The sequence below is a fragment of the Pteropus medius genome, unplaced genomic scaffold, assembly GCF_902729225.1.
Source record: "Pteropus medius unplaced genomic scaffold, Ma_sr-lr_union100, whole genome shotgun sequence".
NCBI classification, from domain to species: Eukaryota; Metazoa; Chordata; class Mammalia; order Chiroptera; family Pteropodidae; genus Pteropus; species Pteropus medius.
Genome location: NW_024355008.1, coordinates 7,480,477 through 7,614,604, shown reverse-complemented (window position 1 = coordinate 7,614,604; position 134,128 = coordinate 7,480,477). Strand labels below are relative to the sequence as shown.

General features: G+C 38.8%; 1 protein-coding gene, 1 long non-coding RNA gene, 1 other non-coding gene and 1 pseudogene across 7 annotated transcripts; 2 read left to right on the top strand and 2 right to left on the bottom strand.

Annotated features, from left to right (window-relative positions):
* The first annotated feature begins 14,894 nt into the window (after positions 1-14,894).
* On the top strand, positions 14,895-23,538 carry LOC120598150 (40S ribosomal protein S8-like; annotated as a pseudogene).
* Positions 23,539-34,789: 11,251 nt separating this feature from the next.
* On the top strand, positions 34,790-81,576 carry CD47 (CD47 molecule). Of its 5 annotated transcripts, none has more exons than XR_005651516.1 (11): positions 34,790-34,978; positions 45,441-45,788; positions 54,126-54,215; positions 64,775-64,879; positions 66,008-66,100; positions 67,107-67,205; positions 68,621-68,713; positions 73,355-73,401; positions 76,338-76,369; positions 77,712-77,736; positions 80,323-81,576. XR_005651516.1 is itself a non-coding variant. In XM_039856937.1 (11 exons), the coding sequence occupies exons 1-11, from the start codon at positions 34,936-34,938 to the stop codon at positions 80,325-80,327; spliced, it is 966 nt and encodes a 321-aa protein (XP_039712871.1). In that variant the 5' UTR covers positions 34,790-34,935; the 3' UTR covers positions 80,328-81,576. The 5 variants fall into 5 exon arrangements, 3 of the variants coding, with proteins under 3 accessions (XP_039712871.1, XP_039712872.1, XP_039712873.1); XM_039856937.1 differs by lacking the exon at positions 73,355-73,401 and adding an exon at positions 78,369-78,401; XR_005651515.1 differs by lacking the exon at positions 77,712-77,736.
* Positions 81,577-121,168: 39,592 nt separating this feature from the next.
* LOC120598110 (uncharacterized) lies at positions 121,169-122,633 on the bottom strand. The gene is made up of 3 exons (XR_005651507.1): positions 122,582-122,633; positions 121,891-121,934; positions 121,169-121,180 (listed from the first exon to the last, which is right to left on the bottom strand). It is a non-coding gene; the product is annotated as an uncharacterized LOC120598110 (long non-coding RNA).
* A 6,043-nt stretch (positions 122,634-128,676) lies between these two features.
* Positions 128,677-128,749, bottom strand: TRNAV-UAC (transfer RNA valine (anticodon UAC)). The gene has a single exon. It is a non-coding gene; the product is annotated as a tRNA-Val (tRNA).
* Positions 128,750-134,128: the final 5,379 nt, after the last annotated feature.

Genomic DNA, 134,128 nt, shown 5'->3' with positions numbered 1-134,128 from the left:
GCGCGCGCGCGCGCGCACACACACACACACACACACATACTTATATGTTTGGGATGAGGAGGGATTAAGCTTAGAGTTCCTGCCTTTGCTTTGGGACAAAAATCTCTCCCTCCCAATGTGGAAGTGTAGAAGTGAAGCGTGCTTCATGGAAATGATAACAAGATCTGAACAATATCTTACAGTTTCCCTTTCACTTTATTTTAACAACTGTGAAGAAGGTAGGTTAGCCACAGTCACTCTTCTGCTTACTGGCTTTCAATCTATAGATGTTCACAGATAAAAGCAAAGCTTTCCTGTGAGAACACACTGCATGGTACCAGCAAAGATGTTGGAATGTGAGCTGCTGCCTTTTGTACTCAGACTGCACTGTTTGCTTGTGGTGCATTTTGCAGCATTTGTGTTTGTTTTGAGATATTTTGCCAAGCATTGTTAACCACATCAAGTCCAATAAGTCCAAGAACGCTTAGAATGTTCAAAGTCCTTCTCAAGATATACAATTACAGTGGAAACAGAAGAGATTTTCTAAATTTTAAAGTGGTAAGAAAAGGAGAAATGTTTTATGTGAATATAGAGTGAATTATTCAAGAGTAAAAATGATTCTGAAAGACAAAGAGCGAATCATGTGACGTACAAAAATGCTGTACCTGCACCAGTGGACAATATCAACAAGAGAATGGAATAGGACACAATAGAACATCTTTTGAGTGTGCAGGTTGGCACAGGGTGAGTAGAACCCTCATGTTAATTCTAGACATTGAAGAAGTTTAAGGATTAGCAAATGGGACCCTGCTTCTGAAACTCTTATCTCCAGCCAAAGAGAAAGCCTCTTCCTGGCTTATATCATACAAGGGGTGAGGTGGTCAGAATGATTATCTAATAAAAAACAGCCCAGGAAACAGGGATCCCCAAATAGGGCAATTATCTGTCTCCACAGACTTCCAGTAGACACAAGGAAGGATGATTTGGGGAAAAGATGTCATTCACTCATTCAAAAATATATATTCAATATCTCATATTTGCCAAACATTATTCTCTTGGCTAGGCATACAAGGCATGAGATATGTATGAACAAGAACACTAACCTTAGTAAAAAGTTTGAGAAACTGATTCATGCTCCTATTCTTAGAAAGTCATTTGGGACTGCAAGCTTAATCATTTCGGACTTTCCAACAAATGGATTCACTCACAACTTGATTATAAGTAGAGTTTCAATATTAGCATTCCCAGTCCACTGATGAGGAAAGTGGGCTCTAGAGAGGTTAAGAGACTTGCCCCAAGTAGACAGAAGTGGAATGAAAATTCAAATCCAGCTGCTAATTTCAAAACAGTAGTTTTCTTCTACTACATCATGATCCTTTAAAATGTGGTCTAACATATTATCCAAAAATGGACTAAAAACTGATTCCCCAAATTTTCATTTTTCAGTTCTTGGAAGCAAATAACATGCAATGCCTTAAATTTTCTTTTTCACAGATGATGAGAGTTACTTACTGGTAACCTACAAGGCATGTTACTAAGGATTATTAAAATATGGTGTAATCATTTAAAATTAACACATTATTACAGTTTACAAAGGATTTAATTCTATATTCAACTAAGAACTTTGAATAGCACCAAAGGATTGTCAATTTTGACATGTGACCTACTTAAAGACACGAAGATAGTTTGAAACTTCTGTAATTTTTAGTAAATATGCTGTATATTTTGAGCATTGTTATCATAAATAGGCTGGAGATTTCAACTTTTGCCATTCTTACTTTTAATTATAATTCATTGTTAATTTAATTTTAAAATTCTCATTTTAGTTTGTGCTAAGGTGTTGAGTTAATCCTATAGCAAATAGTATTGTATCAGCAGTATTTTAGCTCAAAATTATCCAATGACTAGATTTTAAGACATAGGTCCTTTGTGGTTTAAAATAAGCATCTATTTTGCTGGAGCACATATCTGTAGAATCCATCCTCACTCAATAAATGTACTTGTACAGAGACACTTCATTTTTTTATCAAGTAGTGTTTTTTTTTTTTTTTTTTATTGGAAAATGGGAACGAGTAGAAGAGTGAAGACAGAGTATTTTCCACCTGTGCTCAAAAATATCTGAGAGTCACTTTAACCTCTAGTATACGATTCCTCCTGTCCTTTAGGTTTAAGTGCCATTCACTACTGGTTAGCTGTTTAAGAGCTGCTCCCAATCCTTCCTTCCTTGCTGCCTCCCACCAGAGAGGCTGGAAAACAAAATATGTGTTTTCCCCATTTTCTTGAAGCTAGAGACAGTCATGTGATCCTGTCTGGCTTACGAGATATAAATAGAAGTCTTCTGAGGGAGGTTACTTAGAGAGCTTGTTCTTTCCTGAGGACTAGGGACACCCCCATTTCCAAATTTTGTCTGGCATTGAAGGCAATGACTGGAAAAACAGCCGTTCCATAACTATGAGGAAAGTAGCAACAGAATCACAGGGGTGCATTGTCAAAACTCTGAACCTATGCTGGCAGTTGCCTGTCTACAAATCTCTTATTATGGGAGAAAAAAATAAACCACTATTTGATAAAGTCAGTGAGAATTGAGTTTTTTCTTTAGGATCCAAAAGCATTTTCACTAATACTAATAAAATATATGAAAAGGTAGGAATGCTGACTTTTATTTATAAAAGGGGGGGAGGAGGGATTCTGAGTTCAGATATAAATTTAAAAAAAATGAAACAACTTCTTAACTGATAAACGAGTTCAAGTGTTCATTTTTATTAGATCTCTCTCAACTCTCTGTTCTCGCTAGCACTCACACACACATTCTTGCACACGCACCTGCTCAGAGACCTATATTTGCCCCTATTACCTAGTGCTGGGATGATAAATTGGTTTCATCTCAAGGGCCAACATTGATAGATTGGTAGTGGCTGTCTGGATCACTATGCTGAGAATAATTTTGAGGCAGACAACACAACTCATGAGGGAGAGTGTTATGATCAATCGGCCAAGTCTGCCATGAATGTGAAAAATAGGAGTGGCAGCACCTGTGTTTTTGTAACAGTTGACCTGTTCCAGTGTATCAAATTTTAACTGCTCAACCTAGTGTAATCCCTTCTCTTCTCTTAACCCTGTAGGTAGGGATTTTGTATTTTCAGATAAGGACATTTAGTTCTCATGTCGGCCAGAACTTACTAACTAGAAAGTCAGGTATCCTAAATAAAACAATATTCAGCTAAGGTACTTAGATTGGAATTATAGAGAACATGACACGTCTTAAGAAAAATTGAATATATGCTGTGCTGGCCACGGGGAGCACCGCTTGCCTCTCCCTTCAAAGAAAAAAGTGTTCTGCTGCAAGAACACTTAAGTGAGAGCATCCAGCTGTAGTACCTGCGGAACCCCTCCTCATCTCTCAAGCCAAGACCACGTGCTTACTAGGCAGACTCAGACATTGACTGAGCGTCAGTGCAGGGCTCCATTACAGGCAGTCTTTACTATGAGACTCCCATTGTTGTATTGGTTAAGACAGCATCAGATCTGCGTCACAGTCTGAGGCACTCCCAGCTTGATTCTGCTTCCTTCCACCTGTCCTTTCCCAAGTGCCCAAATAGCACCCCTCCCCCTCCCTCCTTCTTTATCTTTCACAGGCTGTAACTCCATCAGACGGTCTGCCTCCTGGGGGACCCAAACTAACACACATACATATTATGAATGTGGCTACTTAAATTTGTGAAGCATTTGCATTAAATGTACAGCATTCCAACAGAGGTAAAGTCCTCTATTGGTTTTGGCATCCAAGAACATGAATTAAAATCCCACTTATTATCGAGTGGCATTAAACTAGTGTCCTCATCTTTAGAATGAGGATGCTATTGGTGATACTTCGTGGGACTGTGTGAACATTAAATGAGATGATAGCCATGAAATCGATTTGTAAAATATTAAGCACTACATAAATTTAAAATACCACTATCATTATTATTCCAAATAACCTTAAATATCAAGTACCAGCTGATCGATTAACATTCCTTTACAGATCTTTATTGTGCCCTTACCACTACACTGGTACTGATCTAGGAAATGAGATGGGCAAAGTTCTAGCTCTAGCGAAGCTTACATTTTCTAAATTAACCAAGTAAATATGAGTTTCATTTTTAAAATACTAATAAGTTAGCAGCAGTTCCCTAACAGGGGAGGCCATGTCTCTGGCTTGCTTCAACTCTAATAGCAGTTTGGTCTTGCCCCAGGATTTGTCTTTGTTGATCTTTCCTGCTGAACTGCCTTCTTTTCTTTTAGTTTCACCATCCTTGATGCTGTGAATCCTGCAGGGGGCTAACAGACTAGAGCCATAGCTTCTTACTCCAACCTCAGCTCAGCTGGCCCAGAAGCTTGCCTCATATACTTGCTATTTTTCTCTTTGCCTTTTTCTACTTTCTGACCTTACCCCTTTTTCCTGAATGTGTCTTATATCTTGGTCTCTCTGCTCTCTATTTGTCTTCTCTTCACTTTTGCTTTTTTTTTTTTAATTTTTTTTTACTAGCATTTTCAGTAGGAGAGGATCTCTCTGTTTCTTCAAATGGCTTTGTTGTTTTGGCGGAAAGGAACAAACTTTCTGAAATAACAGGAAGACACACCTCTCAGGAAACAAGGCCACTGCTTCTAACACTTCCTGGGGCCTTATAGCCATAGGAATCAGTATGTGTCTCTGAGAGGTTTCTCCACTTCAATTAAGTCAGGCCTCAACAAAGCGGAAAGGGATGTAGCCGTCCGTGACGGCTATGGCCAAGGCCAGCTGGTCACCATCCATCAAGAGGCTGGCTAGAATGTAGCTATGCAAAGTACACAATGTCAAAGTTCTGCATAAAAACAGAATCCTCCCATCCGGTCCAAAAGATGAATATTTCACCATATTCTACACCCATAATTTTTTTAATGGAAGTTTTTAGTTTTACTCTAATGTCTAGAAGTCTATAGAAAGATCAGTGTTTATCGAATTTTTTGACCATGCTCTATTGTTAGAAATAAATACACATATGTATAAATATATACACACACATGTACTTGTACACACATATTTGTACATCTGAAACAAAAGTTTCACAAAACAATACTTAACCCTTATTACATGTGAAGCTCATTTTTTTTTATATTTCTTTTTAATCGACTCCATCATAGTAACATTTTTTAATGCTGATCTTAACCTATGAATTTTTAACTTTTTTTATTTTCAGTGCCATTTCTATTCAGTGTGGTGAAGCTTATGGATCCCTTCTTGGAGAGATATTTTTAAATGGATAAAACAAAATTCATAGGATTATATTAAAATACAGTTCCATCCTTGGGCCTCTGGGGGGACAGGGTGCCATGTCCATGAAGCCTAGGTTAAGAACCCCTGCTAATTTCACAACCAACTGCTGAGCCACAACCTGTAGTTGGGAAAATATGGCTATAGACAAAGCTTCAGCACATTTTGTAGTAATTAAATATTTCAGTTGCTTAATATCCTGTCATGGTTATAATGCTCTTTCCCCTCTCTTTCCCCATGCTTCCCTTTCCCGTCACGCCCACCTGCCACCCCTCCACCCCCCTTTCCCATGCAGATCTTAGGTTATATATCTGAAATGAGAGGAGGCACTAGGTGACTGGGCCCAGGCACTCCCATCTTCCCAATCCCCTGACCACCCCTGCATCCCAGCCCCTCTGCCTCAGAATGCTTTCAGTGGCTTATTATCTCTTCCCGTCAGTGTTTACAGTTGTGGCTTCTTTGGTTTGCTTCCGGCATTGTTATCCAACAGGTGTATCCTGCCCTAGAATAACAGTGAAGGTTGGTGGTAGAATAGCCCAGAGTCCTCAACTTTTATTTTCAGTCTTCAGTGAATCTTCTGCAGTAAGTATTTCTTTTTGATAGATAAAGGCTCTGCTTCCCAGCATAAGGCAGTCACTCTGCATGTCACTCCCAGACTGCAGCCGAAGCCCTAATTTGGCTCACGGTGGCCATGCTGAACACACTGTATGCCCAACACAGAGCAGCGCAGCAAGGATACTCTTAGAGGAAATGTGGTCACTGCCACATTGACTTATGCAAGTGCTTTCTCAAATGGCTTGCCTCTGTGGTTTTGCCCCAAAATATGCACACGCCCATGAACAAAAAGGAAACAAAGGAGGAAGAAGAGCCTGAATTCACTTCTTTAGCATGAGAACAAGTCAGACTGCTCTAGAATCACTCTAATGAAGATTTTTGCTAAACTCAACACTGATAATTTCAAAAATAATTATTTTCTGGGTTTTACCCTAATGTCTAGTGGCCAATAGACCACTGACTATAAAATGTTTGTTTGTTTGTTTGTTTGACCATCTTCTATATTAAGAAATACAAATATATAGAATAGGGTTTCACAGGCATTCAAGCCAACTGACTTCATGCAGATAAGAGGACCCTAAGGCCCTGAAAGGAGATGGGACTTGCCCAAGGTCACATAGCAGGAAGGAACAAACTGGGGCCCCAAATTTTGTCTTCTCCTCCAGAGGCTTCCATGGTACCTCTTCCATGGAAGTTTCTACCATAAAATCCATACCATGAAAATTAAAATTTTTTATTCATGCCTTACCATCCTTCTTTCAAACAAGCATTTCGAATTTGAAAGTTTACAAAGGCCTCATAAAATTACCCAGAAGAATTAAGAGGCAATTAATGACAATATTTCAAAATTTCTGTTTTTCATGAAGACAGCTTTTATTCCCCCTCAGATAAAATTAATTTCTGCCCCCACCCCCTGATATTCTTCTAATTGTGTCTGGGCCTTCCTTTTTTAAATCATTTGAAATAGTTCTTTCTTTCTGTACCTTAATCATTTTATAATGCTTCTTTTTCTAGCAAATAAAATTCCAAAACTTTTTTTAATCTTCATTTTTTAACCCTTAGTTCTTCTCCCATATCATAATTCACTTTTCCTATCCTGTTCAATGAATTACAAATTATTTTCTCCGTTTTCAAATGGTTTAATTATATGTATGCCCTAGTTTTCTTCTGGATGAAAACACCCTTATTTCACACAATAGTGCCACTGCTTTTATTATTCTTCCTGTCACTGAGAGGGGAAAAGATCAAGACACAAACAATAAGACTTTTATTTACAGCCATTGGAGAGCTGTCCTGAAGGTCACTACAAGCCTTTGCCACTGTGTGCCTCCATCTTGGACGTGCCATCTGAGGTGCATAGAATGACAGTGATCCTCAAGACCATGACATCTAATCCCCTCCTTTCACAGAAGAAGAAACTGAGGCAGTCAAGATCACATGGCTGGCTAGTGGCAGATCCAGAACCCAACTTCAAGCCTCTCACTCCCAATGCACTCCTTGTCTTTTTCCACTGCCTGATAAGTCCCAGGAATTCTTCCTGAATGAGTTTATCCCAAGCTAAGATTACTATCCATTTGTGTTTATCTCAGCACTAGGAAGAAAAGGGAATGACATGACTCCTGGTTCAACAACATTAATTTACATAATAATTTGCATAATCAGGTTGATTAGTTTCAAGATGCTCCAACTCCAACTTTCAATCTATCTTCGGAAGTCCTTTTATGTATCAGAATTCAGAAGTGGTCTGCGAGATTCCTCACATGACCTCGTGGTGGCCAGAGGATGGGCTCCGGCATCAAACCCAGGCAAGGTATTAACCTCCCTCTACCTCAGTTTTCCCATGTATAAAATAAGGATATTGACAGCACCTACCCATGCTGCTGTTGTTGAGGATTAAGCGAGGTAGGTAATGCATGGAAAGAGCTTGATATTCATAACAATTCAATAAATATTAATGATTATTATTCTATCTACCAAGAAGAACATACTACTTGACAGTGTTTTAATAAAATTTTACAAGGAAATGTAACAGAGTAATTAGCGCAACTGCAACAATTGCATTGTAGTGCAGTATAAATCATCTTGGGTTACAAATTGGGAAATCCAAGCAACAGATCCAGCTCTACCACTAATAAGCTCTGTGGCCAGGGAGAAGCAGGCTTACATCTCTGGGTTCTAGTTTTTTTAATCAGCAAATCTAATTCTAATCTCTAAATGGGAGAGAGTGACTTCCTGAGATGTACAACTGAAGGGACTCAAAACCATCAAAGCAATCCCATCTCAAGCCAGAAGAAGCTAAACCTCTGCCAAGAGTTACTATCCTCTCTGGGGTGAGAAAGCTGGTTCTTTGGTCCACCTCCATGAGAAAAATAATGGCTGAGACATCATTCTGAAATACTCCGTCCCCGCAGCAACCCAGGAATAATTCCATCCTTGCCTTTGCGTGAGCCACCTGCCTGAGCTCAAGCCAGAGAAGAGAGCAGATGAACAATGAATGTCACAGCAATTAGTTTTGGCAATTAGGCAGGCAATTAGTTCTGCAGCATGTAGAATGGGAGGAGAAAGTAAATCAGTGCTGAGAGGTGACAGGGAAATATGATTAGGACATCAGGTTCCAGTGACACCCAGGTGGAAAGGCATGCATCAAGGTCCCAGCCTCCCCTTCCCCATCATTGCCATGACAAAGGAGGCCTTTGAAAACAGCTACTTGAAGGAAAGGGGCTTTCAGCCCACTGTTTTAGTTTCTTTCTTGGGGTCACCTCACACCTCCTGTGTTCACTCCAGGGTAAAGCTCTTGCTAGGTTCTCACCAGGAATTCGGCTCACAGTGTGAAATAAATAGACCAGTAGTTTCCTAGGGATGTTATTTTCTTAGCTGAGAGAATATTTGTTTTTTTGTTTATTTGGGGGGTTTTCGTTTGTTTCAATAACTTTGGTAGTTCTTCTCTAGGGACAAAGTAATTCCACATTTTGCTTTGGTCAAAGAAAAACATGATATGAATGTATCATATATCGAAGGAAAAAACCGAGCTTTAGGTCACAGACCTGGCCTTGAATTCCAGCTGTTACCTGCTAGATTCTGAGTTTTGGTTTCCTCTGCTCCAAAATAGGCATAATAATAAGGTTGATCTTCTCCAATTACAAATTAATTTCACAAATTTGGGGGGGGGCATTTATATTAAAAATTACTTGTTTTTATCTGAAATTCCAGTGTAACCGGGCATTCCCTAGGTTATTTGTTAAATCCGGTGACTCTAGATAATGATAATGATGATAATAATAAATAATAATAATAATAATAATAAATACCTACCTCAGAGAGTTACTGTGAAGATTAAATTAAATACTTGATTAAAACCCCTCACACCACACCTAATATAGAAGTAGAGAAACAGCCCGAGTGACTTCCTTTTTACTTGCCTCTGCCACTATCAACTAAAGGTTAGGCTTGTTCTGCTGAGCTCCTTTGCATAGAGCAATGCCAACAGAGATAGGTTTTGATTCAAGACAAGGAAAACTCTTCCTGATGGGTTGCCTCAGGGAAGGCCTTGGAGCCCAGGACCAGAAGCCTTGAAGAGGAGAACCAAACACCACCCTCAGGTAAAGTTTCTACTCCTGAGATTCTGAATTGGTATTTTGAGACAGAAGTGAAATCAGGAGTGTGGTGATATGTGAAGCACGGAGCACAACAGCAGTTTGTCCGATTCTTATGCAGTGGTTCTTAGGAAAAGTCAGGGATGGGATTCAGTGGTAGATTTCACCCTTCATATTACTCCATTGGTGTTCTGATGACCCACCTCATCAAAGGGACCTTCATGTTTTGTGAGGTGTGAAGACTATACAATAATGGGAGCCGTTTTTAAGAAAAAGAATGCAAATTTACAAATACAAAATTAGGCATGAAAGTGAATATATACTTAGAATGAGGAAATAGATCATGACAAATTACAGGAGCACTAGTGAATTAGGTCTCTTTCTTCTGAGATCTCTTCAAATGATTTACCAGAAATTCTGGCATAGAAATGTTTCTGATTGTGACTCAGCTCCTCTCTCTACCTGGAACACTCTACAACTCTTAGCAACTCAGAGTGCTCAGAGCCCATACAAGTGTGGGGACTTAAAACTTACACTTTATCAGTTGCTTGGTCTATCTTTTGCCCCTAACCAAATACATTTACAACTGTGGTTATTACACAAACAATATTGTAAGAGTGTTAATGAAAAACTTAAAAAAAAAGGAGGGGGGACTCATAATTCCACCATTTTAACCAACCATCTGTTTCCTTTCCCCATATTCCTTTTGCAGTCTGTGTTCATATATGCATAATGCATGTACTTAAAATCACGGTATGGATACAACTTCACGTTTTTTTCACTTAACATGCTATCATTTCCTTATGGTGTTCCATTATCTTCATCAATGTGTTATTTCAAGACTGCACAGTCATCCACCTTCCTGCCATGATTAGAAATTTATATTATACAAATGAGAATTTTGAAGATAGGAACAGAATTTTAGCTTGACTATGGACAATTCTAACCTCGAAAAATTTTTTAAGAAAGAAAGAGAGCTGCCAGCAGCATTGTAATTTACAGAAATGTAAATAATCTGTCAATTTAAAGAAAAAAAATGAGTCAAACCAATTATTAGGTGTGGGCAGATAAAAAAAACTATCAGCAGGTTGGATTTTCACTTTTCAACTAATTTCTTTAGTAAAGCAATTGAAAATTCAGTGTGAATGACCAGTCTCATGGGGTCATTGAATAGAATAAATAGAGATCGCCATGTGACTGGATACTACAGTGGACATTTTTTCCTCAGGAATATTTGCTAATGAAGAGTATTCCTTCTGGAGTCACATCATGCCAAATTCTAGGGAAGTAATTTAATTATGCCAATTAGAATTCAAATTATTCCACAAAACACTATAAAGTCCCTCTCAAACTTCTGAACAAAACGTGTCAATAGTGCTCAGTAGTTTTGCCTTCCTGGATAGAAATTAGGAGTTGATTATAATATGATTCATAACTTCATGGAACAGTTGCTGTGGGTGGACTCGTGTCACTCACATCCTCCTTTACATCCATGGGCACATCTCCTTACCTTTCACTTTCTCAACTTCTCTGTGGGATGAAGCAATCAACCCACCTATAGGGGGCTGACTTTTTTAAACTCTAGTATAAAAAACTTGGATGGTAAATACATGGCAAAAGAATCCAAAACTCCTATTCTAAATTCTTTGAGTGTCATATCAGGTGGCAAGTTCAGGTTTAAAATGTCTTTTGTATGATTTAGAACTATCTCTACAGCCCATTAGATTCATAAGCTAAGGTGATTACAGCTCTTCACAACTCACAGCATTATACCAAGATGGGTATAAGCTATCAAAATACAGTTATTTTTAGAATGAACCTTCACATTAATCGGCATGACTCACCTTATTTTGGGGTTCCTAATATATCAGTCGTGATAAAAGTCCCCTATGAGTTCATACATCTGCAGCTTCCTGTTCTCATGTTAACTACAGTAAGGATCTGAGAGCATCCAAGTGAGGCTGGGTCTTTGTTTTAGCTGAAAGTGTCTTGGTTCCTACGTTGTAGCAATGCCAAAGCTTAGACCCTTCCTAAGTGTCAACTTGTAATATCCCCTCAGACTTTATGGCCTCAGTGCCTTGTAATAGGAGATAAGATTTGGGGGGTAACTCCAAAGAACTGATTTCAGAGTCTCCTAAGGTATCAATCTCCCTTTTGCATCAGTGGCTCATCTAATGTCACAGAAATGGTGATGATCAAAGGGTTTTTGCCTAGCAAAGGCAAAAATGTGTACATTTATTTATTTATTTTTAAAATTTTATAAAAGCCAATGTCTATGTGAACCAAAAACAGGGAATGACATTCTGACCAGCCAATTTGCTCACTGAAGCTTTTGTGAAATGAAATTTTCTTTGCTTCCTATTTTTATGCTGTCTTATAGTGTTGTTGGCACTGGTAACAATCACACTTGGCACTTCTGTCAAGCTTTTCATCCAAAGATTTCAAAGTGCTCCACAACAGGATTTCAATCTCACTGCAGGGTAGGGAGGAAGGTCAGCTCTATTATGCCTAGTGAGCAGATGGGATGCCTGGGAGGTGACGTGACTTATGTGCATGCCCCGCAAGGCTGCAAGAGAGCCCAATCTTCCTAATTTCTAATTCAGTCTGCTGTTCACTTGTCCAGGCTGGTGCGGCCTCTTCTTCGAAGGACTGAATGTTAGGCTCAGCAAGACATGTTACAAACAGCTTGTTAAGTGTTTTATTGGAAAGCCACCATGCCAAAGTGACTGACCTCAAGAAGAAATTAGAAGCCCAAATCAAAAAAGGTCTGATCTGTTTTTGAGAACTACTTTTCAGTCTTTCAGAACTTGGACAAATAAGCCTCAAAAGTTAGTGCAAATCTTCTAAGTGAAAAATGGCTACCAGATTTCAATACTTGAAAATATCAAAGTATTGGCAAGGAAGTCAAGCAACAAGAATCTTATACTCTGCAGTTGGGAATATAATTAGTACAACCACTCAGGAAAACAATTTAGCAATAGCTTGTAAAATTGAACCTACATATATACTTAAATCTAGCAATTCCATTCCCACATATATACACATATGTATATGTATACATTTTAAATATATTTATATGTTCATTAAATGAAATATTATCCGGGGGTGAAAAATGAATCAATTATATGTTCACATAAAATATGGATATATCTGATATATAGTACTTAATGAAAAAAAGCAAGAGTGGGAAGATGAAATTAAAAAAGAATACATTTTTATAAAGCTCAAAATATGAAAACTAAACATATATTTAGAGGCACAAACATATACAAGATAACGCCATTTTTTTTTTAAAGCAAAGGAATGATAATGGCAAAAGCAGGATGGTGGCTGCATCTTGGGAAAGGCAAGTATCTGAGGTTGGGGGGTGAATTAGTCAGGGTTCTGCATAGAAACAGAACCAACAGTATATGTATAGGAGAGATTTATTATTAGGAATTGACTCATGTGATTATGAAGGTTAGGAAGTCCCGTGATCTGCCATCTACAACCTGGGGACCCAGAAATGCCAGTGGTATAATTCCAAGCATGTGACAACCAGGAAAGCCACTGGTCTAAATCCCAGTCCAAGGGCAGGAGAAGACCAATGTCCCAGCTCAAGTAGGCAGGCAGGAAGCAAAAAAAGTGAATTTTTTCTTCCTCTGCTTTTTCTTCAGTCTACTTTTCTAAGTCAGTTCACCGATTTAAATGCTAAGCTCATCCAGAAACATTTTTGCAGACACATCCAGAAATAACATTTAACCTGGGCACCCCATGGTGCAGTCCAGGTGATACATAAAATTAGCCATCTCAGGAAGGAACACAGAGTAGTTGGAATGTTTTAGTTCTTGGGTTGGGTGGTAGATTCCTGTGATTTTGTTTTACCATTTTCTTTGAAATTACATAGATGTTACATATATTCTTTTCAAATATTACAAAAATTTTAAGTCTGATGATTTAAAAGTGAAAAAAAAAGACTTTAAAAATAAAACATAGGCCTCTCCTAATTGTTTTGTGTGTGTGCAGAGTTTATTATACTGCTTAAAGATCATAAAACATCTAAGATTTTTAAGGATCAGTATTTTTAAAATATCAATTCAACAATAGATCAAGAAAAATATTTGAAGATAAAAAAAGAAAATTATATGAAACAGAGTGATGCAGGACAGGGCAAATTTCCCTGAGTGGGGTGAGACCAAGCCCTGCACTGAGAGAAGAAGGGCCATTGGTGGAGAATGTAGAAAGAATACAACACACGTGCCAAAGTTAGAGTCAAAGGGAAAGTTTATTAGAAAAGGGGTAACACCCCACAGACTGAATGTGGTCTCCTCTCTGAAGCAGAGAGTGAGAGGAACCCTGAGTGTTCAAGGAATTCAGTTTATATGTCATTTCTTTAGTTCCCATTTCTTTTGATATGGACATACAGTGAGGAAGGGGAAGAGTGTGTAGCCCGAAAGGCCTGCTGGCAGTTCCCAGCCTTTAATCCATATGTTGCTCATGGTTTCAGCCACAGAAAATGAATGATTTTATTTGTGTAGGGCACCACTTAAAAACCCTTTTGTTTCCATTTCCCCTACACAGGTGTGGGAAATGGGTTGTTAGCAATCCCAGCAGAAATCTTCCTTTGTTGTGCAGGCATCCTGCTGGCCTGGCTGCAGGGCTGATGGCATATTGCAGTCTCTGAATGTAGCTTGATTAACATTTTAATTCTCTTGACTCCTCCCTACATTAAAAATATGACCTAAAAAAGAGTTATTCTAGTGAGTTGGTAAAGAGTTCGTATAAACTAAGAAGCAAGATAAACTGAATATAAAATCTGGGAAAACATATGAACAAAATTTATATGAAAGTTCAAATGAGAAAGATATGAAAGAGGTTTTAACTTCATTTGTAAACAAAAAAATGCAGATCATTTAGGTTTTTGTTTAATCTAAACCTTTTTTAACTATAACATCGAGAAGATTGAAAAAAGGCTAAGTATTGGCAGGAGTTCAGAGAAGCGGGCATAAACACCGCTGACGTACAACATTTTGTAGAAGCATTTTGGAAATAGAATTCAGTAGTTTTAACTACACCCATAACTTTTCACCCAATAAGGTCCTGGAAACCTTTCCAAAAGAAATTATTAAAAATCCAAAAATGTTCACAGCAACATTATCTTTAACGGCAAAAATGAGCCTAAGTGTTAAACAATAAGAGAATGATTAAATAAAGGATCCTCAATGAATATTATGCAGCGATTAGCAATGGTGTTTTCAAAGAGTATTTACTGAAATGGGAGAATGCTCGTGCTAAGTGAAAATCAGGATTAATCGTTCGTACCGCACAATTTTAGATTTGTAAAATATATGCATACACACATGCACACATACACACACACACACACACACACACAGAAAAACTCATGGAAGATGTCAAAAGGCTTAAATGGAGGTCTCTGTATTATGAGTTTATATGTGGCTTTTAGTTTCTCTTTTATTTTCTTCCATGGTTTCTACATTTTGTAGTTTAATAATAAAATATAAATATTTTTTGAGATAATAGGAAGTATCTACAATAGAAGAGCAGCCATTTCCTGTAACATAACCTTGCTGGATCATAAAATGTCCATTATAGGGTGATTAATTCTCTCAGTTTGCCTGGGACTTTCCCAGTTATAGCAACAAAAGTGTCACATTCTGAGAACCCTTCCAGCCCCAGGGAAAACCGGGACAGTTGATCATCCTACTGTTTGGCCTGAAAAATTCACAAGAGTGGAACGATTTCTCAACTGTAAATTGCACCAGTAGTCTTGATATTTCCTTCAGTCCTCCTATAGAAGTGGCTATTTTGGCCTTGTAGATTTATGAAGATGGTTAAATAAGTCACACCTTAAAGAGCTTGTTGAAAGAACAGCAGATTTGCATAAGTGCTAAATAGGATGGTTAAACTACATTGTAAAAGCTCTGAATGTGTACTCAAATAGGTCAGAACAAGAACTACCTCTTAGGGAAGAGAAGCCCATTTATCTCTCATTGTGTATGTGTGCATTTATCTCTCATTGTGTGTGTGTGTGTGTGTGTGTGTGCGCGCGCGCGCGTCCTTTTGCAAGAGTGGGAGTGGTGGGTGTATAGTGTCACCAGAGGAAAACTGAGCTCTGGGGAATCCTCTTAGAGGGTGATGCAAACTCCCCAGTTAGGGTTAAAGCCCGAGGGAAGAACAAGGATTCGGGTTAGAACTACTTTAACCAAGCTTCCTTACACAGTCAGGACAAATCCCCTCCCATACTCAATCTTCAGGAAGTTTTTCTACATCTTTGCTTAGAAAAGCACCTTGAAGATGTGGTAGAAGTAGGAAAATGTGTGCTAAGAGCGATCTCTGTGTCACAGAGGATAGCCAAGTGTAGCAGATCATGGGCGGCGGGGACCTCAGATGCCTGTTCAAGCCAAGCCTTGCCACTTCCCAGCCACGTGAGTACCTTTGGGCAGTTACTTAGTCACTCTCTGTGCCTCAGTTTCTTCACATATAAAATGTAGATGCTAACAGCACCTACCTTATAGTGTTGTGAGAATTATAGATGTTTATAGACAATAAGAGCTTGGAGCAGTGTTTGGAGGTGGGCGCACTGGTGATTTATTAGGGAACATTCCTAAAATCAGCATCAGGTATAGCTAAAGGTAGAAGTAGTATTGAGAAGAGGGAGAGGCTGAGCTCTGATTAAGTCTTGACGCAGCCTCAGTGGGGACCCTCCAGATCTGTCCTGAGTTGGGGAGAATGCCTTTGGTCTTGATACTCCTGTAATCAATCAGATCAGGTCCGCCTGGAGAAAGCGGAGGGTGGGGGTGACTCTGGTATGGAAGCTGTGAGTCACCTCTCAGGACTCCTCCAGCAATTCTAGGGGCAGGGATCTGAAATTGCTGCATTTGTTTTGGCAGAGATATTTAGGCAGGTCTCTTCCTGAGAAGTTGGGGACTGATCTGATAGTTAATTTTGTCTGGAGAATTCCCCTAACGTCCTCACTGAAACTTCCTTAGTTTTCACAGCATTCTAAGATGATCCCACTCAGCCTTCTGTCCCTCTCTCCTCTACTCAGAATCGGATTCCTTAAAATTTGTTGTGAACACTGTGATGTTCTGCCTCAATTTCCTTATAGGAACAAATTTTAAAGTTTTATATTTTTTAGTCTTCTTTAATTTTATTTTACATTTTGAACATGTAAAATTATGTGATTCAAAAGCCCAAACTAAAAATACCAAACAAACAAAAACAAGAAATGTGCTCAGAGAATTCAGATGCCCACCCTGAAAGGCAGAAAACAGGGTAGAGAAATTGTTCTAGACTAAAAGAGAAATATGGCGACTGATTAGTTGGGGGGGGAGGGGGCGTAGCTAGATATGAAAAACAAGTATGCCAAGATGCTAATAATTGTAGATCTAGGTAAAGAACACTTCATTTTTCCTTGAGTCTTTCTGTAAATTTTGAAAGTTTTCAAAACTATAAATACAGGAAGAAAGAAACAAATCTCTCCTGGTTGAAGTATCTGGCACTTGGGTTCTTATTTATCTGTAAACATATTAAAACAGAAAAGACAACAATGTGCCCTAAAGGGGCCAAATAAGTCATACACCTAAACTACATCCTAATTTTTAATCAGTCGAGCAAGAATTGATAGAAGGAGATCTCTGGGTTTTAATATAAAACACCCTTTGATTCTGAATGAAATTCTAGACAGAGGAATTAAACACGTAATCTGGGAGCACTTAGAAAGGAAAGCAGCAATCACTGGGAGACAACATATGCTCATGAAGACTAGGTCACACAAAATACAGCTTTCCCTGTGGGGAACATCAAAGATATAATATAACTTACTTATAAACAAGGTATTCAAAAAAGTCGATTGTATTGTGATTAAAATGGAGAAATATAAGCTGGGTTATTAGCTGAGCTTTCCTTCCCATCCCTCATTCCTTTACCTTTTACTCATTTATTGAATATTAAATCGTATGTCCAGCACTGGGCTAGATGACAACCCAATTAGAATTAATGAACACATTACTATGTAGTAATGTGTAGACTTAAAGAAAATTTCAAATGATATTTCTAAAGTGTGACCTAGAACCAGAAACATCAGAATCACATGTGCTTGTTAAAAATTCACCTTCCCGGAGTCCTAGCCCATACTTACTAAATCAAAATTTCTGGAAACAAGACTTAGAAATCTGCACGTTTAACAAATAACCCAGATAATTTTTTTTTACTTTAAAGTTCGAGAATCATACCAAAGTTCTCTGTCGTCTGTCCTAAAATCTTAAGCATGCTAGTCAGCAAATTAGGTGAATTCCAATATAAATTTTACCTATCAGATTTGAAGATGACTGAAAGTTGAAGGAAAAGCTGATAAAAGCATATTCAAGAATCAAACTTGAAAAAGACCTTGACAAAGGACAAGGATAGAATGAAATTAACAATATACAACTTAATAGGGTTAAATGTTAAGTTCTGCATCTAAGTTCAAAGAATCAACTACTTAAATACAAGGTAGGAAAGCTCTGGACTGACAGCAGTTCACTTGAAAAAGGTTTAAAGTTCAATGGAAGCCAAAACTGTGGTATTATTTTTAAAAATTAATACAAACTTTAGGATGTGTTAATAGAAACTGAAATTAAGGAAGGGAGACACAAGGTTATACCCATCACATTTTTCATTGGCAGAGCACATCTATTTTTAAATATTTAAATACGTATTTTTTAAAAAAAGACATGGTCAAGTGAGAATGTGTCCAAACAAAGGTGACTAGGTAGTAAAGTGTCTTAAACTTATATTATATGAAGACTTAATTAAGGAATAGAATATGTTTTTCATAGAAAAGTAAAGATTCATATGTCATATGAATAGCTGACTTTATGGGATTGAAAGGCTATTGACTTGAGGAAGGATTTATTTTGTCTGTATGGTTCCACAGAAAAGACTTAAATACACTGAGGTAAAATACAGGAAACTTATTTTTGATATAATGTGAGAAAAAATTATCTAAGAAGTAGAGGGTTCTATATAGGTCTAGGCTGTTTCCTTTAGAGATAGTGAGTTCCAGCCGTAGGTTAAAATAACCATCAAAGATACTGTAGAGAGAATTCCAATTAATCGATAAATCAGTCAAAGGAGGCCTTGCATGAACCAATAACAGTGATGATGTAAGTTTAACTCAACCCACTATAACTGAAATACAAAACTTTTTTTTAAGAAAAAGGAAAACAAATAAGAAAGGATACCTACATTACATATATGGTCCATTGAAAGATTCCATTCTTTAAATTTCTTTATAAGTTTACCCAGAATTTTGGTTTCAATAAAAGCTTTTCAGACCCTTATCTGGTTATATCAGTTGTTTACCTATCCAAAGGAATTGGTTCCTCGCATCTGTTAGAGGAACGTTTTTGGAGAAGGCAAGAGTCAGAATGCCCATGACACGCTTTTCTTGCCAAGGAAAACTGACAAGGTGAATCCTTAAACTGACATAATTCTAATCCTCAAATGATGTTACTCCACTGACAGGACAATAGCTAACCTCACCAGAAGAGGGAATGAACTTGAGGGCAAACAAGACGTAGGCTAGCCGGTGCTCTGTGAGGCAGCTTGGCAAAAAAAAAATCCATGTCAAAATAGGAATAATGGTGATTAATTAAAGGAATTATGTTCCCCCTTTTGGAAAGATTTACATTTAATATACAAATTGGTTTGGATATTTGAAAAATGGAGCAGAAGCAAAAGATACCTTAAAAGAAAGTAGGCTGTAGAGGTTATGAAAGACCACTGGATATACTGAAATTACAGTAGGCAAGAGCTATAACGAAGTAGAAAACAAAAGATATATAAAGCAGTGGTAAGGGTGGTTGGCTGGTGGGAGAAAGTACTGTTGAAGCAGGCATGCAGACCCTTGCCAGAACTATCTTAGTGTAGCGGATAAAGCATTCAACTGCTGAGGTGATGTCAAGACAATTCATATCCCAGAGCCATCTTGGATTTATTTTAGCTAACTCTGTTCTTTGAACAACATTCTTATCTCCAGCATTAACTGTTGTGTAGCTCTGGCTATTTGCTGTCCTTATTTCTATATAAATCCTACACAATACTTCCTTGACTTTTCTACTTAAGCAAAGAAAAGAATGTGTACACTAGCAGTCTGGGACCTGGCGCAAGCAGCTGATCACAAGCTCAACATTTCTTTGCAGCCTCAAGTTACTTTTGTTTTTTAAATTTCACGAGAAATTTGCATTTTCCTCTTTAAAAGATCTGTATTAATTTTCATATAAAAATTGTTTAATCCATTGATTAAAATTAACAACTTGGGGAGATATGCCACATTTTTTTTCCAGTTGTTTCCCATAACTCATGGGAGATAACTCACACAATCTTCTGAGATATGACCACTTGCATTTGAGAAACATGGTCTTACAATAAACTTACATTACTTGAGGTTATCTGAATAACTGTTCCCTGAAGATTTTAACACAGTGGTTTTAGGGATAAGAGTGTGTGTGTGTGTGTGTGTGTGTGTGTGTGTGTCCCATTTCAGAACTTCTTCTGAATCACAAAAGCCAGAACTGACAGCATTCAAGATGTTTTAAATACTTATTAATCTGTAATAAAGTTAAACACATGCTACAGAAAAATGGAATTTAACGTTCAAACTGAAATATGCTTATTTGTTGATATTTTTATATCTTCCAGTGTTAAAAGTAAGCATATTTTATTTGCTTTTCTTAAGTTAGTGTTAATTCCCCCCACTTTGTTGTGGTCCATCTTATTTCTCTTAAACTCTACTTAAGAAATAATAGAGAGAAAAAAAAAAGGAAAGAAAGCCACAGACAAGAACAATATGAAGAGAATCAAGGAAGAATTAAAATTTGGTCAAAGTGTCGGGTTGCGTATAGAGTAATTTTTTCCAGTACATTTTATTTTAAAATTAATTATGTTAAAATTATATTTATCTACACTTAAGTGTCATTGGTAGTTATTAAAATTTATTATTAAACCCCAATAAAAATTAAATTTTTAAATTAAATATTGACTCCCAATAAACTAAATTTAAACAATTAACCCTAATAGCAATGGTGGGGATTATGGGAGAGGAGGAAATTCATTGTGAAACCCACTTTTTATTAAAAATTTTATGCATAAATGATGTTTAAAAAATTATGATTTTCCCTAAAAGCCTCCTCACTGAACTCCCTGCATCCAGCACAGCTATCCCACACAGTGGCCAAGAGATCTAACATCACACATCTCCATTTAAAATTCTTCCAGGGCACTCTGTTTTGTAAAAGGAAAGTTCAAACAAGATGGACAAGGTACGGCCTGCTCTGACTCTGCATTCCTCTCTAATCTCATCTCTTACCACACAACACTTCGCACTTTGTGTTCGATTGTACCAAGGAACCAGTTGTTTCCCAGAAAAACTCTCCCAAGCTTCCAGACCTTCGTACATGCAATTCCCTTTGTCTAGAACTTTGTTACTCAAAGAGTGGTACATGGACCAGCAACATCAGCATCGCCTGGGAGCTTGTTAGAAATTCAGGCTCTCAGGCCTCACTCCAGACTTACTGAATCAGAATCCACATTTTAACAAGATCCTCACATGATTCTCATACACATTAAAATTTTAGAGTATAGTAAGTCCTCACTTAATGTCACTGGTAATTTCTGCAACTTTAAGCAGAACAACGTGTAAAGAAGCCACTTTTACCATAGGCCAGTTGATATAAACAAGAGTTAAATTCCTATGGCATCTCATCAATGATATAATGAAACGATATTATTTGAGGACCTGCTGTACTGCCTAGAATGCTCTTTCCAACTACTTCACCCATCTCACTGGTTCTCAGCCTTAGAGATCCAATGCCCCCATTTCATGTATTAAAAAAACTAACCTGCCCTTTACTATCTTGAAATAAATGTCATGGATAACATATCTACCCTCATAATTTAAAAAATCCAATATAATACTTCAACTGTAGTAATAAAAAAGGCAAATAATATAAAATAAAATATGTATTTCTGTATGTAAATGCTTTGAGGCAGCTACTCTCAAAGACATGACAAACTGATGAAATGTATATCTAGACTCACTGGGGAATGACAGATATAAATGAAGACTGATTCAGGTGTATTGTATTGGTGACACAAATACCACGAGCAACAAGACAGTCAGTGACATGACTTTTCAAGATGGTGAACTACTCTCGGCAAAGGTCCAGAGAGAGCAAACACAATCTTCCTTTGGCTCACAAGGGAGTTGTATTCCTAGAAAATGTAGTTTTTAATAATAATAATAATAATAAAACTGTGCAAAGCATGCAAAGCTTTGTGTTTATATGTAACGGGAGTTGGGTTTGGGGCTCAGCTCATTATAATAACCAGATTTTTACCTATATGAATGTCTGGGGGGGACACTCAAATGTCATGTTGGATGCAGGATTGTTATATAGGACTAAATCGTGCATAGCAGGACAGCTAGCATCTCTGGCTTCCATCCACTAGATGCCAGAGCCATCTTCCCATCAGTGATCACCAGTAATGCCCCCTAAGATTTCCAGACTCACAGAGGGGGCAATGCCTCTCCTGCTGAGGACTGCTGGTCTACCCGATCCAGTTAATACTTCCTTCAAGCCTCAGTTTACACCGCCACCTTCTCCATTCCCAGTGCTTCCCTGGCTCTTTCCTTCCAAGGTGCTCTCTTATCTCCCCTGAACATACTTCCGGCCCAGCCTTGTAGTGCAAGAGGGCAGGTTTGCAGAGCAGGACCGTCTCTTAATCACCTTCCTATCACCCAGGGAATTGCACAGTATGAAACTGAGTAAATGTTCAGTTGAATAAATGACTTAAAAATAATAAATAAACTACTCAGAGCTTGTAGCTTAGAGATATTGCCACCCGTAACAACAGAATGTTTTCTAATATATCTGCTTTACCCTGAAGATGACATGATAAATATGAACAACATTTGGTAATCTTTTTTATTTTTTTTTTTACTTCTTTACAACTGCAAGTATTTCTGCACGGTCTTTTTTCTTTCTTTCAATGTATTTATTCAGTGCCATTTTTGTCAGGCACTGAGTTGCACAATTCCTTTGAGGAATTCATGGTGCATCATGAGAAAGAACAAAGTACATAACTTGGTATATTTAAATCTAATGTTATACCTTCCTGATGGCACCTAGGAAAGGAGTGATGAATTCTGACCAGGGGATTGGGGATCATATCTTCCACACTGTAACAGTGCAAAAGTTCACGTTTTGGGACTTTTATATAAAGGTAGTATGAAGAAATATGTGATTTGTTCATTGAGGGCACTTTTCAAAACCCCTTTTTAAAAAAAGGGAAAAAAGATAAAACAGAAGGCAGCCATTCTCTCAAAGTTTCACTGTATGGGTAAACTTTCGGCCCTCTGTTGCATGACTTGGAGCCCTGCTACACCTTAGGTCAACTGTTAAAATCGGCCTTCTCGTCTCTTTCCAGCCAGCACTGACTGAGCCATGGGCATCTCTCTGGACAACTGGCACAAGTGCGGTGAGACCCGGGACAAGAGAAAGCCCTATCACGAGAAGCAAAAATACGAGCTGGGACGCTCTGCTGCCAACACTTAGATTAGCCCCCACCGCACACGCACTGCCCTGTGTGCAAGGGGGGCAACAAGAAGTACCGTGCCTTGAGGCTGGACGTGGGGAACTTCTCCTGGGGCTCCGAGTGTTGTATGCGCAAAAGAAGGATCATTAGTGTTGTCTACAACGCATCCAACAGCGAACTGGTCCGCACCAAGACCCTAGTAGAGAAAGGGACTGTGCATATCGACAGCTCACCGCAGGAAGTGGTCCGAGCCCCTCCATGCACTGCCTCTGGGCCGCAAGAAGGGGGCCAAGCAGACTCCTGAGAAGGAAGAGATTTTAAACAAAAAATGATCAAAGAAAATTTGGAAGAAATGTGATGAAAGGAAAAAAGAATGCCCAAATTAGCAGTCTTCTAGAAGAGCAGCTCGAGCAGGGAAAGCTTCTCGCATGCATCGCTTCATGACCAGGCCAGTGTGGCAGAGCAGATGGCAGAGTGGTAGAGGGTAAGGAGCTGGAGTTCCGTGTGAGGAAAATCAAGGCTGGGAAAGGCAAATAAACCCTCTTCCCTCCTATCTTAGCTCATGTTATAAAGGAGTTTATTGTTGGGGGAAAAAAAAAATCAGCCTTCTAAAAGCATTGTCATTGTCATATTACTCTTGTCAAACAGGCAACTTGAAATTAATATTATTGTTTTTTTCCCCACTAATCTATTGAGTGTGGTACTTGTACTCTGAGGAAATGTACCACTAAAAAATATACTTCTTTAATTCAAATAGTAAATAGAATAGATCTTGACTATATTTGCACTTTTAGGGATGGGTCGTGGGGATGATGGTAAAAAAATTAAACAATATTTTTCATAGTTCTAATGTTTAAGAATTACAACATATATATTTGTCCCAGAGTATTCCACAGCTCCTGGCATGTCTGAGGCATATAACAAATATTTGTTGAATGAATTAATGCACACCTACGTAAATGAAATGGTCTCTATTTCCATTTGTTCTGAACTTCGGAATTTTAATTAAAATCACTAAGCTTTTGGAAAGTCCAAAATGTTAAGGAAAGCTACTGTGGAAGGATTTTCTTCCCACCCCAGAGTGAATGCAGTCTTTGAAGCACTGAGGACTCTCGGTCAGGGAATGCTGTGACCTCCCGAACTCAGCACAAAGGTGGTCTTTTTTTCACTGGTTTCATGAGCTGGTGCCAGCTGAGTCTAGTTGGTGTGTGCTTCACACTTGAGTGAAATACTCCCTGCCCTTGGTTCTGGGAGCTCCACTCTGCTTCCTCCATCTGCTGCTTCTGATAAATGCTCACATTTTAAATATATTACTATCAGTTCACTCTCAAAGCGGTTTGCCAGCTCTCCACACAGCAAACAACCTCACTGGCACAGAGCCACTTCTTGGGTGGAAAGAATTTGGGCAGACAGAAGACATATCTCCCAGTGAGGAGGATGAAAGAGAAGAGGGAGAAAATTGTCTGGAGAAGCTGATGACAAAGCCCTTGTCTGTATCCTGCAAGTCTCCAGGGGCCATCGAAATCGACTCGGGGCTCTGGGGTATCCACCGTGAGCAGGTTGAAGTGTGGCCGTTCTGAGAACGGAGCGGAGGTGAAGCTGAAAAAGATGCTTTCCTTTTTCTCTGAAAACGAATTGAACGTTCTTAGGATGGTTGGCTAAAAACCCTCCAATATGAATAACCTCTAGGAAAGAAAAAAGGATAGGGCTGGAATTTGCCTCCAGCCCTCAAAGGCTCCTCAGGTACTTATACCATTTAAGCAGCTCTTCCAAGTCCCCCTGCTAGTTTCAGCTGGCAGTTGCCTCCCTTTCAGTGTTTCTTCCTTCCAGCAACTGATCTCTAGCCAGCTTAATCACCAATTGCATTTGAGAAAGATGGAATAATGTGGTGTGGAAGGTCTCCCTGAAGAACACAATCACAGCAGAAGCCAGTAGGGTAGATGTTTATTTTCTCACAGTTGTGGAATCATAGAATATTAGAGCTAGAAGGAGAGTTAGGGAACATCTAATCCAATTCCTTTATGCTAAAAGCATCTTCAATTTTCCTGTCCCAAACTGACTCCCGATACCCATCTCCCCAACCCCTAAACAAAGCTCCCCTCTTGGTTTTTCACCATTTCAGTAACGGTGACTCCATTTCTCCTGTTGCTCAGGACAAAACCTTGGAGTCATTTCTAATTTCTCTCACACCCCACATCTGGTACAACAACAAATCATGCAGGCTTTACTTTTAAAATATCGCCAGGACCTGACCCCTTCTTGCCACCTCCACTGCTACTACCCTGGTCCCAGCCACCTTCATCTCTCCTCTGAATTATAAAAGCCCAGGGATCAGCATGGGCCAAATCTGGCCAACCACCTGGTTTTTTAAATAAAGCTTTATTGGAACACAGCCATACTCATTAGTTTACCTTATGCTACAACAGCAGTGTCAAGGAGTTGCAACAGAGACCTCATGGCTTGCAAAAAATATTTACCATTTCTGGCCAACCCCTTCAATAGATTATTAAATCACAAATTGAATAATATCTCTGCCTTGCTCAAAAACCCTCTCATGCAAAGTAAAAGCTAAATTCTTATAAGGTCATGTGTAAACTGGACCCCTCCATGATCTTCTGACCTCATCCCTACTATTCACCCCTGCTCAATCTCTTCTGGCCACACTGTCCTCTCCCTCACCCCTACCTCCCCTACCCTCTGCACTTCCTCAGACAAGGTAGGGATGCACCTGATACAGGACCCATGTTTACTGTCCCCTCTGCTGCAAATGATCTTCACATTGACATTTGCCTGGCTTGCTCACCCTTTACTCACTTTTTTTACTCAAATGTCACCTTCTAATGAGCCTTCTCCAACTCCCTTATTTACAATAGCACTCTTCTCCCATCTTCCCTCATCAGTTTATTTTTCTTGATGGCATCGATCACATTTCTCTCGTATATTGTATCTGTTGTCTCTCCCCTTGTCCCCACTAAAATGCAAGCTCCATGAGGGCAGGGGTTTTGTCTGTGCCTAGCCATGTACTAGGTGTTCAGTAACTTTTTGAATAAGTTTTTGGAAGCAGTGTTGCTACAGCAAATGTGAAATATATCAGTGGCTTACCAAGGGTTTCTACAAAACACTCTTGCTTAGGGAAGTATCGCCGGGAGCTCCAGGCATAAATGACCTGTAGATTTGGGTAGGCCCGTTATTCCTCACTTTCCCATTACCCTTTTTCCATCTTATTTTTTAACATGTGACTAGTGTCTTTGTGATATTCCTTGAGTCTATGGCTATAGTTTCTACAGTATTTCTGATCTCATTCTTTCTTTTTCACCTATCATTATTAAAACATATTTCTCTGGCTTCTATTACCAAAAGACTCTGGCCCATTCCCTTCTAAGCTGATAAACTCATTAAAGTCCAAATATTAATGAATAATAATGTTTCTACCTCCTAGAAAATAATTTGCATTTAAACAACTTTCAGTGCTTGAACCCAAAGAGGCCAACGATGTGGGAATTCCCAACAAGCAAAAGGCCTGGGCCAGCTGGGGTAGTTATGGAGAGGTCCTTGAAGCAAAATCAAATCACAGCTCATTGGCAGCTGTCCACTGTGCCTCAACAGGGTGAGTCCAGCCATGCATATTTCCATCAGAGTGTGCAAGTACACAGATACACAGAGTGTCAATTAGAGGCACTGAGAACATTTTAACTTGCATGGAAATGAGCCTGTCACTTATGATACATGTACACACTTACATATATTACTATTGATTTCTTTCCTTCGTGCTTTGATAGCTTTTCATCTAACTTACAGTCCCACTAGCACAAAGCTACTTCTTGGGGGAGGAAAAGGAAGCTGGATAGGAATAGAACTCAGCCCCTGAAGAGGCAAGAGAGGGAAACTGGGGAGTGACTATTGGAGCACAAATCACCAGCATGTTCCATTGGCCTTCTGGGGACATGCTTACCACACTCCACAACACAGTGAGGGTTCTGAGGAAGAAAAAATTGAGAAGTACAATGTTTTCAGCAAAAAAAGGACCCCCCCCCCAAAAAAAAAATTTCTGGTTCACAAGATTTTGTGCTGTGCCAGGGAACCAATATACATTTTCAGGTAATCCAGTACTGCCAGACAAAATTAAGAGAATCATCTGAACAACTAAGGAAAAGGAAAATATCCTTTAGCAAATCTGTCTGATTTGTCCATCAGGAGCCCTTCTTACATCTCCAGGGGAAGAAGCGCTCGTGCACACCCCACGGACAAGGATGCAGCTTGCCTTTTGAGGATAGTGCAGGTTAAGATGAAGCCTTTACCTTGATTTACCAGAATCAGCTCCAGGTGGCCTAGCTCATATGGCTGTCATAAATGAATGAATCATTTTCTTCTGAATTATCATAGAATATGACTCGTTTCTCCTCTACTTCACATACTGTGAAGTAGAAGTGCCTCTGAATTTGTCATTTGGTGAAGCGGGTATTGATCTATCATTCTTCCAGGGAATCATCCACCTTCTTTACTTCATTGTCTAGGCAAAGAGACACGATTATGTAACCGTAAGAAAGATTTGCACATTTTATCAAAATGGCACATTTGTGAGTGGAAACTCACAAGAGATTAGCACAGGTTTCAGAAACTAAGTACCTTGATGGACATACAAGAAAGCCAGTTTGTAAACTACAGTGAAATCAGTTTCTTAAACCACTTCTAAACTCACTAAATATAGAACTAAACAGATCATCAAGCCACTTGGAAGTACACATTGGTTTCTATCAGAACAGAAGTAGGAGATGTGCCCTTTCACCACAAGATTTTACAGAAATCCTGCTTCTACATGAGAGGCTTCTCTTGGAGCTGACAGGATTGTCTCCTGGGCACTGGCACAGCCAGACGAGCACTTGTGACCACAGCTAACACAAAATGCCCAGGGGGCCATGAGAGAGCTGGAGTTCTGAGGGGTTTTCCACTGTACTATAGGTGGGTCTTTCCCACCAAATCAAAGGGGATGGAGTTGCTGATGACATTTTTATCAGGATTAATCACCTCCTAGGCAGGCCACCTGACTGCTGAGGTCAGACCTTAAGTCGGTGGCTCCTAAACTTTAGTGTGCACCAGAGTCACCTGGAAGACTCCCTAAACCACAGATTGCTAGGCCCCACTCCAGAGTGTAATAGGTTTGAGCCAGGGCCCAAGAATTTGCATTTCTAACAAGCTACTAGGTACTGCAGATGCTGCTGATCTAGTTGCTACACTTTGAGAATCATCCCTCTAAGCCCAGTGTTTATCTAATTTTTTCCATTCCTCTTACTGTTGTGGTACATGGAGCCTGCATTTGGGCAAAAGAGGGTGGAAGGTGCAGCCGTGGCAGCAGCAGCTGGCATATGGGGGCCTTCAAGTCCAGGCTGCCATTCCAGACAGACAGATATGTAAGGTTACAGGAACACGGCATCAGGTAACTTTTCTCATGATTCCAAGTATACACATCTGTCTTGTCTAGCAGTTCTGTCCTAGTTTATGCACTTCACTTTTAAAGCCTGTCATCCAATGATAGTTTGAGTCCACTGGCCGACACCCATAGCACTTAGACCAGTATTGGAGAAAAGTAGATTGGCAACTATACCCAGATAACTCCTATAACATCAATAAACAAACTTAAACAGACAGAGTGTCTCAAGTAATTTTGCACAAGTGGCCATAGAAGGACAGGGAGGAACACACCAAGACAGTCTTGGTTCAAGAAGAGAACAAAGGTTTCTTGGCAGATATTCCTGGCTGCTGCAGATGGGGAACTCCTTTGAACCTGGAGATGAGGCTGTCAGCCTGAAATGTAGACAGCTACTCTGTAACTAATTTCAAAAAACACTCATGCCCTCTTGCTTTCATTTTTTTTTTTCCTAGAAAACTTGCCCCTCTAAGGGTACAAAAGGCTGTCTTTAAAATCTATTTCTTTCTATACCTTGGCCCCAAGGAGCAATTATACTGCAGTAAAATATAGCCAATGGCCAAACCATTAGCCAAATATAGTTGGGGCTAAGAGGAACGGGGAGCCTGAAAAGTGGTTTTGATTAATGCCAGTATTCAAGAGTGTTTTCATATGTAAGGAAGGAAGTGGAGAGCTGCTTTAGCTGCTGGTAATATCTCTGAAGGAGTAGACCATGGTTATTAAATACTGGTGTCCATCAGGAGTGTTAACACATTTCTATACTTGTTGCATTTCCTTTGTGGGTCACCTAGGGCTCTGCTCTGCCTCATCCTCACCTCAGGATCCAGGCTGAGGGGGCACCCACCGTCTGGAGCATTGCTGATTGCTATGGGTAGGAAAAGAGAAAGTGGCAAATTGCATGCTAAGTCTTGATGCTTTTGCCCAGAAGTAACACATTTACAGGCTATAGAAGGTTGAATAGCATCCTCCCAAAATTCACGTCCACTCTCAGAATTTTAGGATGTGACCTTATTTGGAAATAGGGTCTTTGCCGATGGATTTAGTTAAAGATCTGGAGATGATATCATACTGAATTTAGGATGGGCCCTAAATTCAATGACAGGTGTCCTTACCAAGAAAAAGAGAGGACAAAGAGACAGAGAAGTGGGCCATGTAAAGACAGAGGCAGAGATTGGAGTGTTGCAGCTCAAGTCAAGGAACTCCAAAGATTGCCAGTATCTTCCCAAAGCTGAGAAAGACAAGGAAATATTCTCCTCAAAAAAAAAATAATTCAGAGGGAGTGTGGCTCTGTTGACATCTCAATTTCAGACTCTAGCCTTCAGAACTATGAGAAAATAAATTTCTCTTGTTTTAAGCCCCCCTGTTTATGGTAATTTGTTAGGGCAATTAGGAAACTAACACACTGGGCAAAGCAAGTTACATTATCATACCCAATTTCAAGAGGATGGGGAGGGGGAATTCAGCTGTGTTGAACAGTCTCTCTCAGATCCACTACTTACCCTTCCAGACTCTGAGCCTGGAAAGCTCAACTTCAAGATCTGCATAAACAGACTCCTTTCCTTCCGGCTTCTGATTGAGATTTGCCCAAAGCGGGTGTTCATAGGGTGGGAGAGTGAAGTCACAGTATTTATTTGGCCACCTTCCTTTCTGCCAGGCTGGTAGTAGCTGTGTTACTTTACCGAAGGTCATACCTCCCCAGGAAGCCCTCCTTCAATTTCTTCTTTCTTTCAGGGTTCTCATAACCATTCTTCCCTTTGCACTTCCAGAACCAGAGACCTAGGGGTGACGGCTGTTGTTAGCTAACAACACTTCTCCATTCCTTATTGGTTTCCCCTTAACCCTGCCCACAACCTTGTAAATGGTTCCTTTATTAATTTCTTCTCAGTAACTTTATTTGAATGTGCCATCTGTTTTCTGCTGAGAGTGGATATACATATCATACAACTAGAAGGAGAAATGGAAATTTGTTGGACATGCTAGGGATGAACTCACAGTGTTGAGACGCCACCCCAGTGAAGCAATGGAAGGAACTGCAGTGAGAGCGACAGATCACACAATTGCTTTGCTTCCACTATTCCTTTGCTCTAGCAATAGAAGTGAGTTCAGAAGCAAGATTGAAACTCCAGCTGCACCATTTTATTACTTCTGATATAAACCTCTTTGAATCTCAGTTTGTTCACATGCACAATGGGTATAGCAATGCTTCCCTTATTGAGCTGCTTAGAGATTCAGGGAGATAAATGCTAATTTGGAGATGTTTACTACCTGCAACTACACACAATGACCCAAAGCAGGCCCCTAGATGCTACCCCCCATCAAGATAGCAGCCCACAAGGAAATGGAGACCTCAGTCCTATAGACAGTGAATTCTGCCAACTATCTGAATGAACCTGAAATTGGATTCTCCCTTAGAGCCTTCAGAAGGGAAAGCAGCCCAGCCAATACCTTGATTTTGGCCCCATGGGATCAGAAGCAGAGAAACCACTAGATTTCTGACCTATGGAGCTGTGAGATAACAAATGGGTGTGGTTTTAAGCCTCTAAATATGTGGTAATTTGTTCTGGCAGCAATAGAAATAAACACATTAGCATAGTAAGGTCTTAGTGCATAATATAAACCCACTACATGTATGTTATCTGTCCTCAAAGAGTAGAGTTAGGGAAGGGAAAAAGAGGCCTTCCCAGGACCCCAAACATTAAGTGCTCTCAAAGAAATAAGCCTGCTGCGATTTTACAACTAACCTAGAAGCTGGCTTTCTCTAGTGTTTTCCAGCTGATATGAGTATAGGCCCCCTACCTGAGTCGTCTCGAGCAACAGCAGCAGCAGGAGGAGGAAATGCTGTGCTTCTCTCTGACGTTGGCAAAACAAGCCTATGCACATCAGACACCCAGGCAAAACAAGCCTATGCACATCAGACACCCAGAAGAAAATTTATGCTGGATCAGACTTTCATCTCTCTGGTAGGATATCCTCTACCTGAAACCCTCAGCCCTACCATCCTCCTACCCAAAGGCAGTTTTTGTTTCTCATACTTGCCCCTAATTGAAGTACAGTTAGGAAGAAGATCATTTCCTACTGCTAGAGCCTTCCTTCTGTTTCCCTAAGCCAAATCCATCTCTCTAATCGCACGTCAATATCTTCCAGCTGCCTAACCATCTAAACCCAGTCCCCTGCCCATTGAGCACAGCCCCACATTGCTACATTGCTTATTTGGTAAACTATGCATTAATAAATGGGTCATGTTGAAATAACACCCTAGGACACTGGGCCCTGAGCCAGGTGTCACAGATGAGGGTCTGTTGGCGTTCTATCACCAACAGGTGTGCAGAGGAACACAAGGATTAAGGGCTATCCACTAGGCTCAGACTTGTGCCTCTAGCTTGAATCGAAATTGTAGACACTTTGCCAATTCACAGTGCTTCTTCAAGGCTTCAGATCAGCAATTGGCAAACTTTTAAATAATAATTTTTGCTGTCCTTCTAGGAGACTTATTTCACTATAAGATTGTAATAAAAAGAGCTAATATTGATTGTGTGCTTACGTGCACCAAGTGCTGCTCTATGTAGCTGTAAAAGTGTTAACATTAAATTCTCAAGGCAATTTAAAGAGTTAATTCTATTCTTTTTATCATCTAGCTTTACAATGAGGAAACTAAGCCTCAGAAAGGTTAAGTAACTTGTTCAAGGTGAACCAGACAGTAGTACATGGCTAAAGCTGTAACTCAAACCTAGATTAGTGTTTCTGTATACTACATACCACATTGATTTTCTTGGTTGATGCAACACACACAGAGCTTTTAGGTCTTGACCAGGAACTGTGCCAGAACCTGGAAATACAAATACACCCAGAAACAATTTCGTTTTTCACCTACCTAACATGATAGGAGACAGATATGTACAAAGAAATATATAGATACACTTTATTAGCAGCATAGGCAAAGTGTAATGGAAAGGGTAATTAGATGTTACAGAGTGAAAAGAAAAAGTAGGGAAAGAGGACAGGCAGACAGACATAAACAAGACACACAGAGAGAAGTGTCACATATAACGGTGGGCAAAGTATTCATTATCCCTTTTTCTTTTTTGTTTCCTCATTGGTAAAATGTAGATCATAACACCCGTTCCAAGGCCGTTACTGTTATAGAGATTAATTTCGGTAATAAATCAAACGTGTATTACCTTTGTTCAAAACATTCTAATACACATTAATCTCTCACCTTCCATCCAAGAAACCCCTTATGTAAAGATAAGATGAGCTCAAAATCCAAGTAAAAATGCTTGGAAATGTTAGAAGGAAAACACAAATGTAAGGTAGTTAGACACTGGAGAAGGTAGCATAAGATTATCTCAGAAGATAATCAAACCTAGGCAACTTGCTTTGGATTCTCTCTCCTGGAACAGACCTCCTCTTGCCTCACCATCAAAACACGTCCCAGTTAGATTCCAAAGAACAGAGGTAGTCACCCAGGGGGCCTCTTATTTACCGGACTTAAACCTATTCCATTTTCTGCACAAAGCTACATTAAGTATATAGCCTCAGCAGCTCCCAGTATAAAACAGAGCATCACTCCAACGCTACCTCTGAAGGCTGGGGACAGTCCTTTCCGGTCACTTTTCAGCTTTAGGGGGTTCGGTTGGTCTCAGGGACAGCTGATAGCCTTATTTAGCCAACCAGCTGCTCTGTGATACACGATGTCCCGGATGCTCAAAGTCTGTGGATGATTCTTTTGTAACCACATAAGCAGCAATTGGAGGAGGATCCACCAGTGTTTTTGGTAGCCCCATGGTGCCAAAGCTGGATTTCAAATCATTACCATAATTACTAACCATTGTTTTAGTGCGATATGCTTTTCTTTCCCTTTTTAATCATTAAAAAAACAATCAAATTTCACTGGAGCAATGCTCGCCTCAAGTTACATAAACCTATTTATTAAACCCTTTGTTTGCCCAGTTCAACGGCAAGTCTTAGAGGAGGAAATACTTAAAATACCCGCTTTGATTTTAAAGAATTGGTAATGTTGTGGGGAAAAATTATACACAAAAAAAAGTATAAGGAAAAGTTACATAGTGTATATGATGTAATACACTGACTGCTACAGAGTGTCTGACAGTGGCAATGTTATTTCCCGGATTTTGTTACCATGGGGCTGGAATCCAATGGAGGAGATATCATGGGTAGAGGATTTGGAGAAGTGGCACATTGTGTGAAATTGCTTTCTTTTCCAGCAGGTAAGAGGGAAACAACCAAAGGTGCAGACAGGTTATGCAGCCCATTAGCCACCAGAGCCTGACTTTGTGACAGGACAGTTCATCATTTAGGAGAAATGCTACAGATAGCTTTTAAAGGCGCTTTTGCTTCAGTTTGAATGATGTGACCTGTGTGAATCAGCGAGATATTGAAAGGCCTTGTTCATATTATGGCTTGAAGCCACATTTTAAACCCACTTTTCAAGAATGCTAAAGCCCAACGGCTCAGAGGGTTGCACATGGCGCTTTCACAAACCAGGCTGAACGACGTTGCTGAAGGGAAGTTCTGAATATGCTGGCTAACGTTTATGATCTCCCTGATCTCCCTCTGGGGTTTCAGCGTTAACCATATCTCAAGATGTTTACAACCTCAGATGGAACTTGAGTAACCCAGTTCAACAGATGAAAACACTATAGAACAAGGCCAGAAAGAGAAAAGAGAACCACAACGAAAGCAAAAGTAGATAGTCCTGGAGCCTCCATGGACGAGTGGAAACTCCCTGCGGACAGACATCCGGCCACCGCCCTGCCCTAGGCGTGGCGCCCCAGATCTCGCCGACCGCGTGGGGAGCACACAGAGACGCCCTCAGGCGCTGCGCCGGCGGGCGGCGGAGTTTAGGGGGGAAATGTGCAGGGGTGAGAGGCGAGGAAGCATCCGGGTCGACGCGCGCGTCAGACCTCGGACCGGAGGAGAGGAGACAGATCAGGGGCTCAGGCGGGGCCGAGGCGCAGAAGTCGGGGTGAACAGCACCTGGCGGAGTTCCTGAAGCGCGAGAGTGGGAGTGAAAGCAGGAGAGGACAATGGAGAGAGGACAGTGGGTGCGAAAAGCAGGAAGGAAACCGCGGAGAGAGGCGGATGCAGTGAGGTCCCGCGCGCGCGTGAGAACACCTGCTTGCCTCCTGTGGCGGGTAGGGGATGGGAAGTGCGGCGGAGTGTGCCCCCCAAGCCCGGCCCGCGCCACTACCCTGGAGCGGGTTCAGAGTCTCGGCAGAGCCGGCGGGGACGTGGACAGGAGCCCGCAAGTGGGAGGACCCGCGTCAGCAGCCACCGCGGCGGGGCGGGGCGAGAGCGAGTGCGCGTGCGCGGCTCGTGCGGGCGGAGGAGCGGGCGTGGAGCGGCGAGGGCGCGCGTGCGCGCGGCTCAGCAGTCTGGGCGGTGGGTCCTGCTTGTGACCGGTGGTGGTTGCTCCAGACGCGGGCGGCGGCGGCGGCGACGGCGACGACGACGACGACGACGACGACGACCCCGCGGTGGGCGCGGAGATGTGGCCCCTGGTGGTGCTGCTGCTGGCTTCGGCGTCCTGCGGTGAGTGGCCTTTCGCTCCTGGCTCTGCGGCTCGCCGCCTGCGTGGCGCCCCCAAGGATACGGTTGTGTGGGCTGCGCCCTGGCTGGCCCCACGGCGCCCTGGATAAGGTGGCTCCGGCGCGGGACGCGCGGGCCCTGCGCGCCTTAGCGCGAACGTGGGGTGGGCCCAGCGGGTAAAATGTTCCTTCATTCTTTCCTGTTCCTCTTGCCCCTGAGTGAAAGCGGGGCTCTTCTCCTTCCCCCGATCTCCGCCTCCAGATGCGATCACGGAGGAAGACTCTAAACCGTGCACCTCGCTCAGAAATTAACTGTAGAGAGAAAGGGCGCGATCGGAGACGAGCCGTTGGCAGCTGTTAGGGACCCCCTTCTTTCGTACCCCTTTTTCTCCTCAGTGCTTAAACGCAGTTGGGATGAAGGAGGGAGAGGAGAGTGGGAGGGCATGGGCCTCTTGAGATTGAAGTGCGCATTTTGGCGAAGTCTGCAAGAGGAGGGTTTCTCCTGTTTGCCCTCCCACATGAGCAAGAGACTTAAGCGGCACGATTAAGTTTTACATCCAACCCATCATTTAATCAGAAGAACCTTCTAGCCGCTTTTTTTTTTTTAACCCTAGAAATAAGCTTCCTGGAAACTCTTGCTACCTCCACCCTCTATCAACCACTTTAATACAGTTCAAATAGCACGTTCAAGTTTCCTTACTTTATTTGGGGCAGCTGTTTTAAAAGTAATCCAGATATCGCTTGGAATATGAAGATAATACCTCTACTCAAAACATATTTGCAGTTTGTGGATTTGGTGGGTTTTTTTACGCCAGAGGCGTTTGGTCCCCATGCTTTTGGAACCCATTTAGCTTTGTTAAAACGTGTGCTTCGTAAAAACCGAGGAAGGAATAGGAATTTTTGTGGCTCTATTGTCAGTGCCTGTCACATTTCACATCTATAGAGCCCTTTGTGAACTTTTTTGTGAGATACAGAATTGAGTTTGAGTAACAGTAAGTAACAAGCAATTGTTACATTTAATTCTAGAATGCTAAATTAATTAGATTTTAAGCTGATTATTAGCCTTACTCTGCCATTCATAAAGATTTGTGACTTCAGCTATTTTCAAGATGCTATTTTCAGCTTACCACTTTCCCCACTCTGAATATCCTGGGATGTTGGAGCTGTTACTAAACACTGTGTTATATAAAGGATTAGTATTTGATAAAGTAGTGTTTCCTATCATTATCATCAATGGCTAGTTGTCAATATCATTATAGCTCAAAGAATACTTTAAGAAACCTGTTGTATAGTCAGAAAGCAATGTTGAACAAGATTATACATTTGTGATAAAATATCACTAATTTAGACTGTAGGCAGCAAAGCTATTCTGAAGAATAAAAACTAAATCATGTGCTGTTTTAAAAACAGAGGTCCTATTTTCAAGTAAATTAGAAAGGATTGCTAGAATGCTACTTTGGGAGATAGGAATTCTGCTAGGTCCTCTTTAGTAATAGTTAAAGATCATGTATAATTAGTACTCGATTGCATACAATATTAATATTCTCGAGTCCCTACAGAGTCATAGAATTCAGAATTTATGGTATTTTATTGTATTTAGTTAATAATAACCTGGAAAAAAAAAGACATTCATTTGAGTTGACACTGTTAAGTGTTGAATATTAACCAGGAAGTGATAGTATTTGTCATAAAATACAATGAATTTTGTGTGTGTGTGTGTGTGTGTGTGTGTGTTTAATATGTAGTATTAAAAGGACATGATGGTGATGCTGTTTCAGAACACAAGTAGTTATAAACCAGGGTATTTGGGACGCTGAATTTAGAATGTAGAATAAGTAAGAAAGTCCATGGATTTGTACATTTATTTGTTTGTATTTGAACTTCGATTTTGCTTTAAGTTTCATTTTTAAATAACTGGTAAAGCCATTTCCTGGTAACCATTACAGTTTCAGTTGACCTTTGTAATAAGTTACCTAAAATGCCCATTCCATCTAATTACAGGCAGACTGCACTCCACAGTACCCCCTCACCCCCCGTATTGGTTTACAAGCTGCAGAATGAATTACTATGCTCCTTTCCTTCCCCCACCTCATATATTCAGTTATATTTTGTTTAAAAGCACATCAGCAGTTTCGATGGTATTCACCAATTGATAAATAAAGCCTCACTCAAATAATGACAGTATATGAACTGTCTTTTCAGTGATTGGATTATTTTTCTTTGTTGAAAGTGAATTTTTAAAATCAAGCGTACACATGATTTAAAACATTCTTATTGTCTAAGTCTAGTAGTAATTTGGCTTACTTAAATGAAAGTATTTTCTTTTAAAGAATGTATTACTTTTAAACATAAGTTATTATTTTAAAGTGGTAAATGCCTATTTAAAAGTACTTATTTATGGGGCTGCCCCAATAGTCTAGAAACAGTGTGCTAAAGCTAAATGCCTACCATTAGAACATTTGCTGATGCTGTCATCTGTATTTTGGCAGATGTTTTATCTTTGCCACTGAGTTGTTGATGGAAATTCGAAAGGCCAGGTTCTAAAGATGAAAAATAGGTGTTCCTCCTGCAATTGATAAATATTCTAAATCCAAAATAATCACTCATTATTGTTTGCATTTCTTAATGCTAATTAAACTATTTTTGCATTCCTTAATGTTCATTCAACTATTGCTACTATGGAGATTGTTTTTAATATATTAATGTTATTTTTGTAATAATTTTTATAAAACCATTTTACTCATCTTTTAGATTTTTGCTGTCATAACTTTTTATACAAGATAAAAATTTGTTTTTCTATCTTGTATCTCAGCCTAATATAATGCACTCCTAGTTTGTAAAGCTACTTTCACTTGTGATAGTGCAGATATTTCTTCTATGACAAAAAAAATAAAAAGAGAGAGAGAGAGAATAATAGTGTAGGACCAATTTTACTAAACAGGTAATTTGATTGTGACATACCAACCTATACTAAGACAATATGAACCTGGATTTTCTCTCTTTGTGGGTACATGGAGTTGAAACAGGAATTACAAGCTGCTCCCTCCTCTATTTTATTCTATACCCTTGGAGCAGTTGTATAAGACTCAGAATCTGGTCAGCCCCAGGGTTTGAGAATAAATGTACGTATTTGAATACATGTCACACTTATGGGTTAAAAGGCGAGGCAGAGAATTTGGCAAGTGCAGGGTCTCTCAAAAATGTTTTTTCTGTTTAAAGCAAGTATGAGTTCTTGGCTATGCTCTAAGCACTTTGCAAGGCCCTCTTAGACATTTAGACAAATTTCAGATTCTGTGTCTCTTAATATCTTAAAACGTAGTTTATAAAGATAGAGATTTTTTGTTTTTAACTTCAGTGGTACTTAATATTTTAAGTGTCTCATGAGGTCATCATTCTGGTTGTTGGTGACTTTAAACTGCCCTTCCCCCTGTAATTCTAGTTTGACCACTTCTCTTCTTGTAAGGCCACCTTTAAATCTAGTGGGAGATTACTTTGAGTCAGAACTAAACACTACGGAAATTGGCACTTTACCCCAGACCTTATTTGATCTCTACTCAGGAGAGATCTGACTAAATTCTCCTATTTGACCTTAATTCTAACCCGATTCAGTTTGAGGCTCCAGTTTTTCATAGCAGGGGCAAGGTCTGATGGCAGACACTGGTAGGATTCATTTCTACCAGATATCTTTACTCATGAGCTTTGCTTCATTTACCTTAGTGATTGCTGGGGCTTCTTATATCCCGTTCCTAACATCCATTCCCAGCAGATAATTAACTTCCTACTCCACTGCAAAAAATAGTGACGCGTGTAGACTCTCAGCTTCCCTCCCACCATTTCTAAACTTATCTGTAATATCTTAGGCAGCTTTCATCTCTTTTGCCTTTCTTACCCAGTTTCTGAAGTATACCTATTCACCTTTTTAAGGTAAAGACTACCTGCCTACAGCTCTTTCACGTCTACCATCTTGGAGACCTAGCTAATCAGCTTAATTCTTCAGTTTTATATCTTAGATCTTTCCCTCTCAATTGGTTCTCTCACTTCAGCTTCCAGACATGCTCGAGTTTTACCCCGTATTAAAAACAAAACAAAAACAAACAACAAACAAGAAAACCTTGCTTTTGTCTCTGCCTACATAGTCTTCCTGTTATTGCCTTCTCTCTCTGTTTTCTTACACTGCCAAATTTATTGAAAGAATCTCTTTCTTCATTCCCATTCACTTTCCAAATTGTTTTCTGACTTCTGATTCGACTAGTCCATTGACATTGCTGCAGATAAAAAAGCTAATGCTGCGATTTTCAGCCTAGAGGCTGTACCTATCCCACTAACCTCTATTTTTTCCATATTAAGACCCTTCCTTGGTGTCTGCAGTGGAATTCTTTGCTGCCTCACCTACTTCTCTCACTTTTCATTTCCTCGGTTTGTTGTTCTTTAACTACTTGCTCCATAAATATTGGTATTCTCCAACACTTTATTCTCTGGTACCTGCTCTATTTGCTTTGCAGGGACTCTGGGCATCTTGTTTATGCTCGCGATGTCAATTACCAGCTATATTCTTAGTGATTCCCAAGTCTTTGTAGCTCTGACCTTTCTCCTTAAATCTAGATCCATATATCCTGGGACCTACTGTACATCTCCATTCCATCATACCACAGGTACTTTAATACTGAGCCTATTAAGTATTAATAGAATATTCCCCTCTAATTCTCCTAAATCTCTTTTCTCTATAGTTAATCCACAATCTAACTAGTTACACGTACTATTTTGGTTAACAGCTTTAGTTCTTTCCTTTTTTTCTCACTTACCTCCCATATCTGACTTATGTCAATTTTATTTTTTGTTATTTAATGTAATTTTTGGCTTTGTCTCTAGTGTCGTTACCTGGACTATTGCAGTGATCTCTGAATGGGCCTCCCATTCTTATCTTTCTGCTCACAGTTCACCCTTCATATTGCTGTGCTATTTTTTTAAAAGCAAGTTAATCTGAGTAGTTTGCTATTGCTTATGTTATCAAGTCCACACTCCACAGAATGATATTCAAGGAAGCTTTTACAATGTTTTTAATCATTTTTTCCAGTCTCTTTTTCTAGAGCTCACCTGAGTAATCTTCTGCTTCCAGTTATTTACTTTCTTCATTCCCACGTGCATTATACTGCTCTGCCTAGAAAGCCCTTCCCTTTCCATAACATTCTTACTCATCCTTACAGACCCAGTTTACAATCACCCTCTAGGAAGATTAATCTTAGATACATTCATGTAATTTTTAAAGAACTCTGCCCTCCAACCTGTGACTGACTTGAGATTTTTCATTAAAATATATAGCTTCATGATTCTATAATCAGGTCTGTAGACGTGAGAAGCAGTGGCGGATTCTCGTGAATATAGAAGAGTGAATCCTCTCATGTTCATCATCTCATTAAATCTTAACAAAATCTCTATAAGGTATATATCATCACTCTTCACAGTTTATAGAAAAGGATACGGAGGTACAGAGGTTAAATAACTTGCCTAAGGTTGTACCTCTAGGAAGAGCTAAGTCTTGAGCCAGGGTGGAACATGTGCAGAGGCGTAAACATAACAGTACATGTGCATATCCATGGGATTTCAAGAAGGTCATTATGATTGGACCTTAATTTGGAAATGAGGAAGAACAGGAGATGGGGATGGACATGATTTTGAAAGACTTAGTTCGTATTACATGTTAATACACTTAGAATTTAGCCTGAAAAGAGGGAAGGGGGTTGTTAAAGTATATTAAGCAAAGGAGTGCACATTTGCATTTAGAACATTTATTTTTGGAACTGTGGAAAATACATTGAGGCTGGGATGGGGAAATGTTGAGGCTGGAGGCAGGGAGCTAGTTAAATGGCAACAGTTTAAAGGAGAAATGATGAATGTCTAATTCATTCATACAACAGACACTGGATTTAAGAACTATTAAATAGGTTGAGACTACCAAAAATTCTTCATGGCTTATAAAAGGGAAGAGTCCTATATGACTCTTAGGTCCAGGTCTGGTTGACTGGCAGATAATAGAAGATACTTTAGGGAAGTGAGGATTTGGTAGAGGGGTAGAGAGAAGGTAAACAGATTTTTGGACAAGTCGACTTTGAAGTAACAGTAGTACATCCAAGTGGAAATGCATAGCAGACAGTTGGTTTTCCAAGGACTTAAGGAGAAAGGTGGGGCCTGGTTAAATATAAAATGTATAAGTAGTTAAAACGATGAAATATGGGAGAATACTGGGGAGTGGGGAGACATTGCTGAATACGAAGCCTTTAGGAACACTAATTTTTATTCTGAGTCAAGGAATAGATTTCAATAAAGAAAGGAAGCTGGGATGGGTAGACAAAACCGTAGAAGAAAATTCAGAATCAAGAGATACCATAGGGTCTAATCAATGTACTATAAATTTGAAACTAATAATAAATTTTTTTAAAAAAATAAGAGCCATCATAGAGGCTAAGGGACAAGAGCAAAAGAAGAGCTGCCCACTGGCTCAAGACTGTAGAGAATTAATATAGAAAGTGAACCATGCACATTTTTCACAAGGGATTATTGGTGACTTTGGCAAGAGCCGTTGTAGTGAAGTATATAAAGGTGGAGCCATGGTGGTCAGGTGACAGATTTAAGAATTGAATAGAAAGTGAAGAAATGTTTTTAGATTATTATTTTAGGATGCTAAGGAAGAGAGAAACATATAAGAGATTTTTAAAAAGTCGGTAAGTATTCAAGCATTTTTTTAAATGTTAAAAAATCCCTGAAACTTAAGTAAATGAAATAGGGGGATGTGGGAGGCTGATAATCAAGTAGGGAAAGTCCTTGAAGAGATTGATGGGTGTGGAGGCAGTAATGGAAACTAGCTCTAAGACGAAGGGATTCATTTCTGGAGAGAGGGAATTGGGATTGGGGAAGGAAATGTGTGGATAGTTAGGGTTGCTGGTAAATTTTTAGGTGGGGGAGTATTGGAAACTTCTTCTGGCTTCTCATCTGAAGGACTCAATTTGAATTAAGAAATAAAGAGAGAAGGCTCCTTTGGAGAGTATAGGATAAGCTCTTGCAGAAGGAGAGTGATTTAAGAGCTCTTACAAAGGAGAGAAAATTTGCATGGAACTTGTTAAAAAGATTGAAGACCCAGATGGGTGGGGAGTATGACAATATTCTGTTGTTCCTCTAGTAGCAATGCACATTTTCTTACAAATTTGTAAGGCTGATTGCTCTCCTGCCCTTCCATAGTACTTTGTTCATACAGGAAGGGTAGCACTTACAATCTTGGGTTTTAAAAAGTACATAACATACCCCCAATAAGCTCCGAAAAGATAATTCATACTTTTTTTTTTTCATCATTGTATCTCCACATCCTATCACAATGTTTAGGTCAGGTAGTTCTCAATAAAAGTTTGTTGCACTTTTTAAATTTCTGAGCTGGACTTGTGTGCTATGACTATGGCATTGAACCTTCTTTGCAACTACATAGTGGCTTTTTTCAGGGATATGATATGAGATGGTTTAGGTTGGTGACCTGTGTTCACATGTTGTAAGGACCAATATTTTTGGCATGCAATATAAAATAGTTGCATGCCAAATGCAACTATTCCTGTTTCATTTGTAGTTTATTGATAACCCTGGTATCGCTGATGGTTACATTTATCTATTCCTGTCTGATTTAGACTGCTATAGGCATGTCTTGATTATTCAGGATTTCCTTATTCATGTTAATTATCTATGTTCTATTATTCTCTATATTTCGAATCTTTTCTTCACTTTGCTGTTTCATCAGAAGTCAGGCAAGAGAGAGAAAAATCAGATAATTTTACTACTTAATGGTTATTTAATAAATGTTTATAGAAGATGAAGTTATAGTTAACAGTTGGTGGACTTTTACATTTTTGGATGACCCTTATTTATTAATTATTAGTGCAAGGGTTATTCAAGTTACAGTTTATCCAAATCAAGTTTACTTTGAATTTTATTGACAGAATTTATACTATTTAAATTGCTTCAGCTGTAAGATTTTTGATTGCAACAAATAATGCAGTGCAATTAGTGCTTCCTATATTCTTTAGAAAATTCATTCTCTAAGCATAAGTTACGAAATTGTGGAATGTTTGCTGACCACTTACTTACCTAGAGCCTTCTAAAAAAGTTCACTAGGATAACTGAGCTCTTCACTTGTATCTCTTTTATTAAAGGATGATTTTTAGAAAGTAAAATCTTGACTCAAATTTAAAATAAGCACGTGTCAAAGATTTTATTTCACACATTAATAAGCAAACTAGAAAGATGGTAAGACCAGCTTGGTTTTTAAAGAAAATTGGAAGAACAGACATGTTTATAGGCAATCAAGAATGCTGAAATGAATTTGTGAATATATGCAAATTGGTCAATATCCTCAGGGCAATAAAATGTAATTTTTTGAAATCCTCTCTTTCACAAGGTGGAAATCAATTGCAGAACAAAGTTTTTTTGTATCTCTATGGACATGAATCATTTGCATTACCATCAGTTTTGTACAACTTACAAAATTATAAAATAGCTCAGTCAAACACAGCAAAAGGCACAGGCGCCTATAGAATCAAATAGTCCCAAAGGTCTGTCAGACAGTGCTCAACACTCCATTGAAAGAATACCCAGTAATCCTTTTGTCTGTTTCAAAATCGTTCACCATATTTTCTGACACAGTCCTTCCTAACTCCAACATCACAGCCAGTTCCTTCTCTCCTTGTTTTACACTGTAGTCTCCCCCTCAATGCTTCTTTCTCAGGGGAAGTAATTCAGAACCCCAAGGTTTTGAAGAATGCAATTGGATTGCTTCTCGGCCTTTCGACTAAGATCAAGTGAAGAATGCAATTGGAAGTCCAGGTTTTGCCTGGGGCTTCCTAATATTTGGATGACTGGAGATGTAGAGACCTGGAAAGAAGTGAGCTATGGATTGCCCACAAGCTTGGTTCAGACTGCAAATTCCCAGAAATATAACAATTTGAACCTGCCAGTCAGAGAAGGTCTAGATCATTACTTTAAAATGCTGTGCTGCCTAGTTTTATAGTATCACTCTGCAAATTTATAGCACAGTATTGTTTAACGGGCACCTGCCCATGTATTTTCTCCTTGATGCTTACCATAATTCTGTGAAGTAGCCCAGTGTTCATTTTTGATTCTCTTACTTACAGAGAGTAAACCAAGGCATAGAAAAGTTAAGTGAATTGCTTGAGGTTACACATACTAAAAAGTGACAGATTGGATTTGTACTCAGGCTTCCTGAACATTTTCCAGTTCGTATTCTGCTGTGAATCCTAGTATTCAATTCAGTGGGCATTTACTGAATAATATGTTCCTAGAATAGTAACATCCTATGCCCCTGAGTTTTATTCCCAGTTTATATAGAAGGAAGAAATCTTATTAAAGTTGGTATTTATATTTGTTAGTGCTTTGTTTTTTAAGGGAAAAGACAACTAGCTATTTAAAAGAGTTGATAAATGGCTGAAAAACATGGAAGATAATTACAATTTTTCCATGTTCTTACAAATTTTAGATGAAAGACTAGTGATTGCATTTACTTTCTCAATCCCTGTTTTATAAAACAACAACTGATAGTTTATCCTATTGAGAAGAGTTGATAGGATATATTCTACTTATTACCAATATCTGCTCTTGGTTTCAACTTGTTTCTAGTTTTATTTTGAGTGGTTTATAGTTTCTAAGAGGAAGGAATACCTGTATTATACATTTGGAAATTGCTGTTCTGTCCTTTCAATGAAATGTAGGGGTGAGAAAATGCCTTTCAGTTGTATATAATCCTTTTTAATACTTGCATACAAAATGTCTATTGTTGTCTGTATTTTGCAATGGGGAAGTAACCATAGAGTATGTTTTTTGCCCTTAGCATTCTAAGACTTTCCATCCTAGTGGAAAAGCTGTGATTCATCTGATTTACTTTTTATATTAAAGTACAGTAGATCTCGCCATGTTTTTTGGAAATGCAACACAAAGAGAGAAACTTCATATCAGTTTAGCAAGTTCTATTTGGAGGAAGTGTATAGGAGTTGAGACTGAATATAATATTTGGTTTGATTTTTCTGCTAAAAAATTTCCCATAGTAAGGACAATTTTTTAAATACATGTATCAGTAGGCAGTAATGATTACTTTAAAGCTTCCAAAGCCAGATACTGTACTGCATGTTCCAACACAAGTTGCTGAGTTTATTCCCAAGACACATGATAATGTGTAGTTTGTATTACTATGAATGAGTAAGGAAAAATTACAGTATTGTCTACCAGCAATGCACATTAATATTAAAATAATTTTTCTTTTTCAGCTTGCCCATCTTCTCTCTGTAGCTTCACTGTAGCTTAAGTGAACAATTGAAGCATTGCTCTTTTCTCTATAGGATTTATAACATACCTGAGATCTTATAGTATTTTATTATAATTCTATAATAAAAAGAAACTATTTTATTTTTCTTTTCCAGGTTCAGCTCAGCTAATTTTAAATAAAACCAAACCTGTAGAATACACCATTTGCAATAAAACTGTTGTCATCCCATGCTTTGTTTCTAATGTGGAGGCGACTGTCCTTGACGACTTTTATTTAAAGTGGAAATTTGGAAATGAAAACGTTTTTACCTTTGATGGAGAGCAACGTAGTTCCACCCCTGGCAAAAACTTTTCGAGTGCAACAATCGTACCAGAAGCATTACTAAACGGCACTGCATCTTTGAAGATGGATAGGAGTGATGCTGTCCCAGGAAACTACAGTTGTGAAGTAACAGAATTAAGCAGGGAAGGCGAAATCATCGTAGAACTAAAACATCGTGTTGGTAAGACTTCTGTAAAAGCTTCCTTTTATTTGTCCTGCAGCAACCTGATCCTATCAGAAATGGGGCATAATGGGGCTAGGAACTCTATTGAATCAAAAAGCAGACTGTTAATAATAAATGTTGATATAATGTTTAGCAGCTTTGAGAGCATGAATTTTGTCTTATTTGCTCTCCACTTTTCATAGTAAAATTCCTTTGCTGTTTGTTATGTGTGTGGTTCTCAGACTTTGGGTTTGAGGACTGTTCTATTGGAGTGAGCAGTCCTGGGATCATCTACCATTTCTGGTCATCAAACCATTTCTGTTTGCTGCCATCGAGAGTACTTTTTCTTTCATGTGATTAATTTTCCAGATTCTTTCCAAATATTTAGCCTTTTTTTTTTTTTTTTAAATTACCTACACTATCAAGGGTTGACAAGTCCCAACCATGCTCCCGATAGAAAGAATAGACCAGAAGGAAAATCAAGAGATCAAAAATCAGGTCATCATGGATGATTCCTTGAAGTTTCCTGTGCTTATGGTATTCTTTTCCTTGGCCAAGATGTGGAAGAGCTAGGGATCCAATGTGATTGATTTGAATTCGGCCTTAGTGATTGATTCTGCTCCATTTTCACAAACTTGGGTTGGTGAGTTGTGTAAAGCAGTAAAGTTAGCTGGAGTAAACGGTCTGCTTTCTTTTCCTTGCTGTACCAGCTGATTTCTTCAACGACATGCAGGTACATTCTGATTTTCTATTTTGAAAGCTCTCTTAGTGTCACTGGACATATTACTGATCTCGGGATTAGGTCATCCTTTGAGAACCTCTTTTTTAGATGGAATCTTCTAGCATTTGCTGTTATAAAATGTCCATTATCAGATTGGGAATGGGGTATTTAGTTTGATGGACTATTTTGACATTGTTTAGGATTAGGAATCAGGAGACCTGAGTTATATCCCTTATTCTGCAAGTTAACTGTTTGCCTATATTGAGCTTGAAAAGTTACTTCACTGAGTCCAAGTTACCTCATCTCTAAAATGGGAATGAAAATAGATTTGTGCTTTTATATATTCTGTAGTCTAATGAACATCAGATGAGATTCTTTTTGTACAAGTCCTTTGTAAACCAAAGTGATTTGCAAATGTTAGTTGTGTTCCTGTGGTGTTTTATGAGGTGAGATATCAAGTTGCTGAAGCTGGGTGTTGAGAGAGGGATGTTTGTGCAGTAAGAAGTGGGCAGGAGACGACTAAAGCAGTCAAACAATTTGGAAGGCTTCTCTGTTCAGAAACCTCTCCTACATTGTAACTTGTATTAATTTGATATTAAATTGGGCTAAGGAGCTTTTATATATATATATAATCTTTCAGCAGGGGTCTAGTCAGTCATATGAACTGTGAGTGACTAGAATTAGATAATCTAATACCTAGTTGAAATTTTTCTGAGGGATAGACTGTACCATTTCATGGGAATGAGAAAACAAGACACAGGGGAGTGGTAATTTCTGAGTGTAGTATAGGTCACTGAGAGGGAAATTAGTAAATTCAAGAGACCTGAGAAGCCAGAAGATGGAACAAAGATGGATGGGAAAGGGATACTGATATCTGAGATGAAGACAGAGTTTATAGTTTTATGTGTGAACGTTTTATCTTTCTTTGTTTTCAAAGTACCCTATAAAAAATATGAGCTATGCTTACTTTGGGGGCCATTAAAATTAGGTGTTTTGTTGGAGAGAACGTGGAAAATTCTACCAGAGGTCTCAGACATTCAACTTTGCACTCATTTTTATTTTTTGAAATAATTATAGAGTCATAAGAGGTTGCAAAGATAGAACAGAGAGGTGCTGTGTACTCTTTGCCCAGCTTCCCCAAATGGTTACATCTTATGTAACTGTAATTAAATGTCAAAACCAGCAAATTCACAGTTGTGCAATGTGTGTATATTTCTTTGTCATTTTATCACACGTATATATTTATGTAACTACCACCACAATCAGGATACAGAACTATTCCGTTAACGTATATATGTCCCTTATGCAACCCTTTTCTAGTCACTGCACCCCTACTATTCTTAACCTGGAAGCACAATTTGTTCTCTATATCTATACTTTTTTCATTTCATCAATGTTGTATAAATGGAATCATACAGTATGTAACCTTTTGAGATTGGCTTTTTTTCACTCAGCACAGTGCCCTTGAGATCTATCCATGTTGTGGCATGTATCGATAGATTTTCTTTTTTTTTTTCTGAGTATTATTCCATGGTATGTGTATATCATCATGGTTTGTTTAACCGTCTACATCTACCTACTGTTGGGCATTTTGGTTGTTGCCATTTGTTTTTGGCCGTAACAAATGAAGCAACTATGAACAATTGTGAATAGGTTTTTATGTAGATATAGTCTTCATTTCTCTTGAAATGCACAGAAATGTAATTACTGGACTGTTTGTAAGTATAGGCTTAGTTTTTAAAGAAACTGCCAAATGTTTTCCAGAGTGATTCCATTTTTCATTTCCATCAGCAACATATGAGTGATCTAGTTCCCCCACATCCTTGCCAGCATGTGGTGTTGTCACTATTTTTGCACCATTTTTGCAACAAACTCCTCTGCACAGAAAGGTTAATTGAGGCAGGACTCTTACAAATTTATTGTGGTAATGATACTTACCCATCATGTGGACTTTGGAGATTTAGGTATTAGAAACCATTTTTACTATGTTGTGCTGTTTTGCAAATACAGGCATAAATGAGAGCTAGAAATTGCTTAATAGAGAATTCCACTTAGTAGAATGTGGAGTAATGGAGACCATTCTTTGTTCCCTTTTAGGGAGTACTAGGACTGAATATGTGGAAATATTATATATGAGATATAGTTTTATATACCTCTGGTGCCTTTGTACAATACAGTACCCTGGAAGGGGCACAAGACTTGAATTTAGAGAGTTTTTTCTGTGCATCGCCACTTTTTAGTTTAGGAAAACTTAGATAAAAAATTCAACCTTTCTGGCCCTCAGTTTTATCTATAAAATGAAGATACCATCTCCATCGCAGGAGAGTTTTGAGACGTAAGTAAGCTAATACTTTAAAAAAGGTTTATTGAGTGCCTACTATGTGCCAGGCACTGTGCTAGGCATTTTGGATTCAATGGTGACTAAGACATGATCCTTGCTTTCAAGAAAGTGAACAGTACAAATAAGGACAATAAAAAAAAAAAATCTGACATTTATTTGAGCATTTGCCAGATACTATATGTATGTTGCATCCTGTGATATTCTCAGGAACTCCTGGAGATAAATATATGTCTTACCATTTACAAGAAGACAGATTTAGGTTACTTGTTCAAAGTGAGAGTCATAGCCAGGATTTTAGCCCAGATCTGTCTTCAAAATCCAGTATTATTATTTTTTTTTAACTGCCATAGGATATTGTGAAAACACCTTGTAAACAACCAAATACTATGTAAATATGGTTATAAAATGTGTTATTAGTATCTGCCTTTATATTATTAATGAAAAAAAAACTTGGAAGCTTAAGATTTTACATTTTTCAAGTAAGCTATCAGTTTTGTTTAAAAGATCAAGTTCAGATTCAGCAAGTTGCTGTTTCCATCTTTGACAACATGATATGCATTATGTTCATTATGTTGACATGAAGGCACTACAGGATCCTCGTATTAGTTTTCTGGTGCTGTATAACAAATAACCACAAATGTAGCAGCCTTAAAAAATACAGTTTTTTTAATACCTCACAGTTTTGTAGGTCACAATTGTGGTCATGGAATGACTGGGTTCTCCAAAGTCTTATGAGGCTGAAATCAAGGTGTTGGCCAGGCTGTATTCTCATATGGAGTTTGGGGTCTTGTTTCTTGTGGTTATAGGACTGAGGTCCCTGTTTCTTTGCTAGATGTCTGCTAGGGACTTTTCTCAGATCTCGGAGGTTGCCCTCATTCCTTGCCACATAGCCTCTTCATATTTAAAGTCAGCAATGAAAATCTTCCTTTTGTTGAAGTCCTCTCATATGTTGAATTTCTTTTGCCAGGAAGGGCCCAGACCCTTTTAAGGGCTTACTGAATTAGATTAGCCCCCTCTTTCCCAAAGACAATCTCTTTTTCTTAAAGTCAACTGAATGAGCACCTTAATTACACCAGCAAAATCCCTTTTGCCATATGACACAGCATAATCATGTGAATGAAATCCATCCTATTCACAATCTCATCTCTCCTTCAAGGGGAAGAAATTATAAAAGGCTGATTGCAGGGTGCAGGGATTTGGGGAGCTACCTTGGAATACTGGGTTTGATTAAATAACTGAGACTACAGCCTAACCAAGTCAGTACCTCAAAAAAGTCATCACAATCCTGAAATGTAAAAATTTAGCTTGCATTTTAGTGTTGTGAATTTTACTGTGATCTTTTTTTGTGGAAACAGGTGTTCTCTGTGTTTGCGAAGGTTTACCATGTACAAGCATACCTCAGAGATATTGTGGGTTAGGTTATAGACCATCACAATAAAGCCAGTTTTGCTGGTGGAGGGTTTTGCCTTCAATTTGTTAAAAACAAAAACAAAAAAAAACAACAACATCTGTGAAGCATAATAAGCGAGGTGCAATAAAACAAGGTATGCCTGTATATATTTGAAGGAAAGGTACATTAGAATGATCTCTTTAATTTTTGTGTTTATTCCGTTTCGTACACAGTGATAAGAAGAATGAATTACGGGCTTTTTATGATACTTAGGCTTGGGAGCAAAATTTAAATAGTCATCCATAGACCATATATTCTTCCAGGGAGCCACTCTGCCTGAGTAGGAATTGGGGGAGAATAATGGACAGAGATGTCAGCCATAGCTTGAATGAAATGAGAGTGTGGATGCCCTTGGATTATTTTTCTTAATCACAAGGTGGAAAAATATCTGATGTTGTTCTTCGTCCATTTTAAGCTTAATTTATTTTTTTAGTGCCACAGAAATTTAGAGCTGAAAGGGACCTTAGAGAAGTACCTTGTCTCCTCCCCTTGGGGCACAAAAATTGAAGTCATCTGACAGTACTACCATAACAAATCAATAGCTTAATTGGCATATAAATTGTTTTGTATGAAACATTGGGTATCTCATTTGGTACATTCATATCCAATTCAATGATCCTCAAACTCTTACCACCTTAACAAATTAGAGGTAACTCATGTCAGTGAGAGGACGTAACACAGTCATGTAAATTATAGCAGAGGTCTGCAGCAATGATTTTAAACAGAGAATCATGGACCACCCCACACATTTACCTTGGGGAACATATTAAAATCTTGGGGTGGGAGCTGACAGGGGAAAGGGTTTGAAATTTGAATAAACCCCCAGGTGATTCTAATAAGCTCCATTTAAGAATCACTTAGACAATAATATGTTTGTTCTATAACCCCACCCTTTTCTGTCATTGAACTGTCTCTTACACTTATTATTTCTGCACAGGGGCTTGGAGTCATCTAGTCTGTCTTGCCATCTAATTCAGGAATTACTTCTGTCACACCCCAGGTAAATTGGTCATTCAGAGTTTTTACCTAAATGCTTGACATGATGAGACTCTTTCTTCCTAAAGTATCTAGATTATTGTCAGAAAGTTCCAGTTCTTTTGTAAGTCAAGCTAAAACTTGCAGCACTGCAATTTCTTACTCACTAGGAGGGCTATAAAAGTTCTCTCCCAAGTTTCTTCTTACCTAAAGTAAGAATCCCCAGTTCTTTCAGCCATCCCACATGGTTTCAGGATCCCCGTTCTGGTCACCTTCTTTGGATCCATTCCATTATGTCTTCCACTGTGATGAGTAAAACTGGACTAAGAACTGCATTTGTGGGCCATGTCCTATGCCCTGCCTCTCTATGCAATTGCTGCACAAACTTTCTGATAAGTCCTGCTTCTCTAGAATTCATTCTACGCATGGCTGCCAAAGAAGATTTTAAATAAATCAGATCATTTTTCTTCTCTATTGAGGCCTTCTAATCACTTGTCATTGCTCTTAGAATAAAATACAAACTCTCTTAACAAACTGTTAAGACCTAACATAATCTCGCCCCAGCAAACTCTTCCCATCTCCTCTTGTATCACTAAATTCTAACCACAGCAACCATCATTTGGTTGCTCAAAGTTGCAGTTCCTTTGGAGTCTCTTCCCTGTCTTCACTTGGCAGGCTCCTTCCCATACAAGGCTCAGATCCAGTTCCTTTCCCCAGAAGCCTTTCATTACTACCCTCAAGAGTCTGTCCTTCATCTCCTCTCCTTCTTCAGGCTCATGGCCCCACCTGCCTTGTTCACTGCTGGACCTCAGATACCTTAGAAGAGTATCCTACCCCATGGTAGGCTTTCAGTAAATGTTTGTTTAATAAGTACAAAATGAGTGGTCAGACCAGGGTCAAACATACCTCTTATTTTTACTAATAGATTTCTGTTAATAAATCCTAAGATTGTTGAAGATTGTTTTATAGGGACAGAGGCTAATGAAAGAACATTTCATTGTCAGCTCATCTTGAACATGAGATCAGATGTTGGCTATATTTTGAAAGTAGAGCTCACAGGATTGACTGTTGGACCAGATGTAAGGTGTGAGAGAAACCAAGGAATCAAGGATGACTCCAAGGTTTTTGGCCTGAGCAACTGAAGAAATGGAGTCACCAGTACTGAAATGGCAAAAACTAAGAGGGAAGGTTTTGGTCAGGGAGGGGATCAGGAGTCAGTTTGGGACTTGAAAATTTAAGATACTTAAGATCCTTAATTTACTGTGTCATAATATCCTTAGCATTGAGGGGTTAATAATTCCTCATATCATAATTGTGAGGATTTGAGAAGTTAATATAACCAACTCAAAACAAAATAATAGAGACAGTGGGTAGAGAAAAGTAAGTCGATTAAGAATAGTCATTATATCATAAAGCTTTTACTAAATCCTGTGGGCATTGTATTTGAAAACCTAAACATAATTCACAGAGGTTTTTCCTGGTAGGATTTTAATTGAAAGGGGTTTTTTTTGGAAGATGTTCAGTAATTCAGTTGGAAATTAAGGTGGTATTGATTCAGAGTATCTGAAAACATCTCTCCTGGTGGAGATCTGCAGCAACTGGAACATCAAAAAAAAAAGTGTCTTCCATTCACTCGCCAAACTGTCTTATGATTGCACCCTTCAACAGTAAACCTATTGAGTCTACTATGTATAGGGCAACTGCTAGATACTGGAAAGCTAATGTCTCTGAGATAAAAATTTATAGTGTTATATTCTGGGGATTATTGTGAACATTTACCAGAGTTTAACATTATAAGCTTAGCACGAGAAATGCATGGCTAGCATTATGGTAGGAAAATCTGCAAGGTTCCTCACGTGCTGATAAAGAGAGGCAGAGCAGTGGAGGATTTCAAAGAGTTGATTTCAGAGGAATGCTAGTACGCTGGCTTTTGGGCAGTATTCACTGGTGTTCTCCACACAACTTCCCCTCCCTTTCCCCTGCAGGCAAGCTTTAAAATATTAAGTGTTCTTAACATTTCATTTGAAGTCTCACTATCACCATTTTCTTTATAGAATGGGTGGCTATACTTTTACTGTCTAGGTATCATGTGACCCACTTAATAGAAGCTTCCTTAATACCTAAAGCTTCTCATGTTACTTTATATGTAAACAGCCATTTTTCAGCCTATTCAGTTATTCCAAAATACATCTTCTGTTCCAGAGTAAGTTTCAGAAAAGCTAGGGCTCACATCTCCCTTTGTCTTAAGTCACAGTAAGGGGAGGATATCTAGTTGTACAACTTCCTTACTTCCATCCAGAGTCGGTCTGTACAGGAAGACTTCACTGTCGCATTAAGGTAAATTCTTGGCACTTTACACATAGAGCCATTCACCATGGGAGCACAAAATAATAATTGTACTTAATGTTTACTTAGCACTTGGTAAGTGCCAAGCTTTGTTTTAAGCCCTTTTCATATCTTAACTTTGTTAATAGTCACAACAGTCCTTCAAGGTGTAGGTGCTGTGTGCTGTACTAGAGTCACAGCTGAAGAACGGAAAGATGTTAAAACTGTCCACGGTCACAGAGGCTATAAATTAGAATTGCGGGTCAAACCCAGGCATTGTGGCTGGAGAGCTTTGTTCTCAGCTTCTGTGGCACACTATTTCTTTCCATAAATCATAGATTAGGGAAAGTGTGACGAAAAACAAATAACTAGTTTCTTGATTCATAAGGAAAATTTGTTATGTAAATAAATTATTATGGGTAATTGTTTATTTAAAGGCCGCAGTTTTAATCAATTATTTTTATTTTCCATCTTCCCAATAAAATATATTGTTGACTTATTATAGTAAATATTAATTGTGATTTTTGCTTTTTCTCTTTCCAGTCTTATGGTTTTCTCCAAATGAAAATATCCTCATTATTATTTTCCCAATGTTGGCTATACTTCTGTTCTGGGGACAGTTTGGTGTTGTGAGTAAGTATTTATTTTTATTTTTGCATATGTTTTTAGTGATGAAATGGTTATTTCTGGGAGGCAATATCAGTGCAATATTTAAGTCACATTAGGAAGTATGATAACATAAATAAGAATATACAGTCTTAATATTCTCTTTGAAGTGCATATTACCCTCATAATTTGCTGTAGTTCTTAACAAGGTTTGTTTCTTAAAAGAATCAGTAGCGGGAATCCTAATAATAACATATCTAAAACTCATACTGATTTTAACATTTACAGGGCATTTACTCACATTATTTTCTTTGGTGATGGGAAGGTCACAGCCTACATTGCAGTGTTAAGAGAGGATGTTGCACTTCTGAGCATTAAGATTCTCCTCTCTTGTTTTCCCAGTTCGAACTTCTCTGCACACATGTGTTCATCCTAGAAAAGGCCTAGTTTGAACCATGTTTGTCATTTTTACTGTGCAATTCTGCAGCCCTTAAGGAAGTAGCCACAGGAAAGTTGTGTTCTTTGACCATGTTTTGCTATAATAATCATGTGACAAAACTTTTCAGGGCAGATCTTAAAGCTTCATCAGATTTAGCATCAACAGTGTAGAATTGTCACTCCTAAATGAGAAGGAAATATGCATTCTGGTTGATAATACTACTCAACCTTCCTTAAACAACACAGCGTTAAACCGTGTGGGGCCACTTATATGTGGATTTTTTTCAATAAGTACTATAAATGTATTTTCTCTTGTGATTTTCTTAATAACATATTCTATTCTCTAGTTTACTTTATTGTAAGAATACTGTGTATAATACATATAATATACAAAATATGTGTTCATCAACTGTTAATTGGTGAAGATCCTGGTCAATAGTAGCTGTTAGTAGCTAAGTTTTCAGGGAGTCTAAAGTTGTATGCTGACATCGACTGCTTGGGTGGGAGCGTCACCTCCTCTAACCCTATGCGTTGTTCAAGGGTCAACTGTATTTCCATACCAGTTTGGTAAAGGAAATTTACTAAATTAGTGAAGTTTTGAGGTGACAGTCTAAACTTTTACATGTTTAAAATATAAGATTTATTTCTGTCTCCCAGTAGTGCACTGAAATAGTCATTGAAGGCCAGTTAACATTTATGCAAGGCAAGGGGTAAATAATGCTGGTTTCATTTATTTATTTTATTCCACAACCTTTAAAAAAAGAAGTGAAAGCTAGTAAAATACTGTAGTGGATAGGCCTATTATAGATTTCATGAATTTTACTTTTACTCAATTTAAGGCATGTATATCTAAAGTGATATGTAAAAATGGAAAGAGAGATGACTGGTCATATATTTTAAGAGCTCTTCTAAATGTATGGCACTCTGGAAATGCTTTGTAATTTAAAAGCTCTTCTCAACTTTTGTCTAAAAGGCAAAAAGGGGGAAAGAAAGGGCTAATGTGACAACTGTCAAGACATTTCACAACTCTCACTTTCAAAACCGATCTAGAATTCTTCTGTAAATTTTCTTAGAATCTCAAGAGACTTTTCACTTTAAGCAAAAGACTGGTATAGCATCAAGACTTCACCAGTCTTCACTGATGTTAGGGAAGGCCTTTAACCTTGTTGGCAGACTCAGGCCTTAAGGCCTACGCTATAGAATTTAGGAAATTTGCTTTTTTAAAAAAATTATCTCACAGAGTGATTTGTTGCATTTGGATTAATCGAAGGTTGCTGATCATGGCATTCTCATTAGTAGCATTATTTTTAGTGGACTGAACCAGGAGTGAGTCTGTTCCTGTCAGCTGTATTTTTACAAAATAAGCTTTACAATTTTTTTCTGACTTAAAAAAGTAATACATAGCACTTTAGAATACCTTACATAATATAGGAAGTTACAAAGAAAAAAACAAGAATCATCTAAAGTCCCACAACCTGGAAATAAACCATTAGTGTAGTCTAGTGAATTTCCTGCTTCCCTTTCTGTCTTATTACTATGTATTTTTCTTATCTTTCTTTAAAAAAAGCAAAACTATAAATGGACTCATGGCTTTTATACATCCTGATTCCCACCTCCACCCCACATTTCTTCTTTTAGGTATGCACTATAATTTACTTAACTCTCATTTTGATGGATATTAAAGATTTTTCCAATTTTTTTTTTTTTTAATATTATGAGAGTAACTCTACTGAAGATATGTAGCCTGGAAATGGTAGAGATATTTTAAGCCTGTTGAAACATACTGTCATATGTTTTTAGAAACATTATATCAATTAATATTGCAGATAAGAATACTTGTCTTTCACCTCACAAGCCTAACATCATTATAATTCTGAAATCTTTGCTAATTTGATAGATGAAAAACATTATTTTAATTTTTTCATGTGTGTTAGTGAGGTGAATGTTCTTTTTTATATTATTCTACTGGTCATATTTTAAGAAACATGCTTATGAACCTAAAAAATATTTTGGTGGCAATTTTTTATTTAGGCTCATCTTAGAACAAGTGTGTGTGTGTGTGTGTGTACAGAAGGTACCTATATACATGATTCACCCAGCCTCAACTCACATTTAAATGTGTTTATAAAATAGTACCTAAACATTTGTAGAACATTTGCTCTTTATGATAGGCATTGTGCAAAGTACTCTCCATCTGAAATCACATTTACTTTTCCCAGGAACTTTATGGAGGTAGGTAGTATTGTTACCATTCCTGTTTTATAGATAAGAAACAGAGGCATGGATAGGTTAGGCAGTTTGTCCACAATCACCCAGGTGTTTTTTGGTACTACTGGAATTTGAACCAGTGTTATTTACCACAACCACTATACTTCCTCCCTGTCTTGAACTTACTTTGAGTTTTTTTTCCATGAAGAGTGAACCTATACCTGCATGCACTGACTGAGTAAATCAGACTGTTATTGATAGAGGAGAATGTGGACCTGCTTTGTTTATTCAACTAATGTCTGTCAATGAGATGCCTACCGATTGCTAAGCACAGGGCTGTGTGCACAAGATGTGGAAGTAAAATGCATATTGCCCCTGGCTTTGTAGCACTCACATTTCTGTTGAGGAGACAAATAAGTGTGCCTCTTCTGTTCCTTTTGTCACATCTTTGGGATAGACCAGGATCTAAATCTCCTTTTCTTTTGGTACTCTTTGTAAGAGGCCTCCTGTTTATGTCCTGCAGATTCAACCAACAGGAGAGTCCTATTTTCCATTCACTGTTTGGTTACACACTTTTTGGAGTGTGGTATCTTATAGCTCCTAAAATATTGCTAGTAACTCAGATTTCTAGTTCTCTTCAAGTTCTCTACAAATCTAGTTCTCTTCAGATTTGTAGATTTCTAGTTCTCTTCAAGTTCTGATTACTGTTTATAGACTATACTTGACCACAGTGGGTTTCTGTCCGTGGTTTTTCTAGCTCTGCCTGTCAGTCTTTAGTAGTCTAAGATAAAAACTGGGTCTTCTGTAGGCTAAATGTTCAGTAAAGACAGCAGATTATGTCTTCCCTTTGAGGAGAAAGACTTTCTTTATACCTAAAAGGTATCTTGAATTGATCTCAGGATGCCATTGATCCTCCTGAGGAAGAAACCTGAGAAGACTTCTGAACTGAAGCCAAGCCAAGGGCTTTCAGATATGGTGAGTCTTAGACCCACCTTTTGAATTCAAAGGTCTCTTATAGGGAAATGTTCCCAAATACCTTTGCTTTTAGCTTTAACTTACAAACTTTTAAGCAAACAAACTTTTAAATCCTATGCTTAGCAAACATCTCAGATTATTAGAATCAAACACTGAGTCTTAACTGAAGTAACAAATCTCTAATAGTATTGCATTTCAGGCACTTTATTTTTGGTCTCATTCACAGTTTCCTATTCCACTTAAATTCCTGGCTGATTTTCAGAGTTCTTCTCACTCTTGGACAATATAACAGATACTTTCTTTCATTTAGACATTTGATAATGATTTCAAGTGCTGCCTACCAATACCTCTTTTTCTCATAAAATTAAGGTTCAGCTCTACATCAAGAACTGGCTAATATTTTGAAATTTTTTGAGATAGATGTATCTTAGCTTATTTTTCTCTCCTTGGAACTTTTTTCATACACAAGGAGTCTTCACTTTACACAGACCTGGATCCGCTTCCAGCATTTTATCTTTTCTTTTTCAGTGTCATGAACTATCTCTGAGAGTTCCTTTCCCGTGAAGGTTTTTGCCAGAGTTACTTCTTCTGGGACATCTTTATTCTTTGTGTCACCACCTCCTCACTGAACTAATTTATGTCAATAAGTTCAGTTTTACGAAGTTTCTCTAGCTGCATATCTAGAATCTCTTGAGTGACAGTAGTGTTGACATTTGCACAGTCAGCTCTTTTTTCTATGATGTCATTTATGTTCTATTCGAAATTCACTTCCAGCATTATCACTTTACATTTCTTTGCTCTTTCATCTTTATTGCCCAGTTCCTCTTTTGATTACCCATTAAAAAATGTCACAATGGTTTGTCACTGGGAAACAGGAGGTAACACAACATATGCTTTGCTGTCTGAGTGAATTGAATAACAGATGTGCAGTGACCAGTTCTTTGAAAGTGACATGATTGGTCACTGATCATGATGCACATCTGTTATTTATGTAGTGATTTGTGGACCGAAGAAATGGCAGTGAAGTTTGCACTTTATGCAATTGCTCAGTTAATATATTGTGGTAACTGAAGTTTGAGCTGGGCTTTTAGAGGACTTACGTTAACTAAATCACGATTACTGAAATTTATGCATATCAGAACTGTGCAAAGCCACGATTGTAGTAATTTATTTAAAACTTGTGCATTCAAGGTTATCTTTCATTTCATTTTCTAACTTTCTAGTCCCTGCACAAGATTATTCCACAAGGATTTTGGTTCCTGCTTGTGGTATTTGGTTAGATGTCCCTCTAGAAATCATTGTTGGGAAATTCAAGAACAAAAAAATTCTCTGTCACAACAACCTTGCGATCTTGCTTAGTCCTTGAGTTCAATTTTGAAGACTAGCTTAATATTAAAAGTAATTAGGCCATGAAAGCACTTTAAAAGAAGTAATGGAACAGAGAATTTCCTCGTAGATTAGAAAAATCTTTCTGAAGAAGTGAGGACATATACTAATTTGCACCAGGAAATATCTATACAGGAAGATATGATATCATCACAATAAATTTAATTAAAAAGAATCATTCTGTGATCTGGTTGATAGCTTCTGTTAATAAGACTTTGCTATTAACTTTACTCTGAATTCTTTTTTTAAAATTTTTTTGTAATTAAATTTATGGGGTGACAGTTAATAAAATTATACAGATTTCAAGTGTACATTTTAATAATACATCATCTGTATATGGCATTGTGTGTTCACCACCCAAACTCAAATTTCCTTCTTTCACCATATATTTGATCCCCTTTACCCTTATCTACCTCCTCCCCTTCCTGCTTTTCCTCTGGTAACCACTAAACTGTTGTCTATGTGTATGAGTTTTTGTTTGTCTTGTTAGTTTGTTGCTTTCCGTTTTATGTCCCACATACAGTTTTACTCTGAATTCTGTTAATCTCGAACTCTCAGTGCTTTTCCTTAGTCCTGTTCACATAATTACCACATTTTGTTATTAAATATATTTTATGTACTGGTTTTATTTTAGAAAGAACTGAAAAAAAAAACTGTAGCTCAGCAATATACTCTTTTGTAGAAATGTAGTTGCTATTCCTTTGATTCTTCCCAAATCAAACTTCCCAACTTCCTGCATACACTCTGAAGTTATGGCATCATCCACAAGGCCAGGGAATATTTTGAACCAAGAAAAGGAAGTTAGTATGTTGGATAGCCTCTTCTTTAATCTTTTATATTCAAAATACTTTCTCCACAGGCCTGGGCTCTTTTATTTCTGAATCCTGTAGACTGAGAATGTGATTTCTAATTATTATTCATTTTGACAATGTTGTTTCATCAAAGCAGGTTGGATAGTGTATGTAGTTTATTATGAAATTATTTTACTTGCCTCTGGCAAGTAACTAGTTTATCATTGGCATTAATATTCATTCTTCCCTCTCATCAGTTTCACAGAACCTTCTTTGTTGTTGTTTTATGAGTGTGTTAAGTATTTTTAAATAGTATTTAAAATTTAATTTTAATTAAATAATTTCAAAATTTGAAATTCTAATTTTATTTTAAAAGTTATTGTGCTTTATCCTGCATCAAAGACAATATTGACTTTCAGCTCAACAGATACCTAAAAATATTCTAAACTTACTTTTCTTGAGTTACCAGAAAATAGCACTTTAATAATAAAAGCAAACATATCCCCCCTTTACGATTTATTCTTAATCTGATATGAGTTATACCTCACTGGTAAGCTTTCTTGTATCATCACTAAGTCACTAATCACTTAATAAGAGACCGTCTAAATGTTATGTCTTTGAGCAAGCATTGAATTCTTGGATTTGGGGGGTTTGTTCATAGACTGTGGTCTGTGTAGGCCTATAAGGGCATATCAAATCCTGTCTTCAGAGTATCATGAAAACTAAGATGATAAATATTATTTAATCTTCAAATCGGCCTGCTAATTTCACCACATTTCATCAACTGCAACCTGCATTATATCTTATATGTGCTTTATATCAGTGACAAGGAAATGAGAACATCCTAATGGAATATTTGTTTCTAACAGCTGTTTCTTCGGGTGGCTAGAGGGACATGCCATTTCTTCATTCACATGAATTTAAAAGATTACATAAAAGGACTTTCTTAGGCTGGAGTAGACCCATACCTTTTATTTAACTGGGAAAGATGATGTCGAAATAACACTTCGCATCACTCACTCGCATTAGAATGTTATGGCCTTCAGGCAGGAGTATTTGTCTTTGTCAGCTGCCAGCACTTAGAATAGTGATTGCCACGTAGTAGATGCCCAGTCAATTCTTGAATAAAGAAATAAAGTAATACTTGTACCTTGATGTTGTTGAGATGGACTGATAAAAGGGCCAATATATTGTAGCTACACAGTAAATATTTGTAGAACAAATAAGTGGACCAACCTACCCCATTTCTGAGAAATGGCTGACTAGATTTAATTATTTTATGGAGGGTATAATTTGTTGACAAAAAAGTAATATTGTCTTCTCATATATTTAGTATTCTTGTGTCAAGAGTACTGAGGTTCTAAATTTTGTTAGAAATGTAAATACAACACCAAATGCTAGTGAGGGTATGGAGCCATGGAAACTCTCATACATTGCTGGTAGGAATGCAAAACAGCCATGTTGGAAGGCAGTGTGGCAGTTTATTACAAAACTAAACATATTTTTTCATATGATGATCCAGCAGTTGTGCTCCTTGGTATTTATCCAAATGGAGTTGAAAACTTATGTCCACACAGAAACCTGCACAGGAATGTTTATAGCAGTTTATTTATAATTGCCAAAACTTGGAAGCAACCAAGATGTTTTTTTCAGTAGGTAAGTGGATAAATGCACTGTGATACATCTAGATAATGTAATAATATTAACCGCTAAAAAGAAGTGAGCTATCAATCCATGAAAAGACATGGAGAAACCTTAAATGCATATTACTAAGTGAAAGAAGCCAATCTGAAAAGACTACATGCTATATGATTTCAACTATAAGATATTCTGGAAAAGGCAAAACTGTAGAGAAAGAGTTGTGGTTGCTAGAAGTGAGATGCAGGGAGAGATGCATAGGGATAGCACAGAGGATTTTTAGGGCACTGAAAATACTCTGTATGATACTTAAATGATGGATATATGTTGTTATACATTTGTCCAAACCCATAGAATATACAACACCAAGGTAACATCAAGTGAATCCTAAGGTAAATTATGGACTTTGGGTGATTATGATGTATCAGTGTAGGCTCATCCTTGCTAAAAATATACCATTCTAGTGAGTGATATTGATAATGGGGGAGTTATGCATGTATAGGGGCAGGTAGTATGTAAGAGTTCTTTGTACCTCCCTCTAAATTTTGTTAAAAACCTAAAACTGCAAAAAAAAAAAAAAGTATCTAAAAATGTAAATACTGTTATTTCTCATTTTATTGTATGTTGATTTCAGTACTTTTAGCTGAGGGAAATCTTTTAAAGCGTGCAGAATTTTGAAATTATAAAGATTTGTCTTGCCAAGTAGCCAGAAAATCATACCAGGAAGTTTGATAAGAGCCTGCTGTTAGAACACATTAAATTATCTTCATCTTAATGCTAGGTGTTTGGGGAGGTACTTGAATTTATTTCCTTTGTTTACACTTAAAGTTTTCATAGATTTGATAGATAAGGATAAATCTACTATTTAAAGAACAAGAAAAGACCACCAAAAAAAGATCCTTGAGATTCTTGAGTTCTATAGCATCTATGTCAGATTCCTAACCCTTTAACTATGCTGAAAATTGACAACTGGGCTGCAAGGTACCTTCTCCACACTTACTGTGGGGTATGCTAAACTATGACCATTGTGAGCAAAGAAAACAATCAAAAGAAACTCTTTATAAAGATTTATTAAAGAAAGTGTGGTGATCCTCTTTCATTGACTGTGGTTACTTAAGTAGACCCCGCTGATATATATGTTAGTAATGGCTGCTTAATTTAAGGAAGAGTTGAAGGTAACCTTGAAAAAGAAATAGTGGTTGAATTAATCAACAAGAACTAAAGCCACCTCCAGTATTTATATGCAAAGGTTTTGAAAAGGTCATTCTATGGTAGAACACTGTCAATAGTGGTATTTTTGTGGTGTTTTATTATCATTGCTTGTTTTAGCATTTTTTTCCTAATTTTGAATTTATATGAGGGTCGAATTCTTATTTTAATTAAAAATGGTATAAGTCATCCTTTTTGCATGAACTTCTACTGTACTCTAAGGTGAATTTTTGCTACTTCATCTTAGTAGCTCTTTCATGTATTGAATTAAGCCTGGAAGGTTGTCTTTTGAATGTTCAATTGTGAGGTGCATTTGAAACGGCTTCTATTTTATAAGCCTTTTGCAGAACTTTCAAGCTCTAGTTAGATAATAATATGCATTGAATTAAAATGAAAAACCTGACATATCTAGAGAAAGTTTGTTTTTCTATGTGCCTTTTGTAACCTCTACAGTGAATTTCATCCTAGCCAGTGTTCGAGACTAGAAAATAGGGAAGCTGTGAAAATCTGTGCCTTATAAGAAGGCAGGGACATGACTGAGTCATAGTCATGACTCATATAACTGAGTGGTAAGACTAAGGCTGGATGGATCAAATAAAAGCTTGGGGAACATGCCATATTGTTTTTTATTCTTTTCTGATTAATGTCAATTTCAGTTACTCAGCTTTAGGACTGATGATTGATTAGCCTTCCATCTCCCCCTAAAGAGAATAAAGTTGAGGTTACAATCTAAGGTATGAGTTGGTAGTGATTTTTAAAAATCTTTGGGTATGTGCCTATATTATACCTCAAATACCTTAACCATAGGTTAGCATATAACCCTAGGTTATAATATGTTAAAGATAGATTTTAGCCTGGTCATTTAGGGGGTTATTTGTTGTTTTTTACTGTATTTGATCTGTTTGTCATTTTCGTGAAAGCAAATTTAATACGAAATGTAAAATTTTACACATTTTCTCCCTTGGGACATTGACTAATGGCCTGGATGAAACAAAGTAGAATTTTAATCATGTACTCTGTTTCTCCCTGCTACTCAGTCAGCTTTTGGCTAATTTTAACAACTTTCTTGGTAAAATAATAATGATAATAATAATATTAACCAAAACAAAACCCAAAAGGTGAAGATGTAGTAAAAGAAATATTTTTAGGTATATCCATTATATTATTCATTCAGGGAAGGTACTAGGTATTTGACGATAGAGCTAGCATCAAAAACAATAACATATGTAATGAGTCCTGTTGAATATTTATAGTTTATTTTTATGAAATTATTTTAATTAAACAATTTAAGCATTTCGCCCCTCAGGCTTTCCAGAGGGTGTGATTTGTCCAGTGTTTATTCTGCTTTTTCAAAACAAAATATCTAGATTTCCAGATGCCTTACTAATTTTATATAAGGTTGAACAAAGTTCTCTTTCTCTCAGTATTAATTTGCCAATTATTTCCCATCAACGTTATCTATATCAGTTGTAAACCTGGGGTGGTTTTACTTCTCAAGTAACATTTGAAAGTGCCTAGAGACATTGTTAATTTATACAACTTGGGAGCTGTTAGGCATGTAGTTTGTAGGGGCCAGGGAGGCTATAAGGCTAAATGTTCTATAATGCGCAGAGCAGCCCCCTCTCCAGCAAAGGCTTATCTGGCCCGAAATATTGATAATGCCTCAGTTGATAAAGTCTCATGAATAGGACTTTATCTTTAAAGTTAGGGGAATAAAGGCATCACCAGTAAATTCAGCATCCATGTTTATTCTGCCGTGACACTGTTTAGCCATTGACTTACTATGAAAAAGATTTGAAGCGGCTTATTATGAAGGAGTTGTTCCTCAAAGGTTATTCAGTAATAGGAAGTTAATCAGTTTGTCTCTGCACTTTTTAAGTTACAGAAGTTGCTTTACTTCTCGTGTCTGAGTTCATGCAATTCTTTCTTTGTTTTTTTAAGCACTTAAATATTCCACTGTTACGAAGGAGAAGACCATTCTTTTATTTGTTGCTGGACTAGTGCTGACTATAGTTATGATTGTTGGAGCCATTCTTTTCATCCCAGGTAAGATGTACAGTTACTATGAGGGAAGGCAAGATTGATAAGGTTGAGGACATTTCAGGGTGGTGAGAGATGCTTATTAGTTTCCTAGGGCTACTCTAGAAATTACCACAAACTGGGTGTCTCACTGGGTGTCTTACAACAATAGCAATTCTCTTATAGTTCTGTAGGCCGTAAGTCTGAAATAACAATGTCATCAGGACCACACTCCCTCATGAGACTAAGGGAGAGTCCATTCCTTGCCTCTTCTAGTTTCTGGTGTTTGCTAGCAATCTTGCAACTCCTTCGTTCGTGGCAGCATAGCTCTAGAATTTCCTCTGTATTAAATCTCCCTCTGCCCCTCTCTCCTAGAGACACTTATCATTGGATTTAGGGCCCACCTGGTTAATTAAGGATAAGCTCCTTCTTTTAAGATCTTTAATCATATATTTTGACATATAGTGCTCACTCTTTGGCCATTAAATTAATAGTCATATGTTCCAAAGATTAGGAGGTAGACATATCTTTAGGGCTACCATTCAACCCACTACAGAGGCAGACCTCATTGGCCAAGACAGGGGAATGGGAATAAATGTGGGAAACAAATAGATCAGAAACAGCATTTCCATTTAGAGGATAGGAGTGTGAATGGGAAATAAGGATATGCAGCACATGGAAAGAATAACAAAGTTAGGCTAGGACTCAAAGCATGGACTGTAGAAAGCCATTGTTTTTTGAGTGGAAACAGTATGAGTGTAATGTTCAGGAACATAAATTTGGCAGCTCTGTTTGTAGCTGGAGTTAGGACATGAGGAAGAAGGACAGCTGGAAAGAATAACTCTTGACTTTGGGACAGAATAAATACAACAAATGAAGGGATTGGCAAGAGAGACTCCATAGTTTCTCACTGGAATTCTGCAAAGTAGTTAAGAAGGAGGCAGAGGCCATTTAAGTTTTCGACATGTTGATATTTAGATGTCTTAAGTTTGGCCTTAAATAATCAAAAAATAGTTGCTTATTTTGTATGACGTTTTGGGGAAAACATTTTTAAACGTTTCCCAGTTCATAACAATAGCATTGAGTACTGTAACTTCCCATAGAGTAGGAAGTATGCAGGAAAACGTTTTAAATATTGTTTTTATTTATTAACAGGTGAATACTCAACAAAGAAGGCTAGTGGACTTGGTTTAATTGTAGTTCCTACCGTGATACTAATATTACTTCAGTACTCTGTGTTTATGATAGGTGAGTATTTGTTCTGGCATGATTTTTCCCACCTTTTTAATTTAAAAAACAGCATTTTTGATTAAAATTGTCTTGTAAAGTTTTTATAATACAATAAAAGTTGGTTTATTAAAATATTTCTCAAACTATTCTTAGTGACATTTTAAGGTTATATTAGGTTTTCAAGATATTTAGTAAAAAATGATTTTCATGCACATATTTAATGCCAGTTGGAGTTTTAAAATTATGCTATATAATTTCCTAATGATTATCTTTATATTTTTATTTCAGTTTTTTGAAGTTATAAGTTGTCTTTTCTCTTCTTTTGCTGAACCTCTCTTTAAAAAAACTAGTTCTACAAAATAAGGTTATAAATCATAAATAGTGGAAATATGTATGTTATTTTTAGTTATTGGCAAATCTTAATATTGTAGTTTTAAAAGATAGTATAGCTACCCAAACTATAATTGGTAACATTTTTACTGCATTTTAGGAGTAAATCACTATCATATTTTTGTTATTAAAATATCTGTTTTTTTTTTCTATTTACACATTTAAGTCTTGGTCTTAGAGCCTATCTCTGGGTTGCTGTATATTAGAAAGATATTAATTTGTTATAAAAAATACAGATCTGGACACACAATATAGAGGTTACAGCATTTACAATGGCATGCTTGCATAATGGTTCTCTCCACCGGAGCAATTTTGTGTGCACATGGTGAAGCCATGCATAATAGCCATTCATATTGTAAAATATGCGAGTGTGGTAAAAGCAGCATTGTTCTAAGATTTTGGGTAAAAACTGCCAGTCCAGCTCAGTTCACTGCAAAAATAAAAGCTGCTGAATGTGTGAATCTGGAGCTGATTACTTGTGTAGAAAGACATGGTTTAGATCACTGGGAGAGCATCTACCATCTGACAAGGAACTCCAGAGTCAGTCTTTGGTCATAGGATATTGCTCTTTTGTACAAAATACAAGTCAGAGTGATTGCCTCTTAAACACTCTCAGCATGCTTTTTCTTCAAAGCTCCAGCTATTGGGATGTCCTCCTTCAGCATTGCCATATTGATCCTTCAGGTGCTGGGCTTTGTGCTCTCTGTGGTTGGACTAAGACTCTGTATTTCAGGTAAGAGTCACATTCTCTCTAGTCTTTTTACTAGGAATTTCTCTTAGAGCTCTATTTTCTGTCGTTGTCGTGTCCTTCTCCCCTCCCTCCCTCCCTCCCTCCCTCCCTCCCTCCCTCCTTCCTTCCTGCCTTCCTTCCTGCTTTCCTTCCTTCCTCCTTTTTCTATATAGACTTTTATTTTTTAGAGCAGTTTTAGTTTCACAGCAAAATTGAGTTCCCATATACCCTACATACTCAAAGCCTCCTCCACTATCAGCATCCCCCACCAGAGTGGCACATTCGTTGCAGTCCATTGAACCAACACTAATATTGAATTATCACCCAAAGTCCATAGTTTACATTAGGGTTCACTCTTGGTAAATTTTGATAAATGTATAATGACATGGATCATAGTCATAGAATATCATAGAGAAAAGTTTCACTGCTTTAAAAATCCTCTGCTCTCTGCTATTCATCCTCCCTACCCTGAAACCCTTGGCAACCACTGATCTTTTCGCTATCTCCATAGTTTTGCATTTTCCGGAATGTCTTTCTTATACTTGGAATCGTATAGTATCTAATTTTTTTAGATTGACTTCTTTTACTTAGTAATATGCATTTAAGGTTCTTCCTTGTCTTTTTGTGGCTTGATAGCTCATTTCTTTATAGCATTGAATAATATTCCATTGTGTGGATATACCACAGTTTGTTTATCCATTCATCTATTTAAGGACATCTTGGTTGCTTTCAGTACATTGGAAAAGTGTTAATTTGTTATAAAATCACAGATCTAGACACAGAATATAGAGGTACATGTTTTTGTGTGGACATAATTTTTCAGCTTCATTTGGGTAAATACTAAGGAGTGCAATTGCTAGCTTGTATGTTAAGAGTATATTTAGTTTAGTGACAACTTGCCAAACTGTCTTCCAAAGCAGTTGTACCGTTTTGCATTCCCACCAGCCAATGAATGAACATTTCTGTTGCTCTACATTCTTGCTAGCATTTGATATTGCGAGCTTTTCTTTTTTAATTCTCATTTTGCCCCCACTGAAAACCGTGTTTTCCACATTGCCTTGATAGTTATTGGCTGTATGTGGCTTATGGGCCAAACTGCTATGCTTATATTCATGGGAGAGCTTTTTTAAAATAACCAGGCTCTAATTGGTTGGAGACTTAGGCTTCACTTTTCCATTAGTTTTCCTGTGATAATATACATGTTATGCAAACAATGGCTTTTTTTATTTTAATAATTTGGAGTCATTTCATTAAGTTAATAATGGGTGAACATATATTAATAATTTTTGTTTCTCGATAATTAGAAAAATAATTATTCTCCTTAAAACTTGATATTATTACTGTTAATTGTTGGTTCTTTTAAAAAATTCAGGTATTTCGTGCAAATTTCTGATATAAAATTTCATTTGTTTTTACAGAGTGTATTGCATTGCACAGCCCTCTCCTGATTTCAGGTTTGGGTATTATAGCTCTAGCAGAATTACTTGGATTAGTTTATATGAAATTTATTGGTAAGTTGACCTTATTTTTGTTAGTCTGTGTCAAGAATTTCAAGTATACAATTTGGAAAAAATGCTTTTGGTTGGTTCTCTTACAGCTTATATTGGTAACTAATAAAAAAGGATAGAAATCACGAATTAATGAAAATTTTAGATTATACACTAGCTTAAAAGAAAATAGCTTTATGTTTTAGGATGTATAGACCTTTTTAAACTAAGTAAAAGGAGAGCTGGTTGAGGATTCATTTTAATAAATAGAAGAGGATCTTTAATTGGCCCATTGTTTCTATGATAGAACTATTTTACAGAGCCCTATTTGTCATTTGCTCTTCTAGCAGACTGTTTACAGACCTCGACTGCACTAAGTAGACGGGAATCGAAATTCAAAATCTGGCAGTTTTGTTAATTTAAGGGCAGTATCCTCTGATATTTGACTTTGAAATATTTTTAGTTAAAACTAATATAATAAAAACATTGAGTTTTAAAATTTAGGCTTTTATTACTTTTAAAATCAATTGTTAGTAAGTGTAGAATTAGTTTATTGTTTCTAAACTTTGTATTTGCCAATTTTCAATTAACAGGTTTCTATATAAGTTATTTTGATACACATATGGAGGTAGATGCTTTCAATAGTGCCTAAAACTAGTATGTTGTCTGACCTAAGCTAAAGACGTTCCCTACAATCTAGTTTATATGTCTTCTTTAAAAAAAAAAAAAAAAAAAAAAAAAACAAAACTCTGGAAATTGTGAGGACTTCCAGTCAAGTTGTCAGAGTAGGTAAATGTTGTGCTTGCCTCTCTCATGACCATATTAGAATTACAGCTAGACTACAGAACAACCATCATTGAGCATCTCTTGAAGTCTAGCTGAACAGAAGCCCTATAACTGAGGACATGCTGAAGTAGCTGCCTCGACACTAGTAGGAGGGGCGGAGTTGCGAAACAGCTGATCTTATACCTGCAAGTGGCAGTCAAAAAATTGGGAGGGATATCTCAGCTGCAGAAGTCTCCCTGGAAGAGTGAGGGGGTCCCAACCCCATACTAGACTCCCCAGAGTTCTAGTGCCAAGAAGAAAAATACACCAACTTCTGGCTGTGAAAACCTGTTGAGATTACGGCTTAGACTGAGAGCTGCTGAAGTTTCAGGCATTCCTCTTAAAAGACCCACCCATAGACTTACTCACTGACAGATACGCTCTTTCTGAGCTCCAGCTCTGGCGCTGCAGCTTGAAAGGTGCCAGGGAAACAAGAGGAGGAACTGAATTATCTAGCTTAAAGATGAGGGCTGGAAGGGCAGCTTTCTCCCAGAGAGAAGTACTGGCAGAATCCATTGTTCCTTTGTGGAGCCCTCCCCACTCCTGGTGTGCTGATACAGGCAGCCGCCATATCTGAGTCTCCATCAACCTGGCTTACACTGGTCTCCCCGCCCTGGTGATTCCCTGAGTCCCTGCCCAACCCAAGCTACTTCTAGTGGCTTTTCCATACAAACGGCTTGTTTTGGCTCATACTGCAGACTTTCGTAAAACATCTTAAAGATTCACAAAACCCAAATAAGCAGTATCTGACCTTGGCATGCCCCATACCTCTTGCTGAGCAGCCCCAAGCCCAGTCCTAGTGGCAGCTGGCCTCAGTTCATGGCTTGGTTTCTCAAGGCACCTCCAGACTGACACACCCAAAGGGCAGACGGGGCAAGCACTAGAACCCTGCTAAAGCGAATCCTGCTCTGTAGGGTCAGCCCTTGCACAATAGCTCTTCCAGTGTAGTCACTGGCCACTCCTCACAACAAACCAGCCCTAGAGTCAATCCCTTGCATTGACCTGCCAATAGCAACAAAGGCTCAACTACAGTAGGAGGGTACACACAGCCCATACAAGGGACAAATATGGAGCACCCAGCCTAGGGGACCATGGAGATTGTGCCACTGGGCTCCACAGGACATCTACTATATAAAGCCACTCTACTAAGACCAGGAAACATAGCAGCCTCACCTAATACATAGATACAAACATAGGGAGGTACCAAAATGGGTACTGAAATGAATACCTTGGAGGGAATCAATAGCAGATTAGATGAAGCAGAGGATCAAATCAGTGATTTAGAAGCTAAAGTAGCAGAAAACACCCAATCAGAACAACAAGAAAAAAGAATCCAAAATAATGAGGATATTTTAAGGGGCTTCCGGGACAACATCAAGTGTACCAACATTCACATCAGAGGGTTACCAGAAGGAGAAGAGAAAGCAAGGAATTGGAAACCTATTTGAAAAAATAATGATGGAAAACTTCCCTAACCTGGCAAAGAAAATAGACATACAAGCTCAGGAAATGGCAGAGTCCCAAACAAGATGAAACCAAAAAGGCCCATAACAACATACATCCTAATTAAAATGTCAAAGGTTAATGATAAAGCAAGAATCTTAAAAGCAGCAGGTGAAAAGCAATCAGTTACCTACAAGGAAGCTCCCCTAAGACTGTCAGCCGATTTCTCAACAGAAACTTTGCAGGCCAGAAGGGATTGGCATGAAATATTCAAAGTGATAAAAAGCAAGGACCTACAACCAAGCTTACCCAGGAAAGCTATCACTTAGAATTGACAGACAAGAATAAACTAAAGGAGTTCATTAACACCAAACCTGTATTATAAGAAATGTTAAAGGGACTTCTTTAAGAAGAAAAAAGAAAAGACCAAAAATATTAATAAGAAAATGGCAATAACTACGTATCTGTCAACAATTACTTTAAATGTAAATGAATTAAATGCTCAAATGAAAAGATATAAGATTGCTAAATTGATAAGAAAACAAGATCCTTATATATACTACCTACAACAGGCTCACTTCAGATCAGAAGATACACACAAAGTAAAAAGATGAAAAAAGATGTTTCATGAAAATGGAAACAAGAAAAGCTGGGGTAGCAATACTTATGCCAGACAGAATAGACTTTAAAACAGAGGCTATAACAAAAGACAAAGAAGGATCCAGTCATCCCACTTCTGGGTGTTTATCCAAACAAATCCAGAACACTACTTCGAAGGGACACGTGAATCTATATGTTCATTGCAGCATTATTTATAATAGCCCAGGTATGGAGGTAACATGGGTGTCCATCAATGGATGAATAGGTAAAGGAGAGGGTTAGTACATATATACAATGAAATATTACTGTGCCGTAAAAAAGAATGAAATCTTGCCATCTGCAACACCGTGGATGGACCTAGAGGGTATTGTGCTAAGTGGAGGAAGTCAGATAGAGAAAGACAAATGCCATATGATTTCACTTATATGTGGAATCTATAGAACAAAATAAAACAGAAACAAACTCAGATACAGAGAACATTTTGATGGTTGCCAGATTGTTGGGAAGGGAGTAAAAAAGATGAAGGGATTAAGACGTACCAATTGGTAGTTTCACAGTAGTCATGGGGACGTAAAGTATAGCATAAGGAATATAGTCAATAATATTGTAATAGCTATGTATGGTGTTAGATGAGTATTAGATTTATTGGGGTGATAACTTCGTAAGTTATATAAATGTCTAATGCTATGTTGTACACCTAAAACTAAAATGTTATATACCAACTGTAATTGAAAAAAATATTTTAAAATAATTTTTTATTTATGAAGTAAAGCAACTCTTAAACACTTATCAAAATAATCGTTACAAACTAATAGAGTAAAAAAAAAAATTAGTCTTTCTGCTTTGCTTTAGGCAAATTTTATTTTATGTGTTTCTAAAACTTCATAAAAACCTTGAATTGTTATAGTCGAATAATTTTCCATGTGACCTTGCATGGTATTTCCAAAGAAACATTATCTTTATTTCAGAACTTCAGCTTTTGCTGACTGATTATTGAGTTCAATTCTGTTATATATTCTTTACCTCCTTTTAATAATACTTATTAGATAAACAATTAAAACACAGTACTTCATTAAAATTTACCCATCTTTAGTTTATGTGTTCATAATGTCAGAGTTATTTCACCAATTAATTCATACCTCATAAGTTCATAAAATACAATTAAGACTTCTAAAGCAGAAGAGTATGTGTTTGGTAGCTGTCACGAGCATCATATTATGAATGTTGATACATATTCTATTTTTGTTGAGTCTTCTAGTCACCATTTGTCTGGTTCTTAAAATGATACTGCTGATTATGTTGCTCCCTATGAATGCCTGAAAACAGTATGTGACCTGCAGTGTCCATACAAAGTGAGGTAGAATTAGGTGTCATTGACCAATAGTCAGCTCTTTGTTCTTTTTTTCTCTCATTATCTGAATCACTCACCCTTTTATGGTCATGCTCCCCCATGCCTCCCACGTATAACAAAGAATGATGTTCAGTGCAGTTGCCAACAAGTCTGGAGATGCTGACTCAGGTGGAAATAGGCATTGTCTAGCCATCACCCCCTTAATCTTGCTCACCCCTCTTCTCCATTGCTTATATCCCTAAGAAGCCTGTGAAACTGGTATGGTTACAAACATGCTGTTCTCATATTAAAATCAAAGTGAAATTATGAAAAATTACCCCAAGTTATTTTTTATCATAGTTTAACATATAACTAATACCATATGTAAGTTAAGAATTTAGTCTTATTTTATTGACATGTTGAGAATATTCTAAATTAACTTTTCAAATCAACTTATCTGATGCCAGAGTTCAGAGGCACATCTTCCTTCACTTGAAGGGCAAGAAGAGAAAAGGTACAGGAAAGTTGTTCTTTAGATACTCTAGTAGACTGAGAAATGGATGTGTTTTTCTTATATAATCTGGATGTATAAATCTGAGTATATGTAATATTAAGGTTGCAAATTTGAGCATTTGAATCAGCAAGTAAAAATTGTAAATGTTTCCAAAATAACTTTTACTCATTGCAGATACTCTGTTTTGGAAAAGCCTAATGATTGTGTCTTGACTGGAATGCAATAAAATCCTCAGATAGATAGTAAAAAAAAATTTTGAAGCTATCTCTTTAAGTTAATAAACCTATGAGAAGTTTAATTTTTATCATTTTCATTATTTCCAAGTTTAAATTTGTAGCCTTAATTTTTACTTTAAAAAGTAGGATCTTAACTTTCATTTTTTTTCTAATCTTATTTAACTGTATTGGATTTTTTTTTCCAATGGAAGTATTTAAATTTTATAAAATGAAATTAAGGTGAGAACAATAACAATATGAGAGCACATGGAAGATTAAAAGAAACTAAGTAAACTCAGTAAAATTGGGCTCGTTATTTATATGTGGTGTTTATATCCATTCTCTGTAAGAGTCAACATTTGTTTACTTTTTTAAAGCCATTTCCAGTATAAGGGCATATAATTAATTGTGTTTTGACAGATTAACCTACTAGCAGTCAGATACCATATTTACCATAGCTCAGATATTTTAGAATGACACGGAAAATGATTGATTGATTGATTGATTTTTTAAATTCAGTGATATTTTCTTGCCCTTTGTTGAGGAGAGGTGAATCTGGTATCAACAGAGAAAGTATTAATGGAAATTCAAAACCTAGAAATATATTTATGGCATGTGTCAAGTGTTTCAGAGAGAGAAGAACAAATCAAGAAACGACATTACAAGTAAGAATGCTGAAGGATTGTGGTTTAAAAATATGTAGATATGGCTGTCGATGCCTTAGGCCCATGGTGGCAACAGATAAATCACAATCATTCTTTTTTTCACATAGGTCATATGCTTATTGGAGAGGATTAACTCAAATGAAATTAACTTCTACACTGTTTGATTTTATAATATTAGAGGGATTGCAGTTGACTAAGTGTCCCTTTGAATCGTTATTGTTCTTTATAGATCTCTTTTTCAGAATGGGCTAGGCCAAATGTGTGATATTCCTTCTGCTTGAGCATTGGAACTCAGAAACTATTTTTTAAACAGTATTAGGGTAGAAAAGGAGCTACTTGGCAGTTCTTAATACTAATTCTGATGAATACATTTCTGAGCTCAAAAATATAACTCTAAAATCTTACCTCTGACTCTTCACATTACCCTCAGAAATTTACATAGCTGTTCAGTTCTCTTCCTAAATAGAGCATACATAGAGAACATGGTTTAGTTGAAGTAAGTTGTATATGCATGTAACAATCATGACGGTGCCTTAAAAAGTTCTGTAATGAAGCCCGGTTTATTTGGAAGGCTGCTAAATGTGAACTCACTCATATTCCCAACCCATTTTCTTCTAAACAGGAGCTTTTCTTCCTGTTTGGTTGAAAGACCAAACCACTCTCTGAAGTGCCTCCTGTAAGGGAAATTTACTTTGAAGCCACAAATGACATTAACGGAGATGGCTGTCTCATGAGAGCAGCCACATAACTGCTCTGAATGAGTCATTGCATTGCCCTCTTCAGTAGCAAGAGTTAGTTAGCCCCTCTGCCAGTTATAGTTACTTAATTCCTCTCTCTGTTGTTCTTTACCTACTAGCCAACCAGCTCCTCTCCTTTATGTCCTTGTTTATGTCTTCCTACTGGCAGCTTTTCTTACCTATAGCTCTAAGCTTTGAGCTTCTCCTTGCTTGCTTTCTCTCCTTGTCACTTTCTTTTACCATCACCAGCTCTCTAGTTTTCTTTCTATTTCTTCCCCTTCAGCTATTTCAGTGGGGGAGAGAGACGTTTCAGACCAGTCGGTTGCCATTTTTCTCTGTTTGAGAGAGCCTTATAAGCTTCTGGTTAGCCTGTAGAGTGGCTGCCCTTGGTTTGGGTCTCACCCCATTTCTTGTCAACTTTGGAAGGTTGGTAGAGTGGGCATGAAGGAGTGGTAGTAAATAAATAGTGTGGAAAACTAGAGCAGTTCTGGGACCTGCATCAATCTGCTAATAAGCAAATCCAGTACCATCATCCAATTCAGAGAACAATGGTGGTGACTGCTCTTACCAGCACCATCACCCTCCTACAGAGTCATTCACAGGATGTTGCTCGTTGATGCTTTTGTATCTGTAGCACTCTGATTCTGTATTTAGGACTGGTGTTAGCTGCTGTAGGTCCTCCTCACTTGGGTTTGTAAGGAAGTTCTCTCTCCTTCACTGCACAACTAGAGCAGCTCTTTTTCCTTTGATCACTTTTTTCATACCCTATTTTTCTTCATCTTCATTAACCAATCCATTCAGTATAGTGAAGGGTAAGCTAAGAAGGAACACATAAAGAATGGCTTGATTGTAGCTAAAACTAGTGTCAGGAATAGTTCTTTAAACTCAGAGGTATCTGAAAATTTTCTTTCATTTGTTAGCTGTCTGGAGCTTTGAAAACTGGAAAGATGGAAGAAGGAAAAAAAAAAAAGACTAGGGTACAAAGAACAAGAGCAGTAACGTAAGGGTGGGCAATGTAGTAGAGACAGTGATTGGTTATTGCCACTTTCTTTTTACTTTCTGGCTGGATTGAGTAGGGAAGCGATATAGAGTATGTTTATTATTTGATGTAGGTGTAGTGTTTGCACCATTTTATTCCATCAATTCATATAATCAAGAATGTTCTGTGTTTTTTAGTAGACTATGAAAGCTGAAACTTTCAGTGGAGTTTCAGGCACCTCTAGTTTTAGCCTTGAACATTGTATTTTAAAACTAAACATCATATTGCCTTAACTTCTTTCATTTATTAAATTGATTTTCTTATTTTTCAATTTTATCAGCTTCCAATCAGAGGACTATACAACCTCCTAGGGTAAGTTAAATTTTCTTAAATGAATTGGTTCTGATCACTTGATGGTTTAGACTGAGGAACGGTAATTGAGATATTGAACCCTTTTGTTGTTTAGTATAACGTCAAATTAAGAGAATATTGAAGTCATTTCATGACCTTTGTGTAAATAAATCTAATTCTATTTTAAACCCTATGTTTGATCATTTAGTAGCATTAAGATAGAATAAGTGAATCCTTAAGATTATTCTAAGTTCTCATGCCCAGAACTGACAAATTTATGTGTAAGAATAATGGTCATTATCTCTGCTGAAGGAAAGCTGATTCCAATATTTTGCCTCACCCGTTAGGTTCATTTGATGTGAATATACAAAATGATATTTCAGGCCTAAAAGAGAGATTTATCTTAAATTGATTTCATTAAAAATAATAATCTATAAATAAATGTAAACATAGTTTTAAAATGTCTGTTCTGTTTATGATTAATTTCTCTCCTTCCCCCATTTTATAAGCATTTTTCTTCAAACTATACTGTAGCTTTTTTTATTTCTTGGATACCTTAATAAGCTGAGGAAATTCCAAGAAAAGGAGTAAAATTAGGAGATAAACTGAGAGGGGTAAATGAAGGGGATAGGGGAAAAAACCTTTATGGTGACAGGAACAAGAGTTACTTTATGGAAATAAGATCTGAAAAGGACTATATTGTACTCATCTTCCTATAAAGGATTTAATGATAGCTCTATTTGGAATGCCAAAAACAAGACTCCTATGTGGCAAGAAGTGGAGATTACATATACTCTTAAATCTGACAAGCCACAACAGACATGCCTCAAAGGCAAGGAGGGTGGGTGATGTTGTCTACCATAAGTGTTTATTCTGAAAAGATTGGTGGCATAGCTACTTTGGTCAGAAATACAGCAGTTTTAAATACGCCTTTGTGAGGGATAATCCAGCCATTAGACCCTTAAATTCTAACACATTTTCTTTCCCTGCTACTGAGCTCATATTGTATGACTTAATGATTCTGTTTTACTCTCATCTCTTGTTTAACTGTATTATTTATTATGTTGCTATTTATATTTCTACTTTAATAATTTTTTTGAGGAGTTAGGATTGTTCGAACAGAAGCTAGGTGGGGTGGGAAATTCTAAATAGAAGAATATTAAGAGAATAATATAGTTATTATTAAACTATTTGTGTGACTTGGCAAGCTTTGCTTTTTTAACCTCTATTGCCTTGTTTTTAGTCTATAGGATTCACTGTTTTCTATAGTTTAAATGTTAGCATATATAAAATATATTTTGTAGTATAAAAGTACATGAAATAAATTCTATTTTTATGTAAATATATTTTAAATATTTTCCAGAAAGCTGTAGAGGAACCCCTTAATGGTATGTGGTTATTATAAACTTGTATATTTTTCTTGACCCATTACCAGATCATAATTTGAACTAGTCCCAAAAGCAGATAGAATGTTCTTTCTGTGTCTTGGGAAGAACCTAGTGTTTTTTTCTTGTTTTGATCTCTCTTATTTTTTTTTAATTTATCATTTATCAAGAATTGCTTTTTAACAAAAGCAATTATTCTTACCTGTGAGAAAAATGCACTTGTGTGTCTCCCAAGTAGTTGCTTGCACTAGCCAGGTGATACTGGGTCAGGGGACCATTGCCTTTTGATATTGGCCAAGATGAAGTATAGCACCCTCAATAGAGAAGAATCTCAATAAATTTTAATTTCTGATTTATAAATTTGAGAAAGATACAGGCTGCTACCATGGGGTGAGACCAAAACATCTCTCTTTCTCCCTAAATCTAGATCTGTATTCTCAACTAACTTTGTTACCTTTCGGGGGGGTGTGGGTACAATCCACAGAAAGGCACTGGGAATCAAATGCTGTAAAATTAACTTGGATTTATAACTGGGGAATAATTGGCATGATGTTACTGTATATTTGTTTATTTAGAAATGATTTTTAATTGTAGAACTTTACTAACTGCTTGCTTGGCTTGTTACTAATTCTTAGAATTTAAAGAATCAAAAGGAATGATGAATGATGGTAAGTATAAAATTCACCTGCAATTATAGATTGGTTAAAATATGGGCATTGAAAACAAAGAAAATTGCTTGAAAATATGGCTTTTTTTTTTTAAATAAAAGGGACAATGTCAAATCATAAAGGTTTACATTTGATTTATAAAACAAATCTAATCTGTTAAAATTGCAAAACTAGTAGTATAAAAGCTGTAGGGTGTCATTAATCAGACTTTCCAGTCATATTGCTTATAACAAAGAAAAAATAGCACTTTGTAAAAAACATTTTTCAGATGTAGTGTCTGGTGACTAACTTTAAAATGGTTTTTCTACATACATAGATAACCCGGCACAAATCTTTATCATCTTGACAGAGGGTTTTTTTGTTCGTTTTGTTTTGTTTTGTTTTGTTTTGATGCTCATGCTCGTGATTTTATTGCATTTAACCATAGGCGACTTAATATCTTTGCTTTTCAAGCAAGAACTTTGTTCTAACTTTCTGGGAGAGGATTAAAAAGTGAGAGAGAAAAATGTTCGGTCACGCCAGGTTTTGCTTCTTTTGGGGGGGCTCTGGGCTAACAACTTAAATTTTTTATTAAGTATTTTAAACACATGTATTCTTAAAGTTAAATAAGTCAGAGACAGTGAGTGCTATCGGTATTCATTTTGATTTTACCTTAACATACAACACATCAGTTCTTTTTACGTTTTCATGTGTTTTTATCTTATCAAAAATTTCTTCATACCTTTGGTATTTACAATCATGCCTTGATCATGTGAATAGTACACTTTCTATTTTACTATTTCAAAGTCTGTGACCTACCTGCTCACCTCTATAGCAAAGTGCAGCATTTAACTTAAGAGACTATATTCCCCTGAATACAATTAGTTTTTGCATAAGATTAAAAACGCACTGATTGTGTGTTTGTGGATTAAGTTTAAAACAGTGCTTAGGCTGGGTTCAACAAGGAGTCACAGAATGATCCCACCTCTGTAGGTTTGTGTGACAGCTTTTGTTACAAAAATGCATGTTTGTTATACTAACGTTGGCCCTCCTGTAAAAAAATAGTGGTTAGTAATAAATTAAGTGGCATTAAAAAAAGAATTGGTGCTGGGAATTGTGGCGTGGTTGTCCTTGTTTTCATTCTGGTGTTCTGTTTTTTAATTTCTTTGTTCTTTCCTTTTCCTACTTCAGTGTCATTTTCTGTAGTTGTATGGCGAAACTATACTCCTTTTCTCCATTGTCAAAAAAGCAGTATAAGAACCTCGAGTGCCTCTTCTTTTGTTAATTTCCCTTAAGAGGTGACTTTTTTTGAATGTATTAGGAGGTAACAGCAGTTTTTGTTCATAGCACATAAAATATATAATGACCTTTGAAATTCCCTTAATTTTGCTAATATTTGGCTGTTCAGGATTTGTTGGTTATTTTTAAATGTATGTCTCATGGGCTTTTCCAACTGACAACTACACGATGCTTCCAGTGTGCCTGGCTTGTCTGTTAGTGAGGTTCAAAGTACCCTTTTAAGGGAACATAGTACCATTTCCTCTTTTACTTATTCCTAATCATGTTCATTTCACTTACATCAAATGAATAATATGGATCTAACGTGAATGCGGTAGACTGTTATTCTATGGTCAATATCTTTTACTCTGAAAAATCATCATCTCTTGGCTTCTCCTCAGCTAATCCAGCCAATGAAAATGATCAGACTTTGCTAATCTTTATTTTCATTTGGCACTAGCCTTTTACTTAATACAACTAAAAAAGCTAATGATTTGCCTGGTTTATATGTGTGACCTTTCAAATCTAAGATTAAATAAATTTTTTAAATTTTTTAGATATTATATATCTGAAACAATTCCAAAAAATTTAAAATACATCAACTTGTTACTGTGTAGAAGATAAACATGAGTAATGATCATATGTTCATTTTTCAATTTTCCAGAGTAAGTGAATTGAAGTGATGGACTCTGATTTGGAAAATAGTAAGATGTGAAAGGAATACACCTGTATGTAAGCACCATGGCCTTGACTCACTGTTCAAGAGAAGAAAACAAGAAAAGTAACTGGTTTTCATCTATAAGAGAAAGTAAATTATTGGTTTTTAAGTGGTTGTTACACTTAAGTTTTTATTCAAAGCATTTGTAATTTAGTTAATAAAAGAATGATTCGTATTGTGTGCCCAATTGAAATCCAGTTTTTTGTTGTTATTTTTATTCAATTAGGAGCAAAAGTAGAGTGGGCAACTTCCAAGAATGATGCGTTTCAGATCCTAGGACCTCTTGACTCTAGATCATCAGTTTAAATTGGTTCAAGGTGAGAATTACCTGGCACTAACCTGGAGGTTATCTTTGAAAATCAGTGGCTTCCATTGAACCTTAGCAAACTCAGGTTCGTCACCACTTTGGCAGTTATGGTGTCAGCTGAGTAATGTATCTGTCACTTCTGGGTCAAGGGAATAGCAGATTAAGTACAGACAGAAATTTGGTCAAGAACATTTATATGCTGCCTATGTGTGATGTGATACTAATGGAGATCGTGGTCTTCATTCTTGGGGGTTGCCATTCACACATTCTTCCTTCAACATACAGTGTAACAGATCCTTTCCAGACTTAGGGTAATTTTATGGATGGATGTGTTTTTCTTTTATTCATACAACCCTTTAAACCCTGTCTTGTCGTGTTATTTGCTTCTGCTGTACAAGATGTAGCACCTTTTCTCCTCTTTGAACATGGTCCAGTGACACAGTAGCATTATTGCAGAAAGGAGCCAGACTCGTTCTCAGAGAACTCTGTTCACACTTTTCAGCAAAAATTAGCAGTGGTTGTAACATATGTACTCCCTTCCTTGGATTTGAAGGCACAATCTACAGTGTTTCTTCATTTCTTTTCTGATCTGGGGCATGAAAAACCAAGATTGAGATTTGAACTATGAGTCTCCTGCATGGCAACATAACGTGTGTCACCGTCAGGCCAATAGGCCAGCCCTCGAAAGGGTGGTTTTATTACTGTCGTATCTATGTTGCATGATAAACACTCATCATCTTCCTCCTGTAGTCCTGCCTCGTATTCCCGATTCTACGATTAAAAACTAAAAACCCACATGTTTCCCACCCCCGTTAGAAGAAAATTAACATTCTGACAGTTGTGACCGCCTGGAGTACTTTTAGATCATTAGCACCTGTTTTTCTCCCTTGTGGGTGTGTGTGTGTGTATGTGCACATGTATAGTAGGCACATGCATCTTCTGTATGGACAACAGTGGGGTACCTACAGGAGAGCAAATGCTAATTCATGCTTTTGGCGAAAACATTTAAAAACAAGGATCTTTATTGGATGGGATTATAGTTGATGCGAATATTTGATCACGTAAAACTTTAAAAATTTCAAGGTAATTTGCCAAATTTTTTGACTGCTCACCAGTACCCTCTAAAAATATTAGTGATTCTTCCTTTTTGTCTATTATTAACACATTCATATTGTAGTTGTATTACTAATAGTTATTTCTTAGTCCACCAAATGTTTCCATGTGCCTCTTTTATGCCAAATTAATTGTATTCCATGTTGGGACCAAGTGGTTTGCCCATGGCAAACCTAAATTTATGACCTGCTGATGCCGCTCAGAAAACTGAACACACTATGAAGACAGCTCTTCTTGAAAAAAAAAAAAAGAAAAGAAGAACTAATTTCCTCCTAATTGTGTTGCTGTCCAAAATATTATCTTATGTAAAGGGAGCTGTATTCCTTTATACAAATCTCATGGCTCCTGCTGCTCTTTTTCCTTCTGAAAATATTTATATTTTAGTAAAGTTGTTTGTTACTTTAGAAATCAATTTTGATGAAAGGAGGAAAAAAGCAAATGGACTTGGAAAAGATCCAAATTCCTACTCTCTATTAAGAAAAAGTCAGGTATGAAAATCTTTATAGTACACTTTTTTATAAACTAATGTTGTACCTTTTAATATGTAGGAAACTCCTTTATTTGGGGTTCGGTCATATTTTGTCTTCTCTTTAATGCTGCCTATCTTTCGAGGCATTCACTGCCCTAGACAACGCAGAGGTAGCAGGAGAAATGCCAGGTGAAATCAACTCTTGCTCTTACCAGTTGTCAGCTTCTCTGGAAAAGGGACCATACAGCAGCAGGAGCTCTCTTATTTGGGCATCATTGGGCCAGTTAATTCTTTTTCAATCAGACTTGTGATGGCTCCCAATTTTCTGTTACACCTAATTAAAATTTCTAACAATGTTTCGGTAATTATATATGTTTCTCCCCATAATCTGCTTTTTACTCACTGATCCGATTTTTGCCACTGACTCTTCTGTTCAATTTTATATATTGTATGTCCTCAGCATGACATAATTTGTCAGTTTTGCAACAACCCTTTCAACCTTTTTGGCCAAATCAAATTTTCCCTCCCTTCAAAACATTGTCCTCCAGCCCTTCCTCCCCCACTGGCTCCCTTTTGCAGTCTACCCCCATTTGTCTAGCTTCCTCTTTCATCTTTACTTGCCTTTCCTGATAGATCATGTGTCTCTGCTTAGCTCTTATTGGTTTATTTGTCTTGCTTTTCTCACTTGATATGAAAATTCCTCCATAGCAAGAGCTTTTTTCCCCTTCTTTTTCCTTCCTGCAGTGTTTTTGCATATATTATATACTCAGTGTTTGTTTGATGATTGAGAGTTAGCTGTATGTAGATTTCCCACTGTTTTTAATAGGGTGAGCTAGAGAGTTTTCTTTTTTGACAAATTTCACATGTTCTGAAAACCTTAAAAGGTGATTTTTCACCTGGAAACTCCCAGTCTATTCTATTTAAATTTCTAAGAATGTTAGGATTAAAATGATAAGGCTGTCTCATAATTAGTATTGCTCTTTTCAGGTCGCTGTAGTCAATTTAGAAAGTGACCAAATTGTGGTTTAAGTTAATAAAGCTCAAAAGTGATAAGTTTATTCCTCCATCTCATTAATAAGAATTAAGCTCTATATTGCCTTCTAAATTTCTCTTATCTAAAGATGAGTATTCAAAAATGGATATCTGTGCTGTGTGTATGTATGGAAATCCATACCCCTTTATTTACCTGTCCCTGGAAACTGGAGAAATGATCGCTGGGCAACCTTTTATCTTTTTATTGTGTTTTATTCGATAGAGAGTATGTTTGGAAAGAGTTTTACATGTGTCATATTTTCAAAATCACTAACTGCCATCACCCACTGGGGTCCTTTGTTAAGTCATTTTTTGTGGCTAATAGGGATAATCCAGGTAACTTAAGAAATGAGCAGTGAGAAGGAAGTTTTCCTGCCTTTGGTTTTTGACAGCTTACTTGTCATTTAATAAGACCAGCTTTCCCTTAAATTTAGCCTTTAAAAAAAAAAAAATTTGTAATAAGCTTCTCTGTAAGGCAATTTCAGTGGAATATTAGAATTGTTATCAGGTTTGATGAGAGAGGGAACGTTTTTGTTTTTATTAAATGAAGCATTATTTACAAAAAGCCATTGTTAAGAATTAGATCCCACACCAGATGAATATCCATTAACCATTCTAAGTAAAGAAAACTCCGGTGTTGCTATGTGCAAGATCCTCTCTTGGGGTTTTTTTTTCCATAGCAATTAAAGGTGTGCTATTTGTGAGTAGCCATTTTTCGCAGTGATTTAAAGACCAAAGTTGTTTTACAGCTGTGTTACTTTTAAAGGTTTTGTTTTTTTTATATATATGTATTAAATCAATTTATCACTGTTTGAAGCTTTGAATATCTGCAATCTTTGCCAAGGTACTTTTTTATTTAAAGACATAACTTTGTAAATATTACCCTGTAATATTATATATACTTAATAAAACATTTTAAGCTATTTTGTTGGGCTATTTCTATTGCTGCTACAACAGACCACAGGTACATTTCTGAAAAATTTCATTTATCAGCGTATTTTCAAGTCCATATCCTAGATAACAATTCAAAGGATGACTTAAAGTGTTAATTTATAAATATTTTTGAAGTATAAGACCCAATGTGTAAACTTGTAATTGGAATGAATTTTTAAAGAAGTCCAGTGTGTTTATTTTTCCCATGGTATGGTGTGAAACATAATGTGAGAAAACAGGAGACTTGGGCCGTCGTGCTGGCTACACTAATAATAACTAGCAGAGGACTCGGGAGGTAAGGTTAGCCACCCACCTTTTTCTCTGTGTCCCTCCTCATCAGACTGAAATGTAAATTAAAATGATTCTGTTTTGATTGGTTATCAATTAGGACTATTTTGATTGTAAGTGAAAGAAAACCTAAATCTAAGAAAAATGGGATTAATTGGCTAATGTAACTGAAAATTCAGATGTACAGCTAGATTCCAGGCCCCAAACAGTGTCATAAGGATCCAGTATCTTCTCAGCTTTCAGCTTTCCTCTCCTCCTTGTTGCCTTGATGGCCGAAGGATGACTGCAGTCCCAGACCCACCTTCTTTCAACTTCAGGGAGAGAGGAGAAAAAATATATATATATATACCTCTCTTTCTCAGTAGTTCCGCCCACCGCAGATTGCACCTCCGTGCTCTGACTGGGTCATGTGCCTCCCTCAATCACAGAGCCCAGGTGTCTCTGACCCTCTGAACCTACCCAAGACCCATGTTGAGCCTAGAATGAAAATAGTGGGTCCAATCTGGAGTAGAGGTGAGAGACAGAGAGGAAGTTAACTGAAGCAAAGTTGAGGATTGTTACCAGATGATGAGCTATCATTAGATTCTGGGGCACAGGATTCCAGATCAATGCTGTATTTCTTGTAGGTATGTATATACTCTTGATTCTGCTTTATATGTGTGATTGTAGACCATTTGAACAGAAAATAATATTTGGTGGCAAAGTAGTAGCTCATCCCTTACCTCATAGGCAATTTAATTTTTACACATTTATGAGGACTTTTTCACTCAGCAGGAGTAACTAATGGAGTTCAGAAAGCATTTAATGACCTACCTCCTACACTGTGGGCTGTTCTGGGTAGCACAGAACCTTACTCAACCTGATTAGAACTCCCACAGAGGTGGAGGCTTCCAAATACAACTGGGTTTCATTTTTGTGCAGCAACTTTCCATCTCAAGGCCTCAAGTTTGAGAGCTTTAGAAAATAATAATGGATTATGGTGACATCATCCATGTAGGACATGATTTCACTAGCAGTTCAGAGATTTAAGCACGATTGACAATATTCAGTGTGAGAAGTGAGACAGTGCCAGAACTCTAAACCCAGTATTTATTTTGCATGTATAAGCTTCATGCTCAAGTATCCATCCATCAGATCAGAGGAAAAATGAAGTTTTTAACCCTGAGTTATGGATAATTGGACTGAGGATAATGTTGAAGACAGCACTACAGGCTGCATAGGAGAGTGGACCTAATGATCAGACCTCTGCTTATTTAGCAATTGCTCATTTGGCCATTTGACTAGAAGGCAGCAGTTTTTCAGCTCTGATAATAGCCATTTGGGGAAGAACAGGTATCTTTTCCCAATTTGGACAATGAGAAATGCTTGATAAAGAGCCCAATTTGGGGAGAAATGATATGTAAGTCTGTACACAGCAATATGGTATCAGTCTTGATGCCAGTGTGCAGGTGTGCAAAACGCTACTGTTCTCTTACAGATGTCACAACACCATGGCATGGTACTGGGTTCTCGATCTTCTCACAATAATTGTGTTTGATCATAGGCCCGCCCTCCAGAAAAGACACAATATTATTTTTGTTGTCTAATTTTCTGTGAAGTGCCTGTGCAGTTCCTCAGCATTAAACCGACAGCATATAAGCTGATAGACTTCTTAAACAAATGGATTGTTTGCAAAGTTAAAGTGTATTTGTTTAAAACATGGAGTACATCTTTCATGGAAGCTCTCTACCTATTTATTTTTAAAATAAGTAGCTCTTTTGATCAGCCGATACAAGCTTTCTTTGTCATTTTTATTAAAACCATTTTGTGGGGGATGCTGTGGTTAAGCTGCGCTATGGGTGAAGTGAACTTTTGTGTACAAACCAGTCAGTGGTTATGTAGCACATTCTGTGAGGAAATATATTGCTCATGCCGAGGGCAACTGGAAAGTGCAGGAAGCTTTGCTTTCCTCACTACTACACCTCTCCTAGTATTTGTAGAAATAGCTGCCCCACTGCCTTGAATGAGAGCCCCACGGTGCCACACTCCAACCCCACCCCCCAGGCAGCAATGCTTTTTGTAGCAATGCTTCTCACTCCCCAGGGAGTTTTTATCTCCAGTTCAACCAGACATTTTTAGAACATAATGTTCATGAACCTCATTTTTGCAAGTGAGAGGATACATATATTTGGTTACCAGAAGAAATCTTTATTACAATGTTGTCAAGTGTTTAAGTCTCACAGTTGAATTAGTTAGGTATATATCTTGAGTTTTTAAAAATTTGATTATTCTGGATTCAACGGAGCCTGTGTCTCATAACTTTAGCTATATGACTAGTTATCAGCAGGGATTGTTCTGGTAAAAACTTACTAAATGGAACAGAAAATGCTACTCTGGATCCTATGCAGGAATATATTTGAAAACATCAACAAATATCAATATTTCTCACTTCTGTTCAGAGAAACCTGTCAGAAAATTATGGACTCTTCTTTATGCTTTAAGCAGATTGAGAGATTGTAGGGGATTTATTAATTGCCTAAAAGAATTGTGCTTGAAATTATACCAAAAAAAAAAACAACAACAATTTTTCAAATGCATCACATTTAGTAAAATTAAATATTCTTGCATTATTTTTATGTCTCCAGAAAAATACTGAATACAATCTCCTGGAAAATACTTGGCTAAAAGGTTTGAACGGCATAGTTACCAAAGCTTGTCTTTGGGCCTTCTGGTGAGAATCGTTTTCTTTATGAATAGACTATCCAGTAGAGAGAGAGACCAACAAGCTCTGGGCCTCCCTCCTCAAAAGCAACTGGGATTCTCCAAAGGATTTATAATATAAAGTAATAGGAAGGTCTCAGATTTTTCCTGAGTGACTGGGTCCCCTGGAGGCCACTCAGTTGCCTCCAGGGGACCCAGTCACTCATTAAAAGGTGTTAATGAGGCCAGTATCTCCACCTGAGCCAGGTATTTATTTACATGATTCTTGTTAAAGAATTTCAAGTGCCCTGTTTCGGTCAGGTATTCTCACACAGAGAAAATCAGCTTTCTATGATTACAACCACTTAAGTGCTGTCACAAATCGGTCTGGGTGTCCGGGGACAGTAGAGCGATGGGTAAACAGCTCTATGAAAATCCTTGCCTCTAAATGCCTTGTTCAAAGCAACCCTGCGCAAAGGCCAAGAGATTAATTTATTCATATAAAAATTATTTTTCCTCTGAGAAGAAAACCACCACAATAATTTTCATTATATGTAGCAAACAAATTTAGAAAAAAAAAAATTTAAAGAAAATTCCTGAGTCGACACATTTCAAGTGCCTGGATGCTGTCCAAATGAACCTGGCAGTGACACAGGTGCTGATGAAAACAACATTTTATGAATCTGCCTTCTCTGGTGCTCCTGGGTATTTTTATTCTTCAAATTGGAGATAAAAATAAGGGTTGATCTCAAGGTGAGGAAAGAGAGCAGCATGTGTTCTTCAAAAGACTCCCCAAGATAATAGATTTTTTTAAAAGCTGTTGCTGAGTGTAACTTACTTATAGTTTCAAAGGGCTTCTTAAAAATAAAATCTTTGCAAGCAATAGTAAAGAAACCTAGAACCCCCTGGGGTGACGGTTTAGAGTCCTGTCAGGGATTTAAATCTAATTATTAGCTTGAAAGTAAAGAAGAGAAAGAACTGGCCAAGTGTCAGCCCGGAAAACAATAACAGCCGTGGTGATGTGCAGCAGCCCAGTCATTAGTGCCCTGAAGGATAGCTCAGCACATTTATTCTTACCCCTGAAAGAAGGCCACGGAGATGTCAATGTTTTCTGATAATAGTCTCTTTTTCTATGGAGTAGAGATGCTGCCTGTGCTTCTAGATGTCATTTCTTCCATGCATCCACGAGACCTGGCACCAGCTCACAGGGCCGGTGCTTAGAGGAGAGGCACTACGCACGGGGTCAGAGGGCCTCACGTCCTGCACTTCACCAGCAGTGTGACCCTGTGCAGGTGGCCTGACTTCTCTGTGCCTCTATCTCTGTAAAATGAAGATTAAATGAGATAATGCATTTGTAGCATTTAGCACAGTGCCTGGCCCAATGTAAGCACTCAGGAACTGTAACCTATTTCTCATTTTTCTCTTATTATTAAGCATTGGCCGAGGAGGAAAAAAGTATGATCATCTAGACATAAGCATAACATGTACTGGAATACATGTTTTTCCATGCTGGGTTATTGCCAAAGAAGCAAATAGAACATAAAATGACTGGGAGTATAAAATGATATGACAAGTACAGCATAAAGTGATATGCTGTAGACATGTTTACTCCAAGCACAATATCCTTGTCAGGACACCTTTCGGTTCTCTTAGTGAAGCCCAAGGAGAGCAGGTGACTTTGGAGAAAGGCATTAGGTAATCCTATATACAAATCCAGAGATGCAAAGAAGATGGAAGAGAAGGAGCTCGTGCTTGTAGCACATGGCCAGTCTCTGGAACCCCTCTTCCCCTGCCAGTATTACTCAGCTGATCTGCTTAGTCATTCATGTCAGTCAGTGGCTGATTATCAAACCTTCTAAAACGTATTAAGAGCAGTCCCTCCAATCACTCTAATAGAATATAATTAAGAATTTAGAGTTGTCTGTAGGCTAATAGCCAACAGAAACTATATCCCAAGTACATGAGACTGAAGATGGATGTTGAAAATATTAAGACCTGGTAAATATTATTTCACAAATGGAAGTATTTCAGTCGGGGGTTTTTGCTTAGGTTGTACTGTAATCAGTCTGCTCTCTTCTCTAAAATGATGAGTCTGCTCCATTAGTCCTCCTGGGTGGCCGCAGAAAGCAAAAAAAGGCAGCTGGAGACATGCCGTGAATTGCAAGTGACTTCTGTTTATTTCTTCTCCACCTACTCGTATGGACTCACTCAATGATGCCCAGTTCAAGGGGGAGTCAAATGGCAAGCATGGCTGTCTGGCCCAAGTCCTTTGAGCCGTTACAGCAGCTTGCTTTAGAAAGTGCTTGATTAAAGGCTTCAAATTTATTTGAAGGCGTGGTTTTCTATTAAGCCTTTAATGCTTACAATATTACATACTGTCTATAGAGAGGTAATCTAAACTGTCCTAATATGTCAGCGTTTTACTAACTTGGACAGAGATGTGCGGTGAATCAATACATCATAATCTATTAAAAGATGCCTCACTGTTTATGTTAGTTGGGTATTTAGAGATACAATAACTCTACCGGAATCTTTTCTTCATCTGTCATCTGTCTCTGAGGTAATGCGGAGAGCCAATCACAGCATCACATTTATATCAAAAAATAGGCACTTGTGTCCTTTATTAGGACGTGCTGCCAAATGAGGAGTATTTTATAGACACCTTCCTCTCATTTCTTCCTCCAAACCAATCCCTCACTTCCTTCTACCCAAAATAAAAGTACACTGTGAATCGTGGTATCGTTAATGAATTTGCAGTGGGAAGGATGTTCTGAGCAGTAAAAACTATAAATAAATTGATTCTAGACTGGAATTAACTGTGGAACCAGGAATATAAACACAGCACAACTAATTGCATCCAAGTAAGATTGATGAGAATGTTGTTCTATGGAAAGAAAAAAAATCAACGGCGTTGATGAAAATTAAGCAATCTCTCAGTGGAACTAGTAAATAAATAAATATATATCTATATGTGTAGTTAAAAGCAAGACCCAATTATGTCTCTCTTCTTACTGAGCTGCTTAAATCTAGAAAGTCTAATGTCAAATGAAAAAAATCAACTCAGGACATCTTGTTATCTGTATTTAATCAAGACTTCTGTGTCTCATGCAAACTTTTAAGACAGGTAGTGGCAAGAGTGTAAACAGGAGTCTCGTGAACTTCCCATAGCTTCCAGTTTACAGGTCTATAGATTTCCAGTTTGGGTACGGAAATCTAGAAGTATTATGACCATAAAGCCACTTCCCCTAAAACTCACTCTTTGATTTTGATGAAAAGATACTATATCAGGCTAACATAAGCAAAGCTTATATCAATAGCTATAGCTAAAATTATTAGTATATTGTTTTTTCTGATAATGAAAGCAATACTGAAGTGCTCAGCAAAGCATTTACTTGAGGTTTTGTATCCAGCTCAGTTTCCTGCAGTATTCTGGGCATTGCAGTACACATTAAAGCTCAGAATTTGAGTAGAAGACACATTTGAGGGGTTGTCTCCATCTGCTTTGTCTAAATATCTCACCATGGTCCACTTTCTAAATTGTTTTCTCTACATCCTACTAAGACCCCAAGGTGAAATTTGAGTTAATCGTACTTGCTGAGTTTAATGATAGGTGATGAGGGTGGGGTAGCAGGTGGAAGGCCCCTCCCTAGATATACCTGCAGAGAGAGTGCTCTGAAGACTCAAGTGGTGCAGGAAGGAATGGACAAGGAGCGAATACAGCATCCTGTCCTCGAGTTTGACCCTTACTAAATCATTCCATAACTCATGTCCCCTCGCTTGCCTGGAATACTGCCAGAATTGGTGAAAAGACAAGTGGGGTAACTGTCAAATACCTCAAAATCATTAGAAGAAAGATGTTGTGACACGTAAATCAGTCATTTCTTAGTTCACTATTAATTATGCAAACCTCTTTCTTTTTCACCCCACAAGGTCTTTTATCATCTTTCATGAAGGTCTCATCACTCACTGGCTCTTTCACCCTGAGAAATAACATTAACAGCAACTACTTATTGAGTATTTGTTCCATGTTGGGCCCTATACAAAGGCGTAAGAACTGCAGCCAGCATCAGGCAGATACAGTTCTTCCAAGCTGGTGTATATATTTAATAAGTTTCTTATTTTCTCTGAGCTTTGACCTCCTCATTTATTACATAAGAAACAATTTAAAAATAGTAATCACTCCTTCCAAAAAGGTTTTGAGGACTGCATGAAATAAGGGATATAAAAGTGTCTGTGGAAGATAACTAGAAGTTCAATAAATGATACTACCCCATCCCTCACATAAGCTTCTGTTAAGTAAAAAAGAAAAGTGGGAGATCTGCCTACCCTGGATCCACACCCCACCCATCCCTCACTCCCGGTGATTAGCTGGAGTTGCACAGCCTCTGCCTTCTTTGGGTGGAGCCCCTGCTCCCCAGGTTTTTAGCTCCTTCCGCAGTTGCTACTTGAGGCTATATTTTAGCATTTTGCTTGTAGTAGAGAAATCACTTCTTTGTGCTCATGAATCCACAAAAAATAAGAAAACAAATCATAAACCTATCAGACCGCTTGTTTTACCAACAAGTAGAGAAAGCATCCTTGTGGAAGTGAAGGACATGGCTAATGTTTACTATGCAGACCCCTGGCATGCTCCATTCATTATTATTACCTGTCTGACTCTTAAAGGTATTTTATTTCATGCCCTCTCCCTGGAAACCTTGGAGGCTGGAAATCGGTAGATAGTCTGCTGCTTTCAACCAGCCATTCCTCCTCCAGAGCTATCCAAGGTCGTGGTAGGATTGCCTTGGCACCTACCTTTGGCAGGAGATCTGTTATCCTTGGCCCTTGCTTGCTTCATCGCCTGTAGCAAACTTAACCAATGTCATCATCTTCAGGCAGCTAGAAATTTGGGAAACTAACCTTTGCTCAGAGTACTAATGACATGGATTTTTAGTATGATCTTCTCTGTCTTTCATACAGATAAAGGAATTCAGGCTCAGACAGGTTAAGTAATGTACTTGAAAGCTGGTTTAGAAAAGGGGTTGGGAAGGAAAACTTTTTTTGGTCATTTCCCTGGGGAAAGCAAGGTGCCCTTCCTCTGCAGCCCCCTTCCCTCTTCTCCCAGCACGTATGTAATATGTGCACACACTAGCCCTCAGGTCGTAAGCTGGCCAGCTCCTCCCAGCCTCTCCCAGTGTCATTCTCATGTAGCAGATGGGGTGGTGCAGGAAGAGGAGCCAGCTGGCGTCCACATGCTGTGGGCCTGCTGCCTGTGGGATGGCCACTGCCAGCCACTGCTAGCCGAAGCTGACCATGAAGAGCCGGGTCCTGGAGTCCTTAGCAGAACCACTGGCCACGCACGGTATTTTGTTATAGCGGCCTGAGCTGACTAAGATATCACCCAAACTCAATTCTTTGGCAAATGATCACTTTGCAGAATAACCAAATAACTGAAGGACCAGTCAGAAGATTGGGCTAACAAATTCTACCCAGAGTATGTGCCAATAGAGCTTGACCTGGATTCCAGAAAAAAAATGGTAAGAGGAACTTGAGTTTCTACTATGACCTAACATGGCATTGTGGGCTTTTAAGTATGTTGTTATTGCATTTAAATCACAGAACACAAAAGTAGGTGTCTGAGAGATTTTATCTATGAGGGATGTGAGGCTCAGAGAGGGTAAGAAACACATCCAAGCTCCCCTGGTTGGTAACTGGCACAGCCAGGTTTCAACCCAGCTCCTTCTGGCTCAAAGCCCCACTTCTGTTCTTGCAGCTATGCCTGGGAAGTCTATGCTAGAGAAACCTTTATGGGTCTCAGACTATTGAATTCACCTTGAATCCTTGGAAGTATTTTAAACCAGCTGCAAACGTATTTTCTAAAGAGTGTACCCATAGTTTCTTCTTGTGTCGGTATCTTCTTCCAGATGACTGAGACAGGTTTGATGGTGATAAGACCAGATTAACCTATTTCAACTTGATGGCTAGATTCTGACACACTGTGGGAAAAAGGACGTAAAGAACAAAGACCACAGTTACACAATAATATTTTCTCTTGGGAAACCCTCAGGTTTTGCAACCAAACATTTACCAAAGATCTAAAAGAAAACAAGAATTAATATTTTCCTTGATTTTAAGATATACAGTTTGGGTAGCCTGAAAACAAGATATGTCTTAAAATCAATGTATAATTGACGTAGATCTCCAAAATAACATGGCAGCCATTCCTCTTCTCCCCTACCCGAAGTGAGCTTTGACCTTCAAGTCAGGAGGCATCAAAAAGTGCAACTAAAACAATTGCCTATCTGAAAATCAGTGGCATCTTAGCAAGAGGAAATATGAAGTAACAAAAGCAAGTCTGGACAGAGAACACTAATGTGATTTAGGTATGTTTGTTAAAAGGACAAATACTTCAATAAAATAGACACACAATTTTGGAAAAATTACAAACCTATACCAAAGTATAGTGTGTATTATAACGAACTCCCATTACCCAGATTCGGTATTTTCATCTCATGGTCTGTTTCTTCCTCCACATCTTCCCTACCCCAGAGAATTTTGAAACCAATCTCAGATGCCCAAACATTTCTTTGGTAAATGTTTCAGTGGATATCTGTAGAAAACAAAGACTACCCTTTTTAAAAACAATAATTACACCATGATTACAACTCCCTAAAAATCATCACTGTACCTCCTTAAAATCAATACTAATAATTCCTTAATATCATCCAATATTCATCTAGTATTTACATTTCACTGATCACCCTATAGTCTCTCTCCCTCCCACCTCTCTCTCTCTCTCTCTTTCTCTCAAATAAGGTCCATACTCTTTTCTCCTGTTTGTTGTGTTATTGTTGAAAGAACCAGTTCTTTCTGTCTAATAACTTCCAGCCCCTTGGCTTCTATTGATGGCATTCCCGTGACATTGTTTAATATGTTCTTTATCTCCTATATTACCTGTAAAGTGGTACTTAGAGCTGGAGATTTTTGCAAACTTGATTTGAATGTTTTTGACTTCTGTCAGAAGTATGTATTACCCAGTAGTATTTGCCTTTGGATGTTATTAGCTATTGAGGGTGATTGCTTAAGTCATAACCAGCATCTTTGAAATGACTGCTCCATTGACTAAAACTACCCCTACGTATATCTGCCAAATAATGAATATGAAGTGTTGGAATGCTACGTGTTCAATCATAGGTCCTTTTGATTACAAGGAAGGGCTATTCCCCTGGACTGGCCCAGTCGTCCACAGTGATATGAGTTGTATACCCAGGCAAATTTACCTTAACAAAATAGCATTTTAAAAACTTGTGTTTCAATAGAGAGAGAGAGAGAGAGAGAGAGAGAGAGAGAGAGAGAGAGAGAGAGAGATGGAGGAATGGGTGGAGACTGTGGAAATGCTTATAACAAAGTCATTTTTTATAGTTTTAAGTGTATAGCTAGAATACTTAAATGTACACAAAAAATGCAGCTTGTGATTCCATCTAGCTCTTGCCCAAGAATCATGTCTTAGGCCATCACCAGCACACTTCTTACACATTTCCATTACTTTTAGCAGAACAAAAAGTTTGTGATACTTATGCAACAGGTCCTTTCTGCTGCCTACACAATGTTCTTCTGTATCAGTCATAACAGTCTACACATGTCCCCTAGTTAATTGATCATGTTAGGTCCCATTTTTCTATTCATGTTGTGGACACACATAGTAATGAGGTATGGAGGGCTCTCACAGGCATTCAGGGAAAGAGCCAAGTGTATGAACAGACCCCCTGAAGACCTCGACTGGGTTTGAGGCCACCTCAGGGACCAGAGTAGCTACTATTACTGCACCTCTGTGTGTTCAGTACTTTTTGACTCTGTCCACTTCTCATCTCAGTCTAGACTAGCTTCATTATTCTTTACTCTGCCTATCTCGGTGGGTGAGATAGGCTTTAGAATGCCCAATACATACAGCTAAAGCTTTCAAACATTTTTGGCCCACATTTAATAAATTTTCATCATAACCAAGTATACACAAACATGTAGGTGTATAGGTGAGCCAGTATGCTATGCTATAGATGTGTAGATATCATCAAACTAAAGTTTCACACAAAATCGTCCTTGCTTTGTGTGTTATATTCTGATATTTTCTTTTGTATTTTAGTCCTTTGTAACGAAAAAAAAATTCTGGTTGTGACCCACTAAATTTATTTCAAAACTCATTGATGGATCATAACTTTCATCTTGAAACCATATATCACAATGAAGGCAGAGATTGAAGAGCATCAAAGTAAAGCTCTTGGGAACTAGACCAATTCCAAATGCAAGAACAAAGACTCTTAAGAGATTTGAGTATCATTATACTGTGAATTAGATCAGAAAGTGGAGTATGTTTATATTTGTCACGTAATAGAACATTATGATTTCAACCTGAGGTGATCAGTGGCCTTTTGGTTATAATTTGTGAACAGGTTAATCTGGGGAGTAAATCTATCAGAGAGAAAGAGAGAAAGAGAGAAACCCACCGATCCCTGAAGACAGACCAGGAGCCTGCCTCTCCTATTGTTTCTGTGATGGATCTGCACTTCTAAGCAATAATCATTCATCACATGAAACCAATTCTATTTTTCTAGCTGGACAAGGCACACGGTGCTCTCTGGAGCCACAAAGGGGAGAACGTATGCCCTTCGCCACTTTTGCATGATGAATTTTCCCCCACTCTACATAAAGCCCTGCTTATGGGACTTGGCTCTTTTGGCTTTTTGAATGTCCCAACTATGACAGGAGAACTGGGAGAAGAACAATAATGCTGCTGCTGCAGCCAACTCGTATGCCTTACATTTTTCACCCCTTTCCTTATAAAGAAAAAGCTCCCAGCTTCAGGGGAAGAAAGATAAGAGGAAGGGAAAACCCACACAGTATCAATAAGTTTACCCTTGAGATTAAGTCACTTTCTCAGATGGTGTTTTCACATAATTTTTTTATGCATTCTGCTTAGATGTTAAGATATTTGGGCAGAAATCAAATTTCCTTTCAGCACCACCTCCTAACTCACTCATGCACGTGCGTGCGTGCGCACACACACACACACACACACACACACACACACATGCTTATGTGTGTGACATATGACAGAATTAATTTCCCATTTACTAGGAGCAGAAGTTCTTTCTCCAGAATATGATCAACTTAGAGGTGTTAGTATATGAGTTTAATAATATTTTTGGTAACTAGGAAGGAGGAAATAGCCCATGAGTCATGAAAAACCTGAAAAGATTATTCTGTTTGTTTATCTTGAACTAAATGTGCAGGGAAATAAAACCACTCTGGCAGTTAAAACTGCACACTCACATTCTTTTGTATGAATTAATTATACTTAACTGCTCTGTAATGTCCTGATTAATTATTTCCTGTTCTAGTCAGTTGATTATGAAGTTTTGATATGAAACCTGCATCATGATGAGAATCTTGGAGTTAATTCTCATCTTGCTTGAGGCCCCTGTAGAGCCGATCTGAACAGCTAGCTTCAAAGGAAGCCCGCATCTTCATCACCACCCTAGGAGGGCTGTGTGTCTGCACCAGCGGTGACAATGCTACTGTACTTTGGGCCCAGGGCACGGAATCACCATGTATATATATGCAGCAATGAGCCTGAGATTTTAACGTTGCACTATTTGTGAGAAGTATAACTCTCTCTTTACACAAACACTGGGTGCTTTGTCTCTCCCACCAACAGGCTCACTGATATGTCTGGAGTGATGGGACTCTAGAGAGAGGGTGGACATTGCCAGGAGAAGCTGAATATATCATTTTCTTATTGCTGCTGTAGCAAATTACCACCAATTTAGTGGTGTTAAACAACACAAATTCATTACCTTTGAGTTCTATATGCCAGAAGTCCTCAAATCAAAATGTCAGCAGGACTATGTTTCTTCCAAAGACTCTAGGGGACAATCTGTTTCCATGCCTTTTCTGGCTTCTAGAGGCTGCTCATTCCTTAGCTTGTGTCACCTTCCTCCATCTTCGAAGCCAGCGGAATAACATCTTCACATTGCATTCTCTCTCTCTCTTTCTCTCTCTCTCTCTGACCTTTTGCTTCTGTCATTGCATCTCTTTGTCTTACTTTCCTTTCTCCCTGTTTTTCTGATAAGGACCCTGTAATTATATTGAGTTCAGATGATCCACTGCAATCTCCCCATCTCGAGGTCCTTAATCTTGGTTGTGTAAGTCCCTTGGTTGTGTAAGGTACACATCTACAGATTCAAATGTGGACATCTTTTTTTGAGGCGGAAGGGGAGGGAGCACATAATTCTGCCTTCCATACTAAGTAGCCAGACTGAGAAGGACCTGGTGTAGGTCAAGCTTGTGGAAAGGTAGCATTTAGCCAGCCCTGCACAGGCACTAGGGAGAGGGTGGAATGGAAGTCAGGAGGTCTGAGCTCATATCTTGGCAAGATGACTTAAATCATACCTCAAAGCTACCCTGCTTTTTACCTGGTTAAAAGTCCCTTTGCATTCAGCTTGCCATACATGTGGCTGTTACTACGATGACCCAAAATACCAAATTAGCTTATATATGTGGGATGAGCACAGCAGAAAGGCGACACCAAGAACCTGAACAATGGGAATGCCCCTAGACTTCAATAACTAAAATTAATGCACACAGTTGATATAAAGTGATGCAGGAAATGGGTTTATCTCAAACTACAGTTAGTATTCACACTTTTAAAGGAAGAGAATGAGAATCAGGAAGGTTAATAAGCTTTAGAGTAGGGAGGTGCAAAGAGGTCAGGGTGGGCCGATCTCGCCACCTTGCCTCTTTGCCCTGACAAACTGACTAAGCCTGTTCCCGACAAGAGATGGACACATCAGACACGGAGCCTGAAGTCCTTAAGTCCTCAGGTTGTGAAACTAACTGCTCTTTTCCTCTGATTCCAGGCTCGCCATGAAACCTGGGATAATTGGCTTCCTGGAGAGCCCCCCACGCAGGGAGAGAATGAGAGAGCACTGGTTGTCAATCTCTGGTCCTCTTGACAGATCGACTCTGTTTCTCATAGAAAATTAACAAACTGGCATGCTGGCTTGCATATATTAATGCCTTGAGAGTTTAGTTAGCATGAGTCAGCACTTCAAAGCTGTCAATCTCTGGTCTGCGTGACAGATATATACTCTAATTTCTCATGAAAATTAGCAAACAGCTATGCTGGTTTATATTTATTAATGCCTTATGAGTTTAGTTAGCATGAGTCAGTATCTAAACTCCAATCAGCTCAGGGGTCCCTCCCACTGCCTGCTCCCTAGCCCTCCCTCCTCCCTTCCCACCCACCCCACCCCTGCCTCCCCCCACCCCACCATTTCCTGGCCCGAGTCCTGCGTGTTTTCCTCACACATTTCCAGAGTATAGTGTGAAAGGCGCACTCTGGAGTTGTGCAGCCCGGCAGCGCTGCAGCCCTGCCCTGAATTACTCCCAAATATTGTTCAGGGCTTCACTTCAATGCTGTTTCTTTTAAAGCCTCCCAAAGCCCCTCAGAGTTCTTCAGGCCTTTCTCGCGCTCATCTCACCCTTGTCTGGTGTCTATATTCCCCATCACAAAGTGGATCAGATTCACTTTAATCATCTTAGATGCTCAATGCCTTGCACATTGCCTGGCACAAAGTGGATGCTCAAAAAATATCTGTTGGACAAATAAATAAATGGGTTCTGTCCTGACTTCCCCTCGTGCTTCTTTTTCAGACACCAGAGAGTGGAAAATAGATGTTAATACACCAAAAGATTCAGGAGTAGATATCATAAATTAAGAAAAAGGTCACATTCGAGATAAGACAGAGAATGCCTTTGTGGAGTTAACAGGAGGCTCTCTTCCCGGGAGCAATGGAGAGACAGCCCATTAGGATGGACTGTGACAGGACAATGCGGCAGCAGTGACAGGGCAGCAGTGAGGCATCTTTAACAAACCGCTGGACATTTCTATTTGAATGTCCTGACATTACCGCACTCAAATGTCCCAAAGTAAAAAAAAAAAAAAAAAGTCCCAAAGTAGGCTCGTGGTCTTTTTAATCTTGACTCCCAAGTGTTCCTACTTCTGAGTGTTTCCCAGGATATTAACTTTGGAGTTATTTAAGATTCCTCTCTCTTTAAAGTTCACACCAATTAATAAACCAACAACTCATACAGGTATCTAATATTACCTCTGCTTTCATTCCTAGTCTCGTCACATTATACACCTGGGCAACAGCAACAGAGTCTGGAGTTAGCTTTCAGTTTCTGGTCTCTCATTTTCCCTTGCTTATACTGTGTCCCAAATACTTTTCTTAAAAAATAAATACCACTTTTATAACCTCAGCTCTTCCTTTTTCTGAAGCTCCTTCAGTGACTCTATGACTCCACACTGTAAGCAGAAGGACCTTTGAGGCCCTGCATACCTGCCATTCTCCCCATCTTTATTTCCTATTATTTCCTACCAAAAACCCTGATCTTCTTTCCATTATACCCAAGCCATCTCTCCTCCTCCTCCTCCTCCTCATCCTCCTCTTCCTCTTCTAGATCGGCAAAACCTATCCCTCTCCCTCAAGACGACCATGGCCCTGAGGCCCCCATACTTTTGTTCAAGCTGGACTATTCCCCTTCTCTTCCCCCTGTGTAAGTCCCAGCTATCCTTCACAGCCCAGCTTAAGCCCCAAGGCCCTTATAAAACTTTCTTTGGTTTTTCAACCTCCATACAGAGACTCACAAAGCAGAACTGAGTGTTGAAAAGACTTAGCCCTTGGTGCAGCCCCTCTTTACAGCTCAGGAAATTGAGGCTGTAGCTGTCACTTTTCTTTACCATTCATCATGGCGCTTCATCATCAGCTGCCTGTGTTTGTACTGCTCCCCGTCTTCCCTGTTAGAGAGGCTGGCTCCAGGAAGACAAGGGAATATATTTGGCTTCTTCTATAGCAACCTCAACATCTCACTCAGAGGAGTTTAAAAGCGTCTCAATAAATGCTTACATTGAAAGAGCTAGAGAAAGCACCTAATGGCGAGTATAAGGAGAAAGAATTTAACCATGGGTGTTTTCAACCAGCCTGTGATAGGCCAGCATCACAAAGTGGCCTGATTCTCAGTGACCCATTTCAATTTTCAACAGTCTAACGAGGCTCTCCCATAGTGCAGATCCCTCAGCCCCCAAAGCAGCTGATGGCTGGAGGCTGTTTGCTGAACTTACTCCTCACAGTTGGACAGTGCGGTGGGTTGAATAATGCCCCTCAAAGGCATGTTCACCTCCTAAATACCATAACCTGTGGTTATGACTTTATTTGGAAAAGGGGTCTTTGCAAATCGAATTGTTAAGGATCTTGAAGTGAGATCATCCTGGATTACAGTGGCAGGCCCTAAATCCCATGACAAGTGTCCATATAAGGGACAAAAGAGCAGAAGAGACAGAGAAGATGAGAAGACCATGTGAAGATAGAAGCAGAGATGGGAGTTATGCAGCCACCAGCCAAGAAACACCTGGAGCCACCAGAAGCTGGAAAGAGAAGGAAGGATTCTCCCCAAGAGCCTTTGGAGGGAGTGCAGCCCTGCCAACACCTCCAGAACTTCTAGCCTCCAGAACTATAAGATGATAAATTTCTGTTGTTTTAAGCCAACTTTTTCCTAGGAAGTTGTGTCAGCAGCTTTAGGACACTACTATAGACAGCAAGTTCTGTCTTGGAGTGGGGTGTGAGAAGTGCATCTGTCTCTTCCACACTGTCTTCAGAAACATCAGTGGGGCAGTCAGGAATAAACAGGTCACTGTAGTGTGGGGATTGTGTCCCCAGAGTGCACACAGTGTACACAGAGGAGAAGCACTTGTCTAATCAGTGCTGGAAAGGGGTGAGACAAGAGGAAGTGGCAAAGAGAGACAAAGTGGAGGAAGATATTCAAGGAAGGCTTCTGAATCTTGAAGAATGAGGAGCTAGTTAGGTGAGGGAGTTGAAGGAGATGTCACAGCACGGTAGTCACTGTTCCCGGAGAACCAAGTGTGCGGGAGTAGTGAGGAAGGCCAGCAGTCTAAAGTTGGGGTCAGGAGGCCTTTGTCAACCATATTAAGAAACACAGACTTTTCTCTTGAGGTCAGTTGGGGTAACACCTGGGCATGTCTGAGAATGTGTATGTGTATTTCTTGGTTGTCACAATGACTGGGGGTTTTCATGGCATTTAGTAGCCTGTGTCCAGGGATGCTCGCTATCCTGCAGTGTGAATGGATGGCCCAGTACAACGAATAATTTCTTGTTCCTCCCAAACTTTTAAAAGAGCCCCCCGCCCCTTTCACTGTTGGTGACAATAGGAAACCATTTTCTCTGGTCCAACGACCAGGGAAATGACAAGATGGGAATCGCAGACAGATCATCGCAGTGCAATGCGAGTGTAAGATTCAGAAAAACAGAAGTGAAGCCTTGAGAAAAAATTAGGAGGCCACAGTCCACGGCCAGTGAAGGTGTGATGAAGATGTGAAGACCTGAGCCAGTAGGGGAAAGAGGGATGTCAGGAGGGGAAACAATGGAGAGTGGATTGGGAGGCAAATCCAAGAAACATTTTAATTAAAAATGCAGGAATTTGTATTTGAGTAAGAGACTGCATCTCAGATTTCTAGTTCAGAGGTGTCATTAACAGATATTAAGAATAAAAAGAGAGTTACTGGGTCATAATTCAATTTGGGACTTGTTGATTTTGAGTTGCCAGTGAGATACTGAGCAGAAATGTCCATTAGGCAACCGAAACCTAACAAAGGTTGGTGTGAACATTGTAATCTCTATAGTGAGTATTTTCAGACTAACAGAAGGGGGTTGCCATAAGTGGACAATCTGAAGCCAATGAAATTACTAGTCTCACCCTAACTGGATTGGGTGCTTATAATTTAACGTCATTTCACAAGAAGTTGGTTCCTGTAAATAAAGGATGAAAGATAGTCTTGACCTGCAAATGAAGTGTTTTGTTTGCACTCAGATTAGTTTTCAAAGGAAGGTAACTAACTGTTCAGGTGCTCAGAGTTTGTGTCTCTTGCACAACAAGAAACCAGATTGTTCTTGTGAAACAGTTGGAAAAAACCCCAAGGCATTAGAGTGATTTAGACAACTAAGACTTGAGTAAATGTTGACTCTTGGCCTTTGAAAGAAGAATCTAGCATAAAGAAGGTGGTATTTCATTTTCAAAACATTTTCCTTTATTATGTTACCTGAAGTACTTGAAATATTTCTATTAGCTTACATTTAATTGTAAAGGTAACTTCACTATTCTGCTTCAGTTTAGTGGGAGTAAAGTGTCCAGTACTGTTCATTTTTCTTTAGCTACATTCAATCCATGAGAGCTCCAAAAAAAAAAAAAAAAAAAAAAAAAAAAAAAAAAATCTAGGCGCTTATTCTCACTTCTTAATTTGCTAGCTTTATGAAAAATCCACGAAGGCGGGAACCAAATCTGTCTGGTTCACCATCGAGTCCCCAGTAACCAGCACCCTATCATGCATGTAGTGGGCATCCAGTAAATATTTGATTTTTTTTAAAAAAAACTTTCATTCCAATGAGTGAGGGCAAAGGGCGATTAACAACTAACTATAGCTATAATTCCCAAATTGCTTTTTGATGAAATCTTCCAAGGGGAAGAACAGGAAGCTACGAGGAAAGATAGCCTATAGAATTGGTCTATTCTGGGGAGACAAAGGCTGAAAAAGAGTCATATGAACTAAGATCTAAGGCTAAGACAAGTAGCTGTTAAGACAGGAAACAGGAGGAACAGAGGCAGTGGATGGAGAAGTGCTACAATGGATGACACAGATGAGTGATGTAAACAGGAGGTTAAGAAAGAGAGAGAGGCTTGGCTCTGTCCGCCTCAATTTCCTGAGCTGTAAGAGGGGACTGCACTCTGAGGAATAAGTCTTTTTAACACTTGATTTTGTTTGGTGAGTCTCTGTATGTGGGTTGAAATAATCAAGGAAAGTTGGGTAAATGTCTTGGGACTTAAGCTGGGTTATGAAGATAGGTCAGACTTAAACGGAGAGGAGAAGAGAGGACACATTAGGAGGTAGAAATATTCTAAGCAAAACTACAGAAGCAAAAAGGAGCATGGACCATCTGGACAGAGGTGGGTATGATTTGTCTGTTCAAGAAAAGGAGAAGGAATTTAGAAATAACGAAAGAAAAATGTATGATAGAAAATATTAAGCCAAATTATTTACTGAGCCAGAATTAGATGATCTCATATAATCTTACAAAATTCTCTGAGATCCAGACTGTATCTTATTGTCCTAATATTACAAATGAGAACATTGAGGCACCGAGAAGTAAAAGAACATGCCCAAAGAACATGCCAATCAAGCAGTGGGGTCAGAAATGCAATGAGGGCAATTGGACTGTAGCAGGGGCGTGGGGCACAGAATAACCAGTAAGGTCCATGTCTAACACAGTCCTACAAGGTGCCTCACAGTAGCTCCTTTATCCCCAATAAGTTTTAAGCCCTGTGAGTGCAGGAAGCAAGGTTTTATCATGTTTCTTATAATTTTTTATAATTCTAGAGCCTAGACAAAGACTCGAACCTACATTTTTGATTGAAGAATAGTCTATTAGTATACACTTGTGCTTGCCATACCCAGGACCACGTGCTTTCTTTTTTTTTTTTTTTGTCTACGTGTTTTTGCCAGCCTGGCCAGGAGTGGACACCTGCGTCAAGGTCAGACTATGACCTTGACTTTAATTATTGCTGAGCATCTTCCCAACAAAAATGATCTCTACTATAGTATGTGTCTATGTCAACCTATGAGACCCTCTATTATGAAGGCTCTGAAAATGAGATATTCAGAGAAAATCATTAGTCTATAGCAGTACAGAGGCCAAATGACATACAGAAAGAAGACAGTACGCAGAAACAATAAAGCAGAAAAAGCAGAGTAGCATCATTTAAGAGTCAAAGAAGATGTTGAAACAGGATATAGCTTAGTTACCACAGTGGAAAGTACCAGGACAGAGAACGTGTAACTGTTAGCAGGGCCGGCTTCATGTGTGTATGACCCGTGAAGTCTCAGAGCCCTGTGCTCAGAAATGTTCCCCACTTGCTGTCCTTGTCTTGAAATTCTTAGTAATTTTTAAATAGGTCTCTGCATTTTTATTTTGCACTGGGCCCTGCACCTTATGATAATAAAAGTGACCACAATGATAATGGTGATTATTATTTAAAAAAAGAAAAAAAAAACAGGGTTGGAGACTTGAGCAAACTTGAAATTGGGAGGTACTAATAGTATCCCCTTCATCTCTCTCTATCATCAGTTCTCCAGATCCACCAATCATGGCCTATGTGGGATTCTGTCCACTGCCTCCAAGGTAGTTAGATCAGAACACACGCCATGAAACTCCATTTAAAACCCTCCAATGGTTCCAATGCCCTTAGGCCAACACTCTGGTATGATCATGAAGTTGACACTCTTCAATTCACCTATCTTTGTCTCAGAGACAGGTTAAGGACAAAGGACAGGCTTGGAGCAATTCTACTGAAGCACCCTCTGTAAGAGACACCAAAATATAGCTAGGCACCAAATTGCTACCAGAGGAATGTCTCCTGCAATTTTTTGGATTGGGGGAGTAGTGCAGGGGAACTGTGACCCTCAGGAGAGATGGGGAAGAGGATGGGACCCCCAAGAGCTATGCTGGAGGAAAAATAGATTATGACTGGGACCCGCTCTGAGGTCTGTTGAGAGGGACAATATGAAAAAGGAAGATCTTGGTTACCATAGAATCTCTTCTTGGCTAACTTGTACATGATGCTTGGGGTCAGAGCTAAATTAGGTCATTGAAATGAATGAGCACAGCCCCTTCATCTGCTCTTATCCCAGGCAGAGCTCAGCCTCCCATTTAAACAAATGTTGAGTAAATATTTAAAGAACAAAACTTTAAAGGATGCCAAGTTCTTGTTCTTGGACTGCAGGGCTAGACAACATGTTTCAGTCCAGACTTGGGCCCCCCTTGTGCGTGTTCTCTCTCACTCTCTCTCTCTCTCTCTCTCTCTCTCTCTCTCTCTCTATACCACTCTTTTCTCACTTTTCTCAGTTCCTGGAAGATGTTATCTCAGGGATTTCTCAGAGGTTCAGAGGCTTTTTTTCTCTGACTCAGTGCTTTCCTTCCTCTGCATTTTGGTCTAATCAGCTGTGACCATGATGCAGGATCAAATGGACAGAGGTCATTGTAGGAAAGGCAGATACAAGGCAAAATAGACTTCTCTCTCATTCCATAGGCAGACTCTAGAACTACAAAAAAGTATAAGAAATATGACAGAATCTGGGTTCTTAATATGAGTCATCTGGATGGACTGTAAGCTTCTCAATGATCGAGATTGCATCTCCCCATTATATATCTGCCCTCCCACTCCCACCGACCCCCACCCTTCCCAGCAGTGGCTAAGAGCACAGACTGACGACTCATATTCTTGGCCTCATTACTTAATGTTTCTGTGTTGCTGGGTATGATTTTGTTTTGTTTTTTGCTTTTCTTTTTTTTTCTCCTTTTCTTCTTTCTCTTCTTTCTTTCGACGTCAGTGGGGTCAACAATAACAACAACAACACAACAACGCAGGTGGTGACAAACAGTGCAAACAACAGGTTTGTCGTCACATTTCATTTCGATCCGCCGTTTTCTATTCCGCTGTCGGGGCACCGCAAGGTCAGGCCATTTTCAGCCACCTTCTGCCTCCACCAGCCTCCCTCATCCTCCTCCATCTCCTGTCCCGCCATATCAGGCCACCAAATCTTCATTCATTTCGCTCGCCTTCCTTCTGCCTGTTTCCCAGCCATTCATTTAAAGCCTGCCTTCTGTGTTCATTTCATTCAGCCTACAAAAATTCACAGGCTTTTTTCTTTCATTTGGGGCAGGAGCAGCAAGCGGTGGCTCTCTCAACAAATCTCTGTCCTGGTTCTGTGAAGTTGAGAAGACAGTCATACAATACCAACTACAGAGCCAAGAGGATTAAATGAGATCATTCATTACCTGGAACATTTTAATTACTAACACAGTGTCTGACATTTGTTTTGGTATTATTTTGAACCATTTGACCAATAAGTGCACCATAGATGTTCCTTGCATTAAATTGAATGCTAAGTCCCAATGCTAAGCTTCTATCACCATGTCCTCACCCCTCTCTAACCCCACTCCAAATTCTCCATTCTTAGGCCCCATAAAATATTTTCACTTGTAAACAAAAGCAGAATGTCTTCTGATGAAATACTCTAATATTTCTTCGAAAGACTTTAAAAGTATTCATCTACCATACTTAGTAAAAGAAGTCTAGTTTGCAAAGTAGATGAAAAGTATTGTGTTCTCTGTTGAACAGTAAAAGAATGTCAGTTCATAGGAATTTATTGTGTGTCTTTCATGAGGCCCCAGGGTCGCAATGTTAGCATTTAAACGTTAGCAAGAATAGCGCTGAAAGCAAAGATGACATATGTAGTAATGAGCGGGCCCAGGTGCTGCCTTTTCATTCTTTCAGAAAGAGCATAGCATGTTAATGAGAGCTACTCCTAATTCTTCCTCAGTGGCTGCCACGTCAGTCTGAACACAGCATCTTTTAGTCCTCTAGATGGTCTATTTGATTACAATGGAATGAATTTTAACAAGGTCTTTCCTTCCTTCCCACCCTCCCTCCTTCCTTCCCTCTCTCTCTCTTCCTCCTTTAGTACCTTCCACCCTCCTTCCCTTTTTTCTTTTCCCCTCTCTTTTATTAATTCACTCAATAATATTTAAGGCCATCTACCAAAGGCCAGGCAGTAAACCATATTGATCTGATACCCTTGTTAATCTTAACAGTCTAACAAGAAATATAGACAGTAAAAGTTACTATGTTAAAAGTTGCCATGGGAGCGAAAAGATACTAAACCCAAATTGATCTGGAGAGTGAGAGAGTAAGTCTAAAGCCTCCTGGAAGAAATAATTTTCTCTTGAGATCTAAAAGATGACCGGTTCAGCTAGGAGAAACTGGCTAGAAAGAGAAGAGTGTGGGGTCAACAAGGGCAGTGGAAGAGGGATCTATGCCCCTCCCAACGGCCTGAACCCAGAGCTGCTCTGGGGACTCCCAGCATCCTTCACTTGTACTGCATCTTGTACTAGGAATGACTTTGCTTTCAGGTAAAATCAGCTGAAATCAGCAATCACTTTCAGTTTGCAAACATGGAAGTCTAGTCTCCGAGAAGCAGAGCAGCTTGCCCCAGACTCAGCGCTCCAAGAGGAGAAACTGGAATTGAAACCCAGGACTTGTGTCTCTAACACATGTACCCATCCCACAGTACTAAGGTAACTCCCAGAGGGCCTTCTTAGGTAAATCTTCCTGCCTGAAACCACCATCTTTACGCGGATGCCTGAAATTCCTCCACTAGAGAAAGTTTAACAGCTTAGAACAGAATGTGATCCTTTGCCTATACCTGTTATAAAAAGAAACACTGAGCAAACTTTGGAATGTTAAAAATGCCCACGATGAAGAAAAGAAAACCAGAAGCTTCGTAAAGTTGTCCTTACTGTTTCAATCATGAATACTTCCATATCTTAAGTTCTTTAATAGCTTAAACAAATACATAACAAAAAATTATTATTATTTTTTTTAAAAAGAGAACATCCTTGGGAGGATTAACCAATTGAGGAAGAAACATGTATAATATCATTGGGAAATTTTCATCTTAACAAGAGAAATGAGGGCAGCACATAAATTATGGGTGCCCACCAAATTTTGAGATAGAGAGGCAGAAATTATCATGCTAAATATAAATATTATGTTCTTCGGGATTTTACCTCCTACCAGTTCTTCTAAGTTATTATAATACATTTTGCATTTCCCAAGCTTCGCTCACATTTCCACTGGACATTTGCTCACAAAGTGTTCTCTCTGGGTGGAATATCTTCTTACCTCTTGATATTGATTTCACCTTCTCCAATAAGCCTTTGCAGATCTTAGTCAGAAAGTATCCATGCTCCTCTCTCTTCCTGTAAGGTGTGGTAATATCTCTCTATTATTAAGCCTTCATTGCACTAGTACTTGTCTTAAAGTTAATTAGGCATTCATCTGTTTCCTCTTCTAAATTGTGAATTCTCAAGAATCATAGTTCATTAACTTGTGTATCTCTCACAGGGCCCAGCTCAGAGCTGTCGACATAGTAGGGGCTTAATAAATGATTAAAGACTTGAAATGAAAATGTGTTCTTCCTAGCTTCATTAATCTTTAGTAGAATTTTCTCCATAAATGGCCACGATGAAGTTTTTCAGCTTGAGCCATTTGCAGGATTGCTTTGGCCTTGATAAGTTTTCTTTGATAGGAAGAAAAAAAGGTTACCCAAATACTCTTTCCTGTGATAAAAGTAATAATTGCAAGAGACAGAGCTGTGCACAGGTAAACATTTTGAATTCTGTACTATCTTCTGAGCCAATTAGAAGCAATTGGATTTATGAATTTTTTATTTTCCTGATTGATTTCTATTTAGTTTCTCCTGAATAAGTACTTAAAAATCTTTCCATAACATTCACCCTTTTCGTTGATTTCCAGCCCTAGAGAACCAAACTTTCAGCAATTATACAAACCCTTCACACTTTTTTTTTGCATTCCACTTCTTTTAAAGTAGTTTATTGAAATCCTCTCCAGATAAAAACCTTGAAATCATTAAGCAGATCACTGTTCAGAAGCACATTAATTCTTCTATTTTTCTTCTTAAAGGAGATGACTGTTGGAGAGCTCAGAATAGCAATGAGGTGTGGTATTTATCTATAATACTTTCTTCATGATGAATAACTAATTTATTTAAAATCCCATTACTTGGAACATTTCAATCATGGTAGAATGAGGTCTCTGATTTGGGTCCTGGTTAATTTAGAAATAGCCTCCTTCCCTGGGGACATTGAGAGCTGCTGATGCCAGCTGGTGATGGAGCTTGAATTTAAACATTGCAAAGCTAGGAGTGTGAGCAGGAGTTTCTTAACTCCTGGCTTAAAATAGCCTGTGAGGTCTGGAGCCTTGTTCACCTCCATTTTCTCCAGGAATTTCAGCACCCATCCTAAGGTTCCTCTCTACAGCTGCCACAATGGTCCTGAAGGGCTTTGGTGTATACAGGGAATTGGACTGCGCCAGCTGTTGAACTATGAAGTGCTCAGACTCTAAGAATCCCTTCCTCGGCCATGACTTCTCTTGGCCTGGCCCTGGCTCTGAGAAGCTGTGTTCTTAAAACTATGAGAGCATCTACCATTCCTTCCTTGCCCATGGAGGAAGAGCTGCAGGCTCCTAGTGCTGGCCGGTCCCTTTGATTTTAGTCTAGGAACACTTCCTTGAATGAAATCATACATGGAAGCCCCATAAGAAAGAACAACAAGGATAGAGCTGCTGTGACTAAAGCATGTGTGTAGACTTCAAAAAACTCATCATGTCTTCTGTTCTGGTTTTATAGATCACAGAATGGAGGCCGAAACACATGGGATTTTGAATAAATTAGGTTTGTGGCCCTAGGCTTTTATTTCTACAGGTCATGCAGAGCCACCACCCCCAGCAAAATCCACTTTCACAGTCACCTCTTCAGTAATAATCTTGGAAGGCTTCAGAGAGTTTCTCTCATTTGAATGAAAAGGTATCTCTCGTGAATGAAACTGTTTATCTCCCCACATGGGTCCACTGTGCTGTCTCCACTCTGTCCCCCTTTCCCCCTGCTCTTATTGCCCTCCCGAGCTCCATGCAGGGCTCATAAATCCCACAGGCATTGCTGCCACCTTTGCTGGGCACGTCTGCCACCCTCTGCAGGCACTGCTCAGCTTTAGCGAGAATCCCCATAGGGCAGTGGAGATGGGAGACTCTTAAGACTGACCTTCTCCTTTATGCATAACATTCTATTAAAAGGGTACCAAGTTCATCTCTTTGAGAATCATTCGTGAAAATGGCTTTATGTTTTTGCTTACAGCCTTCTCTCTCCAAAAACCTGGATATCTAGTCAGTAGAAGTCTGTGATGAGAGCCCACCTGTGTTACTGAGAACTAAAGCTTTGTTCTTGAGTCTGGCTTATCCACTGGATTCTGCCTCTAAGATGAGCTCCTATCTGGAGGCTCTTTAGTTTCCGAGGTAAATCGTTTCTTCTGACAGTTCACTAGATGCACTGACTTGCAAGGGTGGATCAGGCATAGACATAAGCTGGGCCATCTCTTCCGGCCCCATCTCTGGCCTCCTCCCTATTTACTTCTGCCCCCATACACAGTAGAAAAAAAAATATACATGTAAGAAATTTATTTGTTTTCATGTTAAAAAAAATAAGTTTATTCCGCAAACAGAAGAAAGTGCTGCCGATGCTGGGAATCACCCACTCCCATCACCCTGTGACAGGGGTGAACTCCCAGTCCCCTCAGCCTCATGTCTCTGGGGCAGCTCTAGAGGCTCCCTGCATCTTGCCTCTCATCCATAGGTTTCATCCTCCTCCTCGTCACCAAAGAAGAAAGTCTCTCAGTCCAGGTTCTCAGACTCCTCCTCATAGGAGAAGCTGTCTTTGTCCAGCTCCTCATCAAACTTGTCCTGCTGCCGCCAGGGCACAGCATCCTCATTGTCTTCCTCCTCCTCTCTCTATTTCCTCTCCCACAGACGGCCTCATCATTGCCCGGCACGGCTCTGGCCCATCCAGGAAATGCTGCTCGCTATCCTGCAGCATTCCATCCAGGATTTCCAGGTGGATCTCCAGAGGAATTTGACTTAAATCTGATCAATCTTTACCAAAATGAAAGATCAGGATATTTTGAGAGAAGACAAGTTTCTAAAATTAAAATTCGTATTTATTGTGGCTATGCAAGAATGAGAACTGAGAGCCGAGCAACTAATTTAGAATTTTGATCAAGCAAAACAACCATCATGCCAGATCTGAAGAGAGCCCAAGGATATAGCTAGTCACTAGGAAATATGGGAAATGTGTGTACACACACACACACACACACACACACACACACACACACAATTGCCTAAACCAGAGAGGAAAATGAGAGACCCTTCCCATGCCCATTTTCTCCTGTTAGGATTTGTCTAACGCTTTGCTACTAATAGGAAGTATATATATACTGGTCTCTGTTCCAAGTTCTTGAGAAAAGGCTCTTGAAACTCTTACACATTTTTAAGTGATAAGAGCACTCGGAGCATCTTTTGTCTTACTGAGTGGGCTCCTAGAAGGCGGCTGGTCACCAGAAAGACCAATCTATGACTAGAAGCTTAGAATGTCCAGCCCCACCCTCCATTCTCCAGAGAGGGAAGAAGGGCTGGAAGTGGAGTTAATAGCTGATCACGCTTATGTGATGAAGCCTCCATAAAATCCCAAAAGTTTGGAGTTAAGAGAGCTTCTAGGTAGGTGAACACATCCATGTATCTCTTGGGAGGATGGCACATGCCAACTCCACGAAGACGGAAGCTTCTTGCTCTGGACCTTCCCACTCTTCATTTCATTTGGCTGTGTTCACCTGTATCCTTTACCGTATTTTTTTCTAAACTGCTAAATGTGTTTCCGTGAGTTCTGAGAGCTGCTCTAGTAAAATAATAAACCCCAAAGCGAGGATGGCATGGGAGCCTCTGATTTGTAGCCTAGTCAGACAGAAGATGTGGTAACCTGGAGATCTACTACTACTTGCAATTGGCATCTGAGGCGGGGGTGGCGGGGGGCAACGAAGGGGGCCAATCCTTTGGGACCGAGCCCTTAACCTGTGAGATCTGACACTATCTCCAGGTACACAGTATTAGAATTGAGTTAAACTGTAGGACACAACTATAGGACAGTTGGTGTCGCAGAGAATTGCTCTGAGTGGAGAAAACCCACACATCTGGTGCCAGAAGTATTGTGAGTGAGGTAGTAAAGTGAGAGTAAAGGAGAAACTCTGAAGGAGGACCGGAGGTTTCTCCAATACGCTACTCAAAGTACTGTCCACAGACTAGCCACATCAGCATCACCTGGGAGATTGTGGGAAATGCAAAATCTCAAACACACCCCAGAGCTGCTAAATGAGAATCTGCATTTTAGTGCTGCAGGAGATTCATACACACTTTAAAGTTGCGAAGCACCGTTCTGGATATTATCAACCACTTACACATACAGAGAACGTGTCTCAGATTTTTTCAGAGTTCACATGTGGATGAGGTATAGGAAAGAAGAAATCTCGGGGAACTTAGAGAGGAATAAAGAGAAACAGTGATTAAGAGGGATGCTGGGAATGTTAGAGGCAAAAAACTTCATACTTTTTGGTTTGCCAAAGATTGGCTCTGGGCACCAGCCTTTACAGTTGAAGCCAAGAGAAACATCATCCAACTGTATAATTTCAAATAGGAAATGTGAGTTTTCTCCAACGATAGTGTTATAAGCTGAGCTCATGATGCTGGCCCTGCTGACCAGGACCCCAGCTTCCCTACTCTTGACAGATTACAGCCCCAGAAGTACTGTTTAAGAAATTGATAACTGACTGGCTTGGGAAAGAATAAGACATATTCACTGTTGCTTTTCCTTTGAAAGGAATCAGTGAATGCTCTGCCTCAAGATTTATTTCCAGCCACTGACAAAAATGTTCAAAACATGTAGGTGGGGGAAGAAAAGCCTAACTTTAGTAGGTAACAACGATACATCCCAGTTCTGTTTAATCCTCCTTATGCTAACGCAGTCAGACATCTGGAGAATAGAAGTGGCTGGCTTTGCAATATAATACTATCTCCTTTGAAGAAGATAGGTGAAGGTCAGCAACTAGAACGCCTGAAAGCAAATCACATCTCTTCTCTGGGCTCTTTTATTCCTAGGCATGCTGTCCTAATGATGAATTTCTCACTGGGAAAGCACCAGAAAATGGCATTGCAGGAATCAGGACGAAACCTGCACAGGCGTGTCTTTGCTGCCCCTGCTCTGGCTCACACTTTGTCCAACAACGAGCTCAGTCAGGGATAGGAGTGTTGCCTCACACGCACCCTGTACTCACCTGCTCTGGGTAAATGCCATTGCCTTGGATCCTTTTTTTTCCCCACTCAGAGCATCTGTCTTGGCAACCCAGGAAATCCAAGGCTTCCAGCCAGATGCTGTGCTGTGGACACAGAGCCTCCACTTGGCCAAACAGCCACGTATGACAATATAGAATTAGAAGTGAAGTCAGGGCAATGCATGTCACTCTCCACTCTCGGAGCTGTGGAGACAGACTGCTATTAATCACTATATGACATCTACCAAGCCACCACTTCTCATTTGGCCACAGCTCATAGTCACAGAGGCACAGGGTCTCCTGATAAATCATATCCAACAGCTATATGATAAGGATGACACAGGTGAAAAGAGAACAAAAGTGTACAGTTCTAGCCATGTGTCCACAATATTAAAAAAGAGAAGGAAATGTCTGCTGACTGCCAGCCAAGTGCCAAAGACTATTAATTCTCTCTCTCTCTCTCTCTCTCTCTCTCTCTCTCTCATCTTATTAAACCTCCACTATAGCCCTGTGTGAAAGTGACAATTATCTCTGTTCTCAGATGAGACTAAAGCTCAGAGAGATTAGAAAATGTGCCCAAGGACACACAGTTATTAAACAGTGAAACCAGTAAAAAAAAAAAATGCAGGTCTAGGAGAATGGCAGAAATAATTAGCATAGAGAGGAAGTTAAATAGTAGGAAACTGAGTGAGGGGGCATAGAGATGATGAAAAGAGAAAGAGGGAAAAAGAAGGGGAAAAACAGAGCAAGAGGAGCAGAAGGCCGGAAGCAGAAAGCAAACTGCTTTCAAAACCAGAGTTCTTATATCGGAGCCTCAGCTTTGCCAGTTACAGGCTGTTGACATTGATACAAATCATAAAACCACAGTTTTTTCATCTGTAAAATGAGGTTAGTCGTATTTAGCTAACTACTTCACTGGTTTGTTTTCAGGGTCAAATAAGAATCTATATGGAACGTTCCGCAAAATTGGAAGTGCAATACAAATGGAAGCTATTCGAATGGTGTTTAGAGGATGGATGAGAACCAGAAGACCGGGTCCCCAGTATAAAGCAAATGAGAACATCTACCTAATGGTGAACGAAACCACAAGGAACGCCTACATCAGATTTGCGTGAGGATTCACATGGAATCGACCCCACGTGGGCAGAGGTGAGCCTGCTGACTCCAGTCCCGTGCTCCGGATGCACACAGCACAAGCCTGAGCCTGCTGGTCATCTTTCCACAGAGGTTACAGAGAGTGGAAACTCCTTATTCCAAATCCTGCCTGGAAATTGAGAGTGATCACCCCTTTTCTTCCTGGGCCAAGAAAATATCATCAAGTTGTCCAATGCTTGTATGTTATGATCTTATTAATGACACAGGCTGGGAAGACAGTGAGAGATGAAAATGTGGCGAATGTTTTTGGGGCGAGTGGAGATCTGAGAGGAAGGGAATAGGAAGTTCGAGTGTTAATCCCATACAAGGGATTCATGTGACCTGATTCAGGAATCAAGGAGAGTAGAGAAAAAGCGTTTTAGTCAAATATGGTCTGGAAAGAAGAAACCAAAGGGGAATAAGTTAGTTGGAAAAACTTGTCTTGCCTTTTTTGTGCAGGACAGAGGACCAGAAAGGATAAAGACTAATTTGAGTAGTTTCTTTCAAGTGAGGACCGTAAAGGAATTTTTGACTCTGGAGGCCAAGGAGCTATTAGGAGTGTTGTCTGGCCTGAACTGGAAATAAAGCCTGACCGAGTCTAATTAATAATGCCCAAACTGATGCCCAACTGAAAAAGACCAAAAAGCTGCATTTGTAAATATTTCCCTGTTTAGTGTGTGCCTCAAGATTTCCGATTTTTTTTTTCCAGTGGCACTGACCAGAAGATACTGGAGGGAAAATGCTGCACAGTAAAGGAGGTAGGCCCAGATCCAAGGATGTGCTCCTGAGAGGAGAAAGGAGAAAACTCCTTTCTGCTTTTCTTTCTCCCTTGGAAGGGCAGTATAGTGGGCTGAATGGTGTCCTCAAAGATATGACCACATCCCAATCCTCGGAACTGTGAATATTACCTTATTCAGGAAAAGATTCTTTTCAGATGTGATTAAGTTAAGGATTTTGAGATGAGGAGATTAGCATCCAGAATCATCCAGGTGGGCTCTAAATCTCATCACAAGTAGCCTTAAAAGAGTGAGGCTGAAGGAGATGATAAATGACTCAGAAGAGAAGGCTTTGTGAAAAATGGAGGAAGAGATTAGACACCAGTGGCCTCCAGCGAAAGAATGTCTGGAATCACCAGAAGCTGGAAGAGGCAAGGAAGGGCTCTCCCCTGGAGCCTCTGGGGAGAACACAGCACTACTAACACCTTGATTTCAGACTTCTGCCTAAAGAACTGTAAAAGAATACATATCTATTGTTTTAAGTCACCATGTCTGTGGTAATTTATTACATCAGCCATTGGAGACTAACGGGTTGTAACAGGAAAACTTACCCAGTGGCAGAAACAGCCCCAAGGCTTCTGACTCCCTCTTCGGTCCAGGACTGGGCCCATTTGCCAGGCCTCAGTAGTACCGACCAGCACCCACTTCGTGCGGAGTATCAGCCGGGAGGAGAGTGAACAGCACATGCTCTCCGCAGAGGTGCTCCCCCAAAACAGAAGCCAACAGGGAAAGATGAAGGCCACACTCCTAGGAATAAGGGAGAAAAAACATAAAATGAGAGATGGGCATCCGGGATCTTATCAAATCCCTAGCAAGCCTGTGAGTTGGAAATGGAAGCTGAGAGAGTTCAGCATGAGAGGAGTCCCTCACTTCTGGAATTAAATCCCTGTTCCCTCGATTCAGTGGCCCTGTGACCTGTTCCCCTGACTCGCTTTTTTCATCTGTAAAATAGAAATTACAAAACCCCCCTACAGCCTCCTTGGTGTGAGGTTTAAAGCACTTAGAGCCCTGAGCTTCCCAACGGGACTCGTTAAATGGCTATTACTATTATTGCCCAAGATCACAGAGCTGGTAAGACAGGTCTGGGCTGGGAGACAGGTCAGGCTGGGAGACGGAATCCTTCTGGAACCTGAGGCTGTCTCATCATGCGGGGATCAGGCTGTCTGTGAGAAGTGCTCATTTCAACTTCCAAACAACATCGGGTCTGTGGCAGATGATACCTGCTATGCTCAGCGCCTGCTTTTCTATGCTCCTCAAATCACCAGGGCTGGAAGCCTGTAAGCTGCATTTCTCAGACTGCCCTGCCAACAGGGTTGCAGTTTAGATTCTACTCATGGGAGGCACTTGCATGAGAGCAGGAGGCAGATGGAGGGATTCCTTTTCTGGCTCTGGCTTGGGCGGCAGCAGTCTAATACCAGCTTCTGCAGAAGTGCTGCAGGCAGCCGTGGGAGCTTGCAACGCTGCAACCAGTGCCTGCTCGCTTCAGGAGTGACTGCAGGCAGCAGGGGTGCAAGTCTGGTAGACTCAAAGTCAAGTAGTTCTCTACGGAGTTGGAGGGACAAACTGTAGTGCTTGACCTTTGGGTAGCGCCACCCTGTTTTTGCTCTTTCCCTTCCAACAACTTGGAAGCTTCACTCTTTATATTAAATTTCTCTTTGCTTGAAGTACCTACGATGACTTCCATTTCCCCAGGTGAATCCGTAACCATTACATCAGTCCTCTGCAGAAGTGCAAGTTCGAAGCACAGAGATTTCAGCAGTCCCAGAAGGCCACCTTCACCAGGAAAAACAATCTTACGTTTTCAATTAGAGATAAGTCTTAAAACGAAAATATGCCAGGGAGAGCTATCAGATTGACTCAAATACCTATGGGGATCATTGGTTGAATCAGTCTGTTTTTAGAGAAGGTTTTGTAAATGAGAAAGAGGGCAAAGAGTGCAAAAGGCACTAGAGTAGAGAGAGGAAGCTGGGAGGAAAGACAGAAAAAAGAGAGAGTGTCCCTCAGTCCCTCAGAGCAAGGACAAAGTCCTGGTGGGGAAAAGTATAGGTTTGCCCAGGCAGCCTTGACTGTAACTTGACTTTTTTCATTTTTTTAGATTGTGGTAAAATATATTTAACACAGAATTTACCGTTTTAACCATTTTAGATGCATAGCTCAGTGGCATTAAGTATATTCACATTGTTGGACAACTGTCACCACCATCCATCTCCAGAGCTTTTAACATCTTTCCGAATTGCCACTCCATACGATTACACAATAACGCTCCATTCCTCCTTCCTCCATTCCCTGGCCACCACCATTCTACTTTTTGTGTCTATGAATTTGACTACCTTAGGAACCTCATATAAGAGAATCATATAATATTTATTCTTTGTGTCTGGCTTATGCTATTTAGCATAATGTTTTTGAGGTTGTAGCATGTGTCAGAATTTTGTCCTTTTCAAGGTTGACTAATATGCCATTGTATAGACCACATTCTGTTTATCTATTCATCTGTCAATGAACACGTGGGTTGCTTTCACTTTTTGGCTATTTCAAATAACGCTACTGTGAACATTGACATACAAATATTTGTTCAAGTCCCTGCTTCCAATTGTTTTAGATAGAAAAATTCTCTATAGAAAAAGACTTTTTGGATCACATTGTGAGTCTAGGTTTAATTTTTAAGTATCCACCATACTGTTTTCCCAGTGCCTGCAACATTTTACATTACCACCAGCAATGCACAAAATTTCCAATTTCTCTACATCCTTGCTAACACTTGTTTTTTTCTGTGTGTGTGTGTGTTTTTTTCCTTGATAATAGCCATCTTATTGAGTGTAAAGTGGTAGTACATTGTGGGTTTGATTTGCATTTTCCTAATGATTTGTGATGTTGAACATCTGTTCATGAGCTTATTAGCCATTTATATGTCTTCTTTAGAGAATGTAACTTGACTTTTCACAGAAATTAAAAGGAAAATAAAGAGACATAGCTCTGTATGTAGAAAGAAAAAAATACGACCCACTCCTCACCATATGAGCCTCAGAGACTGAAAAAATATATCTTAAAGATTGTGTGAGATCATGTTTCTTATACTTATTGGGTGAAAATGGATGCAGAATAGGACTTTCTGCCTAGTCAAAAAAAAAAAAAAACTTAATCGGAAAGCTGATTCCAATATGAATTCAAACAAGTCGTGAAATAAAATGCATAAAAGCACATCAGTTTCTATTGAAGGATGCATAAAACTCTATAAAAATAAAACTACCCTTATCATTCAAATTGTAATTTATATGTGTCTGGGCTTCAAATGATGGGAAGCTGCATTTTAGGCTCATGAAGTAGGGAGGAGGGGCAAATGTGAAATGAACAGCAAATCAGTAAAAAGAATTAAAAGAAAAACTGCTTACTGGCTTCTCTCTTTCATATCATACTTGATGCCCACACAAGTAATACTAGGAACTGTGCATGAGAGAAGGTTCTCTGGGAGCAGTGAGGAAGAGGGTTGCATGCTCACACTTTCTAAGGGCATTTCTCTGAAATGGATGTGTGAGAGGGAGTGTCTGTCTTCAAACCTGAACACAAGAAATATCTTGTTTGCACTTATAATTCCTTCTCCTCGTGATTTTACTCTAAAGAGTGTGCAAATTATTCAAGCATCTCTATAGATTTTATTAAGCTTTGTGCCATTTATGAAAGAATAGCAATGACGTTAAGTAATGGTCAAGTTAATTGGAATCTACCTGGCATCAAATTTTTATTTCAATATTTTTGGCAAAAAAAAAAAAAATGCACCAATGTTAATAACTAATGGAATGGCTGATACATAGCAGATAACCCAATGTGTATAAATGAACAAGTGAAAAACTGAGCCCCCATCATTTCTTCCCTGAATTATTAGAATTGCTTCCTAACTGCTCACCTTGCATTCCACCTAATTGCCATCCATATAACTGGAAATCACTTTTAACTTCTTGCTCACTCCCCTCTAGCCATCCAGTCAAAGGCTGTTGTATTGTTTTCTAACTAAATCCACACCATTTCTGCTCCTCTCCAAGCTCCCCGCCACAGTTTTGTTTGGGCCTTGATCAACTGTCACCTAAATATTTTAATAGTCTCCTAACTGTCCTCTTTTCTGACAAACTCTCTACATGTTAATACATTCACTAAAATTCCAACACAGTAATCTTCTTGATCAAATCAAATGACATCAGAAATGTCATTTCTAGAAGCTTTTGTAACAGAAACTAGAAGCCTTTGTAACAGAAATCATAGGCATGGATACATGAAGAATATATGTACAATGATGTTCATTGTATCATAATTCATAAAGTAAAAAATTGCAAACAAACCAAATATCAATTTATACAGAAATGGTTAAAAAGTGTTTATCTATAAAATGCAATTCTATGCAACTATGACGAAGAAGTAGGTAGACCTACATGAAGTGGCATGGAAATATATTCACGATAATGCTATCCTCAAAAGAAAAGCTGCATACAGACAGAAGAATATATTGAGATAGAGCATTTTGTACTAAATGTTTATATAAATTGTGTAGGAAAGATTTCACTTAGCAGGCCTGACTATAATTCTTTGAAAGATCTACTTACAAGGTTGGCCCTTGGCAAGATTCTGGGAAGTTGGAATTCAGGAGGCATTCACCATCCCTGATAAAAGTGGCTCTCTGTGCCTAAACTGTATGAACACCATGGTTTATACTGAACTTCTGCTTTCCTTCTTGCAGTCTGAAATTACGGTATGTACCAGTTAGAGGCTGCCTCTATGCCCAGCTCTCAATAAAAACCCTGGGTATCGAGTCTCTAAAGAGCTTCCCTGATAGGTAACATTTCACAAGTGTTGTCACAACTCAAGCACATCCTGTGTGACTCCACAGAGAGAGGACCTTAAGAAGCTTGTCTCTCAGCTTTCTGATTTCTCCCAGACTTTCCCCATGCACCGTCTGCTTTCTTGATCCTTCTCTACATCTTTTCACTGTAATAAATCTTAGCCATGAGTATGATTATATGCTGAGTCCTGCGAATACCCCTAGCAAATAACAGAATTCGGAGATGGTCTTGGGGGAACTCCCAACACACAAATACGTAGCCTTATTTACATATGCATTTTATGTTTATTTTATACAGGAAAAAGTCTGGAATCATTAAGGATTTTAAATTCTTAGTAGTGGGTCGAAATTGTTATTTTTACCTCTTATTATTTGGGCCTAAGACAGGCCACTGCAAAATATCCCACAATGACATATTGATTACTTTAAATTAAAGTTACTTGCCGTTAACCAATGTCACCATTAAACAAAATAAATAAATAAATGTAAAGGAAAAAAAAGAAGTTACTTGTCACGGGGACACCTTGACCCTCCCTTGTCTCCTCGAATGCAGGAAATGATCTCCCTTGTGAAAAGTGTCCTCCCCATACCTGTAAGACATCCCTTATCACTAGAACTAAACCCCGAGCCAAAAAGTCTGTGTAATCAAATCTTATTGCCTTTTCTAATTTACTGCTTTGTTTAGATTTCCCACTAATGAATACCCAAGCCTTGCTTCCATTCCTTTCTAATGAGCACTAACTTTCTTTGTCCTGTCAATTTCTCACAAATTTATTGTTTGTCTAAAAAGTATGAAAAGATGCCTGGTTCAATCATTTCTTTGAGCTTTTCTTTATGACCTGAGCATCATATTATGATTCTCCCGTGTGTGCATATTAAATTGGGTTTTCTCCTGTTTATCTAGTCTTGTGTCAATTTCATTATTTTATTATTAATCCTGCTGTAAGAACTGGTGGAGGGAGAGATTCTCCTCCTTCTTGACACTGTGTTTTTAAATCTGTGGGAACACAACTGAGTTTCTGAGTTTAATTTTGTATGTCTTCTGTGACTTACCGTGTTGTGATGATTGCTTACACATATGTCACCACATCGTGAGGGGTCCCTGGGGGGAGAGTGCTGTCTCACTTTTTGGAACATCTCCAGTGACTAGCACAAGCCTAGCACATGGTAGATGACAGAAATGATGCTGCTGATTCGATTTGAAAGCAAAGTAAGATGAAGGACATAGACATGATTTAAAAATAAACTAAAAGGTAGTATTTACGTGTAGGATCTCCTTTCATTTCAAGTTTCAGATTTTCAGTAACTTTGATTTCCCAGCTTACTTCAAGCCTCCCCAATCTTCACCTGTATTTAGAAGAGATGGGTGGGAAAAAAAAAAACAACAACTTAAAATAAAGAACAATAAAAAGAATTGAGATAGATAAAGACAGAAAAATATCTACAATTTAAATTTCCTTTCTTCTCAGCTTGGCCAGAGGCAAGCAGCTGGCTCTTTCATTTAACATAGTTTATTTTAAAGAGGACAGTATGTTTTCTTTCTCAATGAAATCTCTGTTGGCAGCATGACTGCTAAATCAAAGAAGGACATAGTATGTGAGGTAGGTAGAGTATGAAAAAACTGTGGAACTCTTTTAAATTTTCTTCCTTTTGAATGTGCAGTTTTGTAAGACTGATTAAATATCTGAATAACCGTATGATACCACTATGTAAAGATAAGCTAAGCCAAGTGTTTATTCATTGCCTCAAGCTGTACTAACACAGAATTGTTGGATCCTTTATTTCACTTGGTACATAAAAGTAAACCATCATAGATTCAAATTGTGGCACAAATTCTGAAGACTTGTCATAGTGCAGATTTTGAGGAGATATAAGTCATTAAAGAAACATACAGGAATACTCTACTATTGAATAAAAAAGGTGAGTTGGGCTCAAGATACTCTGTTTTGAGTTTTAAACTCTGTCTTAACTTGGAATTTGTAATTCAAGCTGGCACCAAGCAAATTTCTTCCTGCCTAATCATAGATATACCATATATTCTATAGACAGCCGCATACCTCACATATGTGTATGAATTTTTTATCTCCGTATTGCAGCCAACCTGCAAAATATGCCCATTTGAAAATGAATATGTTCAAGTGGTCAGGCTAGTACTACCCAGTTCTGAGAATAATTTCAAGACATCTAAAACCGTAATTTAAAAACTATGAAATTCCTCTCTGAGCTACTGCTACTATGGGCTTCTAGCCATAGTCTTGAATGAACTTTTATCCTGGTGAAAGATCAGAACCTGTTTTACATGCTGAAGCTTTATAAAAAGATGAATCCATCTATTCTGGTTCAGAAAGTCAGAGTTGGCCTGACATTTTCATTTCTAATAGCCATTTTCAAAGTAAATTCACACTTCTCAGTGGCCATAAATTGTTGTCAGAACTTGCCCGGCATTCATCTAGATATATTCTCTTGAGATGTACTCATTAGTGAGCAGACAGATTTCTTCCACATACCATAATATATAGCCTACATGTGAGCAAATACAAAATCTGTGTGTGTGTGTGTGTGTGTGTGTGTGTGTGTGTGCGCGCGCGCGCGCTTGTGTGTAATTATGTCAGATCTCAGTGGACCGGTAGCTTCTTTTTTTAAAAAAAGGTGGGGAGGGTTGCCTGTGCAGATTTTGGCCAATCTCTCCCTATTTTTTACATGTTAGTGTGACTGAATAATGAGAAACAAAGGCTTAAAGTCAAATACCCAGATTTAGAATTCAATGTCATGCAAAGTAATCAAACAATTAGTCACTTGAATAAAGCTCAAGAGTCAGTGAGTCCTGTATGTATTTGGCGGAAGAGCTTTCCAGAAAAAGGAAACAACAAATACAAAGTCCCAGTGGCTAAAAAGGACTGAGTCAGAGGAGAACTGCAGAAGAGTTGTTCAGAGGGGGCCCAGGGGCCCGCACTTTTAGGGCCTTGAAGTCCTTGTAAAGACTTTGGCTTTACTCCGCCCCATGACGTAGAAAGCCATTGGAAGGAGAGTCTTAAGCAGGAGTGACATAATCTGATTTAACTTTAGCAGTGCCACTTTGTTGCATTGATTAGACCACAGAGCAGCACAGGTGAAAAACAAGGGAGACGTCAGGAGCTATTAAAAGAGACAATGGTGTTTTGGAGCAGAGTAGAAGAGGTAGAGATGGTAAGAAATAGTTACACTAAATGTGTTTTGAAAATAGAGCCCTCAGGATTAGCTAACTGGTGGAATAAGGGGTGGGAGAGAAGGAGAGGTTTTGGTCATGGGCACCCGGAAGAACGAAGCTGGCATTAGTAAGTCCTCTTTATCTAATTTCTTTTTTCAGTAAACTTTTCGGCCATCCATTTTCCTGGAGTTATAAAGACAGGATCTCAGTGAAACACTGGGCTAACAGGCTTCCTCAGCCACAGGGCAATTCCAAGGGTGTGTCTGGGGACTTTCCTAGAACAGCTGCAATCAATCAGAGCCTAAGCATGTGATGCACCAGAGGTACTGAGGAGGGCCAAGGGGGCCAGAGTCTGTTTATTTGAGGAATGGAGACTTTCCCCAAGAAAAAAGAGAATATGAGTCACCAGACTAATGACAAACAGTGCTTAATAATAGAAGGGGAAAGGAACTTCTGGAATCGGTATGTACAATGTCTGACCTCCAGGTTCTTCCCCAGCCCAGATCTCCACTGGCTTCTGCCCAGTTCCCACAGAATTCAGGGCACTTTCCCTGGGAACTCCCGGAAATGTATGATAGGAACCACGAGGGCAGGAGTACCTGCATTCAGAGCCGGGAAATACCGCCAATGAAGCACAGACTGGGAGTCTGAAATTAAGTGGAGATTTCTTAGGCAAGAAAGGCCTGCCTGCCTCGCCCACTCAGAGCTTGGACTAGAATTGGCAGCCTGCCCCCTAGTTGGGATTGTCCCGGGTATGGTTAAGATAGCTATTGCCAGGGGCTAAATTTTGGGACCAAAGAAATAGTGGAGATCCAGATGGAGTGGAGGACTTCGAAAGGGTTTAACCCTGAGATGGAAGTGTTTTTACCTTTTTAAAAAGTGCAACTCAATTGGAATTAATTTTTTAACCTCTTAAGTGAGGATTAAGTTGCAAAGTGAAAGCCACTACAATGTCGGAGTGATAAGAGGAAAGCAGGTTAAGAAGTGCATATAGCCACGGGCCCAGGGCACACTGAGTCTCTGCTTTGGTCCTACCTGCCCCCATGGGACACCCAACCCTTAGCATTCAGGACCTTGGTGTTATGTATAAATGCATAGAGGAGAGTTAGCAGGCAGGGTTCCTGCTCCCACAGTGGACCCAAAAAGAGGTTCTACAGAACGTGACCTCACAGGGTCATCTGACCGTGAATTCCTAACTGGGCGGATCATGATAGGTAGTCATTGCCCAGGCACAGAACTTCTTTAATAAAATTTTATCTTTGCCTTAAGGAAGCCCCGTCCATTGTTTTTGTGCATCTAGGGTTAACACACTTTAGAAATAAACAAAACCATCCTTGAGAGAGCATGTAATTTTGTTAACTATCTTGTAATCCAATCTCAACCTTACTTTCTTCTACCTTCATGTAATCTTCCTGAAATTCCCTCCTTAATGTCAAATGCAGAAAAGAAACTGCAAACCTCATATTCTCTGAAGCATTTGAGACCTCGCTTTCCGACAGTTGTCAGGTTGGCTCAAATAAAGTCTTATAAACTTTCTTTATTGGTTTAGACATTTCTTTTGCCCACACTGACTTGACACAGTCAGTAAGATTCTGAAGAAGCCCACCCAGGGCCACCCCATGGACCCGAATCCAGTGCTAGGTACAAGCAAGGGCCCACTGTGCCCCGCCCAGCTCCCCACTTTGAACTGGGTGAACTGGAATGAGTTTTCTCTTGGAATCCTGGGCCTCCTTGCTTTAAGTAGCAGGTCCATGACTTTATTTGAGCTGTTCTTAGAAAATCCTCGAGGTGGATAAGGGTTGAAATAACCCAGGGAAAGGGAGAAAAAATGGATTGCTGCTTTTAATTTTATCTTTTTAGTTGGACTGCTTACTGAGAGTCTGAACAAAATCTTTGCTGGTTAAATGAGAGACTGAACTCTCTTTAGCTTTAAAAGAGAAGGGGTACTTGTTTCCCCAATGTAAATAGCCAATGGGGTAACAAAAGTTGTTGCAGATCCCTGAATCTGGAGTGGCAGAGACAAACACCCTGAGGCATAACAGCGTGGTGACTGCAACCATTACAGAGCCCAAGGGAGAGTTCTTGGCGAAGGTCAAGGCACCCTGGAATGATATCACCCTGAGAGATGGGCCGTGCCTCAGAAAGCATCATAGTTCCAGCGGCATCTGGCAAACTCTCACCAGCCCTTTCCTGGGTGTCCTCAGGCAACTAAGAATCTTTGTGTGATGGCCTGAGGAAAAATTTCTCTATGGCACGAAGCAGTCCTATAGGCATAGTCACCACATTTGCCTTGTCTGGTGATGTGCATGTATGGGCTGGTTTTCCCTAGAAGTTTGTTCAGACTCTATGGATCTCAAAGGAAAACCTGAAATTAACGTGGGAAATTGTGCCCCTGAGACTAACAAACCCCAGGGCCGTCAGCCCCCCCATTAATACTAAGGTGGCCAAGATAAGAATCCTTAGATACTTCTAAATAAATCTTTTGTGCATACAATTAGGGAAAAAACAGCTATAAAACTAGGCAAAATGGATGGAAAACACACTTAATTGGTCTCCCAAAGATTCAAAAGGAGGATTTAGATGAATCAACTTAGGTTGTCATTTCAGCATCGACCCAATTCTTTAAGATATTAAAAATGGCTGTCCTTATTTTAAAAGGGGGAAGGTTATTTGAAACGACTTATCAAGGATAGATATAAATTGTAAATGCCTCTAAAACAAAATTTGAATCCAACTGTTGTTTTATAAACTAATGAATTTTCTCATGACTAAAAAAAATCTATATTTATGTCTGTGTGTGTGTGTGTGTGTGTGTGTGTGTATATATATATATATATATATATATATATATATATATATATATATATGTTGTAAATGTGAGATAATTTTCTACCTCCAGATCATATTAAAATTAATTTAAAGGCAAGTGCTTGTAAGGATTGGGTATTCTATTATTCTCAGAAATATAGAAACTAACTCAAATGCTTTTCAAGTTCACGTAATCTAAGATAAATCTTTAGTAAATAAAAGCCAGTTTTTAAGTGTATTGGTTTAAGTAAAACACATATGTCTTTTGATTTATTGATATTATATTTTACCTAGGTTTTACAGAAATAAGTCCCTGTTAATAATTGACTTTGATGTATATGAAATATGTTTCTAGAGTTTATAAAATGTCTTCATAATTTTGACTTCTTAGTTTTCACTAGAAATTGAGGTTTTAAGGGTTATAATTTTAATATATGTAAGAATAACTTTGTGTTGTTCCAGAAAAGCCCCTGGAATACTTCAAAGTGTCTGGTTTTATGTTAAATTACATTGGGAGCATTGTAAAATAAGTGAGCACTATAAAATAAATAAACTTTTAGGCTGTGCTGTATGGGTAAACAATGGCTGTAAATTAAATAAATAGTTAGGGCTATGAGAAACTCAAGACAATTGGTTCTTCTAGGCTACCTGGCATACCTCATTCTTTTTGTTTTCACTCCTTCATGCATCATAGTGCATTTAAGCTGGACATAAATTAGATGAAGGAACTTGTGAGCTGACATTATTGAAAGGAGACATCTTACACTATTGCCAAGTTTTGATAGAATCATTTCAAGAAAATGCCAAGTTGGTAATCACTTCCTTTCGCAGCGAGCTCCCAAGAGACAAAGCCTTTAAAGATCATTCACTGTCGCCTGGAGATTTTGTTTATTGAAAAGGACATCAAATAAAAGACACTCTCCAACCTTGTTGGAAGGGACCTTATCAGGTTCCTAACCACGAATGGACATCTAACCCTGTCTCTGACACTTGCCTCTGCTACAAGGGATGTATAAAAAGCCACTGACATCAGAGGGAGACAGCTGTCTCAAGACATCGATGAGGCCTCTATACTTACAGATTGAGGTTGAACTCAGAAACTATTTTGTTTGATTGTCTTTACCTGTCTGCTACTAATATTAGTCATAATCATTATACTTGTTTTCTGGAGTTTTTCTATATAGTCCAACTGTTTATGATTAATGAAGATGCATAAGGTAATTGTTAATATTCTTTGATGGCTTTTGTAAATGTTATACTAGGTGGGAAATACAGAAAAATGAGACAGAAGGCAAAACTCAAATTACGATAGTTCACAGGATAGAAATGACCCAGACTGTTTTTTTGCAATGAAGGCCGTGAGACCTGACTGCCTTCCATTTCCTGCCCTTCGCTGTTTGGGACAATTCAGCCTTAAATTCACATCCCATGGTTACGGCGTTGCTCCATCTCCATTGGTCCACGGTGTCAACCAGATGACATCGATACTGAGACTTCTTTTAGAAATGAGCCTTACAAGCACTGTGAAACCACTCTATATGACCAAAAGTCCTCGATGCATTTTCGGATTGATTAATGACCAAAAAGAGTTGTGGGCAAAAAGGGGATTCTAAAAAGTAAGCTCACAGGATGATCTGATTATAAATTCATAAACAGGCAGGTCATGGTGGGTAGCCACGCCCCAGGAAGATTACATGAGGGTGGGAGAGAGCAAAGTAAGGGATTAGGATTACAGGATAGTTAACAAGATAATGTGCTCTCTTGAGGGGAATCATGCCTTCCAGATATATTACTTCTAGCATTTCAAAAGAGTGTTAACCTAGATGCGAACACAAGAAAAATGGACAAAGCTGGCTTAAAACCTTTGACTAAAGAAGTTATATGCCTGGGGCATGACTACCCACCGTGACCTGTCTAGTTAGGAATTTGTGAGGTTACTTCCATAGAACCCCTTTTTTTGTCCACATAATTATTGTTGTGGTTATTAGATATCACAAGGGATGAAAAGGATGCGACAAGGGTGACTGGAGGTTATAAATGCAAACTTAGAGGCATTCCCAAGTGGCCAAATCTAACTTCATTGACTTTTGCGTTAGACTTAGCATGGCCAGTGGGATACCAGAACCCTGACTTGGTGGCTTGTCTAGAAACTTCTCAGTCTCCAGGGCCAATCTCTGCTCTTGGACCACAGCCCCTATCCTCATTCTGCCCTCCTGATTCCAGAAGAGAAAGGAGCAACAGGAAAGGGAAGTTTGAAAAGAGGCAGCTAGCTAGACCTTCACTCTTTGGTTTTGCAAATACACCTTTGCACTAGTGGCTGGGTACTGCAGTGGGACTGAATTAGAGGAGACAATTCATTTGTAAAAGAGGTGCCTGTGACAGCAGGCTCTTCCTAGTGATGTAAGTGACTTCTGAATGTGATTTGTAAGAGAACAAAAGAACAATGGCCCCCTGGGAGATGTTGAGTCTTCAGGGATCTCCTTCCTCCACCGAGTAAAGGCAGGAGCACAGCTCTGGATTTTGCCTTCCTAGCCCTCCTCGCCCTCTTGTCAGTGTGCCGTTTTTCTCAATGTCTCCTTGAAATCAGACAGAGCTACTATGACCCACTATTATTTACCTTGAATACATACATAATGAGGGGGAACAAAGTTTTGCCACTCTAAAATACGTCTTTTTTTGGATATTCATTATTTCTTAATTGTCATTTATTATTATTTATGACTACAGCACCCTGGTCATCCTAGGTGGTCTCCCGTCCAAGTACTAACCAACCAGGCTAGACTCTGCTTAGCTTCCGAGATCAGACATCAGGCTTGTTCAGGGTGGCATGGCCATAGACCATGGATGGTGGCTCCACTGGGACTTGAACCCAGTACCTTCTGCGTGTAAAGCAGACGTGCTAACCACTACACTATGGAACCACGTCCAGATGTTCATTATTTTAAACTAGTTATCTTTAAGAAACAAAAGACTCAGGAAGAACCATTGACCTTCCTCCTAACTGCTTAAAATACTTTTAGATAGAGGACCTGCTCCAGGAAGGGAGCTGTCATCATAGATAAACTGCATCTGATGCTTGAACAACACAAGTTTGAACTGCACCAATCCACTGACCTAAGAACTTTTCTCAATAAATACATACAGTACCGTAAATATATTTTCTCTTCCTTATGATTTTCTGAAAACATTTTCTTTTCTCTAGCTTATTTTATTGTAAAATTAGGTATTTAATACATATAACATACAAAATATATGTTAAATGACTTTATGTTATCAGTAAGGCTTCTAGTCAACAGTAGGCTATTAGTAGTTAAGTTTTGGTGAGTCAAAAGTTATACATGAATTTTTAACTGCATAACAGGTTTGTGTCCCTAACCCCCAGTTGTTCAAGAGTCAACTGTAAAGTTTAATATAAACTAGTGTGTGATAAACAAAGAGGAATCTGAGCAAGAGTTATTTGATCAAAGTCTTCTCTGTGTGTTCCACTGATGAAGTTGGCTTTTCTACCTCTATGTGAATAGTCTTCCTTCCTTCTAAACCACAATTTACCCTTTCTCTTTAGCTCAAGGTGGCAATTAAGCCTCCATGTCCAATTTGTGATTGGGCCTCAGGTCTCATATTCTTACAGAACTCCCATATGTACACACATAATAAATTAGGATATTTTTTCCTGTTAATTCATCTCATGTCAGTTTGATTATTAGACCAGCCACAAGAACTAAGAGGGGAAGATTTCCCCTCCCTGACAATAACCTCTCTGAACCTCAGGTACTTCATCCAAAAATGGGGCTAATCATACATACTTTGATGTCAGGTTCATGAATGAGGGACTCCTTCAAAAATTGAATTAAATTCAATGAACCGAGGCAGTGCAGTACCCAGCACATGGTAGAAACTCCCAAAGCACTGAACTCTTCGGTGGCTGTACATTCTTCAACAGACCAGTCTTGTTGTTTCAATGCGGGAAAGGGCCTTCGGGGGGCGGGTGGGTGAGGTGGGGGGAGCAACGAAAGTACAGTTGGCTCAGTTATAAAAAACTCTTAAGGAAGAAACTGATTTGTCCTGCTCTGTGTGGTGGTCCCCTTTAAATAAAGCCTTTCCACAGTGAAGAAACCAGTTTGATCTCAAGGCTTTTGTTCTTTAACTAGAGGGGCTCAAATTACAAGAGGAGGGGCAAGAGCTGACGCTATCTGAAGGCCCATCACATCCCACCATTCTAGGCCTGTATTTGCAGGAGGCGCTTCCTTTAATGACTGCTCTCTAGGTGATTACTAGGAATTAATTCAGTAGAGAAGATAATCAATAGATGGTCTACTAAGAGTGGTCCATTAAGGCAGACCGGCTCTTCTCCTCAGGTGTGATAAATAGTGCATTTAAAGTATTCAATACCATAATAAAGGTTGTAATTAAGTGAGGCAACTTGGCATCTTAATAATTGCATGCTTAAAAGATTTAAACTTCAGGCTGAGACACAGAGTAACATTCATAATCCCTCGAATGGTTTTCTTTCCAAGAGAGAGAAAATAATGTCTGACTCTTCTCCTGAGAAGCTGACAGGGCAGATCTGTTCCCAGATTCTTACAGAGTTAAATGTAAGAGGTGACTTTGAGCACCTGCCACTGCCATTGCTCTTTTGTTCTTGGTGTTCCCCCTGCCAGGTTAATGATTACCATCCTCTGAGTGGGAAGAAGGCAGGAGAAGAGAGCCTGGGGGAATTCAGTGCAGGGAGCTGGTAGCCCCAGCAGTATGCAAATCACTTAGCAATAAACAAATGACTTCGCAGAAATGCAGTAAGCCTTCCCAGACCAAATTATCTCCCTTTCTGTTGCTATTATTAAAAGGAAAGCACTTTCTGCCATCGCTTGTTCTTTTGCCTTACTCAAATAAACACATACATACATACAAACACACACACACACACACACACACACACATATTTAAAATCCAACTTTATCCCTTCCTCATAGGTTCTGTGTAAAACCTTTCAATGTAAATTTCAGATACTTACTATGATCACAAGTCATCTGTTTGGCAGTTTGCAAAACAGATGCATTTTGTTCATTTTCACCCCCGTCCAGGAGATGTGTCTCAACAGCTGGACATTTGCAAATGGCTGCTGACATTGTCAAATATCCCCCACGGTTTAGGATTGTGAGTCTAAGAAGAGATTCAGCAAAAGAAAGAAAGAAAATGCTTTCATTCCTACACTTCTTTGTTTAAGTACACACTGTCTTTGATCATAATCTATGGACAGTGTTTATGGAAAACCACACATTAATCAGATAATTTCATCCTGGGAAACACTTAAGCCCTGAGACAAAGAGCGAGCCTACCAAAGTCCAGATGAGCTTTCTCTCTGCTGTCCCGCCCCCACTCAATCTTATTGTGCTGCCCCCAATCACTGTTATTTCAAATTCTGAATATCATATTTTGCAATCTCTAGTACAGATCACAGATTTCAAGAGTGAAACAGAATGCTTGTGGAGACCATAAGGGAAGCTTTTAAGCTTAAAACTGTTATTAAAGTTTAACTTGATGTTAGGTGAAAATATCTTGCTTTGTGTGCCGGTGAGAGGACACGTATTTGCAGGGGGCATGGTTCTCCTTTGTCGGAAAAATGGTGTGGTCTCAAGATGCAGGGGGCTCGAGAGGAGACTTCTTGGGGCTTCTCTCAGCTTCTCCCTCTCCTCTGAGTTGAGCCCGGAAGAAAGTTTAAGCATGCCTATCTACTGCCGACACAATGGCAGAGGTCAGTGAAGGAAGTCCTGCACTTTACATAAAGCTCAAATCCTGTACTCTTATGTAATATGTAGTGACTGACCAGTGTATGTATACAGGACATTTAGCTCTTTAGAGTTAAAAGAAAAGCAAAAAGGATGTTTCTGGCAGTGCTGCCTTTGTGCAAAGTATTAAAAAATGACCCCTCTGTGTCGTGGCTTGTTCTAATGCATCCTTTAAGCTTTCCCTTTCATCCTAAGGGACAAAGCCCCACACCAGGCAGGGCTCACTGCTGGTTGTGGCTCTGACTTGCCAAGTTGCAATGGGATTGGATCTCATTTGCCAAGTTCCATTAGGATTGGACTGAGAATGCCTAGTGCTGGGAAGATGAGGGTGAGCACCACGAGTGGAGTCGGAGTTGATCTGGCAGGCATGGGCCAGGGTGGAGATGTTTAAGACAGGCATCTAAATCCTGGGTCCACCCATAATTTTTACAGGCAGATCTCCTGCAAGCATAGAGCTACACAACTGATGTATCGCTCTGTCCATTCCAGAGCAATACATCCTAGCTAGGAAGATTTTAGGGACTGAGTATTACAGATCCTGCAGCCTCAGCTGTCAGAAGAGGTCCCTGACAGCGATCACAGTTGTCTGAAGGTTTCTTCTGCTGCCCTTGAGGTCAGAGCAGTTTGCCCAATCCCACTCTAGTCAGGCTTCCTCACTGCTAGCGTTGCATGGGTAGGAATCCAAGCTCCTGGTACCCTTATTCGTTTGTCCAACAAATACTGAATGCTTAGAACATGCCTGGCACTGTGTTAGGTGCTGGAGAGATAGTGCCGAGTGAGAAAGCTATCAGTCCCGTCCTCCTAGAATTTAATGTCTAGCAAGGGAGATAGACCCTAAATAAATACTCATAAAAGTAATAGTTAATTTTAATTGAAAAATGCCATTGTCCTCCAAGGGCTTAGCCAGGCACAAGGCTCTTGATGAGCTTTCTAAAGAAACTCAGTCTTAATTTGGAGAATTGCAAATGTACATGTAGAGTCAGAAGGACTTGAAGGACCATCTGATTGCCCTGCCCTTGATGCTCAGATGAGTGCATTGACCTATGGAGTCAAAAGTCCAAATCACCACGATTGTGTTTTTGATTTTGGAATGTATTCCTGCCTAATATAAGAATTTGAGAGATGTTGAAATATGGGAGTTCCCTCCAAACAAAATGATGAAATTGCACAATTATGACTTGACTCATGAGTCACTGGGAAGCTGTCCAATACCTCCACCTGGACTCTCACTCAACTCTTCTGTGAGTGAGTAAGAAAGTAGATTTGTTGGGGTCAGAATGATAGAATAAGTCTTCTTGGAGACACGAAACTCCCAGTCAGGCAAAGTAGACAGGGGAGTGTGTTTTATTTCAAACAAGCTAGAATAGAATTAATTGTGAGGAAACTATCACTAGTGAGTACCCAGGGTGTCTCCAAAACAAATACATCGTTTGCTTTGTGAGGACTCCACCTCATGCAAAATAGGTAGTCTGGGAAATTCCACTGAGGGCTGACTGGAAATTTCATGACGTTCCCCCTGCTGGCATTTGGTGACCTGAGTTCCGTGAAATCACTATTTTCAAGAGATGATTTAAACTGAGCATTGGTAAAACTGTTTGAAGATACTTTTAATGTAGTGGTTAAAATTGGATGATGTTACAATCCCAGTGAAGCTTATGCTAGCAGAAAAAATTTAAATATTTAAATTGTTCAGTTTGTAAAATTTGTGTAACTGGTGTGTGGGCGGGCGGTATGCTTCTTTAGTTTCCGTGGTCAGGAAGTGCCTTTCAAAGGAATTACTGACAAAAAAAAAAAAAAGGAGAGGGAGCATTGATAAATGTGGTGATATCTATTTACACTTCTGTTTTTTAAAGTAAAGAAGTTATTGTCTCCCACCTCAAAAAAAATTGTATAACTAAATGGTGTGAATTTGGTACATCTCGCCTCTGACTAAGTCTCAAAGATTACTCTGAAATTATAGTTTCGCTTCGTCAAAAAGTTCCTAACCCTGGAGTTGTTGGAACAAGAGAAACTGAAAGGGCAAGTTTCAGATTTCTTTCTCCTGTGCTTTCTACAGTCTAGTTGACTGCTTGAACACTTTGCTGCCACTAAGAGAACTCACCCAAGAAGCCAACCTTTTCTTATTTTTTCTGCCTAATTTCTCGTGGACCGATTGATGATCTAGGGGGTATGGTACTAAACTTTTCATGAAGGGAGCTTCCCAATTGGGTATTGTATCCTCCTTTGCTGCATGACACATAGCTAGAGTGAAAAGAATCTTGCTTTTAAGGCAGTGGCATATAAACTCAACTTAGGAATATGAAAGCTTTTAGAATGGGTGAAAAAGATTACTGGGTGTTCTGTCTAGAGGTAATCTCCATCTTTCATTGTCTTTGAGCCATTCCCGATTGGAGATATATATCTGCTCTGGTGTCTCCTTTGAATCAGTTGTAACATTCTTAGTGGTTTTCTCATTTTTTAGTGAGTTAAATAAAACCTTTGACATGAGTTAAATAAAACCTTTGACCTTTGACATGT

Excerpts from the sequence above, each read along its gene's own strand:
- CD47 (XM_039856937.1), top strand. The coding sequence starts at position 34,936 with ATGTGGCCCCTGGTGGTGCTGCTGCTGGCTTCGGCGTCCTGCG. Across the intron at positions 34,979-45,440 it reads GCTGGCTTCGGCGTCCTGCG|GTTCAGCTCAGCTAATTTTA; the intron begins GTGAGTGGCCTT and ends TTTCTTTTCCAG. Across the intron at positions 54,216-64,774 it reads GGGACAGTTTGGTGTTGTGA|CACTTAAATATTCCACTGTT; the intron begins GTAAGTATTTAT and ends TGTTTTTTTAAG.